General features: G+C 43.2%; 3 protein-coding genes and 1 long non-coding RNA gene across 9 annotated transcripts; 2 read left to right on the top strand and 2 right to left on the bottom strand.

Moving 5' to 3' along the window:
- The first annotated feature begins 3,493 nt into the window (after nucleotides 1–3,493).
- Nucleotides 3,494–8,051, top strand: LOC110530210 (zona pellucida sperm-binding protein 3). 2 transcript variants are annotated; one of them, XM_021613092.2, is made up of 11 exons: nucleotides 3,494–3,980; nucleotides 4,057–4,172; nucleotides 4,262–4,365; nucleotides 5,171–5,348; nucleotides 5,527–5,644; nucleotides 5,789–5,874; nucleotides 5,998–6,194; nucleotides 6,352–6,528; nucleotides 7,086–7,220; nucleotides 7,295–7,423; nucleotides 7,786–8,051. In XM_021613092.2, exons 1-10 carry the CDS (start codon nucleotides 3,558–3,560, stop codon nucleotides 7,417–7,419), a joined length of 1,659 nt encoding a protein of 552 aa, XP_021468767.1. In that variant the 5' UTR covers nucleotides 3,494–3,557; the 3' UTR covers nucleotides 7,420–7,423; nucleotides 7,786–8,051. The 2 variants fall into 2 exon arrangements, with proteins under 2 accessions (XP_021468767.1, XP_021468768.1); XM_021613093.2 differs by having other exon boundaries at nucleotides 7,772–8,050.
- Nucleotides 8,052–37,741: 29,690 nt separating this feature from the next.
- Nucleotides 37,742–42,943, top strand: LOC110530209. The gene is made up of 2 exons (XR_002474497.2): nucleotides 37,742–38,953; nucleotides 40,755–42,943. It is a non-coding gene; the product is annotated as an uncharacterized LOC110530209 (long non-coding RNA).
- A 10,466-nt stretch (nucleotides 42,944–53,409) lies between these two features.
- Nucleotides 53,410–75,719, bottom strand: asph (aspartate beta-hydroxylase). 5 transcript variants are annotated; one of them, XM_036985765.1, is made up of 8 exons: nucleotides 75,512–75,719; nucleotides 72,605–72,652; nucleotides 63,455–63,610; nucleotides 59,698–59,766; nucleotides 55,820–55,858; nucleotides 55,506–55,574; nucleotides 54,884–54,925; nucleotides 53,410–54,357 (listed from the first exon to the last, which is right to left on the bottom strand). In XM_036985765.1, the coding sequence occupies exons 3-8, from the start codon at nucleotides 63,531–63,533 to the stop codon at nucleotides 53,876–53,878; spliced, it is 780 nt and encodes a 259-aa protein (XP_036841660.1). In that variant the 5' UTR covers nucleotides 63,534–63,610; nucleotides 72,605–72,652; nucleotides 75,512–75,719; the 3' UTR covers nucleotides 53,410–53,875. The 5 variants fall into 5 exon arrangements, with proteins under 5 accessions (XP_036841660.1, XP_021468764.2, XP_021468762.2 ...); XM_021613089.2 differs by lacking the exon at nucleotides 72,605–72,652; XM_021613087.2 differs by lacking the exons at nucleotides 72,605–72,652; nucleotides 75,512–75,719 and adding an exon at nucleotides 64,774–64,968.
- A 21,587-nt stretch (nucleotides 75,720–97,306) lies between these two features.
- On the bottom strand, nucleotides 97,307–102,376 carry LOC110530207 (alpha-tocopherol transfer protein). The gene is made up of 5 exons (XM_021613084.2): nucleotides 101,885–102,376; nucleotides 100,870–101,023; nucleotides 99,212–99,405; nucleotides 98,717–98,827; nucleotides 97,307–98,486 (listed from the first exon to the last, which is right to left on the bottom strand). The coding sequence occupies exons 1-5, from the start codon at nucleotides 102,158–102,160 to the stop codon at nucleotides 98,262–98,264; spliced, it is 960 nt and encodes a 319-aa protein (XP_021468759.1). The 5' UTR covers nucleotides 102,161–102,376; the 3' UTR covers nucleotides 97,307–98,261.
- Nucleotides 102,377–104,187: the final 1,811 nt, after the last annotated feature.

Genomic DNA, 104,187 nt, shown 5'->3' with positions numbered 1-104,187 from the left:
GGTGGGTAGTATTTGGGGCTTTGGTGACAAAACAGATTGCACTGTGATAGACTGCATCCAATTTGTTGAGTAGGGTATTGGAGGCTATTTTGTAAATGACATCGCCGAAGTCGAGGATTGGTAAGATGGTCAGTTTTACAAGGGTATGTTTGGCAGCATGAGTGAAGTATGCTTTGTTGCGAAATAGGAAGCCAATTCTAGATTTAACTTTGGAATGGAGATGTTTGATGTGGGTCTGGAAGGAGAGTTTACAGTCTAACCAGACACCTAGGTATTTGCAGTTGTCCACGTATTCTAAGTCAGAGCCATCCAGAGTAGTGATGTTGGACAGGCGGGAAGGTGCAGGCAGCGATCGGTTGAAGAGCACGCATTTAGTTTTACTTGTATTTAAGAGCAATTGAAGGCCACGGAAGGAGAGTTGTATGGCATTGAAGCTTGTCTGGAGGGTTGTTAACACAGTGTCCAAAGAAGGGCCAGAAGTATACAGAATGGGGTGGTCTGTGTAGAGGTGGATCAGAGACTCACCAGCAGCAAGAGCAACATCATTGATGTATACAGAGAAGGTAGTCGGTCCAAGAATTGAACCCTGTGGCACCCCCATAGAGACTGCCAGAGGTCTGGACAGCAGACCCTCCGATTTGACACACTGAACTCTATCAGAGAAGTAGTTGGTGAACCAGGCGAGGCAATCATTTGAGAAACCAAGGCTGTCGAGTCTGCCGATGAGGATGTGGTGATTGACAGAGTCGAAAGCCTTGGCCAGATCAATGAATACGGCTGCACAGTAATGTTTCTTATCGATGGCGGTTAAGATATCGTTTAGGACCTTAAGCGTGGCTGAGGTGCACCCATGACCAGCTCTGAAACCAGATTGCATAGCAGAGAAGGTATGGTGAGATTCGAAATGGTCGGTAATCTGTTTGTTGACTTGGCTTTCGAAGACCTTAGAAAGGCAGGGTAGGATAGATATAGGTCTGTAGCAGTTGAGCACTCTTGAGTCAAGAGTGTCCCCCCCTTTGAAGAGGGGGATGACCGCAGCTGCTTTCCAATCTTTGGGAATCTCAGACAGAAAGAGAGGTTGAACAGGCTAGTAATATGGGTGGCAACAATTTCGGCAGATCATTTTAGAAAGAAAGGGTCCAGATTGTCTAGCCCGGCTGATTTGTAGGGGTCTAGATTTTGCAGCTATTTCAGAACATCAGCTGACTGGATTTGGGAGAAGGAGAAATGGGGAAGGCTTGGGCGAGTTGCTGTGGGGGGTGCAGTGCTGTTGACCGGGGTAAGAGTAGCCAGGTGGAAAGCATGGCCAGCCATAGAAAAATGCTTATTGAAATTCTCAATTATGGTGGATTTATCAGTGGTGACAGTGTTTCCTATCTTCAGTGCAGTGGGCAGCTGGGAGGAGGTGTTCTTATTCTCCATGGACTTTACAGTGTCCCAGAACTTTTTGAGTTAGTGTTGCAGGAAGCAAATTTCTGCTTAAAAAAGCTAGCCTTGGCTTTTCTAACTGCCGGTGTATAATGGTTTCTAGCTTCCCTGAACAGCTGCATATCACGGGGGCTGTTAGATGCTAATGCAGAACGCCATTTTGTGTTGGTTAAGGGCAGTCAGGTGTGGGGAGAACCAAGGCCTATATCTGTTCCTGGTTCTAAATTTCTTGAATGGGGCATGGTTATTTAAGATGGTTAGGAAAGCATTCAAAAAAAATACCCAGGCATCCTCTACTGACGGGATGAGATCAATATCCTTCCAGGATACCCCGGCCAGGTCGATTAGAAAGGCCTGCTCGCTGAAGTGTTTCAGGGAGCGTTTGACAGTGATGAGTGGAGGTCATTTGACCGCTGACCCATTACGGATGCAGGCAATGAGGCAGTGATCGCTGAGATCTTGGTTGAAGACAGCAGAGGTGTATTTAGAGGGCAAATTGGTTAGGATGATATCTATGAGGGTGCCCGTGTTTAAGGCTTTGGGGAGGTACCTGGTAGGTTCATTGGTAATTTGTGTGAGATTGAGGGCATCAAGCTTAGATTGTAGGATGGCTGGGGTGTTAAGCATGTTCCAGTTTAGGTCGCCTAGCAGCACGAGCTCTGAAAATAGATGGGGGGCAATCAGTTCACATATGGTGTCCAGAGCACAGCTGGGGGCAGAGGGTGGTCTATAGCAGGCGGCAATGGTGAGAGACTTGTTTTTAGAGAGGTGGATTTTTAAAAGTAGAAGTTCAAATTGTTTGGGTACAGACCTGGATAGTAGGACAGAACTCTGCAGGCTATCTTTGCAGTAGATTTCAACACCGCCCCCTTTGGCAGTTCTATCTTGTCTGAAAATGTTGTCGTTTGGGATGAACATTTCAGAATTTTTGGTGGTCTTCCTAAGCCAGGATTCAGACACAGCTAGAACAGTGTGTGGAGTGTGGTGTCAGGAAAACAACTTCTCACTCAACGTCAAAAAATATGATCATGGACATCAGGAAACAGCTGAAGGAGCCCCCCCCACCCCACCACCTACATCGAAGGGACACCAGTGGAGAAAGTGGAACGTTCCTCAGCATACACATCAACGACAAACTGAAATGGTCCACCCACACAGACAGTGTGGTGAAGAAGGTGCAACAGCGCCTCTTCAACCTCAGGAGGCTGAAGAAATGTGGCTTGTCACCCAAAACCCTGACTGACTTTTACAGATCCACAATCGAGAGCCTCCTGTCAGGATGTATCACAGCCTGGTACAGCAACTGCTTGCCCTCAACCGCAAGGCTCTATCAGAGGGTGGTGCGGTCTGCATAACGCATCACCGGGGGCAAACTACCTGCCCACCATGACATCTATAGCACCCGATGTCACAGGTAGGCAAAAAAAAATGATCAAAGACAACAGCCACCCGAGCCACTGCCTGTTCACACCGCTACCATCCAGAAGGTGAGGTCAGTACAGGTGCATCGAAGCTGGGACCGAGAGACTGAAGAACAGCTTCTATCTCAAGGCCATCAGACTGCTAAACAGCAGTCACTAACTCAGAGTGGCTGCTGCCTACATGAAGACCCAATCACTGGCCACGTTAACAAATGGATCATTAGTCACTTTAAATGATGCCACTTAATAATGTTTACATATCTTACAATACTCATATCATATTTATGTACTGTATTTTATACCATCTATTTCACCTTGCCTATGCAGCTTGGCCGTTGTTCACTGTGGAACCGCATATGTAAATTTTCTCATTCACCCATTTTAGATGTGTGTATTAGTTGTAGTTGTTGGGGAACTGTTAGATTACTTGTTAGATATTACTGCACTGTCGGAACCAGAAGCACAAGCATTTCGCTACACTCACATTAACATCTGCTAACCATGTGTATGTGAGAAATAAAATGTGATTTGATTTGAACATGTGTGCCAATTAAAGATCTTGACTAATCAGATGCAAGGCCAAATTAGGGTGTAATCCAGCCCAGGTGTGCAACCTGGTTGTTTGATAAAAGCTACCTCAGTTTCATCAATTGTAGCATAGCAGAGGCGCGCTGTCCTCTAACCTACAGAGTCACATTAGTTGTTGGCATGGGACTCATGATGGCAAACACGCTCAGGTTATTGTTCAAGCAACTGGTTTGGTTTTTAGTTGTGGAAAACTTCTTACTCTCTCCTGCTTTGTCATATACTTATAGCACTGAAACATGGCAACAACTTCCAAGGCGAACACCGCAATTTGACAATCATCCACGCTTTAAACAGCCTCCACTCCAACAAACAGTTTCAAGGCCAGTTCCAGTAGAAACTGTCGCTGTGACGTGCCATTCAGACTACATGGAGATAGTCGTGAAGGCTGATCTGTTTCAACTCGGTAATCTAATCGATGTGGAGGACCTGCGACTTGGAGTTGAACAGTACCAAGACCAAGAGCCGTGTAGGGCTACAGCTTCAGCAGCCGGAGATGAGTACAGAATATTTGCAGCACTTTCGGACTGTGGAACCAAGTACATGGTAATATATATTTTTTAAATCAGTAGTTGACTTCTTGAGAGAACCTTCTCTTAAATGCTGTTTTGTGACTCCCCAGCTGAATGAAGACTCATTGATCTACGCAAACCTCCTCAGATATATACCCAGAACCACACCAGATGGTGTTATTCGAATGGCTGGTGCTGTAATCCCAATTGAGTGTCATTATGAAAGGTGAGTTGTGGCTATACTGTTGTATGACGGTCATAGGAATCCTGCATTGACCTATTGGTGTATTTACCAGTCTGTACTTTCTGTTTCAGGAAGTACAGTTTAGACAGCTCTTCTCTCCAGCCGACCTGGATCCCTTTCACCGCCACAGTGTCTGCTGAAGACACCCTGCAGTTCTCATTGAAGCTTATGACAAGTGGGTATATAAATCCTGGGCTGCATTTCGCAGGGTCCAATTTTGTTGACCATTCAGATAATAAATCAAAAGGATACAATGGCGCTCTCCCAGAAGCTTGGTAAAACCCGTGAATTGAATGTTAAGATATCAAATGTATTTATTCTTCTTCTTACATCAGCTGATATGTCAAAGTGCTGTACAGAAACCCAGCCTAAAACTGCAAGCAATGTAGGTGTAGAAGCACGGTGGCTAGGAAACTCCCTAGAAAGGCTCTGAGGGATGGCCAGTCCTCTTCTAGCTGTGCCGGGTGGAGATTATAACAGAACATGGCAACGATGTTCAAATGTTCATGCATGATCAAATAATAATAATCACAGTAGTTGTCGAGGGTGCAACAGGTCAGCACCTCAGGAGTAAATGTCAGTTGGCTTTTCAAGGGCCGATCATTGAGAGTATCTCTACCGCTCCTGCTGTCTCTAGAGTTGAAAACAGGAGGTCTGGAACAGGTAGCACGTCTGGCGAACAGGTCAGGGTTCCATAGCCGCAGGCAGATATAAATGTACTATGTAGCACATATGCCCCTCTGACATGCAAAATACGGGATCACATCAGACAACTGTTATTGGGGACACTTCTATCTGCAACGTTATACAGCTTGCCTTCTAAACATGGCCCTCATTTTAACCCATTATTAGATGCTCACTAGTTGAGCGCCTATTGACAATATGTTCTGGCCGGGGTAGCTTTAATAGCGACTCACGTTCGTAACTTTAAAACGCATCGCTTGCAGTATGGCCTTTCTTTACTGCCATTTCCTTTCCAGGTGACTGGCTCTATGAGCGGGGTTCTGGAGTTTACTTCCTGGGTGATCTCATCAACATTGAGGCGTCGGTCAGGGTTGCTCACCACACCAGGCTCAGGGTCTTTGTTAGCAGCTGCGTGGCCACACTGGACCCTGATAGCAACTCTGTCCCCAGATATGTCTTCATTGAGAGTGATGGGTAAGCAGGGGGGGATGCCTTAGAACGACTATTCTCCGGCTGGCCCGTAGAGAACGATGGAATATGCCATTTGAGGGCTTCCACCATTTTTAAAGTAGTCAACTGGTTTCTTTGAGACTTCTCAATTGGTTACTAAGGAAGATGCCCCAATATGTTTTTTAATATTATCTCCCTCCAGGTGCTTGATGGATTCCCAACTGCCTGGTTCCCGCTCTGGTTTCATGCGTAGAACCCAGGACAACAAGCTCGGGTTCCACATTGATGCCTTTAGGTTCCACCAGGGGGACAGGGCAGAGGTGAGGGCGGTATTTAATAAAAACAATGTTGTCGAGGCCATTATGGGTACTGTAGTTAAATTATTCTACAGTAACATAATTTTCAGACATTATGTAGGCTACTGTGATTCTGCATCTTTGTTTTGCTTATCCTGTTTTTCACAGCTGTACATCACCTGCCACCTTGTGGCAGTCCCTGTCATGGACCATGCAGAGCCTAGCAACAAGGCATGCTCCTTCATTGATGGCAGGTGGGAGAAGTCACATTTCCTTAGCTACTGTTACTGGGCTGTGACCTATTACTGGAATAACCATAGCTTTTTTTTTTAAGTGATGTGTTCTTGGTCCATGAGTAGATCTTTCATACATTTCAGATGGAGGTCTGCTGATGACAATGATTTGCTATGTGGGCATTGTCCAAGCCTGAGTAGACAGAAGGGGGTTGATCAAGCTCCAGCACAACGTCCCCTCAGTCCAAGACTAGGTGGTAGCCAACTTGAACCTCGTGTCTACCGCAACAAACCCCCAGCCTCTGGTGACAATTGGAGTATTGGGATGAAGGCCAAGAAAGGTGTATTTGACATCTTAATCCCTCTATTCCATCACACCTTCTCAAAACACATTTCAGGGGCGGGACCTTCCCTCAATTTCCATCTCAACCATATTCGAGAAGACTAACTGAGTGTCTTGACTGCAAATGTATGTGTTTAATTAATGTGTCATTTTAGTATGGGACCAGGATACTACTTTGGGCCCCATGATGGTCCTCCCAAGTAAACAGAAGAGTACACCTCTATCTCCACGGACGAGTGGAGGTATCGACATACCTGGCTTCCCTGCCTCAACAGGGGACAGGAAGCCCGTATCACCTGGCAGTCGTTGGCGTGGCATGGACTTCAAGAGAGGTAATTTGATTCTGACATGGCATAATCTTATTCCTTATGTAGGTGCACTACCTTTGAACAGGTAGTCTTGAGAACCCAACCCTAGGCAACAGCACTAACTAGGGTCTGGTTTCAATGACTGACTCGTTTGGCAACTTCTCCCAACAAATCACGAGGCAGAACGTCATGATCTGAAACCAAATTTTTCAGGGAATACCTTTGCAGTAGTTTTAGTGAAGGTAGTTGAGGCAAACTAGCCACTCATTAAAAATAAGTAATCTCCATCTTGCTAGCTATTTTGTATGTATTCAAGCGGATAAGGTAGTGACATAGGCAGACTTAGTTCCTCTATGCCAAACTTGCGTTCTAGTATGTACAGAAGTGTAAAGCCAGCTTTTAAAATGTGTGGGAGGCAACCAGGATGTCTAGACTATTGCCCAGACCATGATGCACTGGTTAAAAGTAGTGCACTCTATATAGGTCATTGGGTGCCACTTCGGACACCTGTCTTTTCCTATCCTTATAGGCTAGCAATTCTGCCAACACTGGCTGTGTTAATCTGTTACATTTAATTCCAGGACCTTATTTCGCCCAATCCCAAAATGAGGCTAGTCCCTTGGGCCCAAGGGTCGGACCCAACAACAAGCACGGTCTCGTTAGCTCTGCAACATATGATGGCTTCATCAGGCAGAAAGGACTAATCGCCCAAAGAGGTAATGACAGTACGTTACTGTTTTGAATGAATGATAATTGCATGTAGGCTCTGTGCTAAATAGTCTGTTCTCAGAGCTGGAGGCCACTCCAGACCCTGAGTTGATTCCTACACCTGAGCCCATTGGAGACCTTGAGGTTACCACAGAGAAAGAGGGTCTGGGTGAAGAGGAGGATCAGTATGAGATTGGAACCTATTGAAAGGGTATGTATGGGATGATGGTACTGCTATTATAGAGGGAAATAACCTGCACATGGCAAGCAGGTTAGCACTTATTGGGATGGCTCCACAGAATATTCACTAGCTGGCACAGCCACAAGGTAATAAAATATGATTTTTAAACATTAACCTCACTGCCAACCCTAATGTCTAACATTAAATTAAAAGCATACATTGTTACAATGTAGCCAATTTTGACTTTCCATCTGGCACATCTAGTGGAAATCGCTCAGTTCTGCCTCCAGGACAATACCGTCTCAATAAATGTCAACCTGCACATGGCAATTGCCAGTATCACTTTTAAATATCTGCTTTTGATGTGGTTTCATTAAGGGTTATGTTCCCAGTCCACTATCAAATTTCTAGAATTGGAAGGCGCTGTTGTCGTGGTGGCCCTTAATAGACTTGCTCCAAGCAGCAGCACACCAACTCACTGAGGTTGGTGCCGGTCCTGATGTCCCAGCACACAAGGCGGATGACCCTCCAACAAAGTGACATAAGCACCACATCTGCTCCTGGCGAACTCAACCAGTGACTGGACTACCACAACACTGAGAAAATATCTCAAGAGATGCCTGTTAATCTCTTTGAAAAATAAATGATTTAATGCTACTTAGACTGACTTTCTGTCTTCACCATTATGCACTACATGCTAGAGTAATCTGAAATATTGCCTTCATTTGTTAAAGTGAGGGCCTGTTGCTGCCAACTGACATTTCCTAGCTTAGTCTTTGGTCTGTATTGGTGTTTGCGTAGCCAGACATCACATCCTGGATTAATGTGACTCTGTCCCGAGGTTCCTGATTGAGCATGTAAGCTACAGGGCATTCAGACATTGGGCTTGCTATGAAGGGTCTGAGCAATGGGTGGACTGCACAGGAGGTTGGTGGCCCCTTAATTGGGGAGACCGGGCTTGTGTTAACTGCAGTGGAATGGTATCAAACCCATGGTTTCTAAGTGTTTGCCATTCTTCCCTCAACCTCCACTGGCGGACTGGAACCAGAAATCGGCACTGGCATTTCTAACTGGTCCTGTTCCTTAAGGAGAAGTGTCTTTAATTCTGTGCATAACACTTGTATCTTTTATCAAAGTTTATGATGAGAATTTCTGCAAATTAATGTGGCTCTCTGCAAATTCGGTGACGTTTTTGAAGCACAACATTAATGCGCCAACTGATTTTTGGATATAAATATGAACCTTATCGAACAAAACTTGTGTAACAAGAAGCCCTATGAGTGCCATCTGAATATCAAAGGTTAGTGATTAATGTTCTCTTTCTGCTTTTTGTGACTCTTTGGCAAGAAAATGTTTTTTTTTGGTGACTAGGCTCTGGCCTAACAATATGGTGTGCTTTCGCTGTGAAGCCTTTTTGAAATCAGACACGATGGGTAGATTAACAAGTTAAGTTTTAATTGGGTGTTTTGCACTTGTGAATGTATGAAAGTTAAATGTATATGGATACTGTTCTAGTCCTCCATATACATTACACAATCTGTCATGTGGTCGATGACCACTACTAGCTAATGTCCATTTGAGTAAACAAATATTTCCCTTAAAGTGTGCTAAAATTGGGCCAAAAAAGTTCCATTATCCCACTGATTTTTCCTATAACTATAGTCCTTGCATGAATGTGTTTTTTGAACAAATACAAGATCTGCAGTCCTTAAATAAAAAATATAAACATTTATCTTCAGGTTTCGTATCCCCCTGGCATTCAAGTAAAAATAAATCCTATTTAATCTTAACTCTACCCTCTATAAAAAGTTACTTCATATATGTATTAAGTCTTAACTTGTATTTTATTTCACCTTTATTTAACCAGGTAGGCAAGTTGAACAAGTTCTCTTTTACAACTGCGACCTGGCTAAGAAAGCATAGCAGTGTGAACAGACAACACACATGGAGTAAACAAGTCAATAACACAGTAGGAAAAAAAAAAAGTCTATATACATTCTGTGCAAAAGGCATGAGGTAGGCAAATAATTACAATTTAGCAGAGTAACACGAGTGATAAATGATCAGATGGTCATGTGCAGGTAGAGATACTGGTGTGCAAAAGAGCAGAAAAGTAAATAAAAACAGTATGGGGATGAGGTAGGTAAATTGGGTGGGCTTTTTACCGATGGACTATGTACAGCTGCAGCGGTTAGCTGCTCAGATAGCAGGTGTCTAAAGTTGGTGAGGGAGATAAGTGTCCAACTCCAGCGAATAATTTTTATTTTTTTAAACTTTTTTTTTTTTGCAATTCGTTCCAGTCACAGGCAGCAGAGAACTGGAAGGAAAGGCGGCCAAATGAGGTGTTGGCTTTAGGGATGATCAATGAGATACACCTGCTGGAGCGCGTGCTACGGGTGGGTGTTGCCATCGTGACCAGTGAACTGAGATAAGGCGGAGCTTTACCTAGCATGGAATTGTAGATGACCTGGAGCCAGTGGGTCTGGCGACGAATATGTAGCGAGGGCCAGCAGACTAGAGCATACAGGTCGCAGTGGTGGGTGGTATAAGGTGTTTCGTAACAAAACGGATGGCACTGTGATAAACTGCATCCAGTTTGCTGAGTAGAGTATTGGAAGCTGTTTTGTAGATGACATCGCCGAAGTCGAGGATCGGTAGGATAGTCAGTTTTACTAGGGTAAGTTTGGCGGCGTGAGTGAAGGAGGCTTTGTTTTGCGGAATAGAAAGCTGACTCTAGATTTGATTTTAGATTGGAGATGTTTGATATGAGTCTGGAAGGAGAGTTTACAGTCTAGCCAGACACCTAGGTACTTATAGATGCCCACATATTCTAGGTCGGAACCATCCAGGGTGGTGATGCTAGTCGGGCATGCGGATGCAGGCAGTGAACGGTTGAAAAGCATGCATTTGGTTTTACTAGCGTTTTAAGAGCAGTTGGAGGCCACGGAAGGAGTGTTGTATGGCATTGAAGCCTGTTTGGAGGTTAGATAGCACAGTGTCCAAGGAAGAGCCAGAAGTATACAGAATGGTGTCGTCTGCGTAGAGGTGGATCAGGGAATCGCCCGCAGCAAGAGCAACATCATTGATATATACAGAGAAAAGAGTCGGCCCAAGAATTGAACCCTGTGGCACCCCCATAGAGACTGCCAGAGGACCGGACAGCATGCCCTCCGACTTGACACACTGAACTCTGTCTGCAAAGTAGTTGGTGATCCAAGCAAGGCAGTCATTAGAAAAACCGAGGCTACTGAGTCTGCCGATAAGAATATGGTGATTGACAGAGTCGAAAGCCTTGGCCAGGTCGATGAAGACGGCTGCACAGTACTGCCTTTTATCAATGGCGGTTATGATATCGTTTAGTACCTTGAGCGTGGCTGAGGTGCACCCGTGACCGGCTCGGAAACCAGATTGCACAGCGGAGAAGGTACGGTGGGATTCGAGATGGTCAGTGATCTGTTTGTTGACTAGGCTGTCGAAGACTTTTGGCAGGGCAGGATGGATATAGGTCTGTAGCAGTTTGGGTCCAGGGTGTCTCCCCCTTTGAAGAGGGGGATGACTGCGGCAGCTTTCCAATCCTTGGGGATCTCAGATGATATGAGAGGTTGAACAGGCTGGTAATAGGGGTTGCGAGGGGAGGGGGGCTGTTGGCCGAGGTTGGAGTAGCCAGGAGGAAGGCATGGCCAGACGTTGAGAAATGCTTGTTGAAAAATGCTTGTTTTCGATTATCATGGATTTATCAGTGGTGACTGCGTTACCTAGCCTCAGTGCAGTGGGCAGCTGGGAGGAGGTGCTCTTGTTCTCCATGGACTTTTCAGTGTCACAGAACTTTTTGGAGTTAGAGCTACAGGATGCAAATTTCTGCTTGAAAAAGCTGGCCTTTGCTTTCCTGACTGACTGTGTGTATTGGTTCCTGACTTCCCTGAACAGTTGCATATCGCGGGGACTATTCGATGCTATTGCAGTCTGCCACAGGATGTTTTTGTGCTGGTCGAGGGCAGTCGGTTCTGGAGGGAACCAAGGGCTATATCTGGCTCTACGCTCCTCCAGTGTGCCTCCACGGTCCAGTATATCCTGTGCCAGCTCCACGCACCCGGCCTCCTGTGCATGTCTCCAACCTGGTACGTCCTGTGCCTGCTCCGTGCACGGAGTCCCCGGCGACGATCCGCGGCCCGTAGTCCCCGGCGACGATCCGCGGCCCGTAGTACCCGGCGACGATCCGCGGCCCGGTTCCACGGAAGCGGAGGGATCCACGAGCGGAGCGGGGTCTACATCCCGAACCGGAGCCGCCACCAAGGCTAGATGCCCAACCGGACCCTCCCCCATAGAGTCAGGTTTTGCGGCCGAAGGGAGGGGGGGGGGGTACTGTCACGCCCTGACCTTAGAGAGCATTTTTATTCTTTATTTTGGTTAGGTCAGGGTGTGACTAGGGTGGATACTCTAGTTAGAAATATACAATGTTGGCCTGGTATGGTTCCCAATCAGAGGCAGCTGTTTTTCGTTGTCTAATTGGGGATCATGTTTAGGCAGCCTTTTCTCAGCTGTTGTTTGTGGGATCTTGATTTTGTATTGTTGCTTTTGAGCCCTACAAAGCTGGACGTTTCATTTTGTTACTCTTTATTTTGTTTTGTTGCTGGTTCACTTTAATAAATATGATGAACGCTTTCCACGCTGCACCTTGGTCCGATCCTTCAAACAACAAGCGTTACAAGTATCCACCCTTTCCTTGATTTCAGGCCGGTTGTACAAAAGGCCACAATTTGGCTTTGTTGCCTTGTCTACTGCAGTCAAGTCCTTACCGAATCTACATTTTCTCTTTCAGAAAGGCGCTTTCCTTTGCTTGGTTCCAAACTGCATCTCTCGCTGTGCGAAAAGCAAACTGGATGATGATCTAGCGGCTGACGATGGCATCTTGTTTCTTCCCAATACTGAGCGACATCCACAGCCATATCCATTGGGGAAGTTCGGTGCCAGATGTCTCTTACAAAGCGCTTCACATTCTCATCCTGGTCCTCGGGGACACTGTAAAGCCTTAGCCCCCACCTTCTCCGGTACCGCTCTGCTTCCGATAAGTGCTCTTGCATGTCTGTGATGGTCTTCTCCTGTGCAATACATTTCTCAGAAGTAGCAATGTTTGAAAGTTTTAAGTTCTTCGATACTCTTGTGTGCATGATTCAGAGAGGTCTCAAGGTCAACAATTTTTGATGTGTTTTCGCGTATCATTTTCTCCAGACCATCGGCTCTTTCGTTTATCTTTGCAGAGACAGTATTGATTATGTTGACCTGTAGTTTGCGCAAAGACTATTCTTTCTGTGTCTTTTTGGGTGCAGGACTATTGACTGGATTTTCAGAATCAACCGAATGTCCAGAATCCTCCATGTCTTCTCCCGAGGAGTCAAGTGGCAGTTTTTCTCCAATGTATGAGTGCTCAGCTAGCAACTGCCGTCTCCTCCCATTGCTCTTTGGCACATTGTTTTCTTCCATTTCTCAAAGTTTCAGATCAAATTAGCAGTCAACTGAGTGCTGTTCTCTATTGTGTTTACTATAAGCCAAGTTCTGTTAACTTTTATCCCTTTCAAACGTACTTAAATGTAAGGTTACTCGGAGCAAGCTGAAATCTCGTCTGCACTCGCCATCATCTTCAGCACCCCCAAGGAAGTGGTCAGATGCTACACTACAGGACAGTTTTGCTAGCACAGACTGGAATATGTTCCGGGATTCATCTGATGACATTGAGGAGTACGCGACAGTACGTACTAGGGATGCAAGGGTACAGTGGGCCCATGGTTTGCTATGTATCACGCTTTGTGGGTAACGGTACGGTTTCAAAATCTTTATTTTTAAGAAAAGTGTGCGCTTGTGTGACTCTCATACAGGGGACAAGTTTGCAACACGTAGCTCTCCCAAACCAGTACATAGTGAACTGTCACAGTGAGGTAGCTTTGAGTTGCTCTGGAGGTCTAACTATCAGTGGAGAGAGCTAGATAGAAATTGGATACGAATTGACAGACACCCTATCTGATGTTTCATGAAGTTTAGGAATTACTTTGCTGCTGAAATGTGTGCGGAAGGGGACTTTGTAACCCGGTTCAATGTTTTTCATCAGGTGACAAATCCCGAGTCAGTAACCACCGAATAGGGCTGCAAATCTTTGGCTATGAATACTCCCACTGCTTTAGTTATTTCTTTGTTTTTCTGAATTTGTTGTAGGAAGGCAGCAGCGAAAGATTTGTGTTTTCGCTAACAAGTGGACTCTCCTTGCTCCAACTCCACCTGCAAGGGATACGGCCGGGTTATGTAAATTACATGTTATAAGTGTTTCCACTTGAGTAGCCGACAGTGACAAAGAAATGCTTGCAGACTGTACTTTGTTGTTTAAGGTCTTCTTACCCTCGTCATTGTATTGAATGCTGAATCCAAAATGTTCCCGCACAGTGGATTTGAAAGACAATGGTGCCTCCTCAAATTTGCTTCTCTGCCTCGCTAGCGCTTGCCATTGTCAAGTTGGAGCTGAGAGAATATTTGTTTTTAGTTCCCCTCTCTTCATGGGGCCCCTTTAGGGAGGTTTCCTACTGAGATGTCATTGCAAATCGTCCATTGGTTGTTTAAGGGAAGGGGGTTGAGATCTCTGCGGTTGCCACATATTGAGGCATTGCTGTGAGGTAAAGTTTGTCAGCCCTCAGGAGTCCCTTAATGGCTTGGGTCCCCAAGTTGTTGCCTGCCAAGCCTGGTCACAAGCTGCATGTCTGGTTCTGTGGATCTGAATGTACAACGTGCGTGTAGTCTGCAGCGCAATAAGCAAGTTTAGGAAAATGACAGGAATGTGTGTATTGAACCGTAGGGGGCGTACTGAATGGTTCGACAGCATATGTGTTGTATGTGTTGAACTGCTTTGCTTTATCTTGGCCAGGTCGCAGTTGCAAATGAGAACTTGTTCTCAACTAGCCTACCTGGTTAAATAAAGGTAAAATACTGAGCACTGAGCTAAAGGGTAGAGCTTCCACTTTCAAAGAGTGGGACTAACCCGGAAGCTTACAAGAAATCCCGCTATGCCCTCTGACGAACCATCAAACAGGCATTGCGTCAATACAATACTAAGATTGAATCGTACTACACCGGCTCTGACGCTCGTTGGATGTGGCAGGGCTTGCACACTATTACAGACTACAAAGGGAAGCTACCCAGTGAGACTACCAGATGAGCTAAATTACTTCTATGTTCGCTTCGAGGCAAGTAACACTGAACCATGCATGAGAGCATCAGCTGTTCCGGACGACTGTGTGATCACGCTCTCTGCAGCCGATGTGAGTAAGACCTTTGAACAGGTCAACATTCACAAGGCCACAGGGCCAGATGGATTACCAGGACGTGTACTCCGAGCATGCGCTGACCAACTGGCAAGTGTCTTCACTGACATTTTCAACATGTCCCTGACTGAGTCTGTAATACCAACATGTTTCAAGCAGACCACCATATTCCCTGTGCTCAAGAACACAAAGGTAACCTGTCTAAATGACTACCGACCAGCAGCATTCACATCTGTAGCCATGAAGTGCATTGAAAGATTTGTCATGGCTCACATCCACACCATTATCCCACTCCAATTTGCATAACGCCACAACAGATCCACAGATGCGATCTCTATTGCACTCCACACTGCCCTTTCACACCTGGACAAAAGGAACACCTATGTGAGAATGCTATTCATTGACTACAGCTCAGTGTTCAACACCATAGTGCCCTCAAAGCTCATCACTAAGCTAAGGACCCTTGAACAAAACACCTCCCTCTGCAACTGGATCCTGGACTTCCTGACGGGCCACCCCCAGGTGGTAAGGGTTGGTAACATCTGCCACATTGATCCTCAACACAGGGGCCCCTAAGGGGTACGTGCTCAGTCCCCTCCTGTCCTCCCTTTTCACCCATGACTGCATGGCCAAGCACGACTCCAACACTATCATCAAGTTTGCCGATGACACAACAGTGGTAGGCCTGATCACCGACGAGACAGCCTATAGGGAGGAGGTCAGAGACCTGGCCGTGTGGTTCCAGGACAACAACCTCTCCCTCAACATGATCAACACAAATCAAATCATTTTTTTTATATAGCCCTTCTTACATCAGCTGATATCTCAAAGTGCTATACAGAAGCTCAGCCTAAAACACCAAACAGCAAGCAATGCAGGTGTAGAAGCACGGTGGCTAGGAAAAACTCCCTAGAAAGGCCAAAACCTAGGAAGAAACCTAGAGAGGAACCAGGCTATGAGGGATGGCCAGTCCTCTTCTGGCTGTGCCGGGTGGAGATTATAACAGAACATGGCCAAGATGTTCAAATGTTCATAAATGACCAGCATGGTCAAATAATAATAATCACAGTAGTTGTCGAGGATGCAGCAAGTCAGCACCTCAGGAGTAAATGTCAGTTGGCTTTTCATAGCCGATCATTAAGAGTATCTCTACTGCTCCTGCTGTCTCTAGAGAGTTGAAAACAGCAGGTCTGGGACAGGTAGCATGTCCGGTGAACAGGTCAGGGTTCCATAGCCGCAGGCAGAACAGTTGAAACTGGATATGATTGTGAACTACAGGAAAGGGAGGACCAAGCACGCCCCCATTCTCATTGACGGGGCTGTAGTGGAGCAGGTTGAGAGCTTCAAGTTCCTTGGTGTCCACGTCACCAAAAAACGATCATGGTCCAAATGCACCAAGACAGTCATGAAGTGGGCACGACAAAACCTATTCCCCCTCAGGAGACTGAAAAGATTCGGCATGGGTCCTCAGATCCTCAAAAGGTTCTACAGCTGCACCATCGAGAGCATCCGGACTGGTTGCATCACTGCCTAGTATGGCCTCCAAATGTAAGGCACTACAGAGGATAGTGCGTACGACCCAGCTTCCGGCCAAGCTTCCTGCCATCCAGAACCTCTATACCAGGTGTCAGAGGAAGGCCCTAAAAATTGTCAGACTCCAGTCAGCCTAGTCATAGACTGTTCTCTCTAGTACCGCACGGCAAGCAATACCGGAGTGCCAAGTCTAGGTCCAAAAGGCTTCTTAACAGCTTCTACCCCAAAGTCATAAGACTCCTGAACAGCTAATTAAAGGGCTACTCAGACCCCTCTTTTACGCTGCTGCTACTGTCTGTTATTTATCTATGCATAGTCACTTTAACTCTACATGTACATATTACCTCAATTACCTCGACTAACCGGTGCCCCGCACATTGACTCTGTATCGGTACCCCTTGTATATAGCCTCGCTAATGCTATTTTACTGCTGCTGATTAATTCTTTGTTAAATGTTTTTTTTTAAAGTTTTTTTTATTTTTTTACTTAACACTTATTATTCTTAAAACCTCAAAGCATTGTTGGTTAAGAGCTTGTAAGTATTCGGTACACGTGACAAATAAAATGTGATTATATGGGAATAATATGCAGTCCTAAACCTGCCTTCCTGCCTTTGGGACAGAGAGTCCCATTGTTAGGGCGGAGGTATGAGCATCTCGTCATTATATACAGATCTCTGGTTTCAGCCTACTGCGAATTGGACATAAAAGTTGGCGAGTGCACGGTGCACTAAAGTAAATTGATGTTTCGCCAAAATTATATAATTACTTCGGTCTAAATAAAATCGTTCAAAATACGCACTACTTCACGAGGGAGCATGATTTAGCCACAGAAAATCATTAGCTTCCTAAAAATGTTTGATGTTCCTGTGAATTATTTCACATCACTATTGTGTTTGGGGAAACTCGCGAGTTGGGTAGTGCGCATAGCAATATGTCTAGCTGATTGAGTTTCGGCGGTCAGTGAAAAGCGTCTAAAATATGTGTGAGGATAATGTCTTGAGTATAATTGAAAATGTTGCATCAATTAGAAGGGGAGGGGGATGTGACGAAGATATGGTGTGTCTCTCTCAAGAATGCATTAATTTGTTGGTAAGTGCCATCTTGGCAGTCTGATTTCTGATTGTATTTACTCACCACGTACACCGCTAATTTTTACTTTGCCTCACACAAGTCAACGAAGTATGTTTTTTAAACATCCATTGAGAATGATAGTTCCTCAGTATTTGAAAAATCTTCCCAACACGCCCGGACTCGATAATCACCAATCCATGTGAAAGAGCAAAATATCATGATCAGATGATCACATACACTACCGGTCAAAAGTTTTAGAACACCTGCTCATTCAAGGGTTTTTCTTTATTTTTACTATTTTTCTACATTGTGGAATAATAGTGAAGACATCAAAACTATGAAATAACACATGGAATCATGTAGTAACCAAAAAAGTGTTAAACAAATCAAAATTTTATATTTGAGATTCTTCAAATAGCCACCTTTCGCCTTGATGACACACTCTTGGAATTCACTCAACCAGCTTCATGAGTCACCTGGAATGCATTTCAATTAACAGGTGTGACTTGTTAATTTGTGGAATTTCTTTCCTTAATGCATTTGAGCCAATCAGTTGTGTTGTGACAAGGTACGCTCAACGTTACCTCATTGGTTTTTAGGAACATATACCATATACCTACATGGGTGATTTGAAAGATTAACTGGAGGTCCACACTCCAGTCGGTTGTAGTAATGCTGTAAAGTTGGTTGCCAACCGTCATGTAAAGTCCAAAGACAAATAAGCCTGAAGGAAGGAGGAGAGATGAGAAATGAATGCAGTGAGAAAGTTGTCCGGCAGCACCCGGCCTCAACCTGTGTGTGTAGTGTACTATAGTGTGGTGTGTCATTTCGTCATTTCCGGTCACGACTTGCAGACTTGTTTTTGAGTTGCTGTGCGTTTTGTTGCCAACCTGTTTTGCTACCTGACAAATTTACGGTTTTTACTTTTTAATTACCGTTTATATTTTTGTTTTTTCCTACTCAACTTTTTCACTCCGGACGCTTTATCTGGACACGGTTCGTCAGGACCTCCAACAGCCGAAGCTAAGTAGTAACATTAACATGATGCCTTCTAATTGCAGTCGCTGTACTCGCCTTACGGCGAGGATAGCTGTGCTACAAGCCCAGCTTCAGACGCAATCGCTAGGCAAGGGTAATTTCAGTGTAGGAAAGGATGAAACAGCGTCTGTGCCACCAGTAAGTACAGATACTAGTATAAATCCCCTGGCACAGTCCCCGCAGCCGGACAACTTTCTCACGGTTTCTGGAAGGAAATGCTGTAGGAACGCTCAACCGGTGTCGCTCATTCAGCCGACAGAAACTTTCAACCGGTTTTCCCCATTAAGCAGCGGGTCGGAGTCAGAGGCCGAGTCTTCTCTGGTCTCTACTCCTCCCGTTACGGGGTCTGAGACGCCGAAGCTTCCCACCATTAGCTCTGACAAATTGAAAACTCTAGTCATTGGCGACTCCATTACCCGCAGTATTAGACTTGAGAATCATCCAGTGATCATACACTGTTTACCGGGGGGCAGGGCTACCGACGTTAAGGCTAATCTGAAGATGGTGCTGGCTAAAGCTAAAACTGGCGAGTGTAGAGAGTATAGAGATATTGTTATCCACGTCGGCACCAACGATGTTAGGATGAAACAGTCAGAGATCACCAAGCGCAACATAGCTTCTGCGTGTAAATCAGCTAGAAAGATGTGTCGGCATCGAGTAATTGTCTCTGGCCCCCTCCCAGTTAGGGGGAGTGATGAGCTTTACAGCAGAGTCTCACAACTCAATCGCTGGTTGAAAACTGTTTTCTGCCCCTCCCAAAAGATAGAATTTGTAGATAATTGGCCCTCTTTCTGGGACTCACCCACAAACAGGACCAAGCCTGACCTGCTGAGGAGTGACGGACTCCATCCTAGCTGGAGGGGTGCTCTCATTTTATCTACCAACATAGACAGGGCTCTAACTCCTCTAGCTCCACAATGAAATAGGGTGCAGGCCAGGCAGCAGGCTGTTAGCCAGCCTGCCAGCATAGTGGAGTCTGCCACTAGCACAGTCAGTGTAGTCAGCTCAGCTATCACCATTGAGACCGTGTCTGTGCCTCGACCTAGGTTGGGCAAAACTAAACATGGCGGTGTTCGCTTTAGCAATCTCACTAGGATAAAGACCACCTCCATTCCTGTCATTATTGAAAGAGATCATGATACCTCACATCTCAAAATAGGGCTACTTAATGTTAGATCCCTTACTTCAAAGGCAATTATAGTCAATGAACTAATCACTGATCATAATCTTGATGTGATTGGCCTGACTGAAACATGGCTTAAGCCTGATGAATTTACTGTGTTAAATGAGGCCTCACCTCCTGGCTACACTAGTGACCATATCCCCCGTGCATCCCGCAAAGGCGGAGGTGTTGCTAACATTTACGATAGCAAATTTCAATTTACAAAAAAAAAAATGACGTTTTCGTCTTTTGAGCTTCTAGTCATGAAATCTATGCAGCCTACTCAATCACTTTTTATAGCTACTGTTTACAGGCCTCCTGGGCCATGTACAGAGTTCCTCACTGAGTTCCCTGAATTCCTATCGGACCTTGTAGTCATAGCGGATAATATTCTAATCTTTGGTGACTTTAATATTCACATGGAAAAGTCCACAGACCCACTCCAAAAGGCTTTCGGAGCCATCATCGACTCAGTGGGTTTTGTCCAACATGTCTCTGGACCCACTCACTGTCACAGTCATACGCTGGACCTAGTTTTGTCCCATGGAATAAATGTTGTGGATCTTAATGTTTTTCCTCATAATCCTGGACTATCGGACCACCATTTTATTACGTTTGCAATTGCAACAAATAATCTGCTCAGACCCCAACCAAGGATCATCAAAAGTCGTGCTATAAATTCACAGACAACACAAAGATTCCTTGATGTCCTTCCAGATTCCCTCTGTCTACCCAAGGACGCCAGAGGACAAAAATCAGTTAACCACCTAACTGAGGAACTCAACTTAACCTTGCGCAATACCCTAGATGCAGTTGCACCCCTAAAAACTAAAAACATTTCTCATAAGAAACTAGCTCCCTGGTACACAGAAAATACCCGAGCTCTGAAGCAAGCTTCCAGAAAATTGGAACGGAAATGGCGACACACCAAACTGGAAGTCTTCCGACTAGCTTGGAAAGACAGTACTGTGCAGTACCGAAGAGCCCTTACTGCTGCTCGATCATCCTATTTTTCTAACTTAATTGAGGAAAATAAGAACAATCCGAAATTCCTTTTTGATACTGTCGCAAAGCTAACTAAAAAGCAGCATTCCCCAAGAGAGGATGACTTTCACTTTAGCAGTGATAAATTCATGAACTTCTTTGAGGAAAAGATTATGATTATTAGAAAGCAAATTACGGACTCTTCCTTAAATCTGCGTATTCCTTCAAAGCTCAGTTGTCCTGAGTCTGCACAACTCTGCCAGGACCTAGGATCAAGAGAGACACTCAAGTGTTTTAGTACTATATCTCTTGACACAATGATGAAAATAATCATGGCCTCTAAACCTTCAAGCTGCATACTGGACCCTATTCCAACTAAACTACTGAAAGAGCTGCTTCCTGTGCTTGGCCCTCCTATGTTGAACATAATAAACGGCTCTCTATCCACCGGATGTGTACCAAACTCACTAAAAGTGGCAGTAATAAAGCCTCTCTTGAAAAAGCCAAACCTTGACCCAGAAAATATAAAAAACTATCGGCCTATATCGAATCTTCCATTCCTCTCAAAAATTTTAGAAAAGGCTGTTGCGCAACAACTCACTGCCTTCCTGAAGACAAACAATGTATACGAAATGCTTCAGTCTGGTTTTAGACCCCATCATAGCACTGAGACGGCACTTGTGAAGGTGGTAAATGACATTTTAATGGCATCGGACCGAGGCTCTGCATCTGTCCTCGTGCTCCTAGACCTTAGTGCTGCTTTTGATACCATCGATCACCACATTCTTTTGGAGAGATTGGAAACCCAAATTGGTCTACACGGACAAGTTCTGGCCTGGTTTAGATCTTATCTGTCGGAAAGATATCAGTTTGTCTCTGTGAATGGTCTGTCCTCTGACAAATCAACTGTAAATTTCGGTGTTCCTCAAGGTTCCGTTTTAGGACCACTATTGTTTTCACTATATATTTTACCTCTTGGGGATGTTATTCGAAAACATAATGTTAACTTTCACTGCTATGCGGATGACACACAGCTGTACATTTCAATTAAACATGGTGAAGCCCCAAAATTGCCCTTGCTAGAAGAATGTGTTTCAGACATAAGGAAGTGGATGGCTGCAAACTTTCTACTTTTAAACTCGGACAAAACAGAGATGCTTGTTCTAGGTCCCAAGAAACAAAGAGATCTTCTGTTGAATCTGACAATTAATCTTAATGGTTGTACAGTCGTCTCAAATAAAACTGTGAAGGACCTCGGCGTTACTCTGGACCCTGATCTCTCTTTTGAAGAACATATCAAGACCATTTCAAGGACAGCTTTTTTCCATCTACGTAACATTGCAAAAATCAGGAACTTTCTGTCCAAAAATGATGCAGAAAAATTAATCCATGCTTTTGTCACTTCCAGGTTAGACTACTGCAATGCTCTACTCTCCGGCTACCCGGATAAAGCACTAAATAAACTTCAGTTAGTGCTAAATACGGCTGCTAGAATCCTGACTAGAACCAAAAAATTTGATCATATTACTCCAGTGCTAGCCTCTCTACACTGGCTTCCTGTCAAAGCAAGGGCTGATTTCAAGGTTTTACTGCTAACCTACAAAGCATTACATGGGCTTGCTCCTATCTATCTCTGTGATTTGGTCCTGCCGTACATACCTACACGTACGCTACGGTCACAAGACGCAGGCCTCCTAATTGTCCCTAGAATTTTTAAGCAAACATCTGGAGGCAGGGCTTTCTCCTATAGAGCTCCATTTTTATGGAACGGTCTGCCTACCCATGTCAGAGACGCAAACTCGGTCTCAACCTTTAAGTCTCTACTGAAGACTCATCTCTTCAGTGGGTCATATGATTGAGTGTAGTCTGGCCCAGGAGTGGGAGGGTGAACGGAAAGGCTCTGGAGCAACGAACCACCCTTGCTGTCTCTGCCTGGCCGGTTCCCCTCTTTCCACTGGGATTCTCTGCCTCTAACCCTATTACAGGGGCTGAGTCACTGGCTTTACTGGGGCTCTCTCATGCCGTCCCTGGAGGGGGTGCGTCACCTGAGTGGGTTGAGTCACTGATGTGGTCATCCTGTCTGGGTTGGCGCCCCCCCCCCCCCCCCCCCCCCCCCCCCCCCCCCCCCCCCCTTAAGTTGTGCCGTGGCGGAGGTCTTTGTGGGCTATACTCAGCCTTGTCTCAGGATGGTATGTTGGTGGTTGAAGATATCCCTCTAGTGGTGTGGGGGCTGTGCTTTGGCAAAGTGGGTGGGGTTATATCCTTCCTGTTTGGCCCTGTCCGGGGGTGTCCTCGGAGTGGGCCACAGTGTCTCCTGACCCCTCCTGTCTCAGCCTCCAGTATTTATGCTGCAGTAGTTTATGTGTCGGGGGGCTAGGGTCAGTTTGTTATATCTGGAGTACTTCTCCTGTCCTATTCGGTGTCCTGTGTGAATCTAAGTGTGCGTTCTCTAATTCTCTCCTTCTCTCTTTCTCTCTCTCGGAGGACCTGAGCCCTAGGACCATGCCCCAGGACTACCTGACATGATGACTCCTTGCTGTCCCCAGTCCACCTGGCTGTGCTGCTGCTCCAGTTTCAACTGTTCTGCCTTATTATTATTCAACCATGCTGATCATTTATGAACATTTGAACATCTTGGCCATGTTCTGTTATAATCTCCACCCGGCACAGCCAGAAGAGGACTGGCCATCCCACATATGCTCTCTCTAATTCTCTCTTTCTTTCTCTCTCTCGGAGGACCTGAGCCCTAGGACCATGCCCCAGGAATACCTGACATGATGACTCTTTGCTGTCCCCAGTCCACCTGACTGTGCTGCTGCTCCAGTTTCAACTATTCTGCCTTATTATTATTCGACCATGCTGGTCATTTATGAACATTTGAACATCTTGACCATGTTTTGTTATAATCTCCACCCGGCACAGCCAGAAGAGGACTGGCCACCCCACATAGCCTGGTTCCTCTCTAGGTTTCTTCCTAGGTTTTGGCCTTTTCTAGGGAGTTTTTCCTAGCCACCGTGCTTCTTCACCTGCATTGCTTGCTGTTTGGGGTTTTAGGCTGGGTTTCTGTACAGCACTTTGAGATATCAGCTGATGTACGAAGGGCTATATAAAATAAATTTGATTGATTGATTGATAATGTTTTATCTGTGGATTAATTGTCGGAGCAGTGGACCTTGTGCATTTCAGGTAAAATAACAACCCAATGTTTATATCCCAGGACAAATTAGCTAGCAACAGCAAGCTAGCTAGCTAATTTGACATACATGTTTAATGCTTTTTGACCTGTCCCCAAAATAATATAATTGGTTGAGTTTATTTTGATATTTCAACCTACGTGTCCTGGTCGCTTCTCGTGCTGGTGAACAAAATCAATGTGCGGACGTCCGGTTTGGTTAGCATGTTAGAGTTACTAGCCTCAGAAATTGCAGCCCAAATAAATGCTTCACAGAGTTCAAGTAACAGACACATCTCAACATCAACTGTTCAGAGGAGACTGTGTGAATCAGCCATTCATGGTCGAATTGCTGCAAAGAAACCACTACTAAAGGACACCAATAATAATGAGACTTGCTTGGGCCAAGAACCCCAAACAATGAACATTAGACTGTTTGAAATGTGTCCTTTGTCTGGAGTTAAAATGGGAGATTTGTGGTTCCAACTGCTGTCTTTATGAGATGTGGTGTGGGTGAATGGATGATCTCTGCATGAGTATTTCCCACCGTAAAGCATGGAGGAGGTGGTGAGATGGTGTGGGGGTGCTTTGCTGGTGACACTGTCTGATTTATTTAGAATTCACTTAAACAGCATGGCTACCACAGCATTCTTCAGCGATACGCCATCCCATCTGGTTTGGGCTCAGTCTCACTATCATTTGTTTTTCAACAGGACAATGACCCAACACACCTCCAGGCTGTGTACTTCCGGCGCCGACAGAGATGGCCGCCTCGCTTCGCGTTCCTAGGAAACTATGCAGTTTTTTTTGTTTTTTTACGTGTTATTTCTTACATTAGTACCCCAGGTCATCTTAGGTTTCATTACATACAGTCGAGAAGAACTACTGAATATAAGATCAGCATCAACTCACCATCAGTACTACCAAGAATATGTTTTTCGCGACGCGGATCCTGTGTTCTGCGTTACAAACAGGACAACGGAGTGGATTCCATGCAGCGACCCAAAAAAAAAAACAACTCCGAAAAAGAGGGAAACGAGGCGGTCTTCTGGTCAGACTCCGGAGACGGGCACACCGTGCACCACTCCCTAGCATTCTTCTTGCCAATGTCTAGTCTCTTGACAACAAGGTTGATGAAATCCGAGCAAGGGTAGCATTCCAGAGGGACATCAGAGACTGTAACGTTCTTTGCTTCACGGAAACGTGGCTCACTGGAGAGACTCTATCCGAAGCGGTGCAGCCAACGGGTTTCTCCACGCATCGCGCAGACAGAAACAAACATCTTTCTGGTAAGAAGAGGGGCGGGGGCGTATGCCTTATGACTAACGCGACATGGTGCGATGAAAGAAACATACAGGAACTCAAATCCTTCTGTTCACCTGATTTTAGAATTCCTCACAATCAAATGTAGACCGCATTATCTACCAAGAGAATTCTCTTCGATTATAATCACAGCCGTATATATCCCCCCCAAGCAGACACATCGATGGCTCTGAACAAACTTTATTTAACTCTTTGCAAACTGGAAACCATTCATCCGGAGGCTGCATTCATTGTAGCTGGGGATTTTAACAAGGCTAATCTGAAAACAAGACTCCCTAAATTTTATCAGCATATCGATTGCGCAACCAGGGGTGGAAAGACCTTGGATCATTGTTACTCTAACTTCCGCGACGCATATAAGGCCCTGCCCCGCCCCCCTTTCGGAAAAACTGACCACGACTCCATTTTGTTGATCCCTGCCTACAGACAGAAACTAAAACAAGAGGCTCCCACGCTGAGGTCTGTCCAACGCTGGTCCGACCAAGCTGACTCCACACTCCAAGACTGCTTCCACCACGCGGACTGGGACATGTTTCGTATTGCGTCAGACAACAACATTGACGAATACGCTGATTCGGTGTGTGAGTTCATTAGAACGTGCGTTGAAGATGTCGTTCCCATAGCAACGATTAAAACATTCCCTAACCAGAAACCGTGGATTGATGGCAGCATTCGCGTGAAACTGAAAGCGCGAACCACTGCTTTTAATCAGGGCAAGGTGTCTGGTAACATGACCGAATACAAACAGTGCAGCTATTCCCTCCGCAAGGCTATCAAACAAGCTAAGCGTCAGTACAGAGACAAAGTAGAATCTCAATTCAACGGCTCAGACACGAGGCATGTGGCAGGGTCTACAGTCAATCACGGACTACAGGAAGAAATCCAGCCCAGTCACGGACCAGGATGTCCTGCTCCCAGGCAGACTAAATAACTTTTTTGCCCGCTTTGAGGACAATACAGTGCCACTGACACGGCCTGCAACGAAAACATGCGGTCTCTCCTTCACTGCAGCCGAGGTGAGTAAGACATTTAAACGTGTTAACCCTCGCAAGGCTGCAGGCCCAGACGGCATCCCCAGCCGCGCCCTCAGAGCATGCGCAGACCAGCTGGCCGGTGTGTTTACGGACATATTCAATCAATCCCTATACCAGTCTGCTGTTCCCACATGCTTCAAGAGGGCCACCATTGTTCCTGTTCCCAAGAAAGCTAAGGTAACTGAGCTAAACGACTACCGCCCCGTAGCACTCACTTCCGTCATCATGAAGTGCTTTGAGAGACTAGTCAAGGACCATATCACCTCCACCCTACCTGACACCCTAGACCCACTCCAATTTGCTTACCGCCCAAATAGGTCCACAGACGATGCAATCTCAACCACACTGCACACCGCCCTAACCCATCTGGACAAGAGGAATACCTATGTGAGAATGCTGTTCATTGACTACAGCTCGGCATTCAACACCATAGTACCCTCCAAGCTCGTCATCAAGCTCGAGACCCTGGGTCTCGACCCCGCCCTGTGCAACTGGGTACTGGACTTCCTGACGGGCCGCCCCCAGGTGGTGAGGGTAGGCAACAACATCTCCTCCCCGCTGATCCTCAACACTGGGGCCCCACAAGGGTGCGTTCTGAGCCCTCTCCTGTACTCCCTGTTCACCCACGACTGCGTGGCCATGCACGCCTCCAACTCAATCATCAAGTTTGCGGACGACACGACAGTGGTAGGCTTGATTACCAACAACGACGAGACGGCCTACAGGGAGGAGGTGAGGGCCCTCGGAGTGTGGTGTCAGGAAAATAACCTCACACTCAACGTCAACAAAACTAAGGAGATGATTGTGGACTTCAGGAAACAGCAGAGGGAACACCCCCCTATCCACATCGATGGAACAGTAGTGGAGAGGGTAGCAAGTTTTAAGTTCCTCGGCATACACATCACAGACAAACTGAATTGGTCCACACACACAGACAGCATTGTGAAGAAGGCGCAGCAGCGCCTCTTCAACTTCAGGAGGCTGAAGAAATTCGGCTTGTCACCAAAAGCACTCACAAACTTCTACAGATGCACAATCGAGAGCATCCTGGCGGGCTGTATCACCGCCTGGTACGGCAACTGCTCCGCCCTCAACCGTAAGGCTCTCCAGAGGGTAGTGAGGTCTGCACAACGCATCACCGGGGGCAAACTACCTGCCCTCCAGGACACCTACACCACCCGATGTCACAGGAAGGCCATAAAGATCATCAAGGACATCAACCACCCGAGCCACTGCCTGTTCACCCCGCTATCATCCAGAAGGCGAGGTCAGTACAGGTGCATCAAAGCTGGGACCGAGAGACTGAAAAACAGCTTCTATCTCAAGGCCATCAGACTGTTAAACAGCCACCACTAACATTGAGTGGCTGCTGCCAACACACTGACACTGACTCAACTCCAGCCACTTTAATAATGGGAATTGATGGGAAATGATGTAAATATATCACTAGCCACTTTAAACAATGCTACCTTATATAATGTTACTTACCCTACATTATTCATCTCATATGCATACGTATATACTGTACTCTATATCATCGACTGTATCCTTATGTAATACATGTATCACTAGCCACTTTAACTATGCCACTTTGTTTACATACTCATCTCATATGTATATACTGTACTCGATACCATCTACTGTATCTTGCCTATGCTGCTCTGTACCATCACTCATTCATATTTCCTTATGTACATATTCTTTATCCCCTTACACTGTGTACAAGACAGTAGTTTTGGAATTGTTAGTTAGATTACTTGTTGGTTATTACTGCATTGTCGGAACTAGAAGCACAAGCATTTCGCTACACTCGCATTAACATCTGCTAACCATGTGTATGTGACAAATAAAATTTGATTTGATTTGTAAGAGCTATTTTACCAAGAAGGAGAGTGATGGAGTGCTGCATCAGATGACCTGACCTCCAAGATGGTTTGGGATGAGTCTGACTGCAGAGTGAAGGAAAAGCAGCCAACAAGTGCTCTGCATATGTGGGAACTCCTTCAAGACTGTTGAAAAAGCATTCCAGGTGAAGCTGTTTGAGAGAATGCCAAGAGTGTGGCAAAGGGTGGCTATTTGAATCTCAAATATAAAATATATTTAGATTACTTAACACTTATTTTGATTACTACATGATTCCATATTTGTTATTTCATATTTTTGATGTCTTCACTATTATTCTACAATGTAGAAAATAGTTTTACATTAAAAAAAAAAAACCTTGAATGAGTAGGAGTTGACCGCTGTTCTGTCCCGAGCTCACTGGCGCAGGAAACTCTGAGGGCCCGGAATAGGCTAGTTGATAGAATGTAAGTTCGCTATAGAGACAGAGTCTGGCAGGACCAAGTGATGATTTGATACAATATTGCACTTCACTATCAATAGCTCAAGTCAAGACAAAAAGGAAGGCTAACCACTGGCCTAGAACAACACATCACCACAGTTGCTCAAGGCAGTACCCTGCCCAACCACAGGTTACTGTTAGGAGGGAAGGGTAGCACCAAGCACATCTAAACTCACACTGTGAGGGTCAGCCACAGTTACCTGGTAAAACATTGCAACGGTACTGGGCGATACCAGCTGGCAGCCGCTCATATGTCCGAGAGAGGGACTCCCTTAAGCAGTGCCCAGGAGGTGGCAACTCCCCTGGTGGAGTGCGCTACCACAGAGGATGGGGCTGGGCAGCCAGCTAGGCTATATGCTTGCAGGGTAGTGTCTACAATCCAATGTGACAACCGTTGTTTTGAGAGAGAGACTTACCCTGCACTATCTCCAAAGTACACAAACAGCTGATCAGAGCGACAGATCGCCTGAGTCCACTCCATGTACGCATTTAGGAATCTCCCAGGACACAGAGCGCGTACATCAACATCAAGAGCCCCAGGGTGCATGGAGGTGTACAAGGCTGTCAGCACCATTTCCTAGCGGCAGTACTAGGATTAGGTAGGTAGGTAGGATTAGGCCACAGAGTAACGCTTGTCTTACCCGGCCTAGATGATAACACTCATCACTTACAGATAAAGCATGGAGCTTGCCAACCCAGAAATGCTGTCTTAAGAGAGACGCTATAGACTTGAAATATCTAACGGTTGGAAGGGAGGTCTAACAGTACTCGACAGATTCCCTTACAAAAAACCTTTTGTCTGCCAATTGGACCATCCTGCTCTTCATCATGGAATGCTGAAATGCCAGCTGCATATACCTTAAGTATGGATGCAACTCTGCCAGCATCGAACAAAGACCTCAAGAACTGGAGCACAGTTTTTATGCCGCAAGATTCTGGAGCAACCCCCTGCTCCCAACCCCCTGTACGTTTATCCCGCAGTTGTATGAGAAAGTTGAGCAGAGCTAGTTGGACTGCTCTCAACTCCAGCATGTTGATGTGGAGTTTGGACCAGCTGGCCACCCTCCCTCTCAATACTGCTCCCCAGTCTCTCAAGGGGGAATTTGTTTGAACCAGTTTCCTATGATGGACTCTGCCCAGATGTATCCCACTTGAAAGGAAATTCAGGGATCACCATCTTGCCAGTGCTCGTGTGCATTCCTTGGACACAGTCAGGCAACAATACCTGTGTTCCTTGGGATGTAAACCTTGAGCATTGAACCACCTTGGCAGGGATCTCAAGTGTAGAAGGCCTAATGGGGTCAAAGAGAGGCTGCGGAGAGGAGACCTATTAGTCTCTGACAATGAAGAACAGTCATCTTCTGGTCTTGGACAAAAGTGATGAGGTGATCTACAATTTTCTGGACTCTCTCTCTTCGGTGAGGGAGCCCTCAATAGAAATGAGTCGATCCGCATGCCCATGAACATCAAAGTTTGTGTGGGGACCAGGTGGCTTTTTTGCATGTTCAACCTGAGGCCTAGCTCTGAGATGTGCCTCAGGAGAGGTCGTGTCTGCTGCTGTCTGTTTACGTGACTGAGCACAGATTAGCCAGTCATTTAGGTAATTTAGTACTAAAATCCCTTGTGTTGTTAGGGGTGCTAGAGTGGCATCCATGCATTCTGTGAATGTTCTTGGTGTCAGGGAGAGACCGAAAGGTAACACTTGATACTCGTACACTATGCCGCTGAATGCAAAGCGCAGTAACTTCCTGTGAGCCGGGTGAATGAGAACGTGGACGTAGGCATCTTTAATGTCGACAGCCCACTGGCCTGGGATGATAGGCTGTAGGATGCGGGACGGAGATAGCATCTTGAAGGGGTGGGTTTTCAACCACCAGTCGAAAGGCCTCAAGTCCAGGAAGGGGTTGAAAGTCGCCATCCCTCTTGGGGACTAGGAAACATTCACCATAAAACCCACTGAGCTGTTCTGATGGTTCCAGTTGTCTGATTGCCTCCCTTCTTGAGAAGAATGCAATCTCCAGTTGGAGAGCTTTTCAGGGGGTCAGTTGTTGTAGTTCACCAAACCCCTCTGAAACTGGAGTTTGTACCCCTGTAGTATGGTATCCAGCACCCAGGGGGACTCCACAAGCTCCTCCCACTTTGCCCGATGGGCGTGGGAGAAGTGACCGATGCGGGGGCCACACTGTCACAGGCCGGCTCATAGCCTGTGGCAAAAATGAGGGGACACGAACAACAGGTATAGGCCAATCAAAAAGGTTCTTTATTGTAAACCAAAACTATTAACTTTAAACAAAGAAAAAGGAATGAGGTGTGAAAGTATCATAATGTAAGGTGTATGTAAAGTGCAGGGATGCGTGAATCTGTGTGTGTGAATATGACTGAGTGAAAACTATGCAAAACTACAAAGGAACAAACAAAACAGGATCATACCTGGAGGAGCAGAGAGACGAGTGATTAGTGAAACAGTTTAAATACTTTGAGCCCAGGTGACTCCAACCACTAACGACCCTTCTCTGCCTGCAGGAGGAACCGCCCCTGCACTGCAGAGGAGCGGCCGTGACAACACCCATCAGGATGAGTGAGGTGGCCCGTCTATCTTCGGAGCAGAGGGACGGTGCTTGTTATGCCGCTGCCTGTGTTGGCGTGGCTGGTCAGGGCGTGGCTGGTTTGGGGGTGGGCCCAAGCGGCCTTTCATGGCAGGGGAGAGCTGAGGTCTAGACTGAATGGTCTCTGGGTAGGGTAACGCGGTGCAGAGGGACCCATGAAAGACTGCAGCTTCGCCGTTTGATCCAAAATGGCGTTCACGCCAGGACCAATAACTTGGCCTGTGGAGATGGGGAGCTCCATAAATGTTTTCTTCACGGAGGCTGACATCTTTGTCTGTGAGAGCCAACAATAGAGGAGATGACAGTATGCAGGGCTTTTCCATTAGCATGTGACATCTCAGCGTTTAATAGGGAGTGGAATGTGGACACCTGAGTCATTTCAGCCGTCAGCTCAGGGCCACCATCGGTGGACAGGCAAGCTATCAGACTGTGTAGGTATGCCTGCAGCAGAGTGGTTTCATTCATGAGGTGAGCCACCATTGCCAAGGTCATGAAGGTGTGACCGTCAGCAGCCCAATGAGCTCTCGGAGGACAGCGGGGAGACCTACTAATGATCTTCCTGTCTGGGAGGACCGAGTTCACCTAAGCCCAAGTTTGATGCAGTTCATTGAAGAACTTGGGGCACTGAGGAATATACACTCTTCCCGGGCAGCTGTTAGGGTCTAGATTAATATCCAGAGCTTTCAGAACCCTAGAGAGGAGCTCCTACATATTAGCTGATGAACAGGGCGCTTCACTCTGAGCCCTCTCTGAGCCGTGGTTCGCTGACCCAGAACCGGTCTCGGAGGTCGCTCTGTCTAGGTCATTACAGGCTAGGTTGGAGATAACATCAGGATCCTGTCTTAAGTCTTCAACTTGCATTATTATGCACCATAGTGGTATTTTTGCATTTTCGTGCTGGGAGAGTTCAACCAATTACGTTGTTGGTTGATTGAGCCTGCTGTCTGATCTAAAAATGAACGGAGTCATGTTTTGTAGCAATTAGTGTGGCCTTTGTGTTTCGCCGATTGCAAGATCACGCTAGCAGGAAGTAGATATGGTTGGCATTGTTCAGTAGAGCCATTGGACTTGTCTGAATGATGTTCCCATCTGTCACAACATTGCAGGATATCTAGGTTGACATTTTTTCCTTGGCTTTGTGAAGACTACTGGAGCTCTATTATTTTATCCAATTGTGTTCCAACCCTCTAAGGCAGGCTTTTCAAAACGGGGTACTAGTTTCTACAGGTTCATGGGAGCTATGTTACCGTGCAGTGTCTATCCGAGATGGCTAGAGAAATAATTACAAACAATGACTGCTTCTGATGATTCCTCTTTCTAAGAAGAGCTGGATAATGAACCTGTTTATAACCAGTTATTATGCTGTTAGTATTTAGTATATTCCTTGTTTTTGTATTTTTTTTAAGCTTCTGCATTGCCTTTGTCTAAAGTATACTACAATTCCAAGGGTGCATTTAATCTCCAATGATGCAATGCTCCGCCTAGTTAGCTTAGCTGGCTGGTGGTGCACGACTCCAGGTTTTTTGGAGTCGACCCCGACTCCTGTGATTGGAGTCAAAAGGAGTCGACTCCCACAACACAGATGCGCACACACACACCAGTGGAGGGAGGGGAGGACCATCCTCCTCAGTGAAATTTAATAAAAATAAAAATAGTGAAAACACAAAAAAAAGTTATCCTTTTTAGATAAAACTATACTAAATATATTAATATGTCACCAAATAATTGATTAAAACACACTGTTTTGCAATGAAGGTCTAAAGTAACTTCAGCACTCTCTGTGGTAGCACCAGGACAGCTAGTTTCTGTCCTCCTCTGGGTACATTGACTTCAATACAAAACCTAGGAGGCTCATAGGCCTCACTCCTTCCATAGATCTACATGGTAATTATGACCACTTCTGGAGGACGACCTCCAACCAATCAAAGCTTTTGCAGTATAAACTGACACGTTGTCCATCCAGTCATAGGATTAGGATCATGAACCTAGTGTATTGGGGTTGTGCTGCAAAGCAGTATTGCGGTGTTCTTATTTTAATTAATTTTTTATATTTAATGTATTTTGTTTATATTATACAACATTATCAAAACCTTACATCCCTACATCAAAAATGAAAATACTAAATACATATAAACTCAGCAAAAAAAGAAATGTCCTCTCACTGTCAACTGCGTTTATTTTCAGCAAACTTAACATGTGTAAATACTTGTATGAAAATAAGATTCAACAACTGAGACATAAACTGAACAAGTTCCACAGACGTGACTAACATAAATGTAATAATGTGTCCCTGAACAAAGGGGAGACGGGGGGGGTCAAAATCAGAAATAAGTCAGTATCTGTTGTGGCCCCATCTGTATTAAGTACTGCAGTGCATCTCCTCCTCATGGACTTCACCAGATTTGCCAGTTCTTGCTGTGAGATGTTACTCCACTCTTCCACCAAGGCACCTGCAAGTTCTCTGACATTTCTGGGGGGGAATGGCCCTAGCCCTCGCCCTCTGATCCAACAGGTCCCAGATGTGCACAATGGGATTGAGATCCGGGCTCTTCGCTGGCCATGGCAGAACACTGACATTCCTGTCTTGCAGGAAATCACGCACAGAACGAGCAGTATGGCTGGTGGCATTGTCATGCTGGAGGGTCATGTCAGGATGAGCTTGCAGAAAGGTTACCACGAGGGAGGAGGATGTCTTCCCTGTAACGCACAGCATTGAGATTGCCTGTAATGACAACAAGCTCAGTCCGATGATGCTGTGACACACTGCCCCAGTCCATGACGGATCCTGCACCTCCAAATCGATCCCGCTCCAGAGTATAGGCCTTGGTGTAACGCTCATTCCTTCGACAATAAATGCAAATCCGACCATCACCCTTGGTGAGACAAAACCTTGACTCGTCAGTGAAGAGCACTTTTGGCCAGTCCTATCTGGTCTAGCGAGGGAGGGTTTGTGCCCATAGGCGACGTTGCCGCTGATGTCTGGTGAGGACCTGCCTTACAACAGGCCTACAAGCCCTCAGTCCAGCCTCTCTCAGCCTATTGCGGACAGTCTGAGCACTGATGGAGGGATTGTGTGGTGTAATTCAGGCAGTTGTTGTTGCCATCCTGTACCTCTCCCACAGGTGTGATGTTAAGATGTTTTTTCTTCTAGATCGTGATGTTCAGATGTACCAATCCTGTGCAGGTGTTGATACACGTGGTCTGCCACGATCAGCTGTCCGTCCTGTCTTAGGCATCTCACAGTATGGACATTGCAATGTATTGCCCTGGCCACATCTGCAGTCCTCATGCCTCCTTGCAGTATGCCTAAGGCACGTTCATGCAGATGAGCAGGGACCCTGGGCATCTTTCTTTTGGTGTTTTTCAGGGTCAGTAGAAAGGCCTCTTTAGTGTCCTAGGTTTCCATAGCTGTGACCTTAATTGCCTACCGCCTGTAAGCTGTTAGTGTCTTAACGACCATTCCACAGGTGCATGTTCATTAATTGTTTACAGTTCATTGAACAAGCATTGGAAACAGTGTTTAAACCCTTTACAATGAAGATCTGTGAAGTTATTTGGATTTTTACAAATTCTTTGAAAGACAGGGTCCTGAAAAAGGAACATATCTTTTTTTGCAGAGTTTATAAATGATTGGAGACAGGCGCAGGAATACGTAATAGGGGTTTTTAATACTCCACCCAAATATACAACATGCCATGAAAGGCACGGGGAGAAGCCCAAAACAAACACGTATACAAAAACACAGGGATGTAACCCAAACAAAAGAGCGAGGTTAAACCTCTAATAAATACACGGGACGAGACCCGTAATAACAATACACGGGATGAGACCCGAAATAACAAGTGCACAATACACGCAGCATGAAAGCTGAAACCACAGGTAGTCAGTCACAAGACCAACTGACATAGGAACAATAACTTGCCAGACAATGGTGCAGGTGTGCATAATGAGACAGTTCAGTGACGCCTAGAGGCCGGTGACATAGAACTCCGGAACTAGTGCACAGAATGAGCATCATTGCCGGGGGAATCTGACAGTACCCCCCCCCCCCCCCCCCCCCCCCCCCCCACGGGAATCAAGGAAATGCAACAGATTTTCCAACTGTCCTTATTCCACTTGTTATGTCCTGGTTAGTAATTTCTCAATACTTAGGATATAATTCATTATTAGTTGTACATAGATTGCATGAACATTGACTGAATTGAAACTGACATACTGGAGAATTCGGATGCACTTGTTATTTTACAAGACTAAAGGTGAAATGTATGTTTACCTGTATTGTGGTTACACGTTCACTTTTTCTCAGACACACCTCTCCTCCACTCCTCTCTGTACATCAGAGCTCCAGTGCCCTGCCCTCTCTCTCTTTATGGCCATGTCTGAAGCTCTTCTACTACTTCTAGGCTTTGAGTAGTCCCTGTATCGGTCTGCAGTTGTGCCAAAAAGACATGCTCTTGTTGTTCTCTTACAGATTGCACATTCATTTTTACACGCACACACCTTTTTCAATTGTTTTTATTTTTTGTAACCTTTTTACAACACATGTAACTGTAATGTTCTTTCCTGTACTTGAATAGTGATTCATTCTAATGTTTTCATAGTCAGTTGTTAAATGTGTTTATTAATATCTTATTTAGACTTAATTTTCTTATTTCTTCCTTACACCTTTGCAGATCTACGACCAGATGAAAGTAAAAACACTCTTCCTAATTGTTTTTTTTCCACCTGTATTTTGTCAGACCTGTGAAGATGGTGGTAAACTGTACTATTTGGATGGACCCTAGGTTACCCTTTCCACACTGTTATCATACTAACTGTGCGCCGTATAATGAAGAGAGACAAGGAGAAAAAATAATCTGGGGGGGAAAAAATGCTATTTTATGGACAATGGAGGATGGTTCTTAAAATAACCTTGGTGTTAGGGGGCTCCTAAGAGCCGTTTCACTCCACGGCATACTGCCATGGGACTTCACCTGCTGGCGATGAGAAGTTAGGTGGTCAGCTTCTCCCTCACCTGGAGTGTCTGTCTGGGGGTGTTGTTGGCACCTGCCCTGGTGACATCAGGAAGGGAACCATTTGGAGTGCCCGTCTTCATCCGGAGCGGCTACTGGAATGACCTCTGCAGGTAGTTGTGGAGAACACATGTGGCCTTCACACAGGCATCGACATTTGAGGAGCTGAGACCAAGTCCTGCCTCTCCCATCGCCTCATTGGTTTATAGAAGCAGGTACCCACGTACCATCTCCTCTTTGGTTATACGCACGTGGATGACTGAAGATGAGCTAGGTCAGTGGCAGTAATGCACCTAATTTATGAAAGCTGCCAATTGCAATAGAGTCAAGAAAAGAAAAAGCCTGGAAGGCTTTTTTGTGTTGATTAATTGTTGGAGTAGAGGACCTTGTGCATTTCAGGTAAAATAACAACTCAATGTTTACATCCCAGGACAAATTAGCTAGCAACAGCAAGCTAGCTAAATAGGACAAATTAGCTAGTAAGTGCAAGCTAGCTAGCTAAATTGCCAAAAATGTTTCATGCTTTTCGACCTGTCCCCAAATTAATATAATTGGTTCAGAGTTTGTTTTGATATTTTAACCTGCGTGTCTTGATCGCCTTTGGTGTGGGGGGACAAAATATATTTTTGCATGAAGCTGGTTTGGGTTCTATGTTAGGGTCGGTAATACTGTCACATGGTATCAATGATTAGAGACAGGAGCAAGAATACCTAATATGGGGTTTTAATACTCCACCCAAAAATACAACATGCCATGAAAGGCACAGGGGGAAGCCCAAAACAAACAAGCATACAAAAACACAGGGATGTAACCCAAACAAAAGAGGGAGGTAACCTTTAATAAATACACGTGACACAATACACACAGCACAAAAGTTGAAACCACAATGTACAGGTACTCACAAGACCAAGGGCACAATAACCACCAATGGTGAACAGAGGGCACTAAATATACAATTACTATTCGGGGGTGGGGACCAGGTGTGCGTAATGAGACAGTTCAGTGAAGCTTAGATGCCGGTGACTAGAACTCCAGAACTGGTGCACGGAATGAGAAGTAGTACCGGGGAAATCAGTGACAGCTTGCAGAGGTAATTGCAAGTTATGATGCTTTACTTGTTGAACATATAGAACTTTGTACTGTCTTTTCTGGGATGTCAAAATCAATTCAGAATTATTTGATAGCTTCCATCTCATCATCCATCAAAAGTTAGATTAAAGAGAGAGGTTGACGCAGCGCATTTTTTCCTCCGGTATTTATTTAGCAAAGATGATAACACAATCACTCTGGACAGAAAGAAGCAAAAACTCATTGCATAAGTGTTGCAGCAGCCTAGTCTACACCTAAATGTTAGAGATCTGACATGCTATATGGTATGAAAACGAGACAATTTTTCAGTCTGATCAACTGTAGGCTACCAATAAGAGCATGTGCATACAGCCTATGTGCACTGTCCGTTTGGTCAGGGTGACTAATTGGTAACTTTATGTATTTCTAGTCCATTTGTGTGTCAGGAGAAAATGTGATTGTGATCCAATTTGGTTTATATTCAAAATTGGGTTGACGGTGCTGTCTATTCATTTAATCCAAAATTATTAACTGGAATTAATCAATCAACATACGTGATGACAGATGTGAGTACATTTTTTACAAGGCCGACAGTTGCATATGCCTGCATGATGCAAACATACATAAAGCAGGCAATATAACTCACAGGGCTGAGCTTATCAGTTGTCTCTGTGTAGCAGAAATCCCCCTCCTAATCTAGTCTAAATATAATTTATATGAACAAGAATAAGGTTGCTGCAGTTTGACAGAGGACTGACATGAGCATGATGCTGCCTATAAAATGCCTATTTTGTGTGAATATAGGTGTTGTGTAGGAACTAGAATATTTCAGTGATATTTCTGCTGTGTGCAGTCTTGACGGATCCAATGGGATGATGTGCCTTCGCTGATAAATGTATTATTTGCCATGTTAGGCTGTAGCCCTATTCGGACCGGTATTACTAGAGACGTTGGTTTTGTCATTATTATCCAAGCTATTATTCAAGCATGTGCGTTATTCCAGGGGACGATTCACACACGATTCGTAATTCTTATTTTTTTATTATTAATTTAATTGACTCTTATGACGGACTTTATTGCATCCGTGAAGATATGTCAACGTCATTTCTAGACGATAATAGGCTACACACTGACAACTCGCGCTTGGCTGCCAAATGTATAGGTCTCCATTATACTTAAATTGATTAAGTGTGATCATAATTATTTTAGCTATCCATCCATGGTATACGTCCTTCCTGATAGCAATGCCCTACATCCTGATGATTTGAGCTGCTGAACAGTGGCGGTTCAAGACCATTTCAACTGGGAGGGCCAAGCTGGGGTCAGTTGTACTGTTACGGGGCCAGTTACATTAGACGTTATTGTTGTCATTGTTTTCTTCACTGGTATTTCTTTAAAATACCATGTTCATAATCATCATCGTTGCCACTGTCTAATAATGGATGTAAAATAAAACGATAAGAAACAGTTTGACAATCATTAAAATGATTTCATACTCCACATTTAGGGGGTCCAAAATTGTTGTCACATGGGCACTGGGGTTGGTGCGAAAACATACAGGAAGGTGCTCTCCAGGAACAGGGTTGGAGAACCCTGACCTAGGTCAACAGCCAGCCAGGGTTTCATTAAATAAACTATAGGCAATACTTTTTTATTGCGAAAAACAGCATTGCGATAGCCTATAGCCTACATCTTCTGATTACCGATACACGGTTCTGTTGTGCTGCCTGGTGGCCGACATGCCTACCTATGCCCCTCTATCTCTCTTTCTTTGCTGTGAAATATGTTTGTTCTCGAAATAGACCACGGAGAAAAGTTTCCTCCGTTGCAAAAATACAGAAATGTAGGAGTAGATCGAAGCTTGACATCCAGTAATGGGAGTCGACGGACTCCACACCATATAGCAGGTAATCAAACCAAGATTAAGTTTGTCATAAATTCTGAGTGCATTTCACATTGCTCTTGGGTTATAATCGTATTATAATGCTTGCATGCATGTTGTTTTACAGAGTCAGCCATAATAGTACGGCTTCAGATTGAACAATAAGACGATATTAGATGCCAACAATAAATCGGTGTCTGATGCTGGTTAGCTAGCATGCTAGCTAGCCGACTGCTACATCTGAAATAATAGATTACAACAATTTCACCCCAGTTTAATCTTAGCGACTGTTTTAAACAACAGTCCAAACAACATGTATTATTAAATGTATAGGAAAATCACTACGGAATCATAGTCTCATGATTGAAGACTCCTGCATCTTTGGTGCTAACATTAACAACGCTAGCTAAGTAGCTAACCCTGTTGCCTCTGTATTAGTGTTTTCAAAAATTATCTGCCAAATACAGCCTTAGCTACTGTCCAAGCAACCAGCAGCCAACAACACTGTAGGCATATTGGAACTAATACAACAAATGAATTTTACAAGTCATTTACTACGAAAATATAGGCTCGCTCGCCTGTAGTCTTAAACCCCGGAAATAAGTTACATCTGGTCTGTTCAGCCATCCCTATGGGGAAAGAATAGGGTTCCGGGAATAAACACCGAAAATAAAGTCAGAGGTTAACACGGGCTTTTTTAAATATACGTTTTGTTCTGAGATAAGAGGTCAGTTAACACGAACGTTATGAATTAAGAAGCCTTTATGGGGTTTGTTTTTAGTACTACATAAATTCTTCAAAATTCACAAAGTGAAGTTAGCTGATGAAGATTATCAGATAGAACACAACATATAAAATCTGCTAAACCTAATTTTCTGCGTTAATCCATGGGCTATGTCCAACGAACGATGGCGGAGTTAGTACCTACTAAAAAGACACCATTACTATTTCTCTCTCTTTGGAAAGGGCGCACTGCAACGGCTGCCAAAGCTGCGACAGTGACGGTGGAAGTGGTTGTGCCGAATGGAATCATGGGAGTTTGAGCCTTGAACAACAAAAATTTTGTAGCAAGCCAACTATAAATATCATACTATAGGTTTTTGAGCGTCTATTTAAAAATGTTATTTGAAGACAACCAGAGCAACATGTAGCAGGGAGTTCCAATATGATCAGAAATCTATAGACAGGTTATATAAATAGCTGAAAATGACTGTCCATAATTTACTTTCTTAGTTATCTCAGGGATTCTACTTGAAAACGTCACAGAGAAGCAATATCTGGTTTTTGCTCGCGACTAAACAGTCAATAAACATGAAAACTACACTAAAACTGTGTAGGACATCACTAAATAAGTCATAATAACAACCCAAATGTTAAGTGGTGAAGTTGCCCTTCAAAGGTCCAAAGCAGCCATTTTATCTCAAGATCAAATCATTTATATTTCTCAAACACATCTTAAAAATAACTACTCAAGTACTGTGATTGTTTTCAATTAAAATGGTAAAAAATAAACAAATTGCTTCTTATTAACAAAGCAATTTCTCAAGCAATAATTTTGGTAGCTGTGTCACTATGTGGTCTGAGTGGAGAGAAAACTAAAAACTAGCTGTTATTGGCAGAGGTTTGGAACTCTTTCTTAGTGATGTCACCAGGCAGACCAAAACTCCATCTCACCAAAACAGGCTGAATTTCAGGCAGGCTATTCAAACAGCTCTTACATTAAAAGGGCATTATCATTTTCACAATTTCACAGTATTATTCCAACTCCATAGCGTGGAAATTCACTGAGTATATAAAACATTAAACACCTACTCTTTCCATGACAGACTGACCAGGTGAAAGCTGTGATCCCTTTGAACGGGGTATGGTAGTAGGTGCCAGGTGCACCGGTTTGTGTCAAGAACTGCATCACTGCTGGGTTTTTCCACACTCAACAGTTTCCCGTGTGTATCAAGAATGGTCACCACCCAAAGGACATCAAGCCAATTTGACAACTGTGGGAAGCATTGGAGTCAACATGGGCCCGCATCCCTGTGGGACTCTTTTGACACCTTGTAGAGCATGCCCTGACAAATTCAGGCTGTTCTGAGGGCAAAAGGAGGGCATAAAACTCAATATTAGAAAGGTGTTCCTAATGTGTGGTATATATAAAACACAAGCAAATCACATTGACAACACCGGACCTTTAAAGGGTACCTTAGTGAAGTGTTATCATGCATGGGATGGCGGACTAACTATGCCCATGTCAAGGTATTCCAATAAACAGTTACACAATGATAAACGACACCATGGTGTTGTCCCAAACCTTTATTGCAGCCCTCGAACAGAACATTTACAGCACGTGTCAAACTCATTCCACGGAGGGCTGAGTGTCTGCGGATTTTCGCTCCTCCCTGGGTGTCTAGGTCCTCATTGAAAGAAAAAAAAAAAAAAAACCCGCAGACACTAGGTCCTGCATGGAATGAGTTCGACACCCCTGATTTATAGAAACTGTGACAGCCGTCCAACTCTGCATACAGAATGCATTTTCACAATAATTTAAAAACCTGTTAGCCTATACAGCTGGATACTATGTTTACCTCTATGTATAACATGTTTTTGTGTGTAAACCCCTGTTCATATGTGAACTGCAATAAAAAATAAACACTGAGATTGTAGTGATGTTTTCGGTTACTGCTGGTTGTGGAATGTCTTTCCCTTGGAGTACAGTCCATTCTGAGCAGAAGAGCCTCAACTGTCACATATGGCTTTGAAAAAAGTGAAGCACTTTTTATTTATTTAAATTTTCATAATTAAAAAGGTCTGATCCTAAAAAAGTGTATTTTTATTTAAAAATCTAGAACAGATCTATCTTGTAAAGTTTTGTATAATGTAAAATTAACACCACGTTAAAAATTCACATTGACTTCAAAAGTGTTAGGTAATAGAAAAAGACCCACTAGTGTTATAGAAAAAAGACAATAAGTCCTAAGAACTAGATTGCAACCACTTGTTTTCGTGTACATCGAAACAAACCGTTATTTGGTTTCCTCAGAGAAGATTTGCATTGCAGCATTCCCTACAGTCCATCACCTTATCACCATTATCTCATCCAGCAGGCCCCTTATTACCACAATGTACAGAAAACTTCTACAATGGAAAAATGTCAAACAAAAACACACTCATCTGAATTCACAGAAACATTACATCGTTGGAGGAACACAAACTAAGCACACGACTGAGTTTCCTTGAAAAAAATGAAATCATTTTTTTTCCCTTCACCGTACAGCCTTAAGTTCAAAGCATGAGCTAGCATCATCCTTGTAGTAAAAACAAACCATGACAACATCATTAACGACAACATCAAAATTAAATACTAGCACAAGTCGAGTTAGATGTCGCTAGGACAGAGTGAGCAGGTTACACTCAAGTTCCCTTCTAGATGCACAACAGTGTTTCTCTTTGAACAGTTGGTTTGGGGGGGTCACGCACTGAAACACATGCAGAGGGACAAAAAGAGGTGGTCCGGGTGTCTGCTAAATCAGCAACAATTACAGACATTCAAAAACCTTTGTTCCAAATGAAGCACTTACCCTGGGCTTGAGCCAGTTAATATACAAGTGAAAGTGGAACTGTACATTTAGAGAGAAAGGGAACAAACGTTTATGAACATTACTGCCGCAGACTTTAAATATATATATATATATATATATTTTTTTACAGTTTACGTGTACTGACTGATGAATTTCGAATAATCATGTTCCTGTTGGACCACGTGTGTGCGTGTGGAGAGCAGATCTATTGGAGGACCTGGGACACTGCACAGCAGCCTGTTTTATCAGGAGACTGGGTTGGGTCAGACCATTAACCCATAACAGCTACGCCCACACTGAGCTGCACCTAAGAGTTACTACCAGACTCTGAGACATGCCCTTCCTTCGTCTCCAGGTAAAAATCAGTTTTTCCCAGAACAAATGGCATATGCCAACATTTCTCCCATTTGGAGAGTTTACATCCAACCCAAATACAGTAAAAATTTTTTTTAAAAAAGACCACAAAATAAATAAAATAGTAAAAAAATGGACACAAGCCTGGCTTGGGGATAACTCATTGTGTTCCGTTAGATGTTCACCGTTCTGGCTGGAGGTATGAGTAAGTCAAAAACACTTTCAGTATTAAAGAAGTAACAGTGAGAGCAAGGTACTAGGAGTTTGAACAAACAAAACTGAAATTGAAATGAGTCTCAAACGCATCTTAATTAATGAGAACTACGGCTCATAGGATTGTTTTATAGACATACAGTCTATAAAATGCACACACGCAAACATACACTATATATACAAAAGTATGTGGACACCCCTTCAAATTAGTGGATTCAGCTATTTCAGCCACTGCCGTTGCTGGCAGGTTAATAAAAATTGAGCACAAAGCCATGCAATCTCCATAAACAAACATTGGAAGTAGAATGGTCTTACTGAACAGCTCAATGACTTTAAACGTGGCACCATCATAGGATGCCACCTTTCCAACAAGTCAGTCAAATTTCTGCCCTGCTAGAGCTGCCCCAGCTGTCAGCACAATAACTGTTCGTCCGGAGCTTCATGAAATGGGTTTCCATGGCCGAGCAGCCACATACAAGCCTAAGATCACCATACGCGATGACAAGCTTTGGCTGGAGTGGTGTAAAGCGGACCGCCATTGGACTCTGGAGCAGTGGAAACGCGTTCTCTGGAGTGATGAATCATGCTTCACCATCTGGCAGTCCAAAGGATGAATCTGGGTTTATTGGATGCCTGGAGAACGCTACCTGCCCCAATGCATAGTGCTAACTGTGAAGTTTGGTGGAGGAGGAATAATGGTCTGGGGCTGTTTTTATTGGTTCGGGCTAGGCTCCTTAGTTCCAGTGAAGGGAAATCATAATGGTACAGCATACAATGAAATTCTAGCAGATTCTGTGCTTTAACTTTGTGACAGCAGTTTGGGGAAGGCCCTTTCCTGTTTCAGTATGACAATGCCCCCATGCACAAAGCAAGGTCCATTTAGAAATGGTTTGTCGAGATCAGTGTGGAACAACTTGACTGGCCTGTACAGAGCCCTGACCTCAACCCCATCGAAAACCTTTGGGATGAATTGGAACACCGACTGCGAGGCAGGCCTAATCGCCCAACATCAGTGCTCAACCTCACAAATGTTCTTGTGGCTGAATGGAAGAATGTCCCCGCAGCAATGTTCCAACATCTAGTAGAAAAGCCTTCCCAGAAGAGTGAAGTGGCGGCTGTTATAGCAGCAAAGGGGAGACCAACTCCATATTAATGCCCATGATTTTGGAATGATATGTTCGACAAGCAGGTGTTCACATACTTTTGGTCATGTAGTGTACATCTATACACATTCTCAGTCATACACATATGGAAGCTCACACACTCACCCTACATCACCAGACTTGTCTGTTCACCTGTCAGCATAACTTTGCCCTAGATATGCAACATCTTGACATGTAGACTCAATACATACTGGTAATACAAAACTGCAGCTTTGCATCTTCACATTTAACAAAAAACTGAACTCGGCTCAGACGTGAAGTTCTTTGACTAGCAACATGTACCTCTGCTTGCTATACACAGGAAATGGAAAACAAACTACATTCCATTAGCGAAAAGCTACCCTCCCATTAACTACCTACATCTGTAAGAGAAATTAATTGATACTTGTCATTATAAGAAAAAAAAAGGAAAAAAAATATATAGGGTAAATGAAAAAAATCTAACAAGTTCTGGAAGTGAGAAAAACAAGTTTCTGGGTGTGCGAGTGAGAAATAGGACAAATAGGAGAGAGTGTTGAAGGCCGTGATGGCGCTTTTCATTCTCTGGAGGTGGGAAAGCACGACTGCATGCGCTCAGTGGGATGCGATGTGGGCTGGTCCTCAATCAGTCTTACCGCGCTGAGACCGCAGGCTCTGCGTTTCTATGGAAAGAAGATACTGACCTCACTAAGTGACAGTGATGGAATAAAAAAGCAGTTACCATTCAATTTAATTCATAATACAATTACATCATGTAGAAAAAAAATATTTTGACAACATAACACTTTACACGATTGATACATCATATAATAAAGAATTCACCACACAATCTAACAGACAAAAACAGGATGGAGGCCTTCTATTTCAGTTGTAGTCACATCACAAGTCATTTAACAAAAATCCTCAAACAATATCAAGATATGGAAAATGCATGGAATGACTAGTTGACTAGTTAGTCGACTCCTGTGAGAGCCATTTCATAAGCTGTCTTTCATAAACCAGCCTCAAGGGGGAGCTATAGCATACTCTACAAATAGCTTCACTGGCCTTCATTACTCACCACAAGGGAGAGTTAAGTCTACCTACCTTGATAGGATTAATCCACAGACTACATGTGGCCTACACATATTAGAGCACACGCTACCTACTAATCACGTGTGTCCTCACTGGCATGGGCTTCAAAGTCAGGAATATCTTATTGTACGACATACAAAGAAAGACCGCCTATTTGTGTCTGCTGTGGATACATGCCCACAGGTCAGCTTCACTGAGAAAGCTGGGCTTCTTAGATGGCATGAAACCATACTGCTGGTTAATAGCCAAAGTGCAAACTATCTATTAAACAATGATTATGGACTAATTACAGTAGGCCTGCATTCAGCTGTGAAATGTCGATTCTATGAAATTAGGATTCTGAACTTGTTGAATGTCTGATTCTAAACGTCCTGCTGTGCAGTCATACAATCGAGTAAAAAGGAATGAGAAGATGCAATTGCGTTATGACAAGTTTTAAAGTGTACCTGTTGGCTCATCTTCCATCTGTTCTTCTGCCTGGGAAAGCTCTTCTGTTGAAACGAAACAAGTCAAAGTTAGAATAAAAATGCTTCAACACACATGCTTTTTACTGGACATGCTTTCAGAGAACAGGGTCAATGACCACCATGAAAGCTTATGCAGGAGAACTGTTCATAGTAATAACATTGGACTGGAGTTAAAATAATCTTATCACCAACCTATCAACTCCTCCAGCTCATCTACTTCAGCTGCTTCCTCTGCAACAGAAAACCAGCAGTTGCAGTTAGTTAAAACGGAGAGAGAGAGAGGAGGCACTGAAGAATGACATCTGAATATTATTGCCCTCAACTGAGTGGAGGTACACGTACATAAAATCACACTCGACACGTACCTGCAAACTCTTCCCGAAGAGCTTCCTCCTGTTGAGTTTCTTCTGACTCAGCTTCTGATTCGGCTTCTTCTGTTTGTTCTGAATCTTCTGCTGCTGTTTCTTCTACCAGCTCTTCTGTGGAGCAAAGGAACAAGTTGTATTAGAACACTGTTTTTCAAAAGACAATGAATGACAGCCTCACATTGAGAATTGACAAATTCATCCACAAAATGAGCAGAGAGACTTAAGTTTCAAGTTTTATTAGTCGTATGCACGGGATACGCATGGTATACATCATCCAACGATATGCTTACTTGCAGGTTCCTTCTCCACAATGCAAAAACAATAAGAAATAATACAAAATGAGGTGACATGAGCAACACAAAAAGCAGATAGGAGAGACAGAAAAGTGAGTGCCCTATCCACTACCCCAAGATTAGATGGGAAACTGCCCGACCTCTCTACAAACATGTAGCTACTCTTATCAGAAAATACAATGTGTGCATGCACTTCTGCAATGCAGCACCTGGTGTTCAACTGTGCTCGTTTTAAACTGTGTGAAGACAAACACCTCATCAGCAAAAACCGAGCCTTGAGAGGATTTTCTTTCAATAATTTCTGGACCCAGATTAAGCCTACCCCTGGAGTAAGCCTACCCCTGGACTAAAAACATTTTGTTCTGTTCTGGATAATTTTTCCTTACCCTCCTCTGTTGCTGGCTCCTCCTCTGCCTCTTCCTCCTCCTCCTCAACTGGTGCAGCCTCTTCTTCTGCGGGGGCAGCCTCTTCCTCAACAGCGACTTCCTCCTCAACTGATGCAGCAACTTCCTCCTCAGCGGCCTCCTCCTCAACAGCTTCTTCTGTGGGTGAATCCACTTCCTCAACCGGGGCAGCCTCTTCAGCAACCTCCTCCTCAACTGGTGCGGCTTCCTCCTCAATGGCGGCGACTTCCTCCTCGACTTGGGCGGCTTCCTCTACCTTTTCAACGGGGGCAGCCTCCTCCTCCTCCTCGGCTGGGGCGGCCTCCTCCTCCTCCTCGGCTGGGGCGGCCTCCTCCTCCTCCTCGACTGGGGCGGCATCCTCCTCCTCCTCGACTGGGGCGGCCTCCTCCTCCTCCTCGACTGGGGCGGCCTCCTCCTCCTCCTCGACTGGGGCGGCCTCCTCCTCCTCCTCGACTGGGGCGGCTTCCTCCTCCTCCTCGACTGGGGCGGCTTCCTCCTCCTCCTCGACTGGGGCGGCTTCCTCCTCCTCCTCGACTGGGGCGGCTTCCTCCTCCTCCTCGACTGGGGCGGCTTCTTCCTCCTCCTCGACTGGGGCGGCTTCTTCCTCCTCCTCGACTGGGGCGACCTCCTCCTCCTCGACTGGGGCGACCTCCTCCTCCTCCGGAACCGCAGAATCTTCCTCAATGATTTCAGGCTCATCCACCTCAGGCTCTTCTTCCTCCTCCAGAACCTCAGGCTCTTCCTCCTCCAGAACCTCAGGCTCTTCCTCAATGATTTCAGGCTCATCCACCTCAGGCTCTTCTTCCTCCTCCAGAACCTCAGGCTCTTCCTCAATGATTTCAGGCTCATCCACCTCTGGCTCTTCTTCCTCCTCCAGAACCTCAGGCTCTTCCTCAATGATTTCAGGTTCATCCACCTCAGGCTCTTCTTCCTCCTCAACCACCTCAGGTTCTTCCACAACCTCAGGCTCTGTAAGGAAGTGAAAGCATTATAAAACTTAGCTGATAACTGAAAATGACACTGGGTGATACATGTCTATGATATTGGCTGACTTTTTCCTTAAAAAAAATGACAATTTCAATGTCTTCTTCAAGCTTACAGACCTGGTAGGGGAGCAACAACTTCCTCTGCTTCTGTGGCCTCGATCACTTCTTCAACAACGGGTTCTGGTGCGGCTAAAGCAAAGGGACGCGGGGAAAGAGATAAGAGGGGTAGAGGGGAACAGTTAAGACCATCTTGATCGCAGCTGATCCTTTTACTTAAACTACGGCCTTATCTGGCATACTTCATCATTTTCTTCTCGCACAGAACGTTCCAAATATCTTACGGTACATATAAGAAAGTGCACTAACTTTATGAGGTGACTTTCCATGGTGTGTCAATAATGAAAAAAAAAAGCGTATGCTCCTTCAAATATAGATTTCTAAACCATGGTAGGTACAGTGGGGCAAAAAAGTATTTAGTCAGCCACCAATTGTGCAAGTTCTCCCACTTAAAAAGATGAGATAGGCCTGTAATTTTCATCATAGGTACACTTCAACTATGACAGACAAAATGAGGGAAAAAAATCCAGAAAATCACATTGTAGGATTTTTAATGAATTTATTTGCAAATTATGGTGGAAAATAAGTATTTGGTCAATAACAAAAGTTTATCTCAATACCCTTTGTTGGCAATGACAGAGGTCAAACGTTTTCTGTATGTCTTCACAAGGTTTTCACACAATGTTGCTGGTATTTTAGCCCATTCCTCCATGCAGATCTCCTCTAGAGCAGTGATGTTTTGGGGCTGTAGCTGGGAAACACGGACTTTCAACTCCCTCCAAAGATTTTCTATGGGGTTGAGATCTGGAGACTGGCTAGGCCACTCCAGGACCTTGAAATGCTTCTTACGAAGCCACTCCTTCGTAGCCTGGGCGGTGTGTTCGGGATCATTGTCATGCTGAAAGACCCAGCCACGTTTCATCTTCAATGCCCTTGCTGATGGAAGGAGGTTTTCACTCAAAATCTCACGATTACATGGCTCCATTCATTCTTTCCTTTACACGGATCAGTCGTCCTGGTCCCTTTGCAGAAAAACAGCCCCAAAGCATGATGTTTCCACCCCCATGCTTCACAGTAGGTATGGTGTTTTTTGGATGCAACTCCGCATTCTTTGTCCTCCAAACACGACGAGTTCAAGTTTTTACCAAAAAGTTATATTTTGGTTTCATCTGACCATATGACATTCTCCCAATCTTCTTCTGGATCATCCAAATGCTCTCTAGCAAACTTCAGACGGGCCTGGACATGTACTGGCTTAAGCAGGGGGACACGTCTGGCACTGCAGGATTTGAGTCCCTGGAGGCGTAGTGTGTTACTGATGGTAGGCTTTGTTACTTTGGTCCCAGCTCTCTGCAGGTCATTCACTAGGTCCCCGTGTGGTTCTGGGATTTTTGCTCACCGTTCTTGTGATCATTTTGACCCCATGGGGTGAGATCTTGTGTGGAGCCCCAGATCGAGGGAGATTATCAGTGGTCTTGTATGTCTTCCATTTCCTAATAATTGCTCCCACAGTTGATTTCTTCAAACCAAGCTGCTTACCTATTTCAGATTCAGTCTTCCCAGCCTGGTGCAGGTCTACAATTTTGTTTCTGGTGTCCTTTGACAGCTCTTTGGTCTTGGCCATAGTGGAGTTTGGAGTGTGACTGTTTGAGGTTGTGGACAGGTGTCTTTTATACTGATAACAAGTTCAAACAGGTGCCATTAATACAGGTAACGAGCGGAGGACGGAGGAGCCTCTTAAAGAAGAAGTTACAGGTCTGTGAGAGCCAGAAATATTGCTTGTTTGTAGGTGACCAAATACTAATTTTCCACCATAATTTGCAAATAAATTCATAAAAAATCCTACAATGTGATTTTCTGGGTTTTTTTCTCCTAATTTTGTCTGTCATAGTTGAAGTGTACCTATGATGAAAATTACAGGGCTCTCATCTTTTTAAGTGGGAGAACTTGCACAATTGGTGGCTGACTAAATACTTTTTTTGCCCCACTGTATATGTATGTAACATTACTTTGTATAATGTGACAACAGGTATTGGTGTCTTGTTGACCGTAGGTGTAAACATGTGGTGTACATGTCGTGCAGGTTTTACACAACAACTTGCGGGAAGACCAGCTTATCAGAGCCAATGGTTAAAAGGGTAGAGAATGGCTCACGTATAGAGCCTACAGGTGGCAGACATGAAATCAATACAGTTTACATGTACGAGTTTAATGGTTAACTCTTGACTTAGATAGTCGTAGCAGCACCATGTGAGTGTCTGGTGGAGGACACAGTTCTACTGAGGGTAAAGGCTTCAAAAAAGACCCATTAAGGCCCACACATACTATGATTTTAGCCGTCTTACGCCACGACTCTGCTGTCCCGGGAAATGTCCACGTTGTGGGGAAAATTCTTAGGGCGTAAACAATTGGTTGGACATCCTGGCTCGTTCTGGGTGACAGGGTCTAGGTCTGCCGACTAAGTACCACCACGTGCGGCCTTAGGCGCCGACAAAGTTCTGTCAGTGTCTTTATCGTGTAGTGTGCGGCTGGTGTTTACGAGATGATCCTGGTGACTGACCAATAGGCACACAGAGTATGCACACCATAATATTATTGTGGATAGCCATATTCCTGTCACGGTTAGATTTAAACATTGACGTGCTTTGCAAGGAGAACGATTTCCCTTAATAAACTTGTTTACATGACATCTGAAAATCAGGCCACTTGACGGGATTTTGATAAACGAACAAAATCGGCAATCAAAATAAACGTTCTACCACAGCGACCGTCTTATTTTTTGGGACGTCTATTTGATTCCGAGTTCAGACAAAGTTTGGATGCGAAAACTATTTCTAAGATGCATACTTTCAGTTTTTCCCGAACTCATTCCACTAGTGCATAAGCATAGAGGGAGGCTTGCGCTGCTGGCACACGCTCCGATCAAACACACCGCTGCAGTTGACGTAGCCTACGTCGACTGACAGCCTCGCAAGCCAATCGCAGAATGTGACAAATGAACTGAAGCAAATCGTACAATCTGGCCAGGTTGACGTCAAGATTTTTAAAATTCGGTAACGTCACACAGTGCGGCATCTAATAATCGTAAAAGACGGAATCCGACGTACATTGCGGGAAGGCCTTAACAGCTCGTGACGTTGTAGATGGATGCTGTTTTGTCTAGTCAAGCCCACAGTTCAAATTCAATGACAATAGTGATGAATAACTTGCATGTTTAAGCAATTAGGATACTGCATAAACATCTGACAAAGGGATGTTGAATGGAATTGTAATGAGGAAATTAAGTAGTAGGCTATGTTTGAGTATTTCAAAGAAATAACCACTGGTCACATTCTACAGTGTAGAAGATGCCTTTGTTGTATCCAGTACGGTGCTACTGGAGCCTTCTCCTGTGTCTGTGGTTATAGTGTGCGTGTTTCATTACACACATTTCCTCTCATGACCTTTACCATCTACCACAGTTACGGTGTGTGTGTGTGTGTGTACATGTGTAGACCAGCAGGAGTTCTACCTTCTTCCACAGGTGTTGCAGGAGCCTCCTCTGGTGCTGCATCTCTGGTAATGACGACGGTAGCCTTCTCTTTCAGCCCTGAGGGTTTTACAAGTGACGCAGGGGGATGAGGATGACATGGCAACAGCTCTTGTTCAGGAGAAGTGCCTTTTCAGAGGCTACAACTCTGTATAATGTATACTGTATTTGGCATAGTAATATTAATGTAAACTCAGCAAAAAAAAGAAATGTCCCCTTTTCAGGACCCTGTCTTTCAAAGATAATTCGTAAAAATCCAAATAACTTCACAGATCAGCCTAGTTAAATAAAGGTAAAAAAAAATATATACACATTTTTTATGAACATGCACCTGTGGAACGGTCGTTAAGACACTAACAGCTTACAGACGGTAGGCAATTAAGGTCACAGTTATGAAAACTTAGGACACTAAAGAGGCTTTTCTACTGACTCTGAAAAACACCAAAAGAAAGATGCCCAGAGTCCCTGCTCATCTGTGTGAACGTACCTTATGCATGCTGCAAGGTGGCATGAGGACTGCAGATGTGGCCAGGGAAATAAATTGAAATGTTTGTACTGTGAGACGTCTAAGACAGCGCTACAGGGAGACAGGACGGACAGCTGATCGTCCTCGCAGTGGCAGACCACGTGTAACAACACCTGCACAGGATCGGTACATCCGAACATCACACCTGCGGGACAGGTACAGGATGGCAACAACAACTGCCTGAGTTACACCAGGAACACACAATCCCTCCATCAGTGCTCAGACTGTCCTCAATAGGCTGAGAGAGGCTGGAGTGAGGGCTTGTAGGCTTGTTGTAAGGCAGGTCCTCACCAGACATCACCGGCAATAACGTTGCCTATGGGAACAAACCCACCGTCGCTGGACCAGACAGGACTAGCAAAAAGTGCTCTTCACTGACGAGTCACGGTTTTGTCTCACCAGGGGTGATGGTCGGATTTGCGTTTATCGTTGAAGGAATGAGCGTTACACCGAGGCCTGTACTCTGGAGCGGAGTCGATTTGGAGGTGGAGGGTACGTCATGGTCTGGGGCGGTATGTCACAGCATCATCGGACTGAGCTTGTTGTCATTGCGGACAATCTCAACGCTGTGCGTTACAGGGAAGACATCCTCCTCCCTCATGTGGTACCCTTCCTGCAGGCTCATCCTGACATGACCCTCCAGCATAACAATGCCACCAGACATACTGCTTGTTCTGTGTGTGATTTCCTGCAAGACAAGAATGTCAGTGTTCTGCCACGGCCAGCGAAGAGCCCGGATCTCAACCCCATTGAGCACGTCTGGGACCTGTTGGATCGGAGGGTGAGGGCTAGGGCCATTCCCCCAAGAAATGTCAGTTAACTTGCAGGTGCCTTGGTGGAAGAGTGGGGTAACATCTCAGAGCAAGAACTAGCAAATCTGGTGCAGTCCATGAGGAGGAGATGCACTGCAGTACTTAATGCAGCTAGTGACTTATTTTTGATTTTGACCCCCCCTTTGTTCAGGGACACATTATTCCATTTATGTTAGTCACATGTCGGTGGAACTTGTTCAGTTTATGCCTCAGTTGTTATGTTCATACAAATATTTGCACATGTTAAGTTTGCTGAAAATAAATGCAGTTGACAGTGAGAGGACGTTTCTTTTTTTTGCTTGAGTTTATATGGCTAGAAACAATACAGTAATGTACATTGGGATTTAGGTCTAGGAGGTCATATGCATAAACTGTTAGAAATTAACATAATTAAAAACAATAATATAACATTGAAAGACTGATTTGGGTTTACATTTGCACTTAAACACTGAATTGGTATTGTGTTCTGATATGCTGTGAAAAGGTGAGGTCTGCAGTGCTAAGAGAGAGCAAGACAGGGGAGCAAAAGAAAAAAGGAAAGAGTATTCCAATAGAAACGACTGGGAGGGAATGCCCATTTAGGCACAATGTCTAACCCAAGCCTTGTGGATGTATGCATACAATTGGCCATTTGTGTAACACCAAAACATCTTATTAAAAAGTATTAAAAAACAGGAAACCTTCCAGAATCCAGCAACTTTATTAACAAAGAACAAGCACATAGCTGATCCTTTCAAATCCACTTCTCCACCAAATGCAAAATAAATCATTGTCTAATTCTACAAATATCTTGTCTAGCGACTTTAAATAAAGCTATATTTTCTGATGTAAATTAACACAAAACTAAACCACATCGGAAACTAAGCTTACAGCACCTTGCCATCCTCTTGGCGCCTTTCCTTGTCCAGTTCATACTTCTATAGAGGACAGCATTATGATTTTTACCACAAGCAGGAAGTGGCTAAAACACTATGCACTATACATTGCGGAAATGGCTGTCCTGCACAGTATGGGGTTTCCTACTCCCATTCGCAGGGGTCTGTCACTGGAGACCTCTCACAGGTGGTGTTTCTCCTGAATCTTTTAACATCTGTGTCAGCAGAGGGAGTGAAAGATCACCGACATCAGTGCAGGTGTGAAGAGTTTAGCATCATTTCCGGACCCCCTTATCAGACATCTTGAGCTTTTTAGCAGCAGCTTTGGGGGACTCTTTATTTTTGGCGTCTTTGGGGACCTCCACCCTCTTACCCTTCACCTCTTTCACTGACTTCTTGTCTGGCTTTGTCGCATTCTTCTTAGCTTTCTTGCCCTGCTCCTGTTTCTTATTTTCTCCCTCTTTCTTATTTTCTCCCTCCTTCTCTTTGTCTCTCCTAATCTTGCCCAAGGCCTTCTTAAACTCCCCCTTCTCTGGCTTGTCCTCCATCCTAGCTGCCGTTGCCACCTTAGCCTTCTTTGCCACCTCGTCCCTCGTCACCCCTAGGACCTTCTCCTTCTCCCTGGCCAGGATGTTCCTCACCTCGGCCAGCGCCATCTTGGCAATCTTTTTGGCCTCCAATCGCTCATGGATGATGGCCAGCTGCTGGTTCAGGGCCTCCCTCAGCTTCCAGCCCACGTCTTTGGTAAGAGGGTTTTCTGGGACACGAGAATACCATTTAGCGGCTTTGACAGTTTTTTCACTGCCAGGCTGCTAGGGCCACAACGCAAGCATATTGCTGACCACACTTCAAGCGTTTAGTAGGTTGCAAAGCACCCTGGGTAATTGGATTTGCTGACGGGGTATGTTAGGATAACAACAACTGGCATTTTGCTGCACTTTGGAAAGGTTTCGCTTTCCAGACAACATCTGTGGTCAAACACATTTTACTACACAGATGGGATTCAGTTGGTCCAACAGTTATATGACGTTGTCCAATATTACACTCAGCACACCACGCAATGATTTCATACCAAATACCTTATAACTACAAAAGGGGTAGTCAAATACAGCATGCGGCTAGAAACCAATTCATGATTGTATGTCAAGAAGCAATCATATTTTTTCTACTAGTACACTTAAATTCAAAAGATCCCGATATGGTTATTAGAACTATGGTAAGCAAGATCTTCATAGCTCAAACTCTACTGCACACTGGAACCCACACTGTTCCTCATGCAATACCTTTTTTGGCTTTTCTCTTGGAAACATGTCCTGGATTTTCATCTGAGGTTTAGAAAAACAAATAGTTAAAATATGGATATAGTCTCAGTAAGACTGGTGTATCTGCTTGGTGCTCAACTGCCAATATGAACAGCCGAATCGCAGAGCTTGCCTATAGTAGGGGAGAGCAACCGTTACAACAGAACAAAACCAGGCTCAACCAATAACAGATGGAGGGAAGTCTTGTACCTCTCTCAGCTTTCATTGACACCCGTGGCAAGCTCACTCATGGATGGGGCTAAGATTTTCTCTCACAATCTAATAGTAAAGCTTTTGACATAGAGCTTTCGGGAGTATTGGTAGTAATAATGCAGGCAGAATCTACTTGGGCCACCCCTCGTCTGGCATTGCCAAATAGTGGCTGCGGGTGAAGTCACGAAATCAGGGGCAAATTCAGTACGAATTAACAAAACTAAAAACCAGCCAGACCTCAAACAGATTCTAAGTTACAGCCCCCCCCCCCCCAAAAAAAAACTAAATGTGCATGTTGATAACATGGTAAAGCAGACAAAACGCTTCAACACATGTTGAGAGCATGGACTAGACTACAAAGCAATCTGGACATTCATCCACAACAAAGTACCTTTGGTCTCAGTAGCCGCCTCTTTTTTCTTGACCTTTGTTTTTGGAGATTCTGGTTCGATTAAGCTGGCTAAGAAGATAAAAAAAAAAAAACTATGACCACCAACATAAATCAACACTAACCTACCAATGTTCTATTTCAAAACTTTAGCAGAATATACAGGTTTCTTTAACTAGCAGACCTGCTTTCCATGAATGGAATGCCATGCATCCACGCATCTGAAAATTGACATGTGGCGTAGTCGGCTACTCAGAGCTGCTTGAAGTTTTGCTCTCAGCAGAGAGAATTTAAAAAAAGGGGAGCAGGTGAAGTACCTCTGTGTCTCGCTCTTTTCCGATCGGGTCGAGGTTCATCTGATATTTTTCAAAAGGAACATGGCATTAGAATCTAACAATGACCATTACTTACTGTGACCATTACTAATGAACACCAGGCAAAACTAATATCCAAAAATGACCAGAACTAAATTTGACAACTCAAAACATGCCCATGCCAAACCCCAAAGGCGGACGGACAGATGCTACCATTCAGGGCTCTACGCTGACCATTTTTACAAGCAGCATGTGCGCCTAAGTTGAACAATGTAGGAACACACCAGGAAATTTGGGAGCACAATCCAAAATATTTTGAGGTAATAAAGCTAGAATCCTTCATTTTTCTAGGCGCACTGGTGCTCCTAAATACAATTCCAGGTCTTACAGCAAAATATTTAGGTGCAAAATACAAGTAAAATGGTCACACTGTGGACCCCTGCCACACATTCACGATTGCATGTGTTTACCCGTACCTCCTATTCTGATGGTTTTATTACACTACTTGTAAGAGTATGACTTGGAAATGATGACCATGTGAGAGTGACATTACTGTATAACTAATTTTACACTTTATCAATACATTTGGAATCATATTTGTCACTGGTGCCAAAGACCAATCATCATCAAAGCCCAAACAATAGATGGGTAGTTGCAATGGAAATATGTAAGATTAGTAAAGTTCATATTCAGTTTAGAGTGATTAACAAAATGTTTAGCAAATGTATATATTTTTCCCTTTCTGTAATACACATGATATCCAGTGTTCTGTTTTTAACACACTGGTTGGTCACATGTTATGGATTAAACTCATATCTGTTGATAGTGATTGGAGGTACAAGGACCGAGGACACTGATTATTATTGTATTCTGTGAAACAATGATTCTGTAGCAGCTGACAAAGTCACTGACTTTTAGTTTTTTACTTCCTACAAGCGTCTTGGGCTGGTGTTGTCTCCATGTTGCAACTTGTATTAAATCAAATTGATTTATGATTGACTTTATCTGCGACTGCTCTTCTTTTGTTCACAATCAAAAGGGGCGACAACACCAGCCCAGCCCAGTCCACAATCAAAAGGGGCGTCAAAGCACCATTTGTACAATGGCCATCCAGGAGTCACTGGTTGTGCGCATACTCCACTTGCCTCTTCGCCAGCCCCGACGACTTAAAAAGCAACATCAAGTCCTTCAGGGCTTGTTTGACAGGGTAATGCTAATAACCCAAAAGGCCACGCAACATGACCACACCTCACCAATTGGGTCACTTGTCTAGTTCTATTTTAAAATGGGCAGTTAAGTATGACATGACCCGCTTGAGCTGCGGCGACATAATCTACTACAGCCACTATGACTTATTTTCACACGAGAGCATGAATCTCACCAGTTCAACCTGTTCCTAGCTATACGGTCAATGCTTGGTCATTGTACTTGAGTACTAAGTCAAGCCTCTAAATGAGTGAAAGCCAATACGAAATCCGAATGGATTCCACCCAAAAGCTTGCTCGGCAGGTTTATTGTATCTTTGACAGTGCCATTCCTTATACCTTTTGTGCCAGACATGTGTTTGCTAGTACTTACAAGAAACCTGTCTTCGTTTGCTTTCAATGTTGTCATAGACAACACGTTTTTGACCATACATACCATTACAAATGACTTGAATTTCTTGAGTTCCATCTATAGACCACAATGTTTAGAGTTTGAAATCTAAACTAGCTGGGTAAGTCTCTTTAGGGCGAGTGGGAGTCAGCATTGACCCATTTCAGAGATCTGGGGTTCAGGTTATGATCTGCGTCTCAAAGCAGGTAAAAGGTCCACGGAGGGTGGAATTCGGTAAAAGTCCTTGAACTCATAGTCGGGCTCAAAAAGCATGGAATCCTCCACATCAGGGAGCACATTTTTCCAAAACCACCTCGGGCTAAGTATGCAACATCATATTTCCTAACCCTGTCCCAGGACGTCTAGAAAATTGGTTTAAGGAACAGTCGAAAGCTAGTTTCTCAAAGGGTTGGCTTTAACAAAAGTGGACAGCTAACAAGAAATGATTAACACCTGTGCAGTGCTCCAGCAAGCCGGTCTCTAAATATCTTATGTGCAAAGTTTCAACCCCCCAAAAATCTATACTTTACCATGCAAGGGAAAAAAAAGAACATTCACAAAATAAAACACATAAACCTTAGCGAATAAATCATCTGAAAAACACGTTTTTAATTGTGTTTAACGAATGGATGACGAAGACAGGGATTGGGGACAAATAGCAGACCTGAATACGTCCAAAAACCAACAAACACAGAACATGAATAGTAATCCTAATATGGACAACAGAAAAATAAACATGATAATGAGGGAATGCTTCACTGATAAAGAAAAATTATAATCTTCCACAAAACTTTCAATAAAGCAAAAACTTAGACGAAAGGTCAAACCAAAGTAAAAAAGTATAAATATAATTCCTGCTAAGTGGATAAAAATGTGCGAACGTTAGGGCCCTAGGGCATGCAGTACTGTGGTTGGAAAAAAGAGAGCCGATCTGTTACCCAAGTGCAGCTGTTCATTGCAGAAAATCGGGTGTTTGCAGTCTGTTAAGTGGAAATGCACATCATAGAAAAGCTGGCTGGCATTTAAAACTGCTGCAAAAATCCTGAAGGCATAGTCTTCGCCCCACCATCAAAAATCTTCAAAAAAAGACTTGAGGGGTCAACATCTACACGACTTAACCCTTCAAATTATTCTTCCAGGGAATGGTGATGTTTACGGGGTGTTTTTCAACAAACGCACCTCAAGCAATGGGAAACAAGTCTAAAGAAGCAACAAGTCCACTTGGGACTTCATGCCACGGGGGATATGGCTACTGGTTATGGTAAGCAAGGCCTACTGGTTATGGAGGCCTAAGATCACACAACTCTTTCCCTGAACCCCGTCAGTCTGAGAAGTGCCAGCACTTTCCTCCTCCGCCGCTCCATCCTCATCCTCAAACGGGTTTATGAGGCCATAGAGGAAGGTGAAGAAGCCTTGAAACCAATCGGAGCCCTCCTCCACTAACATATCCGGGACCTCCTCGAGGGAGTCCGACCTTTCCTGACTGCCATCTTTGGTCAGGCCTACGCAAACAGAGGGGGAAACAAGGAAAGGGAGATAGGGAGGGAGAAAAAGAAAGAAGACAAAAAGGTGGTAGAGCAGGGGGAAAAAGGGAGGAAAGGAAAGGGTGGAAAGTTTTAAGCGAGGTCAGGCAGCGAGGGAAACTATGCAGGTCTAAGATTGCATGAAGCAGGGTTGGAGACTAAAGAGAGGAGAGAATAGCAATAGCATAGCCTAGAGGGGGGTGGGTGGGCGGGCATGCAGAGGGACTCTATAGAATCTATCACTAGCAGCAGGGACCACAGCTGTGCCAGACAGGCAGTGGTCTGGGTGACAAAGCAGAGCAGTAGTCTTTATGGCAGACAGCAGCAGAGTAGACCGAGTACCATAACATGGAACCAACTCATTGGACCAAACACTCCTGAAGTAGGTTCTTCCCTTTTTGATTAGAAAGAAATTAGCAACTTTAAGATCATATAACAAGTGACTTAGAGATGAGAGAACACAGACGTCTTCGTTATGACTGAGTCATTCTTAAAGCATGCGGCAATAGGCCCTGGATGTTATGTCAGTGGAAGTGAAACGCAACAGTCAGTATAAGAATCAAACTTCGAAACCCCTTTTCACAACATGCACATGCAGACTTTGTTGATTCATTGTCCAGTTTGGTAGAATTGACTAAAATAGTATCTTGTGGCAGAGATCGGTTAAACCAGTCAGTCATGCAAAAGAAAACCCAAATCAGTTATGTAATCACACAAACACACGTCAATAAATAACAATCCAGTTCAAATCGATGAACTTGCCTAGCAGTACTTTAGCATCCTCCACATCGAAGTCACCATCTCCATCAGCATCATAGGACGAAAGTTGACCTAGTAAAGTAATTGGAGTTAGTCTTTATCCCCGGGTCAGTGGGGGTTGGGTATGTATGGTGAAATGGGGGTGGGTTACTATACCCTACGCAATGAAAATAGCATAGGATGGGGGATATTAGCATTTAAATTATAATAACAAAAACAGTATGTTAATTGCTATCGTTCTTGGATGAGGATAATCATCACCGTTCATTTCCAGAAGTATTGCTATTTATTTCTACAATAAGCAATATTATCATGAGTGATGTTTTGAATGATCATATTAGCATTTCTGGTAAATCTGGTTACATAATAAAGTAATAAAACATCAAATCTTGGTTAACCCAGAAGTAAAATCTTGTGTAATTTGGTCAGCTGTGTGATAAACTTCTGGTTCTATGTGTGTTAGAAGTCTCCACCCTCGCAACATTCTCTACATCTTGTGCCAATATCATTTATGTTTAAGTCATGGTTCCAATAGTTCATATTTTTTTTTCCGAAGAGGTTGTCAGTTGGATATGTTTTCTGCAAGGTTTTGTTCATCTTACCCACCATATGAATATCATTTCCTGACTCAAATAGGGTTCCCTCAAGATTGCTCTGATGTCCAAAATATTACAAATAGAAATGTTTAAGTTGCATGTATTTGAAAATATCTACATTGGCCAGTCCAAAATGGCGTTTTAATTGTGTTATGGAAATATACTTACTTCCTATTACCAAGTAATTTACAGTTTCCAAGAATTGCTACATAGGGTTGTGTTTTTGGGAGTGATATTTGTTCTTGTTGAATCTGTTTCATCTTCTTCTTCCATACAACTATGAAGTTGTTAATGTTCTTTGAAAATATACATGTGAAAAGATTCTGGGGGTGAGCATGCGCATCTTCAGTAATTACCCATTGTTCCTCTTTAGTGCATTTAACAATATGTCTTAATTAAAAGCCTTGGGTGGCGAGTTGATACAATTAAAACCACCCTCAGACTTGGGGAGATGTAAAACTTTCCTTTTTATTTGCCCATATAAAGTCTTATGGCAGAGTATACTTTTTGAAAGAATGCCTTCAGTGGGGTAATTGGTATACAGGCCAGGCACTTCTGTACGTGCTCAAGCAAATTTTTTTTACAAACATTAACAAAGAGCAAACAATTGACGTAATGAAACAATAAATGCACACAAATTAGCGGGAGACAGAGGACATTCTGGAGAGAGATGTTCCTACTAGTGAGCCTTCTCCGCCCTTCTTGTGTCAACATTCTAAATTAGGGATGTCATTTATCAAAATACTAAGCTGCAGTGTAGACCACAACTCACTTATTTTAAATAGGCCGACAACAGAAAATGCATGTGAAACTTTAACGTTCACTGCCTGACAAGGCTTGCACAGCAATAATGTGTCATTTTTTATATTTTGGATCCATTTGGGTCTTATACAGACCCGACCCAATTTGGATCCGATTCATCTGACATATTTTGGGTAGGATCTGGTCCACCTCGGATCCGAATCGGATACTAACTTTCAAAAGAAATAACAGGATCCTGTGAGCTGGGAATTTCACAGATCCAAGTCCGTTCGGATCTCAATTTCGGGATCCGAGAATAGCATGTGCCTACGCGCAGAATCTGCCAATGAGAGATTAGCCTTATGGTAACATGTTAGCATTTCAATATTTAAATGTTTTAATGATGAGCTACACATTTTTCGTTCTGAAACAAACCAACCTTTTTTTTGTTCTGTTCCTACCGGAAAAATAAAAAAGTCCTGAACCAATTCGAACAAAAATGTACATTAGCCTGACATTCAATTACTTCACCAATCAATGTGGATACAGGCGCTTGCTATGGAGCGTGCACGGTATAGGCCTAGTCATTTTGGCCTGGGTGCTATTGGCTGCGTAGCAATAGTTGTTTACAATGCGCAATAGACAATCAAGTGTAGGGCGCTAGATGGGACTGAAATTTTGCGGGGAGAGAGCGAGAGTGGGTGGAGGAGGAGGATTGGCTTGAAGCACTGGGCATCTTATGACATGCATTATCGGAATTAGACCCACAGAATTACACCTACAGAGGAACGGCTTCTACAGAGGAACTTTGAATGTCTTTCAACTTCTGAGAGTTGGACCAGAGCTATCTAGTTAACGAGCTTGTTAGTGCAGAATTAAAAACGTGTCTCAACTTGTAGTAGTTAATATATCCAATGTGAAAAATCTTCTCAATTTCTGAACTACGCTTGTAATGTCAGCAGGTTACAGTAGCCTAAGCTTCGGAGGGGGAGAGGCAAGTTGCACACACACACACACACACACACACACAAGAGCGCACACAGATTTTCAGCTGGCAGGCAGACCCTGGAATAAGTTTGACTGACAGAGTGAGGGCTTTGGCACATTCGAGTTGTTGCGTTTGTGGGACCCCAAAAAAATGCCCCGAACGTAAAAGAACGTTATTAACTGTTCCCTGAACCGGTTCCAACCTCTATCACAACATAGCCACACTGTCTTATTTAAATAAACATGACTAGCTCAGCATAAAAAAGCAAGGAAGCAATGATTCAAAATATTATTTTGCCAGTTTTGCATCATTAAAAAAATACAGTGTGACTATTAAAAAAAGGTTAAATCTCTTTTATGACAAATGCAACTTAAAAATGTTGTATTTTCTCGGAATAAGAATTTAGTCAAAAGCAAGTGATTAGACGATATGTGTGGGAAATAAATGGATTATTTCAATTGGGACTGGAGGGCGGGTGAGTCTCATGATTATTTGGGGGCATGATCATGGGCGCAAATATCATACCTTGCATTGTCTCAGAGAGCTTAATGTGCAAGTCCTTTGCATTGGCTGCATGCAAGATTAAGACCAGACAAAAACATTCACATTGGAGAAATACAAATATTTGCAAGATTAATAAATTATTAACTATCAATTTGAGATCCAAACATGAGTTAGTAAACAGACATATTCAGATCCACACATTGAGCAAGTGCACACATGCACTATAGATAAAACTATGTCATGGTTGAGAAGTTGAAAGTTCAATGTTAAAATGCATCAAAGCACTCAGTATCACTTTGGGTTATTCCTCAATGGCATTCATGACTGTAGCAAAGGCTGAAGGTTCTACCAACTGACTGTGACAGACTGCTGTAGCTAGCAGGAAATGTAGCCCTGCTACAGTACTGTAGCATTTGTGTTTCCTGTTAAAAGGTTCAATGAAGCCGTTTTTATCTCAATATCAAATGGGTTCTGGGTTACAATTAAGTACCTTACTTTGATTTCTTTCAATTGAAATGGCCAAAAAGAAACAAAAACAGCTTCTTAGCAAAAAGCTATTTCTCAAGCAAGACTTTTGCTAGGACTGTCTGGGAGTGGCCTGAGTGAGGGACCTTATTGGGGGAGCCTATTTGTAGGGATATGTAACCTGAAAACTAGCCATTATTGGCAGAGAGGAGGGCAAACTATTTATTGGTCTATTAACTTATACTGCCTGGTGATATCCCAAAACATGTCAGGCTGTCTTTTCAAACAGCTCTTACACTTATTGTGCATTATCATTTTCACAATATTATTACAACCTCAGTATGTGTGTGTGTGTGTGTGTGTGTGTGTGTGTGTGTATATATATATATATATATATATATATATATAAATAACACACAGGAAAATCACATTTTTCACTGCACTGCTCCTTTAAGGTGTCACTTACCGATGACGCCTTGGTAGTCGACCAGGTCGAAGTAGACGGCGGCCACAGAGGTCCAGACGCCCAGGAGGGCAAGAACCATGAACCAGGTGAAGAAGGAGCTTCCTCCTGCTACCTCAGGCTTCTTGCCATTTTTACTGGACAGCTGGGCTTTGGCTTCTGTGATGGTGGGTGGGAGAGAGATGAGTCAGAGAGTCAGACCTGAAACTAATACTATACAGGATAAAGACATGTGTATACATGAGCCACACACAAATGCAATGTGTTTCATTTGAGGTGTAAAGTGGTCAAAATACAGGCCTAGGCCTAAATGTTCCAGAAATCAGAAAGCTTTTGTGGTTAAAAGAAGCTGACGGCAAAGAGATATCTTGCGATAATACTCATGACTTAAGACTTTTTTTGTTTTGTTTTGCAGTCAGAGATATAAAATGAGAAGTTAAATGGGTAAGAATGGAGAAATCTCATAAGCCACTGACCACATTTTTGATACTTACAACAACAACAAAAAAGTAGATAAAAATGTTGCCTATCTATAGCATGAAAACCTAAGAATGCCACATTGCAAACCTCAAGAGGCCTGAACATAGGCCTAGAGCTTTCAAGTAACTGAACTCAGAATTCAGTATGGTCGCCAGAGAGGCAAAAATACAAAAGCAGTGGAGTAATCATTCAGGTTTCTGTTGACACTGGACACAGAGCACTGTATGGGTAAAAACAACAGTATATTCGAAGAGACGGCAGTGGAATAAAGAACAGGTGCAGAGTCTGCTAACCCAAAGCTAGGTCAAACCATTTCACACATACAGATCAAATGAACTGATATTCGTCACATGCTTCGTAATCAACAAGTGTAGGGTAACAGTGAAACGCTTACTGGACACCATATATAGACACACAGCACCTGCTTATGTCATTGACAGTTCTTTATATTTTTTTATATGTATAGTCCTAAAAAAAATCTCCAAATGCCATCAGTCATAATCAATGCAGCCATTGGTTATTCGATTTCACTTTCATGCAAACCTCATCTACACACTACAGTTTGAGATTTTATTTCCAAAAGTTTAATAAAGTGGTCCCACATCTGCACCGAAACCAATCCAAAAACTAGGCACAATCCTATGACCTTATCGACAGAGCTGTGTCGTGCTCCACATCATCCCTCAGTTGAGTATAACAAACACCCAGATGTGCACCCCTCATAATAACAACGGTTTGTCCACCATCACCAAAAAAGGAACATTTCACGGGTCGAACCAATGTCTATAAAAGTAACCCTCATTCCGGAGAAGGCTGTTAACTGACGACATCGCTCCATCTACCTTCTGTGTGTTCGACAACCACCGCGGGTTCCAACACCGGGGTGGGCTTGACTATCGGCACTTCCATCCGTGCAGACCGTCCCTGACCCGTCCGAATGGGAAAAGCTTCAGTGAGTCTTATCTCCCTTATCCTTCCCCCAAACCCCTTTGCAACAGCTACCCTCCTCTATTTGTTCCAGGCAAACTCAGCAGGAACCCGATATGGGACCTGAACCGGCCAATAGGGCTATTTTTAGAGCTGTCTGCTTGTCCACCAGAAGACATTCAGGCATTGATATGGAGAGGCGGTGTTAACGCCATGCCAATGTGACATTACCCGGCATCTCTCAGGACAGAACCCCAGGGATTCAAAGGGTCATAAAAAAATGGCTGTCATTATTACCTCCCACCCCAGTAACAATAAAACAGCAACAGGCAGAGAAGGGGAGAGCTTCACTAAGTGAACTGGCTGACACTCATTCACACACTACCGTGTGGTGGAGCGGGCTGAGGGGGAGGGATTTAAAGGCTACAGGCCACAGCCCATGCAAATCCTGGCAGACTTTCAGGGACTTTGCTTGGCTGCCAGGGGGATACTCATTAGACCTACATGGGCGGTTTAAGCAGGCTCTCCGAGAGAGTAGAGGCATTTCAAAACTTCTCTGCACACTCAGGATTGCGGGACGTTATTCACAAACGTGCATCACCTGTCTGACATAGGTAGAGTACAAAGCAAATCTGCTGCAAAGAAGCGTGTGCATTTTGGGGAAGGAGCTGGGTTATTGCCAATGTGTTAAATGTTGCTCATCCAAGCCTCCAGAGGGGCGCAGCAGTCTAAGACACAGCATCGCAGTTCGATCCCAGGCTGTTGTCACATCCGGCCGTGACCGGGAGACCCATGTGGCGGTGCACATTTGGCCCAGCGTCGTCCGGATTTCCTTGTCTCATCGTGCTCTAGTGACTCCTTGTGGCGGGCCGAGCCCCTGCAAGCTGACTCCGGTCAGATTTGTTGTACAATTAAAGGTGAAATACACTGTACTTTAAACAGTCAGCAATGATCTTAGTTATTATTATTTATTTTTGGGGTCTATTTTACCCCCCAGTCTCTCCCCAATTTCGATCTTGTCTTATCGCTGAAACTCCCCAACGGGCTCGGGAGTCGGAGGTTGAGTCGTGCGCCCTCCGAAACCCGCCAGACTGTGCTACTTAACACCCACTTAACCCGGGAACCAGCCACACCAATGTGTCGGAGGAAACACTGTTCAACTGACGACCGAGGTCAGCCTGCAAGTCTGTAGTAACACCTCTAGCACTAGCGGTGCAGTGCCGTAGACCGCTGCACCACTCGGGAGGCCCAGTCAGCAATAATCTAATGAATTCAGGGCTTGTGAAATTATATTTAGGCCAAATAAGCCTTCCACAAACACAAGACCCACGAATAATTACATTACTTTATCAAAATAGTTGCAATAATCACTGATCTGGCTTTCAAATCTGTCCATGAAAATGCCCTTTTTGTTACAATTTTAACCAGCACCATGTATAATGCACATTTAGTTCTTGTAGCTGGCATTATGAAAAATGAACACTAAGTTTAGCCAACTTCGATCTATTTTCTAGTTAATAAGGCAGAACAGTTGAATTGTTATGAACACACCGTTCTGTCCTTCTCCAACTGTTTGAACAGCAGGCTAGCCTGTCCACTTTGTTCAGATGTTGAAATCAAGTGGCCTATGACCCATTCTGATGGACCAAACCTCAAATGCAAATAGGAAGTTAAAACTTTTTGTCGGGGAGGAAGAAGTGACCTCTCATTGTGTTGTGGCGGGGGGGGGGGGGCTTGCTGTGTGCGTGTATAAACAGAGAGGAAGAGGTGAGGCAAGGTTTCACTCATCAAAATCTGTCCAAAATAAGCCCAATGCATTTTATCAGCTTATTTTGGACCTAAGTGTGTCACCGGCCTTCTCGAGTTTGGGATGACTCCCCCTATTGTTAGAGGAGTGGGATTTTTCCTATGGAAAATGTCTCGGTTCTTCCATGGCCTGCATACTCACTAGACATGTCACCCATTGAGCATGTTTGGGATGCTCTGTACTGAAGTGTACGGCAGCGTGTTCCAGTTCCCATCTATATCCAGCAACTTTGCACAGCCATTGAAGAGGAGTGGGACACCATTCCACAGGCCACAATCAACAGCTTGATCAACTCTATATGAAGGAGATGTGTCACGCTGCATGAGGCTAATGTTGGTCACACAAAATAGACTGGTTTTCTGATTCACGCCCCTAGCTTTTATTTGTACTTTTTTCATATAGTACCAGTCAAAAGTTTGGACACACCTACACATATTGAATCATGTAGTAACCAAAAAAAAAGTGTTAAACAAATCAAAATATATTTTCTATGTGAGATTCATAAAAGTAGAAACCCTTTGCATTGATGACAGCTTTGCACACTCTTGGCATTCTCTCAACCAGCTTAAACTGGAATGCTTTTCCAACAGTCTTGAAGGAGTTCCCACATATGCTGAGCACTTGTTGGCTGCTTTTCCTTCACTCTGCTGCCCAACTCATCCCAAACCATCTCAATTTGGTTGAGGTTGGGGGATTGTGGAGGCCAGGTCATCTCATGCAGCACTCTGTCATTTTCCTTCTTGGTCGAATAGCCCTTACACGGCCTGGAGGTGTGTTGGGTCGTTGTCCTGTTGGGAAACAATGATATCCCACTAAGCCCAAACCAGATGGGACGGCGTATCACTGCAGAATGCTGTGGTAGCCATGCTGACTAAGTGTGCCTTGAATTCTAAATAAATCACTGACAATGTCACAAGCAAAACACACACACGCATCACACCTCCTACTCCATGCTTTACGGTGGGAAATGCACATGCAGAGATCATCCGTTAACCCACACCGCATATCACAAAGACACGGCGGTTGGAACCAGAAATCTCCAATTTGTACTCCAGACCAAAGGACAAATTTCTCCAGGTCTAATATCCATTACTTGTGTGTTTATGTGTACATACATACATACATACATACTATATATACACTGCTCAAAAAAATAAAGGGAACGCTTAAACAACACAATGTAACTCCAAGTCAATCACACTTCTGTGAAATCAAACTGTCCACTTAGGAAGCAACACTGATTGACAATAAATGTCACATGCTGTTGTGCCAATGGAATAGACAACAGGTCGAAATTATAGGCAATTAGCAAGACACCCCCAATAAAGGAGTGGTTCTGCAGGTGGTGACCACAGACCACTTCTCAGTTCCTATGCTTCCTGGCTGATGTTTTGGTCACTTTTGAATACAGGTAACGAGTGGAGGACAGAGGAGCCTCTTAAAGAAGAAGTTACAGGTCTGTGAGAGCCAGAAATCTTGCTTGTTTGTAGGTGACCAAATACTTATTTTCCACCATAATTTGCAAATAAATTCATTAAAAAATCCTACAATGTGATTTTCAGGATTTTTTTTCTAATTTTGTCTGTCATAGTTGAAGTGTACCTATGATGAACATTACAGGCCTCTCATCTTTTTAAGTGGGAAAACTTGCACAATTGGTGGCTGACTAAATACCTTTTTGCCCCACTGTACGTACGTACGTACATACGTATATACATACATACATACATACAACCGGTCAAAAGTTTTAGAACACCTACTGATTCAAGTATTTTTCTTTATTTTTACTATTTTCTATATTGTAGAATAATAGTGAAGACATCAAAACTATGAAATAACACATATGGAATCATGTAGTAACCAAAAAAGTGTTTATATTAGAGATTCTTCAAATAGCCACCCTTTGCATTGATGACAGCTTCGCACACTCTTGAAATTCTTTCAACCATACATACATACATACATACATACATACATACACACATACATACTAGAGGTCAACCGATTATGATTTTTCAACGCCGATACCGATTATTGGAGGACCAAAAACGGAGATACCAATTAATCTGCAGATTTGTAAAAATGTACTTGTAATAATGACAATTACAACAATACTGAATGAACACTTATTTTAACTTAATATAATACATCAATAAAATCAATTTAGCCTCAAATAAATAATGAAACATGTTCAATTTGGTTTAAATAATGCAAAAACAAAGTGTTGGGGAAGAAAGTAAAAGTGCAATATGTGCTATGTAAGAAAGCTAACGTTTAAGTTCCTTGCTCAGAAGTTTTAGGTTGTAGTTATTATAGGAATTATAGGACTATTTCCCTCTATACCATTTGTATTTCATTAACCTTTGACTATTAGATTTTCTTATAGGCACTTTAGTACTGCCAGTGTAACAGTATAGCTTCCCTCTCCTCGCTCCTCCCTGGGCTCGAACCAGCAACACAATGGCAACAGCCAACATCGAAGCAGCGTTACCAACTACTAGAAGGCTCAGAGCGAGTGACGTTTGAAACGCTATTAGCGCACGCTAACTAGCTAGCCATTTCACTTTGTTTACACCAGCCTCATCTCGGGAGTTGATAGGCTTGAAGTCATAAACAGCGCAATGCTTGACGCACAACGAAGAGCTGCTGGCAAAACGCACGAAAGTGCTGTTTGAATGAATGTTTACGCGCCTGCTTCTGCCTAAAACCGCTCAGTCAGATACTTAGATACTTGTATGCTTGAATGCTCAGTCAGATTATATGCAACGCAGGACACGCTAGATAATCTCTAGTAATATCATCAACCATGTGTAGTTAACTAGTGATTATGATTGATTGTTTTTATAAGATACGTTTAATGCTAGCTAGCAACTTACCTTGGCTTACTGCATTCGCATAACAAGTGCTTCCTTGTGAAGTGCAACGAGAGAGAGGCAGGTAGTTATTGCGTTGGACTAGTTAACTGTAACGTTGCAAGATTGGATCCCCCGAGCTGACAAGGTGAAAATCTGTCGTTCTGCCCCTGAACAAGGCAGTTAACCCACCGTTTCTAGGCCGTCATTGAAAATAAGAATGTGTTCTTAACTGACTTGCCTAGTTAAATAAAGGTATAAAAAAATAATTTTTATTTGTTTAAAACGACGCCCAAAAACACTGATTTCTTATTGTTACGAAAACTTGAATTTGGCCCTAATTAATCGGCAATTCCGATTAATCGGCCGACCTCCAATAAATAAATAAATACCTACCTACCTACCAACCAGTATAGATGCACGGACCGGTTTGGATTTTTACTTTGTCATTATGGGATATTGTGTGTAGATTGATGAGGGGAAAGAACTATTTCATCCATTTTAAAATAAGGCTGTAACGTAACAAAATGTGGGAAAAAGTCAAGGGGTCTGAATACTTTCCAAACACACTGTATATCATAAAAAACGGTATACCGCCCTGCCCTAGCATCACCTCATTACATACAGATCTCTGGTGTAAATGGGAAGGTGCACACAGCACAGAAGGACGAAGGAGACGAGACCAAAAAGAAAACAAGAGAACAATCAAGACAATCGCTCATAAAAAAAACATAAAGAAAAACGTTATTCTTGCTAAACAAGGCATTTGGAATATTGTGTAAAAACACCAATTCAAATTGATTCGATAAAAATCGCCCAGCCCTAGTGTAAAAGGGGATATGCTAAAAGCCTGCGTACTGTATAAGTGATACACATATTTTTTAGCTGATACAGAATACAGAAATAACAGGATATTGGCAGATGATAAGTTGGCTGTAACACAACCGGCCGTGATCGGGAGTCCCATAGGGCAGCGCTCAACGTCATCCGGGGTAGGTCGTCATTGTAAATAAGAATTTGTTCTTAACTGACTTGCCTAGTTAAATAAAAGTAAAAGGAAACATTTTACTATCCGTTTTCAATAATAAAACTATTTGCATCTGTTTTGTATAAGGTATTTGCTACTCGCTCACATTTTCAAACACTTAGCCTTCACAAGACTACAAGAGAATGAAAATAGCCTACCAAGTGAGCCTAAAAATAAATGCCAACAAACTGTCTAAACTGTTTGCATTCCCCGTTGGAACATGGGTACTGACAGTCCTGAAAAGGTTGCAGCCCTAATCTAGCAGACCTACGTTTTAAAGCCCCTAAGCCATTTGTGCAGGCGTTTACAGATTTTGCATGTCATCCTTTCAGAGGGGCCATGCTAATCTCTGTATCAATCCAATTTTTGCTGCCGAAGCGTTTACTACAACCTTCCCTACCGACTCTCTCTGGAGAGACATACCCCCTCACTCACACTGGCCAGACCTGTTTCTGGCCACAGACAGACTACCAACTGAATACTGTTACTTCCTTTTTAATTGTGTAGTTAGTTGTAAGAAACTCGCTCTCTCTGTTCTCTTTCTCTGCTGGTGTCATTTGTGGGTATGTTGTTCTGTTTGAGCTTGCATAAGGATCCTGTGGAATGTCTGCTTTGACACAGTCCCCTTCTCTTTCAAACACATGCTCTCTCTCTCTCTCACACTCACACACACACACACACACGCACACGCACACGCACACGCACACGCACACGCACACGCACACACACACACACACACACACACACACACACACACACACACACACACACACACACCTCGATTTTAGGGACTTAAGTTGGTGCATGTGGTCACATTGACAAGATAATGTTACCACCGTCCTCGACTCCCCCACCCCCTGGCTCTCACACAAGGCCAGTTTGATTTAATCATGATCTGTTTGGTTTCCCAACTAATACCACCTGGTTACTTCATACACTGTCATGGTTTGGCTAAAATGGCCAGTCACAAGTTACCAAGTCCACAGAAAGGGGAGTGGAAGAGACTCCCAGACCAGATACAGGAAAGATACAGGGTAAACTAATCAAATGGCTACACGTCCCCCTCCTCAAATACCTTGACTAACCGGTGCCCCTGCACATTGACCCTGTACCGGTACCCCCTGTATATAGCCTCGTTACTGTTTTTTTACTGGTGCTCTTTAACTATTGGTTATTTTGAACTTATCTATTTATTTGTTTGAACTTAACACTTATTTTTCTTAAAACGACATTGTTGGTTAAGGGCTTGTAAGTCAGATTTTACTGTAAGATCTACACCTGTTGTATTCGGCGCACGTGACAGATAACATTTGATTTGATGCTGCTAAATACTTCCTTCAAGCACATAGGGCCAACACACCAGCCTCCATTCATAACCAAAGTGACCTTTAGAGATACTGCTCACATTACCAGTAACATAACAGCATTCTATGGACTATGTGGGAGCATCAGGAAATGAACTATGATGCTCAGTTGAAATCTAAAATGAAGCTTTTTCGCTGATGTAGCGACCGGACACAATTTAAAAGCAATTAGCCTAAATCATTTCAAAACCACCTTACTGTCTCTCCATAAAGGCATGCTTGTGTCCTTTAACGTCTGTAGAACAAAGACATTCAGAACCATAGTGCAAACTGAACAAACAGAGTCCGGTCTCTGAGACGCAGCAGGACCACATACTGTACAAAGGACTCTAGTAATAAAGCGGGCAAATTGACTTATTCAAATACTGATACTTCGGTGCCATCAATTCAATAGCAGTAAAATTAACTCAAGGATCAGTGAGACCAAACAAAAAAAACTTCAGCATAGCTGACAAGAATGTGTGAAATGTTCACAACCCTCATTCATCAGTTATACAACATTTTCAGTCCTACAGCTCTTGTACAGCTCGGTGCAAAATCCAAAGCAGAACAGGCAAGCAAAACAACATCCCCTACAAACAAGCTCACACCACACATGCAAGATTATTCCCTAACTAAGAATAGTATTTAGTTTGGGGGGTGGGAGATACACTGCAAAGAAAACACACAAGGTCACATGTCAGTTGTTGCCTTTACCAGTTCTGTGGCCTTCGTCCAATTAAACCATCAGGCTGAGAGAAGAGGCTGGAGGAGCAAATTCATTGTTTATAAAATAATAATATGACAAGACATAATAAAATATGGCATGTCAATAGAAACACTGTGTAGAATATCAATGACAATCCAACCTCTGAACAAACAATATGTTGAAAGGATGCAGATTCAAAAGGAACAGCTGTTTTTATATTTTGGTCATACAGTATAGTAACTGACTTCCACATACTTTTTCTGTATTATTACATAAATGCAGCATGTTGAAAGGGAAACTAGGAAATAGCTTTCACGTTGAGGCATCAATAAGTCCCTATAGCTTTAAATTATTTTTGAAATGTAAACTTGATTTAGTTAGACAAGTCAGTCAAGAACTAATTCTTATTTACAATGACAGCCTACACCCGCTTAACCCGGATGACGCTGGGCCATTTGTGCGCCACCCTAAGGGACTCCCAATAACAGCCGGTTGTGATACAGCCTGGATTCGAACCAGGGTGTCTGTAGTGATGCCTCTAGCACTGAGATGCAGTGCCTTACACGCAACCCAATCCCGGCTGCGCGCATGCCCCATCGTGCATAAATGTATTTTGTCCCCCCACACCAAATGCGATCACGGCAAACAGGTTCAATTATATTAATTTGGGGACAGGTCGAAAAGCATTAAACATTTATGGCAATTTAGCTAGCTAGCTTGCACTTGCTAGCTAATTTGTCCTATTTAGCTAGCTTGCTGTTGCTAGCTAATTTGTCCTGGGATATAAACATTTGAGTTGTTATTTTACCTGAAATGCACAAGGTCCTCTACTCCACCAATTAATTCACACATAAAACGGTCAACCGAATCATTTCTAGTCATCTCTCCTCCTTCCAGGCTTTTTCTTCTCTTGACTTTATATTGCGATTGGCAACTTTCATTAATTAGGTGCATTACCGTCACTGACCTCGTTTGTCTTTCAGTCAGCCACGTGGGTATAACCAATGAGGAGATGGCCCGTGGGTACCTGCTTCTATAAACCAATGAGGAGATGGGAGAAGCAGGACTTGCAGCGCAATCTGCGTCAGAAATAGAACTGACTTCTATTTTAGCCCTTGGCAACGCAGACGCTTGTTGGTGCGTGCGAGCAGTGTGGGTGCAATTAATGAATAATATAGATTTCAAATTTTATTTTGCAATGCTCGCGCACTCGACACGAGAGGTGTAGTCAGCCTGTTAGACCACTGTGCCACTCGGGAGCTATAGGCACGCAGTTGATAGTCATCAGATGTTGGGAAGTGAGTATGAGGCCTGTTCAGGGGGGGTGCAACACAGCCCATGTTAACTAACAGAAATGTATCACAGATGCGTCTGTCTTGTTGAATAGTGAATAGTGTCAGTTCTACAAATTACATTTCTATCAGCAACTGAACAGTTCACCTAATGAATATGCCCCTGTACAACGTCAACATACATGTAAGGGGAGGAGCCTTGAGTTGTGAAACGCTCAGATAAGAACAGTACATAATGTTCCAAAGGACTTTTTATTAATACAACCACCGTTTGATCATGCATAACATGCAAAGTGTGTACCTTCAACTCATTTGCAACCACTTGAAGTTGATAAAAAGTTTGCAATTGCTTACCCTTATGGCAGGAACCATAATATTCACACCGATATGATCGATTTGTATGATAGTGGCCTGATGATTATCATCTTATTGAAAGTGTAACAAAACATGGTATAAATGCTGCGTTCTATATCAGATGAATAAAAAAAACTAGTTATGGAAGTAGCCTAAAAATGAGGGGCACTGAAACCCTGATAGTAACAGAAGATTGCCACAATCGACTTACCTTTGTGCAACACATTCTAAGGTTATATAAGGCTACAAGAACTAGAAGTCTACGAAAAACAACTGACTTGCCTGGTTAAATAAAGGTTAAATATATTTATTTTTTTAAATGCAATACCATTTCGGGTAAACTTTTCTAGGACACGTGTCACAATGACACTGGAGTTTTTGAAAAGGGGCCCAATATTTAGCATGACTTGTACAAGCACCCCCTTGCAGTCTGCTCTGAAACCAATAGTTTCGAAAGTTTAAAGCAGGGAGCTTAGCCCATGACAATATAATTCATCATCTCGATAACTTGGGGAGCGGTCCTGCGATGAGAAAAAGGGGTGTCCATATAATTTCAAATGGATCCATATGGCCATATGGGTCCTGGTTCGCAACAGTGACGATATAAGCCACGTGTAACCCCTCCCACGTTCTCCCACTATTGACACGTGAGCACTTGGGAGAAATTAAGAAAAAGTAAATGGGGGGGGGGGGCGACAATACACGCAACTGATGCCGTTTCCGATGAAGTCGACGAGGTTGATATTGTAATTGGTCTCGCTGCGTAAAATGACACATATTGTCATACGTGAGCACAAGATGATACAGATACCATAGCCAATCTAAAATGCACGGGCTATGGTCGTGCAAACTATTCTTTGCAACCTGACGAATTGCACGAACATTTTTCAAATCGAACAAATGCCCTGTTATGAATAGTATGTATAATGTATAGTAAGATAGGGAAAGCGTCTGAAATCTGGATATAAAGAGACACTGTTTGTGTTGTTTACTATAACTCGAAACAATGTACTGTACAGTTGATGGTTCCGTAAAAAGGGGCACAATTGCTGGCTTACGTTGTTGGTATATTGTTGACGTTATGCTACCTACTGTCCAGTTTTATAGGCTTCGTATTATTTATTGTATTTGTTGTATCGTATTGTTGTAGGCTAACTTGCAATGCTTAAATGAAAATGTCAATATTGCCCCCCGATTAACTTTTAAAGCCATTCTGCAGCTAAGTGAAGGTTGGTTCCATGCACCACTGCCACTACTAAAATTACGAACCTTTCATTTTGTGTCCTCGTGCGTTTTTCTTCGGGGCCATGGCTATTCGAAGTTGCTTGAATTCAAGTAGAAATGTGCAAATTCAAAATTAACGAGCTTCACTCTCAATTTCTTGCACTAAAGGTGGCCCAATAGAAATCAAATCTCTGCCCTCATAACCCGAAGCCCATAGCAACCCCGTCCACTGTTTAGTGAATGCGCCCTCAGCCAGTGCGAGCTTCACGAAGACAAGGTGGGCGGAGAAAAGGAAAATCTCGTCCAATTCGCTTTCAGAGGTGGTCGTCTTATTCAATCGTATGGATACAGTCATTGGGATACCCCCGCAGGCTAGAACCGCCTTGTTTATCCCCCCTTTATGTGGTTTTAACTATAAGGGATACAGCTTTTGTCAAAATTGACTTTTCGTAGGTTATGAGAACTACGCTGAAGAAGACAGCTTGTCTGTCGAAACGTTGGTTATTAGGTTATTAAATGATTGCATCTGAGCTCCTAGTGTGCGGCAATTTTTTAGAAGAACTTACGCAGCATGTTAGTAGAATTAACGTAGCAGTTTAGGATACTTATGTTAAGGTTAGGGTTAGCTAAAATGCTAAAAATATATTTTTGACATTCATTTGACAAAAGCTGTATCCCATCTAGACATAACCGTTTTACGTCAGCGCTCGAACGTGGCAAGATGGAAGATACACCCATCGCGAGAACTGACTGTTTTTCACAGTACACTATTAGCTTGTTATTACATAACCTATGTAATCTCTGAGCCTTTGTGCAGTTGTAACCAGTTTTTAACAAATATGTGGCTTAAAACCACGTAATCTTGTTGTGGAATGTGATTGATGGATGTTTTATGTGCATTTGATAGAGAACTCTCAGTATCACAAAGATGAGACCGTGCAGAGAATGACCACCGTCAGCGTCACACGGATCAGAGAACGTGCAGAGAATGAATCACATCGAGTAGCCTAGCTTCCATGAGCTCAGTAGTGCTTGCGCAATTAAATCCAGTGTCAACGGTGGTGATTCTACTCTTATTCATCAGAAACCAATATATATTATTATCAAAGTAGAGAACCCCCTTTATAAATTGCAAATATTCCATCGACAGCATACTAAATCTAAATCATTACTGTCCAGTTCAATATTCAATTATGATGTAGCCTACACGTGCTAGCCTAGTATACTGTGTGTCTGTAGGTTGATGTTCCATACATTGTGCCCTTCCCCAATTTATTCAATTGTCCACATCATCAAAGACAGTGCAGATGGGTCCTTTCCAGGCAATGTGAAAATCCTAGACACACTTTGCCTGTATAAAACTACACATACGTATACACCATTTTTTGATTGAACTAAGGACATTTAGTTTTAGTTGAAGTCGAAAGTTTACATACACCTTAGCCAAATACATATACAACATGATGCCGAATACACCCCCGCAACATGATGCTACCACCCCCGTGCTTCACGGTTGGGATGGTGTTCTTCGGCTTGCAAGCATCCCCCTTTTTCCTCCAAACATAACGATGGTCATTATGGCTAAACAGTTCTATTTTTGTTTCATCAGACCAGAGGACATTTCTCCAAAAAGTACAATCTTTGTCCCCATGTGCAGTTTCAACCCGTAGTCTGGCTTTTTTATGGCAGTTTTTGAGCAGTGGTTTCTTCCTTGCTGAGCAGCCTTTCAGGTTATGTCGATATAGGACTCGTGTTTAATGTGGATCTAGATAAAGGTGGGGTGGGGGGGGGGGAGTATTTGATCCCCTGCTGATTTTGTATGTTTGCCCACTGACAAAGAACTGATCAGTCTATGATTTTAATGGTAGGTTTATTTGAACAGTGAGAGACAGAATAGCAACAACAAAATCCAGAAAAACGCATGTGAAAAATGTTATAAATTTATTTGCATTTTAACGAGGGAAATAAGTATTTGACCCCTCTGCAAAACATGACTTAGTACTTGGTGGCAAAACCCTTGTTGGCAATCACAGAGGTCAGACATTTCTTGTAGTTGGCCACCAGGTTTGCACACATATCAGGAGGGATTTTGTCCCACTCCTCTTTGCAGATCTTCTCCAAGTCATTAAGGTTTTGATGCTGACGTTTGGCAACTCGAACCTTCAGCTCCCTCCACAGATTTTCTATGAGATTAAGGTCTGGAGACTGACTAGGCCACTCCAGGAATTTAATGTCCTTCTTCTTGAGCCACTCCTTTGTTGTCTTGGCCGTGTGTTTTGGGTCATTGTCATGCTGGAATACCCATCCACGACCCATTTTCAATGCCCTGGCTGAGGGAAGGAGGTTCTCACCCAAGTTGTCCTGTCCATTTATCAGAAAAACACACCAAAAGCATAATGTTTCCCCTTCCATGTTTGACGGTGGGGATGGTATTCTTGGGGTCATAGGCAGCATTCCTCCTCCTCCAAACACGGCGAGTTGAGTTGTTGCCAAAGAGCTCCATTTTGGTCTCATCTGACCACAACACTTTCACCCAGTTGTCCTCTGAATCATTCAGATGTTCATTGGCAAACTTCAGACGGGCATGTACAGGGGGCTATAAAGTATTTAGTCAGCCACCAATTGTGCAAGTTCTCCCACTTAAAAAGATGAGAGAGGCCTGTAATTTTCATCATAGGTACACTTCAACTATGACAGGCAAAATGAGGGGGAAAAAATCCAGAAAATCACATTGTAGGATTTTTAATGAATTTATTTGCAAATTGTGGTGGAAAATAAGTATTCCATTTGCAAATAATCGCACCAACTGTTGTCACCTTCTCACCAAACTGCTTGGCGATGGTCTTGTAGCCCATTCCAGCCTTGTGTAGTTTTACAATCTTGTCCCTGACATCGTTGGAGAGCTCTTTGGTCTTGGCCATGGTGGAGAGTTTGGAATCTGATTGATTGATTGCTTCTGTGGACAGGTGTCTTTTATACAGGTAACAAACTGAGATTAGGAGCACTCCCCTTAAGAGTGTGCTCATGATCTCAGCTCGTTACCTGTATAAAAGACACCTGGGTGCCAGAAATCTTTCTGATTTAGAGGGGGTCAAATGCTTATTTCCCTCATTAAAACGCAAATCAATTTATAACATTTTTTACATGCGTTTTTCTTGATTTTTTTGTTGTTATTCTGTCTCTCACTGTTCAAATAAACCTACCATTAAAATTATAGACTGATCATTTCTTTGTCAGTGGGCAAATGTACAAAATCAGCAGGGGATCAAATAGTTTTTTCCCTCACTGTACTTTTGTACCTGTTTCCTCCATTATCTTCACAAGGTAATTTGCTGTTGTTCTGGGATTGATTTGCACTTTTCGCAACAAAGTACGTTCATCTCTAGGAGACAGAATGTGTCTCCTTCCTGAGCAGTATGATGGCTGCGAGGTCCTAGAGTGTTTATACTAGCGTACTATTGTTTGTACAGATGAACAGGATACCTTCAGGCGTTTGGAAATTGCTCCCAAGGATGAACCAGACTTGTGGAGGTCTACCATTTTTTTCTCAGGTCTTGGCTGATTTCTTTTGATTTTCCCATGATGTCAAGCAAAGAGGCACTGTTTGAAGGTAGGCCTTGAAATACATCCACAGATACACCTCCAATTGCCTCAAATTATGTCAATTAGCCTATCAGAAGCTTCTAAAGCCATGACATAATTTTCTGGAATTTTCCAAGCTGTTTCAAGGCAAAGTCAACTTAGTGTATGTAAACCTCTGACCCACTGTAATTGTAATACAGTGAATTATAAGAGGAGTACTCTGTCTGTAAACAATTGTTGGAAAAATGACTTGTGTCATGCACAAAGTAGATGTCCTAACCGACTTGCCAAAACTATAGTTTGTTAACAAGATCATTTGTGGAGTGGTTGAAAAACGAGTTTTAATGACTCCAACCTAAGTGTATGTAAACTTCTGACTTCCACTGTAGTTTGCCCCCGGAGATGCGTTGTGCAAGGGGCAGGTTCATGCATTTGGTGCATTACTGATGTTAGAATGCTTTTCAGTGAATGTTTTCTTTTACTTTGATATTTTAGTCATTTAGCAGACTCTCTTATCCAGAGAGTGCATTCATCTTCAGATAGCTAGGTGGGACAACCACATATTACAGTCATAGTAAGTACATTTAGCCTCTATCAGCAACGTCAGCGCTACTAAGGGGGTGTAGGGTGTTGAGGTGTAGGGTTTGAGCATAGCCTGAAGGTAAGGAGGGGCAGTTCCTCTTGCTGCTCCGTATTTTATTTGTTATTTTATTTAACCTTTATTTAACTAGGCAAGTCAGTTAAGAACATGTTCATATTTACAATGAAGTCCTACCTCGACCAAACCCTAACCCGGACGACTGGGCTAATTGTGTGCCACCCTATGGGACTACCAATCACGGCCGGTTGTGATACAGCCTGGAATTCAACCAGGATCTGTAGTGACGCCTCTAGTACTGAGATGCAGTGCCTTAGACCACTGCGCCACTCGGGAGCAAGCACCATGTTCTTGTAGTGGATGTGAGCTTTGACTGTAAGCCAGTGGAGTGTCCTGAGGAGCATGGTGACATGGAAGAACTTTGGCAAGGTTTAACACCAGGCGGGCTGCAGCGTTCTGGATAAGTTGCAGGGGTTTGATGGCACAAGTGGGGAGGTAGTGTCATCCTCTACGGATGTTGTAGAGCATGAACCTGCAGGAGCGAGTTACTGCTTTGATGTTTGCAGAGAACTACAGGATGTTGTTTAGGGTCACGCCAAGGTTCTTTGCACTTAGGGAGGGGTCACTGTGGAGTTGGCAACCGTGATGGAGAGGTCTTGGAGCTGGAAATGCAGAGAGCCTCCGTCACATAGAGAAGAGTGGTCGCGGTTGAGTGACCCGTCTTGAAGCCTGACTGGTTAGGGTCAAGAAGAATGTTCTGAGAGAGATAGCGAGAGAGTTGGTCAGAGACAGCACAAGAAAGCAGGGGTACTGGTCTTTAGTTTTTGACGACAGAGGAGTCAAATGTTGGTTTCTTGAGGAGGGGAGCGGCTCGGGCCATTTTGAAGTCAGAAGGGGACGCAGTCAGTGGTCAGGGATGAGTTGATGAGGGTAGTGAAGAATGGGAGAAGGTCTTCAGAGATGGTCTGGAGAAGGGAGGGGGGGTGGGGTCGAGCGGGCAGGTTGTCGGGCAGCCAGACCTCACTAGTTGCAGGATTTCATCTGGAGAGAGAGGTGAGAAAGAGGTCAAAGCGTAGGGTAGTTCAGTGTGAGTGGGATGGACTCAATAGGCAGAGTGAATGAGGAGCAGATGTTGTCAACCTTCCAACCTTCTTTTCAAGGTGGCTGACAGTCGTCCAAGGAGAGGGAGGGGGTGGAGGATTAAAGAGGGAGGAGAAGGTGGACCACTGGTGCAAAAGCTTTAAATTTAGAGTGATAGAAAGTGGCTTTAGAAGTGGATACAGGGGAAGAGATGGGGGGGGGGGGGGGGGGACAAAGTAGTGATCAGAGACCTGGAGAGGGTTACAGTGAGATTAGTAGGAGAACAGCCTCTAGGAAAGATGAGGTCAAGTGTATTGCCTGCCTTGTGAGTGGGAGGGGTCTGGGGAAGGGTGAGGTCAAAAGAGGCAAGGAGGGGAAAGAGAGAGTTGCAGTCTTATCACTCATATTTTCAATCTTCAAATTATAATTTATTTCTCAATTATTGCAGAAGATGGGATCCCCAAGTGTAACCAGTGAGTACATATTCAGTCAGTTGTGTGTGTCAGGATTTAGGTTCTGTTGTCAATGTAAACCAAGCCCTGGTGTGAATGAAGCTAGTTGAATGTAATGTATTTTGGCACCTCCATGTCAGTTTTCATAAAGACCCATACCAAACTATCCCAACAGTAGACCCAGTAGTGAGATTCCGTTTGCTTGCCTGCTTATCAAAACAGTCCCCAGATTCACAGATAATGCTGCCCCAGGCAGCAGCCTGGGAGGAGTGGGGTCGGGGTGCGGAGGACAGGGGGGGGGGGGGGGGGGTCTGGATGGGGGTCTGATATGGTAGTGGGTGTGGGTTTCTCACATACTGTATGAATGACAGAGACAACAGGAAGGACAAAAGGCTTTGGTATGTCCTAATCACCTCACCCACTTTTGTATTTTGTTGGGGTGTGGACAGGGTGTTGATGAAAGTGCTAGAGGGATGATCCAATCACCTGGATGGAATGTTGGAGGGGGGGATAGTGGACTATAGTGGGGACCTCTTTGGCCCTCCCTGCCTGAGTTTTGTAGTCCCGTTTCCAACACCCCTGGCTAAATATTGTACAAATAGGCCAAGTCCATGTCTATTCCTCCCGAGTGGTGCAGCGGTCTAAGGCACTGCATCTCAGTGCTAGAGGCGTCACTACAGACCCTGGTTTGATTCCAGGCTGTATCACAACTGGCCATGATTGGGAGTCCCAAAGGGACACAATTGGCCCAGCATCGTCCAGGTTAGGGTTTGGCTGTGGTAGGCCGTTGCGGCAGGGTAGCCTAGTGGTTAGAGCGTTGGAATAGTAACCGGAAGGTTGCAAGTTCAAACCCCCGAGCTGACAAGGTACAAATCTGTCGTTCTGCCCCTGAACAGGCAGTTAACCCACTGTTCCTAGGCCGTCATTGAAAATAATGAATGTGTTCTTAACTGACTTGCCTAGTTAAAATAAAATGAAGGTAAAATAAAAAAAATTGTAAATAAGAATTTGGTTAAATAAATTTAAAAAATCGAATTGTATGTGTCCTAAGGGGTTTGAGCTGTAAATTAGTATATAGTATCAACATGTGGATGAGATCTATCAATGGTTTACAGTTGCTGATCAGACTGAAAATGCACATGACAGATTTACATTCTAAGTTATTGAAGCGTTCAATGTCCAATTGACTGTTTGGACTGGAATCAGTGCCCAACACTGTCTTTACTAGTATTACTGGCACACAATGCTCATCATTGTATCAATGGTTTATTTCATTTGAATTTACAGAACCAAAGGGCTAATCTTAATGCTTTATTTTTTTATCTGTACAAAGAAACATCTTTAAACCGGTTTATTAATAAAGATATCCCAGAACCATCAAAGAGGTAACTCCAGGTATTGTGAAATGGGATTATCAACTTTGTGGTACCTAAGTAAATGTCTAAAATCACATCATGTCATCTGTGCTGCCAATATTGTATGACTTCATGACGGCAGTTCAACTCACACTGAGTCACTCACTGATACATAGAGCACATGGAGTGTTCCCATATGCATTAGCCTATATGCTGGTATTGACATAGAGGTGGTGTACATTATGCATATATGAAGGTGTACATCAGGTAAAACATGCTATTTCCATTGACAGGACCCTACTGACTACTAGGTAACGTGTCCTTATACGTATGTAAACCTACAGTGCCTTGCGAAAGTATTCGGCCCCCTTGAACTTTGCGACCTTTTGCCACATTTCAGGCTTCAAACATAAAACTGTATTTTGTTGTGAAGAATCAACAACAAGTGGGACACAATCATGAAGTGGAACGACATTTATTGGATATTTCAAACTTTTTTAACAAATCAAAAACTGAAAAATTGGGCGTGCAAAATTATTCAGCCACCTTTTGCTGCGATTACAGCTGTAAGTCGCTTGGGGTATGTCTCTATCAGTTTTGCACATCGAGAGACTGAAATTTTTTCCCATTCCTCCTTGCAAAACAGCTCGAGCTCAGTGAGGTTGGATGGAGAGCATTTGTGAACAGCAGTTTTCAGTTCTTTCCACAAATTCTCGATTGGATTCAGGTCTGGACTTTGACTTGGCCATTCTAACACCTGGATATGTTTATTTTTGAACCATTCCATTGTAGATTTTGCTTTATGTTTTGGATCATTGTCTTGTTGGAAGACAAATCTCCGTCCCAGTCTCAGGTCTTTTGCAGACTCCATCAGGTTTTCTTCCAGAATGGTCCTGGATTTGGCTCCATCCATCTTCCCATCAATTTTAACCATCTTCCCTGTCCCTGCTGAAGAAAAGCAGGCCCAAACCATGATGCTGCCACCACCATGTTTGACAGTGGGGATGGTGTGTTCAGCTGTGTTGCTTTTACGCCAAACATAACGTTTTGCATTGTTGCCAAAAAGTTCAATTTTGGTTTCATCTGACCAGAGCACCTTCTTCCACATGTTTGGTGTGTCTCCCAGGTGGCTTGTGGCAAACTTTAAACAACACTTTTTATGGATATCTTTAAGAAATGGCTTTCTTCTTGCCACTCTTCCATAAAGGCCAGATTTGTGCAATATACGACAAATTGTTGTCCTATGGACAAAGTCTCCCACCTCAGCTGTAGATCTCTGCAGTTCATCCAGAGTGATCATGGGCCTCTTGGCTGCATCTCTGATCAGTCTTCTCCTTGTATGAGCTGAAAGTTTAGAGGGACGGCCAGGTCTTGGTAGATTTGCAGTGGTCTGATACTCCTTCCATTTCAATATTATCGCTTGCACAGTGCTCCTTGGGATGTTTAAAGCTTGGGAAATATTTTTGTATCCAAATCCGGCTTTAAACTTCTTCACAACAGTATCTCGGACCTGCCTGGTGTGTTCCTTGTTCTTCATGATGCTCTCTGCGCTTTTAACGGACCTCTGAGACTATCACAGTGCAGGTGCATTTATACGGAGACTTGATTACACACAGGTGGATTGTATTTATCATCATTAGTCATTTAGGTCAACCTTGGATCATTCAGAGATCCTCACTGAACTTCTGGAGAGAGTTTGCTGCACAGAAAGTAAAGGGGCTGAATAATTTTGCACTCCCAATTTTTCAGTTTTTGATTTGTTAAAAAAGTTTGAAATATCCAATAAATGTCGTTCCACTTCATGATTGTGTCCCACTTGTTGTTGATTCTTCACAAAAAAATACAGTTTTATATCTTTATGTTTGAAGCCTGAAATGTGGCAAAAGGTCGCAAAGTTCAAGGGGGCCGAATACCTTCGCAAGGCACTGTATCTGTCTCTTCCTTTCCGAATGGCTGTCTGTCTGGGCCTCCATGTCAATTTTATTTATTTATTTTATTTCACCTTTATTGAACCAGGTAGGCAAGTTGAGAACAAGTTCTCATTTACAATTGCGACCTGGCCAAGATAAAGCAAAGCAGTTCGACACGTCCAACTACACAGAGTTACACATGGTGTAAAACAAACATAGAGTCAATAATACAGTAGAAAACTTAGTCTATATACAATGTGAGCAAATGAGGTGAGATAACTCCCTTATCTCACCTCATAAAGGAAAAAAGGCCATGGTGACGAAGTAAATACAATGTAAAAAGTTTTAAAAAAAAAAATAAATAATATATATATATATATATACAAAATAAATAATAATAATAAATAAATAAATGAAAAAAATGATAACAAGACATATTCATCTTTATCCCTCAGAGGATTGAAATAGTCATTTAAATAATAATTTCTGTCTGTAAAATATTACATTCAATGAAGATGATATCTTGATAGTATGTTTATGGAGGTCTGTACAAATCATGGGGTCATGTCTAATAGTAGACCTACGAGTCATTTGACAATGATAATTGATAGTCATAAGTATTTTACAGCACAGTAAAGAATGAATGCAGGATATGGATGAGGGACAATGGGATTTATAAAAATACTATCTCATGCACGTTTGGACTCCTATTTTCGCCACTAGATGGCAACACTTGACCGGTTAAGTATCCAGTAAAAACAATTCTGTAACTTTTGTGCTTTATGCTTTTTAGCCGCGTCATTTTATGACATTTCATGGAAAACATAATTGAACAGTCACACAACCACATATCTGTGGACACTAGAGTCTATTCCACTGTAAAAGTTATTCCATATCCACATTCTTTCACCTTGGAAGGAAGAGTAATTCCATTGGAGAAAAAAAAGGGTAACACTTCATAACTTGTTGAATATATGGTTGATAGACTCCTGTTGCTTTTTTCCCCTACCCCTATGGATTTCTATTTATTGGAGCATAGGGCATAGACTGAAATTCAGAAAACCTGGAAGTTAAAATATCATTGGTAAGAACAAGAAAAATTACAAATGAGGGTAATAATATTATTTTGTAGTTTCTTAAAATAAAATATTCACTTGATACAGTCAAATTGCAGGGGTTTAGTAAACTTTCAAATTAGTGGATAACTTGTCTAATTACAGTACTAATAATAGTAGGTACAATAAAACTTTGCCATATGAGGAAGGAAGGAAAAGGGGATATCTAGTCAGTTGTGCAACTGAATGCATTCTACTGAATGTGTCTTCCGCATTTAACCCAACCGCTCTGAATCAAAAGAGGTGCGGAGGGCTGCTTTCATCGACACCCACGCCGTCTTCCCAGATGACTGTATCAGGAACCACAGAATGACACAAAGTTCCTTTGAATTACTGATTATATATATATATATCACACACACACACACACACAGTGGGGCAAAAAGGTATTTAGTCAGCCACCAATTGTGCAAGTTCTCCCACTTAAAAAGATGAGAGAGGCCTGTCATTTTCATCATAGGTACACTTCAACCATGACAGACAAAATTAGGAGAAAAAAACCTGAAAATCACATTGTATTTTTAATGAATTTATTTGCAAATTATGGTGGAAAATAAGTATTTGGTCACCTACAAACAAGCAAGATTTCTGGCTCTCAAAGACCTGTAACTTCTTCTTTAAGAGGCTCCTCTGTCCTCCACTCGTTACCTGTATTCAAAAGTGACCAAAACATCAGCCAGGAAGCATAGGAACTGAGAAGTGGTCTGTGGTCACCACCTGCAGAACCACTCCTTTATTGGGGGTGTCTTGCTAATTGCCTATAATTTCGACCTGTTGTCTATTCCATTGGCACAACAGCATGTGAAATGTATTGTCAATCAGTGTTGCTTCCTAAGTGGACAGTTTGATTTCACAGAAGTGTGATTGACTTGGAGTTACATTGTGTTGTTTAAGTGTTCCCTTTATTTTTTTGAGCAGTGTATTGTATGTATGTATGTATGTATGTATGTACACATACAAGTAATGGACATTAGACCTGGAGAAATGTGTCCTTTGGTCTGGAGTCCAAATTGGAGATTTGAAAAAAATCCCATTGTATGATTTTATTTGCAAATTATGGTGGAAAATAAGTATTTGGTCACCTACAAACAAGCAAGATTTCTGGCTCTCACAGACCTGTAACTTCTTCTTTAGGAGGCTCCTCTGTCCTCCACTCGTTACCTGTATTAATGGCACCTGTTTGAACTTGTTATCAGTATAAAATACACCTGTCCACAACCTCAAACAGTTACACTCAAAACTCCATTATGGCCAAGACCAAAGAGCTTTCAAAGGACACCAGAAACAAAATTGTAGACCTGCACCAGGCTGGGAAGACTGAATCTGCAATAGGTAAGCAGCTTGGTTTGAAGAAATCAACTGTGGGAGCAATTATTAGGAAATGGAAGACATACAAGACCACTGATAATCTCCCTCGATCTGGGGCTCCTCGCAAGATCTCACCCCGTGGGGTCAAAATGATCACAAGAACGGTGAGCAAAAATCCCAAAACCACACGGGGGGACCTAGTGAATGACCTGCAGAGAGCTGGGACCAAAGTAACAAAGCCTACCATCAGTAACACACTACGCCGCCAGGGACTCAAATCCTGCAGTGCCAGACGTGTCCCCCTGCTTAAGCCAGTACATGTCCAGGCCCGTCTGAAGTTTACTAGAGAGCATTTGGATGACCCAGAAGAAGATTGGGAGAATGTCATATGGTCAGATGAAACCAAAATATAACTTTTTGGTAAAAACTCAACTCGCCGTGTTTGGAGGACAAAGAATGCTGAGTTGCATCCAAAGAACACCATACCTACTGTGAAGCATGGGGGTGGAAACATCATGCTTTGGGGCTGTTTTTCTGCAAAGGGACCAGGACGACTGATCCGTGTAAAGGAAAGAATGAATGGGGCCATGTATCGTGAGATTTTGAGTGAAAACCTCCTTCCATCAGCAAGGGCATTGAAGATGAAACGTGGCTGGGTCTTTCAGCATGACAATGATCCCAAACACACCGCCCGGGCAACGAAAGAGCGGCTTCGTAAGAAGCATTTCAAGGTCCTGGAGTGGCCTAGCCAGTCTCCAGATCTCAACCCCATAGAAAATCTTTGGAAGGAGTTGAAAGTCCGTGTTGCCCAGCAACAGCCCCAAAACATCACTGCTCTAGAGGAGATCTGCATGGAGGAATGGGCCAAAGTACCAGCAACAGTGTGTGAAAACCTTGTGAAGACTTACAGAAAACGTTTGACCTCTGTCATTGCCAACAAAGGGTATATAACAAAGTATTGAGACAAACTTTTGTTATTGACCAAATACTTATTTTCCACCATAAATTGCAAATAAATTCATTAAAAATCATGTGATTTTCATGATTTTTTTTCTCATTTTGTCTGTCATAGTTGAAGTGTACCTATGATGAAAATTACAGGCCTCTCTCGTCTTTTTAAGTGGGAGAACTTGCACAATTGGTGGCCGACTAAATACTTTTTTGCCCCACTGTACCTACCATGGTTTAGAAATCTATATTTGAAGGAGCATACGCTTTTTTTTTTCATTATTGACACACCATGGAAAGTCATCAAAAATAATTTTGCTCTTATCTTGCTCCCAAACTCCAAACAAACGGACTCAAATAAAACAAATGATTAAATGAATCCATGGTCCAAAAGTGATAGAATCTCCTCAAACATTGACATAGGACTTATGCACTACAGGTGAGGCCAAAATGTACATGTTGACCGTCCAGTGTTTACTGGCCAGTTAGAAAAGGGCCGAAGGTTAAGAAGAGGAGAGTACCCAGACAAACACAACACAACAGACTGGGAAAGCGTCCAGCCGGGCTCAAAACACTGTTGTGAGAGAACCCAACCAAGCTCAACACCCTGCACACTGTCCACCTGGACAGATTGTCGACCTTTGGACCATTTCATATAAAGACAGGGAATGGACTAGAGCTTCTGTAACATACACAGTTCTATTTTGCACTTATTTTCTAATTTGAGAGAGATGCTACAATGTGAAAGTTTCTGGGGACAAGTTTCGACTCTCTTTCATAACCCTGTATGAGAGAGACGAAACAGCAAAGAACTTAATCAATGTCCTCTGAGTTTTTAACACTGGACAAAGGATGATCAGGCAATTCTACCACTTTTCATCCTCTTATTATCTCCAGCACCAACCCAGTGTCTACATACTGTACAGTGCCTCCAGAAACCCTTAGACTTTTCCCACATTGTTGTGTTACAGGCAACACTTTAAATTGATTAAAAATAGATTTGTTTTGTCACTGTCCTACACACAATACCCCATAACGTAAAAGTAGAATTAGGTTTATGGAAATGTTTACAAAAATGAAAAGCTGAAATGTCTTGAGTCGGCAAGTATTCAACCCCTTTGTTATGGCAAGCCTAATTGATTTCAGTAGTAAAAATGTGCTTAACAAGTCACATGATAAGTTGCATCTCTGTACCCCTCACATACAATTATCTGTACGGTCCCCAGTCAAGCAGTGGATTTCAAACAGATTCAACCACAAAGACCTGGGAGGTTTTCCAATGCTTTGCAAAGAAGGCCACCTATTGGTGGACATTGAATATCCCTTTGAGCATGGTGAAGTAATTCATTACACTTTGGATGGTGTATCAATACACCCAGTCACTACAAAGATAAAGGCGTCCTTCCTAACTCGGTTGCCGGAGAGGAAGGAAACCACTCAGGGATTTCACCATGAGGCCAATGGTGACTTTAAAACAGTTAAAGTTTAATGGCTGTGCTAGAAGAAAACTGAGGGATCAACAACATTGTAGTTAATCCACAATACTAACCTAATTGACAGAGTGAAAAGGAGGGAGCCTGTAGAGAATATAAAATATTCCAAAACATGCATCCTGTCTGCAACAAGGCACTAAAGTAATAATGGAAAAAATGTGGCAAAGCCATTAACACTTCATATTCAGGACAAAATGTTGTGTTTGGGGCAAATCCAATACAACACATTACTGAGTACCACTCTCCATATTTTCAAGCACAGTGGTGGCTGCATCATGTTGTGGGTATCCTGGGGAGTTTTTCAGGATAAAAAATAAACGTAATGGAGCTAAGCACAGGCAAAAATGCTAGAGGAAAACCTGGTTCATTCTGCTTCCACCAACACTGGGAGATGAATTCACCTTTCAGCAGGACAATAACCTAAAACACAAGGCCAACTAAACACTGGATTTGCTTACCAAGAAGACAGTGAATGTTCCTGAGTGGCCGAGTTACTTAAATTTACTTGAAAATCTATGGCAAGACCTAACCATTCTCAACAACCAATTTGATAGAACTTGAAGAATAAAAAATAATGGGCAAGTGTTGTACAATCCAAGTGTGGAAAGCTGAGACCGGAAAGACTCACAGCTGTAATCACTGTCACGCTCGTTGTAATGATGAGACCAAGGCGCAGCGTGAGTAGAGTTCCACATTATTTTAATAAACCGAAACTCACTGAACAACAAACAACCAAACGAAACGTGATGATACTGTTGTGCACTCAGACAACTAAATGTAGACAAGATCCCACACAAGAAAATGGGAAAAAGGGCTGCCTAAACTGTGGAGCGCACTGGAGGCCTGATGTGTGGGACCGGTACAGGTGGCACCAGGCTGATGACACGCACCTCAGGGCGAGTGCGGAGAGGAGACACAGGATGCACTGGACTGTGGAGGCGCACTAAAATGGATTCAGTAAAAAACGTTCCTCATCAATCTACAATACCCCATAATGACAAAGCGAAAACGGGTTATTAGCTATTTTTGCAAATGTATAAAAAATGAAAACAGAAATACCTTATTTACATAAGTATTCAAACCCTTTGGTATGAGACTCGAAATTGAACTCAGGTGCATCCTGTTTCCATTAATCATCTTTGAGATGTTTCTACAACTTGATTGGACTCTACCTGTGGTACGTTCAATTGATTGAACATGATTTGGAAAGGCACACACCTGTCTATATAAGGTCCCACAGTTGACAGTGCATGTCAGAGCAAAAACCAAGCCATGAGGTCGAAGGAATTGTCTGTAGAGCTCTGAGACAGGATTGTGTCGAGACACAGATCTGGGGAAGGGTACCAAAACAATTCTGCAGCATTGAAGGTGCCCAAGAACACAGTGGCCTCCATAATTCTTAAATGGAAGAAGTTTGGAACCACCAAGACTCTTTCTAGAGCTGGCCACCCGGCCAAACTGAGTGTAACAGTATAACTTTAGACCGTCCCCTCGCCCATACCCGAGTGCGAACCAGGGACCCTCTGCACACATCAACAACAGTCACCCACGAAACATCGTTACCCATCGCTCCACAAAAGCTGCGGCCCTTGCAGAGCAAGGGGAACCACTACTTCAAGGTCTCAGAGCAAGTGACGTCACCGATTGAAACGCTATTTAGCGCGCACCACCGCTAACTAGCTAGCTGTTTCACATCCGTTACATGAGCAATTGGGGGAGAAGTGCCTTGGTCAGGGAGGTGACCAAGAACCCGATGGTCACTCTGACCGAGCTCCAGAGTTCCTCTGTGGAGATTGGAGAACCTTCTAGAAGGACAACCATCTCTGCAGCACTCCACCAATCAGGCCTTTATGTTAGAGTTGTCAGATGGAAGCCACTCCTCAGTAGAAGGCACATGACAGCCCGCTTGGAGTTTGCCAAAAGGCACCTAAGGACTCTCAGACCATGAGAAACAAGATTCTCTGGTCTGATGAAACCAAGATTGAACACTTTGGCCTGAATGCCAAGCATCACATCTTGAGGAAACCTGACACCATCCCTACAGTCAAGCACGGTGGTGGCAGCATCATGCTGTGGGGATGTTTTTCAGCGTCAGGGACTGGGAGACTCGTCAGGATCGAGGGAAAGATAAAAGGAGCAAACTACAGAGATTCTTGATGAAAACCTGCTCCAGAGCGCTCAGGACCTCCGACTGGGGCGAAGGTTCACATTCCAACAGGACAACAACCCTAAGCACACGGCCAAGACAATGCAGGAGTGGCTTCCGGACAATTCTCTGAATATACTTGAGTGGCCCAGCCAGAGACCGGACTTGAACCAGATCGAACATCTCTGGAGAGACCTAAAAATAGCTGTAGCAGGAAGTGTCAGAACTCTGTGGCTTTCCAATATTTTAGCAAATGAATTGCGCATGGTGGTCTTGTCACATTTACAGGTGGTTTTGTGGCAAGCAATCTTTTGTTTATGCACTCTATTTCCCTACCAATGTACCAGGACTCAGGGTGATATTTGGACTCAGGGTGATATTTGGACTCAAACCACAAACCAACATATGCCATATAAGATGCCATGCTTGTAATCAAAAGCAAACCCTGCAATCATGTTGAAAACAGTAAGAAACATTAAAGGAGATGGGCCCTTAACACCATGTATGATGTTCCCTGACTATCACCAAGGCAACCTCTCTGAGGTGTTTAGTGTCTGTGCGTGGTTCTGGCTCACTCTCAAGCAGATACCAGTGGTGTAAAGTACCTCCTAAATGTAAAGTCCCAATATTTGGGGACCCTACTTGATTTTTTAAACATTTAATGTAGTCTGGTATGAGAACAGAAGCATCTATCTGCAAAAGCATGGTGTCTGCGGAAAGCTGAGTATCTTGGCTATTGATCTGTGCCTTAAAATCTTTGGTGTGAAGTATTAGGATATGGGCATACGAATGTTTAAGGACAGGCCGAGTCGATGACTTCATTTACATACAAGCAGTATTTTACTGGATGACTTTTACTTGAGTCATTTTCTATTAAGGTATCTCTGCTTTTACTCAAGTATGACAATTGGGTACTTTTTCCACCACAGGCAGATACACTCTAGTGAACCCATTACCCTTGTTTACCACTTCTCCTTTGTGATAGCACCAGTAGCCCAAACCACAGCCCCACAAGAATGATGTGCTTTGCTCTTAGGTTTGGGGGAACTTAATTAACTATGACTTTTAGGGGCCAGATGTGAAAGGGAGAGGACTTGAATATTGGAACGCCTTCCTCATTCCATGAGAGTGAAAGGTTCATTAAATCAGTGCCATTAAGGGCATATATTGACTTGTATAGTGCACCATCATAAATGTAATCTGTACTATCTGGGCTGCTCTTGGACCAAGAATACTTATATTCTAATGCGTTACAGAATTTGGGATCTGATAACTTTTCCTCTAGTTGTTTTTTGACTGACAATTTCATAAACACTGATCCACTCTTGACAAGAGATGGCATATCCCCAGGGAGGCAAGCACATGATGTGCAATGATCTGGCACTTCACTGCCAAAGAAATACTGGCATGTTGGACAAATATACTGCATTTCAAAAGTGTCATTACAGTCAAAATACTTCATAAACAGGTGGCGCAGTGGTTAAGGGTGCTGTACTGCAGCGCCAGCTGTGCCATCAGAGTCCCTGGGTTCGCGCCCAGGCTCTGTCGTAACCGGCCGCGACCGGGAGGTCCGCACAATTGGCCTAGCGCCGTCTGGGTTAGGGAGGGATTGGTCGGTAGGGATCTCCTTGTCTCATCGCGCACCAGCGACTCCTGTGGCGGGCCGGGCGCAGTGCGCTCTAGCCAAGGTTGCCAGGTGCACGGTGTAGCCTCCGACACATTGGTGCGGCTGGCTTCCGGGTTGGATGCGCGCTGTGTTAAGAAGCAGTACGGCTGGTTGGGTTGTGTATGAACGGACGCATGACATTCAGCCTTCGTCTCTCCCGAGCCCGTTCGGGAGTTGTAGCATTGAGACAAGATAGTAGCTACTACAACAATTGGATACCACGAAATTGGGGAGAAAAAGGGGTAAAATTCAACAAAAAAAATAAAAATACTTCATAAACCTGGCTGTCCAATAAATTACTGAGAGCTATCTTGGTGGTTGTGTATCTTTTTTCAATGGCTATGTTGTTTTACCAGAGTGGCGGTCTTTGGTCGATCGACGTCGCTCTTGGACGAGCTGTCCTGTGTGGAAGAGTGACTGTGGCAACTGTCAGTAACACTTCAGAAAGGAGTGAGTGTATAGTACTGCTGTGCTGTTTCTCTGAGTGGAATACTTACTTGTAGCCATGGCTTGTAATTCGTTTTCCTCTTCCAATCTAAGGAGGGTAGATGATGAGATGATTAAGGATACCTCAGACAAAATCCAACCAATTGTCATTATCAGAAGACAGTTTTGATATAGACTGTTTTAAGTCCATATAGGTACAATCGATTCGTTATGAATGTCTGAAGAATCATACAGTAGCTACCTTTCTTGTTGTTGACCTGTGGCTATCTCCTTTTCGTCCGTCTTGGGACTGGCGTGGGTTCTTGGGAGAGGTAGGCCTTCAATTTCAACTAGGCCTATAGGCTAGATGACATGAATGGGCAGAATAGGTAAGAGGGCATTGAAAAGGAGTTTAAAATAGTTTACCAAGATATTCAGAATAGTGTTTCCCCTACGATGGCAGTAGGCGTGGCCAATGGCATGGTTTTAGATGCATTTTGCTGTATTAAAGGGGGTTAGAGGCCCATCACAACTACTCTCCTACTACAGTCCTATCTCACACATACACTTCCATGCCCACGAAGGTTCTAGTATCAGGCAGGGCTATGACTACACCAGTGAGAGGAACCATTTAAGTTCCTGCCTAGAAACAGAGATGTATTTGCTGTCTAGATGTGTAAGGAGTTGACACCGCCTATTAGAAGGTTATGAATGTATGTGCTTGTGTAATCGTACCTTGTCTTTGCAGTTGTATGACCCAGTGGGTGAATAAACTTGGTGTGAGCTTTTTCTAGTTGGCCATTTGAGTTCTGAGAGAGAAACTGCAGTTTCCTGCATTTCTACACATTTTCCAATGGCTTATGTTATGTTATTATGCTACTAACATTTTTTGGGAGTTTGCAGGAAATCCTATTTTAATAATGGGCATGGTAAGAATCTGCAAAGCGGTTCCTTCATTCATTTATTCCATAGGATATTTTTAGATTCACTTAAAATAAGGTCTGTGTTTCGTGTAGGTTTACACCCCCTTTGCCAATTTTATAACGGTGTAGATATCCATAGGACAAGGTAACTGATCAATATTGGCTAAATATAAGCAAAGATAATTTTTTGTAGAGTGGATTTATGAAAATATGTTGACAAACGTTACCTTATCCTAGTGAGATTTACACGGGTATCAAAACGCTGAGGCGGTTTAAGCCCGCACGAAACACAGACCTTATTTGAAGTAGATCAAGACATTCTCTGTGGAAGACATTAATGGTAAAATAACGAAGGAACCCCTTTCAAGTTCAGCCGCAAGTTATTACAGGAATTATAACGCGTCAACTATTTCTCTCTAAACCACATACCTTTGACTATTACGAGCCTGCTGCTGCCTACCACCACTCAGACTGCTCTATCAAATATCAAATCATAATAAACACACAGAAATACGAGCCTTAGGTCAAATCCGGAAACTATAACCTCGAAAACAAAAAGTTTATTCCGTTCCGTAATTTATCTAACGGGTGGCAAATTAGGCGGCCCAAAATGTTGCATATACACTGACTCTGCGTGCAATGAAGGCAAGATGTGACACAATTTCACCTGGTTAATATTGCCTGCTAACCTGGATTTCCTTTAGCTAAATATGCAGGTTTAAAAATATAAACTTGTGTATTGATTTTAAGAAAGGCATTGATGTTTATGGTTAAGTACACATTGGAGCAACGACAGTCGTTGATTGATTGTTTTTTTATAAGATAAGTTTAATGCTAGCTAGAAACTTACCTTGGCTTACTGCATTCGCGTAACAGGCAGGCTCCTCATGGAGTGCAATGTAATCAGGTGGTTAGAGCGTTGGACTGGTTAACTGTAAGGTTGCAAGATTGGATACCCCGAGCTGACAAGGTAAAAATCTGTCGTTCTGCCCCTGAATGAGGCAGTTAACCCACCGTTCCTAGGCCGTCATTGAAAATAAGAACGTGTTCTTGCCTAGTTAAATAAAGGTGTAAAAGAAAATTGGCACCAAAAAAATACAGATTTCTGATTGTTATGAAAACTTGAAATCGGCCCTAATTAATCGCCCATTCCGATTAATCGGTCGACCTCTAGTCTGAACACTTTCTGAATCCACTGTATATTCTGCAGGATTCCTGCTGGATTGTTTTTGTGAAGGGATACCTGCATAATTCCTACATACAGGAATTGTCTTACAGGAAAGTTGCCCCAAAAATCCTGTGGGATATCCTGCAGGACTTCCCTTACAAAAAAATTCTGCATGAATCCTGCAGAATATATATTTGGTGCAGGATTCCTGTAGGACTTCTTTGTAAGGGTGTAACCACGTTTCCATCCAATTTTTGTTCGAGTAAAGTCATACCGGTGAAAAAAATCACAACAGCTATGATGGAAGCAAGAAATGTGGTGGGATCTTTATGTGTCAGTAAAATAAATTGTGATTTGCAAATTATGGTGGAAAATAAGTATTTGGTCAATAACAAAAGTGTATCTCAATAATTTGTTAAATAACCTTTGTTGGCAATGACAGAGGTCAAACGTTTTCTGTAAGTCTTCACAAAGTTTTCACACACTGTTGCTGGTATTTTGGCCCATGGCATATTGCTGTAGAATGCTGTGGTAGCCATGCTGGTTAAGTGTGCGTTGAATTCTAAATAAATCACTAACCGTGTCACCAGCAAAGCACCCCCACAACTCCTCCTCCATGCTTCAGTGTGGGAACCACACATGCAGAGATCATCCGTTCACCTACTCTGCGTCTCACAAAGACACTGCGGTTGGAACCAAACATCTCCAATTTGGATTCATCAGACCAAAGGACAGATTTCCACCGGTCCAAGGTCCACTGCTCGTGATTCTTGGCCCAAGCAAGTCTTTTCTTATTGGTGTCCTTTAGTAGTGGTTTCTTTGCAGCAATTTGACCACGAAGGCCTGACTCACACAGTCTCCTCTGAACAGTTGATGTTGAGATGTGTCTGTTACTTGAACTCTGTGAAGCATTTATTTGGGCTGCAATCTGAGGCTGTTAACTCTAATGAACTTATCCTCTGCAGCAGAGGTAACTCTGGGTCTTCCTTTCCTGTGGTGGTCCTCATGAGAGCCAGTTTCATCATAGCGCTCGATGTTCTTGAAATGTTCCAGATTGACTGACCTTCATGTCTTAAAGTAATGCTGGACTGTCGTTTCTCTTTGCTTATTTGAGCTGTTCTTGCCACCATAATATAGACTTGGTATTTTAGCAAATAGGGCTATCTTCTGTATTCCACCCCTACCTTGTCACAAAACAACTGATTGGCACAAACGCATTAAGAAGGAAAGGAATTCCACAAATTACAGTTTAACAAGGCACACCTGTTAATTTAAATCATGAAGCTGGTTGAGAGAATGCCAAGAGTGTGCAAAGCTGTCATCAAGGCAAAGGGTGGCTACTTTGAAGAATATAAAATATATTTTGATTTGTGTAATACTTTTTTGGTACTCAGTGATTCCATGTGTATTTCAGTTTTGATGTATTCACTATTATTCTACAATGTAGAAAATAGTCAAAATAAAGAAAAACCCTGTAATGAGTAGGTGTGTTGACTGGTACTGTGTATATATACAGTATATTTTGTTTCCTCTGTCGGGCTTCGACCCCTTGTAGTGGTATCATATATACACACACAAGACATGGAAGAAATGTGTACAAGTGCAAGAAATTAGCTTTAAAACATTTCTCTCCACCAACAAGAGGGGTGTGAACAGTTTGGGGTCGCATGGGTTGGGAGGTGTTTTTTTTATTTTTTAGATTGGACAAGTTTGGCATTCATCACAAGTTTGTGTGACAAAACAAAACCATGCATAGAGTGGAAAATGCAATGCAAATACATTGAATTTGTTTTTTTTAATCTGATACATGAGATCTTTAGCGCAAAAGTGTTTATGTGCACTACGTCATCACGGACAGCCTTCTCTCTGCAACAAGTCTGTTTTGATGGAAACAAACCTTTGGTGGTAAAATGTGCATATTGGTTTAATGCAGATTTTATAACATTTGCATGAACATGTCTTGCAAATTGGATAGAAACCTAGCTTGTGACATCACAGGGTAGAGTAAAAAGTGTTTTTCAAAACTTGTAAAGTATTTCTAGCCAGAGGGAGGGTATTTTCATGCTCCCCACGTCACTGCGGATCTCAGATGTAATCGGCTAGAACTTTATATTTTCTTTCTACAAAATGTAGAAATGTGCCGTTTTCACATGTTGGCATTGTGCTGAGGTTGAAAAGTGGTGGAATTGACCTTTAATCTTCATAATTAAAACACCAATTATAGTATAAAAATACAAGTCTCTAATACAGTAGACATTCACAAAATTGAACAAATAGCTAAAACATACATCTTTAACCTTGGTCTTAGTTATAACACATGGTAACAGACAGTTGGCTGTATACTGCTAATATACTTTAAAACCCATAAAACAGGAGATAGAGAAAAGTAGTCTAGGTCTAATTCCAAACACAATGTACTCAATTCTTGAGCATTTGGTCCTACCATCATCAACTGACAAACTTAATAACCAGGAAACTGGTAGTAAACTTGCATATAATCTTGGACCTCGAGAGCTGAAGATGTGCACCCCATCCACTTCAGAAGGATGCTATGAGTTGTGTGGTTGGTCATTGAGATGCACTCTGGGATGTGTAGTCCATTTGTAGTCAGGAGCTGTAGGCAGACTAGCTGTCAGGGTCAGGTTCTGTCTCTGGGTCTGGGGTGACCTCATCTCCTGCAGGGCAGATGGAGAGCTGGGTGAGGCGTTCCTCAGACTGCAGAATGTGGGAGGTCCACTCCTGACACACCTCCTCCATGGAGGGGCCGCTGCCCCCGTACTCCTGGGGGAGGATGTCTTTGGAGAAGAAGCCACTCAGCGTCTCTTTGAAATTACTGCCGTGCATGTGGATCTAGGAGTAAGACAGAAGGGAATTGACATGAATTACTATCACTGTTGTCATGATCAACATTGTCATCAGAGGCAGCATTATCATCATTGTCATAATGGGTTATAAGCACCTGCTCTAAACAACATCTGAGGTCACTATCATCATCTCCATCACTCCTGTTGACAATGTATAAAATATGTATCCAGGTGAAGCAAAAGTCATAGTGCAAGAACATACGAATGGTGACTGACCCGCTGTTTGATCTTATCAGTCAGGAATGGACGGATCATGGTGAAGACGGGTCTGAAGAATATGGGCTCATTGATCAGATGGATCCCTCGCACCTTCAGAGGAAACGAGTCCTGACAAGATCACATTTAAACAGAGGCTTATTACAGTATTATTATTACAGGCTTATTCACAGTATAGCTATCGAGTATGTAGCTATATTCTGTAAGATTAACATGAGATGTCTGCAATACAGATAACTCTGGATCCAGACCTAAACCTAACCTTCAAAAGTATTGATCATTCTAAGATTATTTCTGATAGCAGAGGGGCCCTTTAAAAACAACAGTACTGGGTTCTGTTCATTAGGCACCAAACTAAAGAAAACAGACTGAAACAGGGTGGGACTACCTGCAATGGTTCAATAGGAAACCATTTTTATTTTCAGTAGCAAAACTTTTAAAAACATTTTTCATTGGTTTCCTAATGAACACAACCAAGTTCAACTAATAGCCTACCGTGAGCACAGAGGACATCATCTTTGCCAGGGAGGAGTTGATCTGTAGGGCATGAGCGAAGCACCATCCCTGCATGTCGAAAATGGCCTTCAGTCCATTCCTCTGGGTCTCGGTCTCCTGGACGATCAGCTCAGATGTGATCAGACTGACACGGAACACCTCGTAAGCTGTGAAATCTTTAGGGTTCCACTGACCTGAGGAGACAAGCCAACACATTGCAAATGACATCTCAAAATGACAACTTCTCAAATGGCCCAGTGGAGCAGGGTCCTCCAACCCTGTCCCTGGAGAGCTACCGTCCTGTAAGTTTTCACTCCAACCCTAATCTAGCACACTTGATTCTAACAATTAGCTGGTTGATAAACTGAATAAGGTTAGTTACAACTGGAGTTGGAGCAAAAACCTAGAGGAGGGTAGCTCTCCAGGAACAGGGTTGGAGAGCCATTGCTGTAGAGTACCATAATTCTAATCTTGACATCGAAGCCAGTTCAACTGCATTTTATAAATTATTCCCTTCTATTCAGGGACTGATTTAGACCTGACACCAGATGGGTGCAATTAATGATCAGGTAGAACAGAAAACTAGCAGTGCTCTGGATCTCGTAAGGTACGATTTGAATACACCTACTATAGAGTATACTATATTAAGCCAAATACAGTAGGTATGCCACCTCACATAGCCCTGTGCCATGGGCCGATGTATCAAAATTAATAACGTTCAAAGTACATTTCAAGGTTGCTGCGTTGACGTTAGGGGAACATAGCAGGAGTGAAACTTCGGCGCAATTCCATATGATTCAAGAGATTACGTTACCCCATTGTGGGCGGTAACTGTAGATGACAAGGTATCTTTATTCATGTCGGGAATTTAGTGAATTAAGGTAGCTTTATTCACATCAGGGGAATTTAGTGAAGTGCAGACTGCAACTCCATACAATTTAAGGTTGCTGCATTCACATCAGGGGAACACAGAAGGGGTGAACTTATGTGCAACTCCATACGAAATGATATGTGGCTCTGTTCACGCCAGGGGGGATGAGGAGGAGTTAACGACTTTGGTGAAAGTTCCACAGGATTATTGCATTTTCATGTGTTCAGTAGCATCTATAAGTCACATGATTATGAACCAATGATACAGATTGTTCCTGATGTTGTGACATTCTCTACATAACTGGTGCTGTGAGATTAGAATATCAGGATTCAAGGATGCTGTGATATTAGGATATCAGGATTCAAGGATGCTGTGATATTAGGATATCAGGATTCAAGGATGCTGTGATATTAGGATATCTGGACCTGCTTAAACAAAGCAATTGTAACAGTAGTAGAGCAAAGGATTGCAATACATGAGAAAATGAATGGCTGCAATATTGCGGTTATGAGTTATGATGCATGGAATGCTAAGGCAAATGTATGAAAGTGTGTATTCTTATTTTAAATGTATTTAGTTCTGTCCTTCAGCTGTAATTATCTATTAATGTTATTTATTATGCTATGGTTTGTGTGGAACCCAGGATGAGTGGCTGCTGCTTTAGCAGTAGCTAATGGAGTTCCTAATAAAATACTACAAGTACTAAATACTATATTAGGTGGTTTTATGCAGTGGTGCCATTTGCCTTGCCTGACACCGAGACCACACCATATAGATGAGGACTAACCTATCCTATAGATGAGCACTCTGCTGCCACTGAGGTCCCGGTCCCTCAGCACTCCATGGTAGTTATTCTGGAGGAGTCCCAGGACAGAGGACGGGTGCAGGTTGGCATTGATCTCTGGGCACTCTCTCCTCCAACGCTGGTAATTAATTAGTAGCTATAAGGATGGAGGGAGAGAGGAAGCGAGAGAAAGAAAGATGGGAAAGAAAACATATTTTAGATTGCAACAGAAAAATAGTCAGCGGTCAGCCTGTCAAATCATGTCAAGCTATTGAACCAAGCAGGACAATGAAAATTATATTCTGAAACGGGAGGATGGAGAACGATCTACACCTTTAACTTTTTCTGAGAGATTGCAATCAAAATAAAGAATAAAAAATATCCGTCTCATCTACATTTTTTTAAGTCAAGGTAAGTTAATATAATATTTTGTCATTTAGAATTTTAAAAATTATATATATATATATATATATATATAGATATATAAGTATTCAGACCCCTTGACTTTTTCCACATATTGTTACGTTATAGACTTATTCTACAATTGATTAAATAAACATAAAAAATCCTCAGCAATCTACACACAATACCCCATAAGGTTTTTTAGAAATGTTTGCAAATATAATAAAAATAACTATTCAGACCCTTTGCTATGAGACTCGAAATTGAGCTCAGGTGCATCATGCTCCCATTGATCGTCCTGGCAGTTACCCCAGTACTTGGGAAAAACGCCTCTTTTCTAAAAACATTTCATTAAATAACGTTAACTTAAAAAGTGTTAACTGCGGTCACTTATTTCCCTTCATAGGCAAACAAACTAAGTGTGACCATCGTCCACATACCTCACATTTACCAAACTGTTTTTTGTGTAGGCAATTGGACATTGTTCTTGGGGGCATCGACCCAACTCTCCTTCACTGACAGTTTTGATTCCAAGTTCTAAACAACCGCTAAATACATTGAAAACATGTCCTAAATAGTTTCATTTTACAATAGTTAACCCACCGCGGATACCAACCTTCAGTGACAGCTCAACATCAAAGTCTCTCGCTCTCAGAAACTTTATTAAAAAACTGTCCGACCAATTCAACCTGTCCTGCGGGTCGATGACGTCTTTCTGTGCCCTCTGTCTCAGTTGTAATAAATAACGTTGGACAACATTGGAGTCGTCGGGTAAACTATTTAGGTCTCCTTCGTAATAATTCTCCTTTACAGACATGTCGGAAATGTATGACATTTCCCGCCCACCACACACACAAACTATGTCAAGGAGAATGGAGAAACTTCCGTTCATGCAGTCAGAATGCAACTGAAATCATTTCTGCTCTTTAACCCGCATGGGGCTCACCTATGCTAGGCCCTACTCACCGCTGTGCAACTAAGCAAATAATCGAAGCACGTGTCAACAAAGATGATGAAATCAAGGCAACTGTACAGCCTATTGGTGGTGAGGGGTGAACTTTTGTTTTCAAGTACTTCTCGACCTAATGAAATCAAGGCAAATGTACAGCCTATTGGTGGTGAGGGGTGAACCTTTGTTTTCAAGTACTTCTCGACCTAATCTCTACTGCCATGATACGTTGCAACAAGGCAAGACAGTGGAAAACGTGTGCAGTGACTTGTGGAATAGGCCAACGAGCTGTTATTCATCTAAATAAATTGTTCTGTTATGCTACAATTCAAACACTTAATAACTCGGAGGGGGTGTGGTATATTGCCATTTATACCACTGTTAAAAGCTGTTCTAAGTCACGATGCAACACAGAGGCCCTGGATACAGCAGTTAGCCGTTTTATATTGGCCATTTACCACAAACCCAGTCTTATGGAACTGGTTACCAACATTAAATAAATGTTTAGTCATTCCCGTGGTATATGGTCTGATCAGAATTCAGAACCCGAACCACCCAGTTTATCATACACAATACAAAAGTATGTGGACAACTGCTCGTCAACCATCTCATTCCAAAATCATGGGCATTAATATGGAGCTGGTCCCCCCTTTGCTGCTATAAGCCTCCACTCTTCTGGAAAGGCTTTCCACTAGACGTTGGAACATTGCTGCGGGGACTTGCTTCCATTCAGCCACTGATGTTGGGCGATTAGGCCTGGCTCACAGTCGTTGTTCCAATTCATCTCAAAGGTGTTCAATGGGGTTGAGGTCAGGGCTCTGTGCAGGCCAGTTAAGTTATTCCACACCGATATCAACAAACTATTTCTGGATGAACCCCGCTTTGTGCGCGGGGGGCATTGTTACGCTGAAACAGGAAAGGGCCTTCCCCAAATTGTTGCCACAAAGTTGGAAGCACAGAATCGTCTAGAATGTCATTGTGCTGTAGCATTAAGATTTCACTTCACTGGAACTAAGGGGCCTAGCCAGAACCATAAAAAACAGCCCCAGAATATTATTCCTCCTCCACCAAACTTTACAGTTGGCACTATGCATTGGGGCAGGTAGCGTTCTCCTGGCATCTGCCAAACCCAGATGGTGAAGTGTGATTCATCACTCCAGAGAACGTGTTTCCACTGCTCCAGAGTCCAATGGCAGTGAGCTTTACACCACTCCAGCCAATGCTTGGCATTGCATATGCTGATTTTAGGCTTGTGTGTGGCTGCTTGGCCATGGAAACCCATTTCATGAAGCTCCCGACAAAGTTATTGTACTGACGTTGCTTCCATAAGCAGTTTGGATCTCGGTAGTGAGTGTTGCAACTGAGGACAGATTACTTTTACGTGCTACGCGCATCAGCACTCGGCGGTCCTGTTCTGTGAGCCTGTGTGGCCTACCACTTTGCAGCTGAGCCTTTGTTGCTCCTAGACATTTTCACTTCACAATAACAGCACTTGCAGCTCTTGACGAACTGACTTGTTGGAAAGATGGCGTCCTATGATGGTGCCACGTTGAAAGTTACAGGTCTTCAGTAAGGTCATTCTACTGCCAATAGTTGTCTATGGAGATTGCATGGCTGTGTGCTCGATTTTTATACACCAATCATCAACGGGTGCGGCTGAAATAGCCGAATCCACAAATTTGAAGGGGTGTCACACTATATATACAAAAGTATGTGATCTATTTGGTCATGGATCACTCCCCAAACTGAATTAAATACTTCCAGAGAATGAAAAGGCAGAGTGTACAGTTACAAAAGTGCCCGTAAAATGTTACTTTGTCTCTACAATCTGTCAGATAATTGTATCCTTTGGCATTCCACACAAGAGGGCTGTGTCATGTTGATCCGCATTTGCTGTAGCGGACATCCCACATAGGCATGGGCATGTTTTTTGGTGTCAAATCTGTGGCTGGCATTGGCCTATACAATAC

The sequence above is a fragment of the Oncorhynchus mykiss genome, chromosome 8 (genome assembly GCF_013265735.2).
Source record: "Oncorhynchus mykiss isolate Arlee chromosome 8, USDA_OmykA_1.1, whole genome shotgun sequence".
In the NCBI taxonomy this organism is placed as follows: Eukaryota; Metazoa; Chordata; class Actinopteri; order Salmoniformes; family Salmonidae; genus Oncorhynchus; species Oncorhynchus mykiss.
This window is presented reverse-complemented; position numbering and strand designations above follow the sequence as displayed.

Excerpts from the sequence above, each read along its gene's own strand:
- LOC110530210 (XM_021613092.2), top strand. The coding sequence starts at position 3,558 with ATGGGACTCATGATGGCAAACACGCTCAGGTTATTGTTCAAGCAACTG. Across the intron at positions 3,981-4,056 it reads ACTGTGGAACCAAGTACATG|CTGAATGAAGACTCATTGAT; the intron begins GTAATATATATT and ends GTGACTCCCCAG. Across the intron at positions 4,366-5,170 it reads CTCATTGAAGCTTATGACAA|GTGACTGGCTCTATGAGCGG; the intron begins GTGGGTATATAA and ends TTTCCTTTCCAG.
- asph (XM_021613087.2), bottom strand. The coding sequence starts at position 64,840 with ATGGAAGTGCCGATAGTCAAGCCCACCCCGGTGTTGGAACCCGCGGTG. Across the intron at positions 63,611-64,773 it reads GGTTGTCGAACACACAGAAG|AAGCCAAAGCCCAGCTGTCC; the intron begins GTAGATGGAGCG and ends CCACCATCACAG. Across the intron at positions 55,575-55,819 it reads GAAAAGAGCGAGACACAGAG|CCAGCTTAATCGAACCAGAA; the intron begins GTACTTCACCTG and ends TTATCTTCTTAG.
- LOC110530207 (XM_021613084.2), bottom strand. The coding sequence starts at position 102,160 with ATGAACGGAAGTTTCTCCATTCTCCTTGACATAGTTTGTGTGTGTGGT. Across the intron at positions 98,828-99,211 it reads TGATGTCCTCTGTGCTCACG|GACTCGTTTCCTCTGAAGGT; the intron begins GTAGGCTATTAG and ends TGATCTTGTCAG. Across the intron at positions 98,487-98,716 it reads CTGATAAGATCAAACAGCGG|ATCCACATGCACGGCAGTAA; the intron begins GTCAGTCACCAT and ends TCTTACTCCTAG.